General features: G+C 41.5%; 1 protein-coding gene and 1 long non-coding RNA gene across 2 annotated transcripts; one reads left to right on the top strand and one right to left on the bottom strand.

Moving 5' to 3' along the window:
- Positions 1-44,587: 44,587 nt before the first annotated feature.
- Positions 44,588-49,949, bottom strand: LOC129150771 (uncharacterized). Its single transcript, XR_008557525.1, has 3 exons — positions 49,709-49,949; positions 46,273-46,343; positions 44,588-44,754 (listed from the first exon to the last, which is right to left on the bottom strand). It is a non-coding gene; the product is annotated as an uncharacterized LOC129150771 (long non-coding RNA).
- A 19,056-nt stretch (positions 49,950-69,005) lies between these two features.
- Positions 69,006-141,939, top strand: ITGB6 (integrin subunit beta 6). Its single transcript, XM_008138645.3, has 16 exons — positions 69,006-69,045; positions 69,153-69,228; positions 69,947-70,026; positions 72,797-73,001; positions 73,608-73,854; positions 85,860-86,025; positions 87,339-87,500; positions 91,030-91,125; positions 106,626-106,715; positions 115,733-115,867; positions 116,086-116,503; positions 121,996-122,218; positions 125,175-125,272; positions 129,964-130,083; positions 135,564-135,730; positions 141,793-141,939. The coding sequence occupies exons 2-16, from the start codon at positions 69,168-69,170 to the stop codon at positions 141,889-141,891; spliced, it is 2,367 nt and encodes a 788-aa protein (XP_008136867.2). The 5' UTR covers positions 69,006-69,045; positions 69,153-69,167; the 3' UTR covers positions 141,892-141,939.
- Positions 141,940-142,459: the final 520 nt, after the last annotated feature.

The raw sequence follows: 142,459 nt of genomic DNA, 5'->3' as shown, positions 1-142,459 counted from the left end.
AGACGGGTAGGAAAACAAATATAAGAAAGATTGAGCAGAGGAGAAAAAGAAGATAAAATGAACTCTGTTGACTGACATCACCCTCCTAACACTGGCCCCTGAGCATCTGCTGAACATGCTGGTCTCCAAGCTCTTGGCACCAACTTTGATGTGTGTTCAATTAAGGGAACAGAGATGTTTCTAAGATGTCAGCAGTGAATTGCTATCTCTGAGGCAACAAATGCAACATCCTGCAGAAACCGTGCACAGCCTTCTGATATTCCCAGGTATTTCTCCAGGGCCTCCTCCCAAGTGGATCTAGTCCAGCCTTGCAGAGGATGGGGATGCTTCTTTACCAGCTAAACCATGTCTTGATCCACCAGTTGATTCTGAAGCCTCTGAGATAAAGGCCTTTGAGTTTTTGAGAAGGAAACGAGCTATAACCTTTTATGATCCTGGGAAAATAGTGGATTCACTAATCTAAATGATCTTATCTGTCTTTCATCTGGTTAGCCCTCTCTGCAGCATTGGTCAGTGCTGCCAAATACACTTGTCTCCACTCCCCTACCTCCCATCCCACCTCCTTCTGCTGCAGTCTGGTGTCTGCTGACAGCTCTGCACTGCATGGTTCAACCCATCGGGGACAGGGACCTCCTGTTCCCAAGTCAAGGAACCCTCGATCCTTATCTGAATGACTTCTCTGCAGCATTTGTTGCTGTTGACAGCCCTCCTCATCTTGAAATTTCATTCCCCTGCTTAAAATTCTTTCACAAGCCCTCCAAGACTAAATGCCTGTCTCCCCCATGGCCTCATTTCCACTGTTTTGGGGGCCTCGCCTCCAGCCACACCCCATCTGGAACTTTAAAATCTCAGAAGAATTCTGTACTCTGCACCTTTGCCCCTTCTTGTATTATTCCTAGAATGTCCTCCTCTCCCTTGATAACTCCTATTTATTCTTGAAGATTCAACTCAGTACCTAATCTTTCTGAGAATTATTAGGCAATAAATAACTACTTTCTTTTTAGCCATTTAAAATTGTCAAATAAGCTTAGAAAAGTGCATGAAACATAGATGTGCAGCTCAAAATATTGTTGCAAAATGGGCATGCTGTGCTTTCTACCCAAGCTGAGAAATAGAACACAGCTCCCTTGCGAGACCCCGCTCCCCCCCCCCCCCCCCGCACACCCACACACACACACACAGTCTCTTCACAATCATAAACCCCTTCTTAGGATCATCAGGTAACACTACACAGACATTATAGTGTTCACTTCCTTGCTTTTCCCTATGATTTTACCACCTAACTATGCATTCCTAAAATCTAGAGTTTACTTTTTGCCTGTATTTATTTTCTTTCTCTTTTTTGAAAAACACAGCAATTTATTATTGACTAGTGGCCCGGTGCACGAAATTCGTGCATGGGGGGCGAAGGGGAGTGTCCCTCAGCTGGCCTGCACCCTCTCCAATCTAGGACCCCTAGGGGGATGTCCAACTGCCAGTTTAGGCCTGACCCCACGGGGATAAACTGGCAGTCAGACATCCTTCTCACAATCAGGGACTGCTGGCTCCTAACCGCTCACATGCCTGCCTGCCTGATTGCCCCTAACCACTCTGCCTGCCAGCCTGATCAACCCCAACTGCCCCCCTTCCAGCCTGCTCACCCCCAACTACCCCCCCACTGGCCTGATTGCCCCCAACTGCCCCCCCTGCCAGCCTGCTCACCCCCAACTGCCCCCCCTGCCAGTCTGCTCTCCCCTGAATGCCACCCCCTTCTGGCCTGCTCGCCCCCAAGTCCCCCCCCCGCCAGCCTGCTCACCCCCAACTGCCCCCTTCTGCCGGCTTGCTCACCCCCAACTGCCCCCCCCCACTGGCCTGATTGCTCCCAACTGCACCCCCCTGCCAGCCTGCTCACCCCCAACTGCGCCCCTGCTGGCCTGCTTGCCCCCAACTGCCCCCCCACCGGCCTGATTGCCCCCAACTGGCCCCCCTGCCAGCCAGCTCGCCCCCAACTGCCCCCCTCTGCTGGCCTGCTTGCCCCCAACTGTCCCCCTCTGCCGGCCTGCTCACCCCCGACTGCCTTCCCTGCTCTCCTGTTCGCCCCTAACCACCTCTGCCTCAGCCCCGCCACCATGGCTTTGTCCGGAAGGCCGTCTGGAAGGTCTCCTGATCTAATTAGATATTACCCTTTTATTAGCATAGATTCTGTGAGTTGGATAGATTCATCCAGGTGGTTCTTTTGCTTCATGTGAGGTTAACTATGGCCATTTACTAGGATTCACTCAACTGTCTGGTCCATGTGGCCTCTCCATGTGCCCAGTTACTCATTGCAGGGTGATCTCTTCCATGGTAGCCTAAAGCTTTTTTATGGCAATTGGTTCTTTCTTTCTTTCTTTCTTTCTTTCTTTCTTTCTTTCTTTCTTTCTTTCTTTCTTTCTTTTTTTATCTTCATTGTTGAAAGTATTACATATGTCCCCTTTCTTTCCCCATTGACCCCTTTTGGCCTGTCCTTGCCCCGTGCCTCAGGCCTTCACCACACTATTATCTGTGTCCATGGGTTATGCATATATGCATACAAGTTCTTTGGTTGATCTCTTTCCACCCATCCACTTGCCCCCACCTTCCCTCTGAGATTCCACAGTCTGTTCTATGCTTCTATGTGCCTGAATCTATTTTGTTCATAGGTTTATTTTGTTCATTAGATTCCACATATGAGTGATATGTGATACTTGTCTTTCTCTGACTGGCTTATTTCATTTAGTATAATATTCTTCAGGTCCCTCCATGCTGTCTCAAAGGGTAAAAGATCCTTCTTTTTTACTGCTGTATAGTACTCCATGGTGTAAATGTACCACAGCATTTTTATTCACTCATCTACTGATGGGCACCATGGCTGTTTCCAGATCTTAGCTATTATAAATTGCACTGCTATGAACATAAGAATACATACATTCTTTCTGATTGGTGTTTCTGGACTCTTAGGATATATTCCTAGAGTTGGGATCACTGGGTAAAATGGCAGTTCCATATTTAATTTTTTTTTTAGGAAACTCCATACTGTTTTCCATAGTGGCTGTACCAGTCTGTATTCCCACCAGCAGTGTACTATGATTCCCTTTTCTCCACATCCTCACCAGAAGTTGTCATTTGTTGATATGTTGATGGTAGCCATTCTGAAAGGTGTGAGGTAATACCTCGTTCTCCTTTTAATTTGCATATCTCTAATGATTAGTGACTGAGCATTTTTTCATATGTTTCTTGGCCATCTGTATGACCACTTTGGAGAAGTGTCTGTTTAGGTCCTTTGCCCATTTTTTAATTATATTGATTGTCTGCCTTATGTTGTCTGAGTTCCTTATATATCTTGGATATTAACCCTTTATCAGATGTATCATTGCCAATATGTTCTCCCATACAGGGGGCTCCCTTTCATTTTATTGATGCTTTGTGTGTGTGTGTGTGTGTGTGTTGTGTTTTGTTTGTTTGTTTGTTTTTGCTGTGCAGAAGCTTTTTATTTTGATGTAGTCCCATTGTTTATTTTCTCCTTAGTTTCCCTTGCCCTTGGAGATATATTGGCAAACATATTGCTATGAGAGATGTCTGATGGTTTCTTCTAGGATTTTTTATGGTTTCACAACTTACATTTAAGTCTATGGTTTCTGCTAGGATGTTTATGGTTTCCCATCTTACATTTAAGTCTTTTATCCATTTTGAGTTTATTTTTGTGTGTGGTGTAAATTGGTGGTCTAGTTCCATTTTTTTTTTTTTTTTTTTTGCCTGTATCTGTCTACTTTTCCCAATTCCATTTATTGAAGAGACTGTCTTGACTCCATTGTATGCTCTTGCTCCCTTTGTCAAATATTAATTGAACATAATAGCTTGGGCCGATTTCTGGGGTCTCTGTTCTGTTCCATTGATTGATATGCGTGTTCTTGTGCCAGTGCCAGGGTGCTTTGATTACAGTGGCTTTGTAGTATAACTTGATATCTGGTATTGTGATCCTTCCAAGTTTGTTCTTCTTTCTCAACATTGCTGCAGTTATTTGGTTCCATATAAATTTTTGGAGTATTTGTTCTAGATCTGTGAAATATGACATTGGTATTTTAATAGGGATTGAATTGCCCTAGCTGGTTTTGCTCAGTGGATAGAGTGTCAGCCTGCAGATCAAAGGGTCCCAGGTTCGATTCCAGTCAAGGGCATGTACCTCGGTTGCAGGCTCCTCCCTGGCCCGGGCCCTGGTCAGGGCTCGTGCAGGAGGCAACCAATCAATGTGTTTCTCTCATATCGATGTTTCTCTCTGTCTTTCCCTCTCTCTTCTACTCTCTCTAAAAACGCAATGGAAAAATATCCTCGGGTGAGGATTAAAAAAAAATAGGATTGAATTGTATCTATTGATTGCTTTGGGTAGTATGGACATTTTAATGATGTTAACGCTACAATCGGTTAACACAGAATAGTCTTCCACTTTTTTATATCTTCCTCTATCTCTTTTTTCAATGTCTTATAATTTTCGGAGTACAAGACTTTTACCTCCTTGGTTAAGTTTATTCCTAAGTATCTTAATTTTTTTTTTTTTTACTGCAATGGTAAATGGGATTGTTTGTTTAGTTTATCTTTCTGAGGATTCATTATTGGTGTATAAAAATGCCATTGAGCCCTAGCCGGTTTAGCTCAGTGGATAGAGTATGGGCCTGCAGACCAAAGGGTCCCAGGTTTTATTCCGATCAAGGGCATGTACCTTGCTTGCAGTCTCCTCCCCAGCCCAATGGGAAAATATACTCAGGTGAGGATTAACAAATAAATAAAATAAAATAAAATAAAATAAATAAATAAAATAAAATAAAATAAAACAAATGCCATAGATTTCTGGGTGTTAATTTTAAGGAGAAGGTACTGATGCTTATCCTCAAATCTCATGTTTGCCAATAAACGGGGTGACCAGAGGTGCCAGTATAAATGGCTTCCATGTAGAGTTGTATGGCTTCCCACTGTGAACACTGAAAAAGTGCTCCCCTCTTTTCTCCTGAAAAGAAGGAACTGAGCTTGTCTAATCAAGAATGCAGTTCATCATTGAGTGTCTGGTGTCTCGGATGTTGGTTTAATGGCTTCCATGGACAACCACAGCAGCTGTGGAGCTGACCAGGCTGCTCCTGGGCCAGCCCTCCTTACCAGCCACCCCAGACACCCCTGGCTTCCATCCCTCAGACTCAGCAATTCTCCTCCACTCCTCGCCTGGCAGTGGTTACCATGGATCTCGCACAATATTGACCCTCCCAACCCAAAGAATAGCTACAGTAGCCTTATGTTGTCACCGCCTGTGTGGAGTGTGGAATGTTCTCCTTCTGAGTCTTTTACTCCTCATTCACCCTCAGAACCTGAGAGGGTGGGGCAGGTGAAGGTAGTACACCTGCATTATTCTGAAGCTGAGGTTGAGGGATTACCTGTGTGTCCTCCACTTCATCGTATGGAGAAGTTGGGACCATGTCTTCATTGGATCCTTCCCTTTTCCCCGCCCCATACCAGTGCCCAACAGAGTTCCTCACAAATATGGGTACCTAACCTGCCACTTATTGAAAAATCAACTTTATAGCAATTGGGGACAAAGGAAGAACCTGTTCTTAGAACTCTATAGTGCCATCTGCCAAGAAGGTCAGAATGACCATACAAATCTGCAATGACCATATGAACGGCACCCCTGAAGTTGTGCAGAGCGTAGCTTTCCCACTGTAAGCTGTAATCTGTCTGATGGATAAATAAAATCTGATGCTTATCCTCAAATTTAATGTGTGCCAATAAGTGGGTTTACCAGAAGTGCTAAGAAGGAACAAATATCTAAATGAACATTAATTACTCCCTTTAGGTAGAAGAGCCACAAAATAGTTATTTAAGTTCAGGTCAGCCAGAATCTGCCAGCAAATGTATCTTGTTTGATTTAATAAAAGAGCCAGTTGATTTTTAAAAAGTAGATTTGAAATTTGCCATAGCTTAATAATTTTTTCCTTGTGGAACTAGAAAGCTGCCCATTTGCAGAGAATTATAGACACAACATCAAAATGTATCTTTCTAGCTGTTCATGGTGAGGGGCTGGGAAGGGGGTACTGACAGTGTGTTTGTTGACTGTGAATCTGACACCATGATAAGAGTCATGCAGGGTGTGTTGGGCTGAAGAGGGCACCAAAAGCAAGGCACCAAAAGGACTGTTAGGTCCAGTGGAGGGCTCCTTTTTCTAATTTGTCTTCCCACGGAGCATGTCTTGTTCTAATTCTCACAAGGACTAGTCCTGTGCAAGGTACTCAGACTGTTTCCCCAAAGCTGAGCCTCATAGCAGCAATTCTCTGAAAGTAGCATCTAATGTGCAATCTGTAAGGACAAACACCCTGACTTACTTGATTATTATTTATTTCCTTATTTCTACGTTAAATTATTTATAACCCCATAGGTCAATGAAACCTGTGTCCTAAGCTCAGCTCAGTGACTTTGTGAGCTGGCTATTTTCTGTTGCTCCTCCAGAATGCTCTTTTTAACGCTCTGTTCAGTGTCCCGGGAGACTGAACTTTGGGGACAGCATCAAACAGGCTTCCTTGGCTCTGGTTTCCACCTGAGTTTGGCCAATGGGAGGCACCTCGGCAGGCTGGAGGATGAGCGAATAGGACTTATTACGCATGCTACAGAATGGCAGTGTCCCAGTCATGAGTTGAATATTGTGTCCCCACAATATGCTTATGCTAAAGTACTGATCCCCAGTACCTCAGCACGTGACTGTGTTTGGAAATAGAGCCTTTAAAGAGGTAATTAAGTTAAAATGAGGTCATTAGAGTGGACCCTAGTCCAATATGACTGTTGTCCTCATAAGAAAAGGAAATTTGGCTCAGCTGCTGTGGCTCAGTGGTTGAACATCAATCTATGAACCAGGAGGTCATGGTTTAATTCTGGGTCAGGGCACATGCCCAGATTGTGGGCTCTATCCCCAGTAGGGGGCCTGCAGGAGGCAACCAATCAATGATTTTCTCTCATCATTTCTATCTCTCTCTCCCTCTCCCTTTCTCTCTGAACTCAATAAAATATTTAAAAAAAAAGAAGAGGAAATTTGGACAAAGATACATGCATAAAAAGACCATGTGAAGACACAAGCCAAGGAGAGAGACTTCAGAAGAAACCAATCCTGTCAGCCCTTGGATCTGGAACTTCTAGCCTCTAAAATTGCAAGAAAATAAATTTCTGTTGTTTAAGCCACCCAGTCATGGTACTTTGTTAGGTCATCCTGAGCAAACTTAACACAGCCCCTCTACCAAAAATCACAGGTGCTGACCGTGTTCCCTCTCCTAGAGCCATGATCTCACCCTGGGCTTGGGTCACTGCTCCCCCTGCCCCCACCCTTGACCCCAGACTTCAGGAAAGGAAGGAAGGGCTTCCTGCTATTGCTTCATTATCATGGCTGGTTTCCCTTTGCTAACAACCTTTATTAAACTCTATTCAATTACCCATTTTGAGTGCACCAGGAGTTACTTCCAATAACTTGGACTGATCCACCTGTTCCCCTCCCAATTTGCCTGACTTGTTCCTCAAATGCAATCCTTCTTAGCAGAATCAAACCAAGGTGGTTCGTTGGGTGAGATAAATCCTTCTATCATCTTACTGGGTAAAAAAAAATTCTGAAATTCCCTATGGTGACTAGAAGCTATTGGAATATGCAATAGCAGTGAGGTCTGCAGAAATAGAGATACAGAGCCTGTCCAGCCAAGGTCACACTGACATTGTGCTCATGAGTGAGAAAATTACTGCTCTGAAGAGAAATTCATGGCTAAGGAGGAAACACATTGAAGATGGAAATTTAGAGTTGTTTCCACCATTGTGTAAATTTGTTTCTGAAAACAATGTTTTCTCTGTTAAAAATTCTGATATGTACACATTTTTTAAACTGGGAAGTGGGATTTTTCTAAATTATTTAAAAATCTTTCAAATGTGTAATTTCTAGGAACATCCATCATCTATCTATCTACCTGTATACTACACTCCTATCTGTCAAAATGGTGCCTCAACCAGGCTTCCTAGCCTTTGACTTTCTCTGCATTTAGCCAAAGGGAAACACTTTTCAATTTGATTCTAAGAACAATTGACTGATTATAAGGAAGATGGAAATTTCTTAGTAAACTTTCAACAGAATCTTTTCATAGCTGGTGGATGTGGCCAAAAACATGAGTCACAATGGAGTAATGAGAGACAACAATGCCCTTCTTGCATGATCTTTGTACCACAATAATCACTAAAACCAGGTATCAAAATGAGCTGTGCTTAGAATCAGACTCTAGAATCTCATCACAAAGTGGTAAAGCAAGCTTTTCAAGTGAAGCATCTTTAGTTCAGGCACATGTATATATGTAAAACCCTAAGTGACCAGTCGACCATTCAACCGGTCGCTATGATGTGCACTGACCACCAGGGGGCAGATGCTCAACGCAGGAGCTGCCCCCTGGTGGTCAGTGAGCTCTCACAGTGGGAGTGCTGCTCAGATGACCAACAGGCACCAGACGCTGGGCTCACGGGGATTGGGCCTAAACCGGCAGTCCGGCATTTCCTGAGGGGTCTCGGATTGTGAGAGGGCGCAGGCCAGGCTGAGGGACCCGCCGAGCCTCTAGTATAAATATAAAATGAGCATACAACATTAATAGCATAGTACAAGCAAAAAGGGTTTTTGTACCATTGAGAAAATAAATGACTTGGTATTTTCATCTTTAAAGTGTTATCTTTGTACTTCAATAGCACATGTATATTTTTAAATAAATAACAAGTATGGAAAGCATCTGCTTAAAATCTTTTACTGATTCTGGTGAGACATACAAAAAGCCAGGAGGCCACTAAGCATTAAAGCATAAGGGTTGCAAAAAAAATATCACTGTATCCAGACTCTTAGAACTTCAGAGTCACACAATTCCTTCTCCTTCAAAGTGGCTTTAAAGGAAACAAAAGGAGAGGCATGAAGGAATGCTGTGACCGAGGCATGGCCCGCGCCTCACAGCCTGCTCACATGAGCCAGGAGAGTAGGCAGGCTCATTTGGTTGAACTGCCACATCGTAGGAAGTTTTGGAAATATTTGGATTGCAGTGGGAGGCCCAAAGGACCACCCAGTAGTAAAAACCCAAATGAAAACCTCCCAAAAACAACAGGGGACAAAATGAGGGTCAACTCTCCCCAGCTGCACCCCCTGGCCAGGGCTGGGCAAGGGGGTCAGCCAACTTGTCTAACGCTGCCTGCATCTCACATGCATTCCTGAGAGTCACAGAGGTTATGAGCCTTGGAAACCATGTTATCACAGTGTGTAATGATTGGAGGTGACAGAAAACACGCTAGTCATGTCAGAGAGAATAGCCATTTAGACTATAGACGAGGGGGAAATGCCCTGGAGCGCAACCCAGCAGGCCTTCTGTCTAATGCCGCCAGCCAAACCAGAAGCCTGCTCCAGGCAGAGCTCTGAATGGATAGTTACTGCTTGGCCTTTCAGGCAAAAGGCTGTAAAAATACATTGGTGGAGTGCAGACGGCAGGGTGGATTTTGAAAGCAACGCTGCTTCTTCCAATCAGTTTTCTGTTATTGTTATTTTGTGTGTGTGTGTGTGTGTGTGTGTGTGTGTGTGTGTGTGTGTGTGTGTTTCCAGGATGCCTCACTGATTAAAATTAAAATCTGGTCACAAAACAGGGGACCCGGGGAGACATTCACTCCTCTACGTCTCCACAATGCATCCTGCTGCTCCCAGCTTTTCTCCTTTGTCAAGAAAACAAAATTCAACTGAGTAAAGCTGAAGATCTAATTGGCGGTATTCAGTGACTTGTGAATCGGGCAGCATTCCATCTAGCAACTAGAAGGGCGCTCCGAAGGGTTATACAAAAGGGAAGGTTTTTATAGGAAGAAGGGTGTGTGTGGTAGGGGAGAGATTAGCAAAAGAAAAAATAATTATTTTTACACCCGGACATCTCTTTTTGGTGGGGGTGGGGGTGGGGGGTCATACATGTTGCCTCTCCTTCCCATTGGTGGGAGTGGTAACCTGGGGGATGGAGAGGGCCCACGTGACACGTTGCCTCATGATGTTAACCAGAAAGTCACCGACTGGTTGATTAAGATTACATTTCTGGTGATGAAGGTTGAAACTGCGATTAGGTCAGGAATTGAGTCTACTAGTAGATTTGGTATGGGCTTCAGCACAGGTGGTGCCATTTTGGGCCTGTGGTTTTCCCTTTCACACCTTAAAGGCAGGGTGAATCGAAACCGCCTTCTCAGCACCAAAGCTCTTTCATCTCCCTGCAGAAGCCTCTAGAGCAGTGGTTCTCAACCTTCCTAATGCCGCGACCCTTTAATACAGTTCCTCATGTTGTGGGGACCCCCAACCATAAAATTATTTTCGTTACTACTTCATAACTGTAATTTTGCTACTGTTATGAATCGTAATGTAAATATCTGTGGTTGAGAACCACTGCTCTAGAGGAAATCTCCCGAAAGGCTGAAGAAGCCAGCCTCCCTTGTGGTTACCTAAAAGGAGTCATTGGCTGATGTTAACAAGACACCCTTTCTGCTACCCACATTCACAGTCGTTTTCTTTATGAAATAAATACCAGTGATGTGTTGTTGCTTTATTCTTACTGTCCATTAAACGGTGGTCTGATTAGAAATTAACAGGATTTTGTAATTTAGGTAAGGTAAAACCATCCTAAATTTTGCTAAACCACATCATTCAGCCTCCTGCTCAGATAATAGGGGACCTTTAAACCCCCAAGAACCTCCAGCTGAATGGAAGCATGACTTCCCTGCCTCAAGCCACACTCAGTAGAGTCAATGCTGGCAAATGCTGCCATTTCACAGGACTGTGACCTCCAAACCGGGTTTTTCTTCTCTTCACTCCTACAAAGAATAAGATCACATGCTCCCAAAGCATGTTCCCAAGATGACCTTCCAAATGGATACCTGGGGCATCCAACCTCCCTCCAACTGGGAGGAATTGTAACTGAAGAAACAGGTCAAAATAGTCATGTGTTGTTGTTTTTTTAAATGTATTTTCATTGATTTCAGAGAAGGCAGAGGGAGAGAGAGATAGAAGCATCAATGATGAAAGAGAATCATTGATTAGCTGCTTCCTGCAGGCCCCCCACTGGGGATCGAGCCTGCAACCTGGACATGTGCCCTGACCGGGAATCGAATCATGACCTCCTGGTTCATAGGTTGCCACTTAACCACTGAGCCACGCCAGCTGGCCAGGCAAATGTTTAATGAGATACTGTATTGTTTTACAGAGGCAACAGACCAAGACTGAAAGTTATGAAGCTGGGGCGTGAGCAGAGGAGATAATCTTGGTCTCCAGCTGAACCCAGAAACAAAGTCTCGCCTCCTCCCCCTCACCACCCCCGAGGAACCAAACCAAAGGACCAGGACATACTGGAACTTCAATACTGGAAACCTTTCAGAAGCCAAGGGCCCATTGTTCAGGAAGATCCATCCATAAATGGCCAAGTTCCAATTAAGACTTGTCCCACCAGCACTTACTCATACCTGTTTCCTCTAGCCCTTTAAAAACCCTTGGCTTTACTCCACAAACGCTGATGTTTTGAGTTTTGGCCTTTCAAAGCATCAGGTGCACAGGCTGTGGTCTGGTAACAGCACAGCACTTGTCATTTACTCCACACACCACACTCCAGCAAAACCCGACTTCTCCCTGTAAAACTAAAGCACACCCTTTAATCCGTTCAGCTTTTTGAAACATGAAGGTGAAGCCTTGATTTATTGAGGTTTGCCTACCCTACTCTCCAATGCCAACACATTATTGGACCTGTGGCAGCCTTGTACTGAATGTTTTGTGTCGGGGCCATTTCCATCTTGGCTGGAGAGCTAAGAGTGGAATTTTAACTATGACTTTCCTTGTGTTTAACAGGCTAAAGCCAAAAGGCCACTTCACATTCTACATCAGATTTGCATGAACAACTTCCACTGGAATGACTCATGTACTAGTATATCTGCGTTTAGTTAAAATACCCCAATACTCAGGCACTATTAAGTAACACTCATTTTTTAAAAAATATTTTAAATGTGCATGTGGGAGGGTGAAACAGCATGTGAAAATGCATCCAAAATTCACTCCATTTGAGGAGATGTTTCATTTTTAAGGGCACAAAGCCATTTGGACAGTCCTGTTCATCAGTTCCATCTTTGTACATACCAACCGCCGAGCTGCTCCAAGCTTACCTTGGAGGCCTCATTAGCTGAGTCCCACCTGGTTACTTAGGGGGCAGCTGTGGTAGAGCGGAGTCCACAGCAGGCCTGGACCCAAGAAGCAGGATCACATTCCAGCTCTGCTAATAGTTGTATTGACTTGGGCAAGTCACTTAATTTTCCCCCATAACAACTCATCTGTAAACTGTCGATTTGGCAAGAGTATTGTGTGATTCAATAGATAACAGGTGTTAATTTTGTATTTTTACCTGTTATTCAAGCCAAAAATGTAAACAAACAAACAAAAGCCCAACAATGATGGTGAAAGTAAGGAGAAACCTATACTCAAACAATGTTAGTTTGAGTATCAATTGTATAACTCCTTTGGAAAGCAATTGCAATGCATATTAATAACAATGAGTATTTAAAATTGTCTTCTTTGATTTAATAATTCCACATATGAGAATTTGTCATAGGAAATAAAAAAATAGTAAGGGAAAATATCTTTGAATAGCTATTTCCTTCGTTGCATTTTTTTTTTTATCATGGAAAAACAAGTGAAACCACCTAAATTTTAAGCAAATAAGGGAATGTTTAAGCACATTATTACATGCTGAGATGATGCTTAGATTACATTCTGATAATATTAAAAAATAAAAATGGGTTCAAAATACACCACACATCTATATGATCACATCTTTGTACACCCTCCCAAAAACAAACCAACCAAAAATAAAATAAAAAACCATAAGCATTAAAAAGAATTGGAAAAAAATAGAACAAAATTTTCAACAATAATGGGTAGAAGAAAACTGGAAGATACTTTGAATAAAAGCACTATGTGAACTTTTGCCCCTCTTTGCATTCCTAATACGCTATATGTAGATGACAGCATATAGTAAAAGAATATTTTTAAGGGTTAGACCTTAGTCCCTAATTAACTAGAACATTCTTTTCAACTAACTTTCCAACTAATCAAACTTTTACCTTAATTAGACCTACAAAATAGTTTTTGAGATACTTTTTCCAGTGGTTTATTCTTATTGTTCCATCCAACTATCTGTGAGATCATAAACATTCAGGAACTAGCGCATTTGGCATTTGGTCAAATAGCAAAAGCTTGGATTTAGCCATTGAGTGTCACAAGGCCCAACATCAAAGGAATTTTCCAATGTTGCTCCCTGAATGCAGCCTGGCCCATGTCATTTGATCCTCAAGAATGCTGAAGGGTGAGCAGCAGTGGGGGAGGGGGGTGAATGCCCATGGCAGGGGAGTCAATGTATACATTTCCATCAGCAGGAGGATAGGTGCGAGCCAAACCAGCGAGGGTGGCACGCCTTGAGTGTAGACAGCAGTTTTGAGGGAAAACTTGCGAGTATATCATAAGGAATTGTACATAAGGAAGGGGACACAATGAATAGAAACTCATTAATGTACAGAAATAGAACAAAGCATCCAAAATAGGCAAGTACGTGGATATTTGCTTCTCTTACCCACTAGAAGTAACTTGTATTGGCCTCCTTTTGTGATAATAGAAAATATCATTCTGTGTTTCTAGCATGTCCTACAGCGCTTGCTACAGCTCACTTAGGGGCAGAGCACCACTCCCAGCACACAATGGAGTCGTCCACCGGGGAAATAGAAGGTAGTCTGGGTTATGGTAACCCATAGAGGAAATGGACTTTGCAGGAAAGGATTAATATCTCTATGGCAGAAATTAAGTCAGTTTTTGAATTTCAAATAGAAACGTTTCCTCACATCTGAATTCACTTAAAGAGCAAAAGACCAACCATGTACCACAATGGCAGGGAATTAAAAGCCCCTTGATGGCTTATGTAATTACAGGTTAGAAATGAAAGGTGGTTTTAAAATCTTCTAATACTTCACCACACACAAAACACACATTCCTTTTTTTTTTTTTTTTAAGGTATTTTATTTATTTATTTATTTATTTATTTATTTATTTATTTGAGACAGAGGAAGGGAGAGGGAGAGAGAGAGAGAAAGAGAGAAACATCAGTGTGAGAGAGAAACATTGATCAGCTGCCTCCTGCACACCCCCTCTTGGTGACTGAGCCCAAAACATGAGCATGTACCCTGACCAGGAATCAAACCTGCAACCTTTCCATGCACAGGACAACGCCCAGTCAACTGAGCCATACCAGCCAGAGCACATCCACATTCTTTATAGATAAGGAGACAGTTCAGAGAAGTTAGGAATTTTTCTGATATCACACAGCCAGTAAATGCTAGCTAGAGTCAGGATCCAGTCCCAGGCCTCCTGGCTTTTTGCTCTTGCTTCTATACTACTCAAATATCACAGGCCTTTTAAGCTACTAAAGCTCCACCAGTACTGTTCATCAGACGTTCAAGAAGCAGTGTGGCATGATGTTGGACAGGTCAACTAATCTCTCTGAACCTCGCCCTCATGCATAAAGCAAGATAATAAACCCCGTAACGTGGTGGGAAGAATTAAATGAGATGATGCCCTTCCATGCTGAGCAGCGGTCCTGGCGCACCACGGAAAATTCCAGGGATAGCATCTCCCGTTACTATCATGCCACTTCCTTGATGGCAGGCCAAAATTCCTGAACTTTCAGCCTCAGCCTGGAAAGAAGAGTCTGATCCAAACACTTCATCCTTCTTCACAAAAGCTGTGTGGATGTCTCTGTCCTCAACTGTGCCCAATCAAGTCCAATCTGGACCATTTAGTGCTCGGCACTATTTTTAACACTAATCTCATCAGTTTTTATTTTCATCTTCTAGTTACCCAAACAAACCATTTTTACAGGCTGATGACTTTAAACCAAAGCTGCCAATAAAATAGACTTATCTTGAAAACACCAGGATCTTTCTGAAGGAATGTAAATATAAACACACATGTTACAGGAAAATTTGATTAGGAGTTTGGTCATTGACTTGGATGCCAGCTCAACTCTAAACTGGCCCTGTACGGTTTTGGGGTATTAAAATCTATACGTGCTTAATATCCCAGCTACTCTGCCATCCATTAGGTTTGAATGTCCTTTATGGAATGAACTTGATCCTCCCCCCTTACTTTTGGTCTCTCTCCAGAGAAGCTAATGCGCTGGCATAGTTCTGCCATTTGTCAGCCAGAAGTCTGGTTACACATTTGCTCGTCAATCTAAACCTAACCTATTCTCATATGAGCACTTGGGGTTTCATGTAAATCAACCAGACGTTCTGTCATTCACCGGCAATATCTCTCTATAGTATTCCACACCGATGTGCCTTCATGAAATATTTCACTGTGTTTGTGGAAGAACTATTCAAATGAATGTGCTTTTTCAGGAATGGTGACACCAGAATGTTATAAATCTGTTCATTACCACAACAAGGATAAATGGTATTTCTGCCAAAGACTTTTGATAGCCGGTACAGTAATGAATCTCAGCACTCTCTGAAATTAAAGGTCTGCCCTGAGAGGTAAGTGGTATAATGCATGACTAACAAAACGCAAACCCAAATTTCGGAGCTAAGCTTTCCTTGTCAGTGTAATTGATCGTTTCCGACAGACACTGCCTTAGGAAGTTCCTAACATCATTTCTACTCTCTCGGTATTACCGTGCAGGTGAGGCTGACCCCGCTGTGTGTAAAAGGGCCGGACCTTACTAACTTAGCATGTTTTATTGTGGTTTTTCTTACATTTGAATCCACACACGCTTTAACAGTCGTACTTTAAATGTCTGCTATGGTTTAAGGATACTATTTCATAGAATTATTACTAGTAGTTCATCTACTAGTAAAATATTTTTTTTATTGTCTGAAGTTTTACATATGTCTTCTTTTTCCCCAATTGAACCCCCCCCCCCCCCGCAACAGTGAAATATTTTTAACATTCAGTTGGATCGTCTCTGAGGAAGCTTTTTAAGATATTTGTTTCTGATTATAGTGATGAGTTGTTAATTTTTTTCGTAGGTAGGTGATTTGACTGTAGCCTTCACGAGCTCTTTGGGCATTTTCAAGAGGAATAAAGCAACTAAGGAATTGGGAATTTAAACAAGAAAAACAAATATCAGTTCTCATGAACATGTGCATGACATTGGGCCAGTTAACTTCAGAGCTTCTGGACTGTAAAACGTGTTTTAATGTAGAGCTCGCTAATTCATGAGGACTATGGAGAAAGTGTAGGGGGGAAGGCTTCCAATGTAACATTTTTTCAAATACTCCATTTTATTCCTGCAAGTGTCTGAAAACGCTTGGTATCATTACTGTTCACTGTGAGCCCTGGAAGTATGAACATAAGTGCTGTAAAAACAAACAAACAAAAAAACAATATCTGTAAAAGGTTACTGATCCAAATATTGTGTCCTCTAAAATTAAAGACCCACAGAGAAAGATGTATTGCATTGACTGTCAAAATGCCTAAAATGGACAGAATATAGCTGCCTAAAATGGTCAGCGAGTAGTGGTTTCAGATTCTGAACAGGCTCAGCATATCACAGTTAAAGTTGGTTTCAGACATCAAGTCATTTGGTCATAATATAACGATTAGTGCCTACTTAAGTAAAATGCTGTGTCTTACTGAAAGGCAGAAATGCTTTTTTCCCTTCATTGCTGTTCTTTTTCCTCTATCTGACTTACTCCCTCTAGTGTTTACTGAGTGAAGCACAGGAACCAAAGCTCAATTTACAAACAAAAACCATTATGACAATCTCTCGATATTTTCCCCAGTTACCGTGTACTAAAGCAAACTTAATACCAAATGTTTTGACATGAGTTCTAAGTGACTACAATAAACTTTTATGTGAGTCTCAAAGTTAGATTTTCGTATTCCAACTTCAGATCCCAAGAGGGGTCATTGGCTTCTACCCTGTTAGGGTTGGGTTCCTCCTCTGCCCTTGAACCCTTGCATTCTACTTGCTTTGATTGCAATATGCAGCAGGGGCAAAGATTCTCTAATGACTAAAGCCTGCAAGCAGACAATTCTTTGACATAGTCTCAAATGTATACTTTGATTCTTCTAAGTTTCACAACAGGTTCATGATATTTTACTCAAGAGAAAAGCAATTAATTTTTTTAATAGGTTTATAAAAACTCCTGGCTTATTTTCCACCACAGAAGTCCTTCACCAAACCAGGAAGAGTAGCTTCTTGGGAAATGTATTGCTTGTGGGAACTTCTTTATAGACAAGAAAATATACTTCTAGAGTTGTCAGCTGCCATTGCTGCTACCTTGGAAACCAGCCACAGCTGAATGTAAGAGCTAACTATAGGCCAAGGTCATCTGGGGACCCATGCAGCCAGCTCACAGGAATGGCACCCACACCTTGCCAGAGCACATGGGCCTGCCAGCCCAGCCAGCCCAGCCCAGAGAGCTATTTTCAGCTGGAGTTCCCACAAGAAGGCTCTGGGACTGTCCTTCATGCCGCTTGCATTCATGAAACCATTCCGAACTATAATTTTCTCTGTACTCTGATTTATTCTCTCCTTTACCACATCCTACCTTTTTGAGAGCCCTATAGGAGGTTCGTAGATGTCAAATTATAATATTAAAACTGACCTTTTACTTAACAACACAAAGCTCACCCATATACACAGCTCTACTACATCGAATTACTTCAATTAATACCCTAGCAGGAAAGCTCAGGCTTAGTTAGCTTCCTTCCTCATTACTGTCATCCACCAACCTCCGGTCTTTGCAATGTTGGTGAATTGGAGGCAGGGAGACTGGCTTGGAAGTTATGGCAGCAGTCTAGGCAAGAGTGGATGAAGTGTAATGACAGTGGACGTAGAAGAGGAGAGGCTCAACAGCAGGTCCTTAGGCATCTGAATGGACTCTTCTGAGGCTCCACAAGCAGCTTGCACACACACACACACACACACACACACACACACACACACACACCACACATTTTGGACTCTCCCATTAGGCTGTGAGACTCTTTATGTAGGAAATTTATATTATTGATTTTGTGTTCGCCATATAAGCCATACTTAAATTAAAGCAGTAAATAAATTTCAACCTAGTAATTAATAAAAATAGAAATCTCATCAACAAAGCAGCCAGTTGCATCCAAGAAAGTGTACTTTAATCCAAGTCCTGTTTTGACCTATGCCCTTCGCCAAACAGAACCTGACTTACCAGATTGCAAGCTGGGTTGTTGTCTAAGAATCCATATCTATATTTCAGGAAAAGTGATGCTTCTGCCAAGAGATGAACTAGAAAAGTCTTGAGGACCAGGGAATTCAGGTAGAGAAAAAGAGTCAGGAGCAAGTACATGTGGGGCTGGGGCTTGCTGCCCAATAAGCAGAGTCCAACTCTGGAATACTTAGAACAAAAGGGGCTGTTAAAATTGAGACAGACACCATGCATGGCTCATATACACTGTATATTGTATGCCTTTAGGCTATCTCTTCTCTCAATTATATCCCTATACTCTCTGCTCATCCTTGCAAATTCCCAGCTTGGATCTAGGCTTCACTTAGTAAACTTGACTTCACACTCATTTATCAGCACAGTCCCCACATTGGCCTTTCCAAGTTAGATATTTCCCCTATGAAGTTTCCCCTTAAAACAAATACTTCTTTAAGAGGCTGCCGAGGTTTAACTAATCTATGCTTGCCCTTGGTGACTTTTGGGAGCCAAAGTTCATGACGCACACTCTTCTCTGGCATCTCCTTATCAAACCAAGTATCAACCCTGCTTAAGGTCTGCACAAAGCTCGGACACAGGTGGATCACTCACCAGCTGTGAAAAATTGACTCCCAGAAAACTATTTTGACCATAAAACTCTTCTCAAGTCTGGCTAGCCTCCATATCTAAACTTCTCTTACTCTTCATCTATACAAACTCTCCTTTTTCTTTTCATTATCTTATTTGAAAAAGAAGTTGCTGAGTGTTTATGTGCTACACCTTGGATGGAGGCAGTGAACAAGACAAATGAAGTCCTTCCTCCCAAAACTGGCAGTCTAGCTGTTTTTCAGTTGTCCCTTGAATCTTACCAATATATAGGAATCTGTCTGTACGTGTCAAATATGCTTCTACCTGCTATTCCTCTGGGTCTTTCTGAATTCATATACTTCATGTAAATCTTCTTACCTATGTCTGGTGGTGTCCCTTTTATAGCAGGCTGGGTTATGAACCAGCTAAAGGATCATACCTAAAGGAGCTGCATTGAGCCAATGCTAATCTTAAGGAGACTTCTGTAGTATCTCCAAGGACTCTGTCATCCTATAATTTGTATCATTTAGGGGCTTTGATAAACATAGAGAGGGCATGCTTACTCCTTGTGTGAACAACATGAAGCTGGACGGGTAAGAAAGGTCTCCAACCATAGAATGAAAATATACTAGTTATCTCTTGCTACATAACAAATCACATCAAAACTGAGTGGCTTAAAACAACAAACACTTATTATCTCATCATTTCTATGGTTCATAAATTTAGAAGCAGCTTAGCTGGGTGTTTCTGGCTCAGGGACTCATGTAGTTGCAGTTAGGATGTGGGTCAAGGCTGCAGTCATTCGATGGCTTGACTGGGGCTGGTGGATCTACTTCCAACCAGGCTCACTCACAACGCTGTGTGCAGAAGAGCTCAGTTCCTCACCGTGTGAGCCTATCAAGACATGGCAGCAACCTTTCCACAGAGAGAGCAATCCAAGATAGAGAAGAAAGTTTCAGTACTTCTTATGACCTAGTCTCTACTTTTTCTTATTTATTAGAAATAAGTCACTAGGTCCAGTCTATAGTCAAAAGAGGATAATTAGACTTCATCCCTTAAAGAGAGGAGTTTAAACATTTTTGTGAACATATTTTAATATAACCACTGAAGCTGCTCAAAAATTGGAGCTGTGTCCTCAATCCAGGATGTGAAAGATCTAATTTTGCAGCAGTCTGAATAAAAATTCTTAGGAGTTTCAGTCAACAGAGTTCAATGTGGGCCTGTTCCCAAAGTCAACATGATGGTACGCTACATGAAGAACCAGGTGTCATCTGGGATGAGGAAGTGAGTCATGTCTGTTTTTCTGTGTCAGGGTCAGACCACAGTAGAGAGCTTTATTCAGTTTGGAACACCACATGGAGGGACACAGTGGGGCCTATGTAGAGGACAGCAAATAGGGTGGTCAAGAAATTTGAGATGATGTCCCATAAAAGATTATTGAAGGAAAAAGAGACTTTTAGGTCAGAGAAGACTTAGGGATGCTGTGGCCAATATCTTCAACAATGTGAAGAATATTCACTTACAGAGATAGACTTGTTCTGCTTTTCTTGTGCTGCATCCAGAACCAATGGGTTGAAGTCACAGGGGAAACACTTGGGATCAATGTAAAGAAGACAGTTCTAAGAGTCAGAGCTGACCTCATCTGAAAGCAGCTGACTTCAAAGGCCACTCTTATTATCAGAGGCCTCTGTCAGAGGGCTGGCTTAGGGTGTAGGAGGAGGGAACTGGTATGGTAGCTTTGTACAGAGTTTCTGTGATCTCATTTCACCCACTTTTCCCATATAGCTGCGTAGTCACCAGTGGAGGAAATTGATAGCAGTGGGCAAAATCTGGTCTTTAGTTCTATTGGCCAGAATGGCATCATCATTTACTAGTTCACATTTCTGTGGTTAGAGATTTGGGCTGGGCTCAGCTGGCCGGTTCTTCTCCAGGTCTCATTTGGGCCAGGTGGTTGGTCTAGGATGAGCCTCAATCACATGTTTGGTGATTAATAGGTTGTCTGCTGGGGTTTTGGGCTTTTTTTCATGGTATTCTCATGGGTCCAGTGCAGCAGGAGTTGGTATACCTCAATGTGCCAGTGCTTTTCAAGTCTCTACTTGTATCATGTTTGCTAATATCGCAATGGTCAAAACAAGTTACCTAGTCAAACCCAGAGTCAAGGAGTAAAGAAATAGACTTCTCGATGGAGAGAGTGGCAAAGACCAATACACAAGGAAGGAAGTTATTTATGGCCATTTTGCAAACTACCACAGAGACTTTTTCAAAGTTACCTGAATTACACCTGAATGTCACTTTGAAGATCCCTCCAGCATTGCTCTGCATAATTTTGACCAGACCACAATGAGAATATCCTCTCTGTGATGGTGAGCCCAATAATGATGCGAAGCAATCACTGGCCAGCTGCCATGTGCAAATTGCTCAGACTATCTCTGTGTGCAGACAAAGGGGCAAACTCTCAGCCTTCACTGAGGAGCCTCCCATCCACTTGGGGGAAACAGAAGGACAAGACAAACCTAAAGATAACTAAGGGTCAGAAATGGCAACAAACTCCATGGCATGTTTGGGGAAGAATAGTATTTTAGGAGAATTCAAAGATATATTCTGGGCCCCCATTTTCACTCAGCAATAAGGCAACATGGCAATTAGTAAGCAGCTGCTCCCTGTGATAACCCACAAGCTCTCTTACTGGACAGTCCCCACCACTTCCTTGTGGCACTTGCACTGTCTCTTAGCACTGAACCCCCCTGTCAGTTGCTATTTGAATCCGCACTTACCCTATTGTTGTCTTTTTGAAGAGTTTAAGAAGATACCCTTGTCTTTATTAAAAATGTGAAAACTGAAGATAGACCAGCAGGGCTATGATTTTGTAGAGGAGAGAATATTCCTGTGTATTAAATATACAGCAGGTCATCGAATAACACCATTTCCTTCTGTTATAATGTTGATGAAATGCTGTAGCTACTTAACTCTTGATTATATCAATTAGCCTATATTAAAATTGGCTTCATTGTATATCGTTTTGCCAAATTCCACGAACCTATTGATGACATTAAGTGAGGACTTCCCGTACAAGGAAAATGCATCAGTGTAAAAAAAAAAAAAATGGACCCCAAAATGCTGTTATGAAATGGCTTCATTTATTCACTCAGTTCATTCATGTTGCTCACCTGGTCTGTGTAGCCATTTGAGTTTTCCACTCCTGATGTACAAATATGTCATTTTTCAAACTAAGGCTCCACTTCTCTCTGCACCCTTTGCTTTGTGAAAAATGGGGTGGGGAGAGTTGTCAACAAATATTTGATTGATTAATGGATAGCCTGGGTCAAGTGTCTGGAAGAGAATAAATATGAGGGAAAGGGACCTCCTTCCTCATTTAGTTAATATTTTGCCAAACCCAAATGGTTGATTCACATCTAATCATTGTATTTTAAGCAGGGACAGCTGGAGCTCACTGCTTGCATCCTGCCCAGTCTTTATTCCTTCAATAAAGGCAGGAAACAGAAGGGCTCCACACACAGCAGTCACAAAACCTCATCAAAGACAAACCGCTGACATGGGAACCTAACCAGAAAAGGCTTGCAGGCCCAGCGTTGGCTTTTGGGAGCCACATGCAGGCACCCACCAAGTAGCATAGTAAGCAGCCTTCTTCCTTTTTCCTTTGGGGGAGGGGGCGGGGGGACAAGGCTACCTCAGTTTTCTAACGAATGACCTATTTCAGTGAAATAAGAACGGGAGGGCAATCATGCAGTCAGTCAGTCAGTTATATGCCAAGTCATAGCGATGTTAGTATTTCATGCCAGTAATTCTGTCTAACAGAAAGTCATCTGGCTTTTTTCCATTCCTTTTAGCAAGATTGCAGCTGTAAATCAGCCGAGTGTTCTGGCGGCTGCTTCAGGTTGCTGGTCGGGAGCTTCTAGGGGGAAGAATCTTCAGAATAATTTAGAATATGAGTCTGAGAGGGAAGGTCAATTTGCTCTTTAGAATCCGAGCACTATGCCAGACTGGGCTTTGAAGGGATGTTCTAAATGTCGGCCTTAGAATTTGAATTAAAGTATCTAAAAACGCAATAATTCATACTTGGACCCCCATGAGACCTAGTTCCGGTTTTCGGCTCTGACCTCTGACCATCCTCTAAACTGGGGAGACCACTTTAATAATAGTCCACTTTGGATTGGTAAAATCCCTTTTTACTCGTAAGATCAGTTTTATTTGTAGCTCCGAGAGGAAAATAGGGAGGGTGTTGTTCTGACCGGAAGGACATTATGGACAAAAGCTGGATTTTCAGGGAAAGTTCAGGTCCTGGTCCTATTTTTTTTTTTTTTAACAACTTCTCCTTATTATACCCACCCTTCAGCCCCACACAACGATTTTTTAATTCTGCTTCTATAAGTTTGACTTTTTTAAAATTTAAGATTCCACATATAAGTGATACCATGCCGTATTTATTTTTCTCTGTCTGGCTTATTTCACTTAGCATAATGCCCTCAAGTCCCATCCATGTTGTTGCCAATAACAGGATGTCCTTTTCTCATGGCTAAATAATATTCCTTTGGAGATTTGTTATTGGTAATTTTGGTTATTGTGAATAATGCTGCAAATTAACATGGGGGTGCATATATCTCTTTGATATCCTCTTTTTATTTCCTTTGGCTAAATACCCAGAAGTGGGATTGCTGGATCATATAGTAGTCCTATTTTTAAATATTTTTGGTCCCACCTCTTAATGACAGTGTGAGCTTAGGCAAGTACCTTGATCTCCTTGGGCCTTTCCTTCTTCATCTCTAAAATTAAGAGACAAGGTTATTCAGAGGAATAAATGAGAAAGAATTTTGTAAAGTAATAAGAAGGTTGAGTTAGAAACCGTGGTGCAGGGAGATAAATGGCCAAAGTGACTCAACCAGCAACTGTACAATCAGACTAGAACCTGTGTTTCATGACTCAGCACTTAGCCCAGCACCAACTGGCTTGTGAACTAAAAGCATACCCATTTTCCTCTGAGGTCAGCACCTCTGAGCTAGGACTGCATTGATATGAGATACAAATTAAGGAGACTATGAAAGGTTGGATCTATCCCCTTCCCAGGGCTCTGATCTATCTACACTGCAACCCCTGCCGAATTTACTTAAACCTCAGCAAGTCACAGACACAAGCAGGACTCAGTTGGCCTTCTTTGGTGGAAAGAATCTAGTGCAGGAATCTCTTATGGCCCCATTGCTGGGAAGCATGAGTGAGAAAGACACTTGACTTTGGAAACAATCCATAGAGATGGCAGCAATCCATAGCTGTGGACTTCGCTACAGTCCTTGCCTAAAGCTTTCTGCTCTGTCCCTGGCCCTGCAACTTCAGCAGATGTGCCTCTTCCTTCGGTGCCTATGAATTCTTCCCCTCAAGAGGGTCACTGTTGAATTACAGCAAGGATACCTCGCTCCCCAACCATGATTTCTGCTGCACAGTATCTCTGAAGACTTCCCACATTCTGTGGACTTAAAGAGGAAGAACAGAGACCCCTGGGGATAAAACCCCACACTCCTCTTCCCTTAAAAGCATCATTTTTGGACAGCCCCACACTAGCTTCTTCTATCAGAAGTCATTGGGAAAGAAAGAAACACCTTAAGTAATATTAACTCTGATCACACTGCTTTAATTATTAACATTTGGCAGCCAAAGGCAACAATGGTACTTCATCCAGATACTTGGAACAGCTCATACCCCAACCTTCATAAGATGTTTGAGCAATCATTGTGGATGGGCACACTCACTCTTCACACATACCAGCAAACACTCCAGAGTGTAATGACCGATTCATTCATTCTGCAAATATTTATTGAACTGGCACTGTTGTAGGTGCAGGGAATATACCAGCAAACAGACAAGAATCCCTGTTCCTATGGAGGTTAGATTCTAGTGGGAGGTAGAAGAGGCAAATATTTAAAAATAAACATAATAAATAAGGAAGGTATGAGAAAATATAGTAGGGTAAGAGGAATGGGGTAGGGGCAGTGTCTCATTTTAAATGGTATAGTCAATGTCAGCCTCATTAAGAAAGTGACATTTTAGCAAGGTCCTGAATGAAAAGAAGAAAGGATCCAAATGGATATCTGAAAAGTGGTGCTATAGACAGAACAGCCAGTGCAAAGGTCCTGAGGTAGGAACATACCTAGAGTGCTGGTGAAATATCCAGGAAGCCAATGCATCTGGAATGCAGTGGTGAGGAGAAAAGTAGAGGAAATGAGGTCATAGAAGAAACAGTGTCCTGATGGGTAGGGACCTGTAGGCTAATGTATAAACTGCTTTCCTTTAGAGAGATGGAGCCATTGGAGCAGACGAGTGACATGATCTGACTTGGGTTTGTATAGACTTGCACTCTGGCTTCTGTGCGGTGGTTTCACTGTATGCTCAGATAAGGCCACAGGGATAGGCCATATACCTACAGCCACTTATTTCCTCCAAGACATTCAGGGTTGGTGGACTTCCAGGCTAACACATCAGTGTCCCCCATTGAACTGAATTCTTCTGTGGCCTCCATTATGCCTCCCTCCCACCTCTCCAAAGTCACATCACCTTCCATGCCAGCACCACATGGAGATGGACAGAGAAAGGGAAGAATCTCCCCTTTCCCTCTGTTTGCAGACCTCCCCATAACTCTGACTCCACCTAGCAAGATCCATTAGAGCTAATTAACAACCCTCCTTTCAGAAGGTGTCTTTTCACAATGATTAATTCTGGGGCAGAGACAGAAAGCTCATTCCATTACGGTTCTTTTTTAAAAATTATTATTATTCAGGCTTCTACTGCTGGCATGAACGGCGGGTGAATTTCTGAAGTCATGTTACTTAGCTGTCACAACTAGTAACAGAAAAATTCAATTTATAAAGAATTAGGAGAGGCAGGAGAGGCCTGCTCTTCGGTTTAGAACAAAGGAGATCAATCCTGACACAGTGGCAGCATGACATTCGTGGACTTTGAAGATTCCAGGCCTCCTCTTCATTAATTAGAGAGAATCAAGAGTTCTGGTGGTTAATTATTTGCAGAAATTGTGCTCTGCAAAAGCAGCTGCCAGCTCACTCCAGCCCCCTCCAGCTGCAGCTCTGCATGATAATTAAACTTTGTGTCAGTCCTAAGCTCGATCTGGGTTGGCAAACAAACACTCAAATGGCCACTGCCACCCACCACCCCTTGGGTTTAGGCGGGATCATGAGACTTCCTTGCACAGGGACCCCATGGATTACCCTGGATAGGCAGGGCTTTAAAAATCCACATCAAGAAACATAAGATCAAAGTCACCTCCAATCTACCCTTACACAGTATAAGTTAAGTTTGAGGGGTTGAGAGTATTTTACGAAGGTACAGTCAGTATTCTTGTGTTGTTGCTACTGTTATTGTTATCACAGGGTTAAGTAATCAGTTCTCTTAAAAACTATATATTTTTTTAATTTTAAAATATTTTTATTATTTCAGAGAGGAAGGGAGAGAGAGAGAGAGAGAGAAACATCAATGATGAGAGAGAATCACTGATTGGCTGCCCCCTGCACGCCCCACACCCCAGGCATGTGCCTCAACCAGGAATTGAACCGGGATCTCCTGATTCATAGGTCGACACCCAACCACTGAGCTACACCAGCTGGGCTTTAAATTTTTTAATGACAAAAGTAATACACGTCCTTTGTATCAATTTTAAGCCATGGAGAAAAGTAAGAAATGAGGGCTCCTCTGTGCCTCCTTCCAGTCCCCCTCCTGAGAGAACCATGATGAGGTCTGAGCCTTTCCCTGCAGACCGCAGCTGCCTTCAGACTGTAGTCATCAAACACTTCTCTGACCAGCCGGAGCCTGATGTCTCAGCAAGACAGCTTAGCGTCCCTGCTGCTGTTTCGGTGCCCACGAGGTCCTCTACTCCCCGTTTCTCTGCTTGCACAAGCCTTGGTGGCAGATTCAACATAGGGCGTCTTGCCATTACCCTGGACTTAATGGCAGGGCTGGCGTGAGGACACAGGATGACACTGATACCTAATTGTATAATCTTCATGTTTGCATGCAGGAGACCAGAGGTAACTCCGAAAACCCTGTCCTGTTGTTAGCAGTGTGTCTGCAACTAATCACGTTAAACCCCGTCCTTTAACTTAGCAACAGATAATGTTGGAAAGGAGACAAACATGTACAATATGAAAGCCGTCAGGGCTGTTGAAGTAAACAGATGCCTGTGGTCAGTTCACGTCTACCAGGGACCGGGGAACAGGACACTTGTCTTCCAGAAATATCAATGTTGCCCAAGTGAGCTCAGGGCCTCATTTTCCACGGGTAAGGCAGCAGGCAGAGTCCCATCTCTGACCGGCCCTCCCAGGCATCTATTTCTTGCGGGATTTATCCAGATGACTTCAGATCTAAAGCTGAGGGTACCTGATTGACATTCAGGAAAAGCTGTGGGTAGCAGGATGAGAATGGCTGCCCGGCCCAGCTTTCCCCAAATACCCACATTACCTTCGGTGTTTAGACATTTGCTGGCATTAAGACCCTTTGGCCATTTCACAGACCATGTATTTAAGGCACTTGAAACTCTCTCTACAGTGCAGCTAAGGTTGTAATATTAGCCTGGCTGACATCAGATCTCTCTCCGGTTACCAAGGTCATTCTGACCACTTAGAGGTTACCCAACTCTAAACAGTAGTAAGCAAGTTTTGTCCACATCTTGACAATAGCGTGTGTTTTTTACACCCATTTGTAATTTATCTGTCTACCAGACTATCTCCCCACTGAAGAGTTACCATCTCCTTGAGGCAGTGAAAATGTTTAGTCTCTTGGTGCTGCCAGCACCTGGCTGGGACTGGGAAAAGGTCTTAGGCTAACTCTGCTTTACTGGGCTTTTGTTATGTAGTATTGGTTTGTTTGGTGGCAGGGGGGCATGTGTGTGTGTGTGTGTGTGTGTGTGTGTGTGTGTGTGTGTGTGGTGTGTTTGTTTCTATTAACATAATCTGATAGTATGTGATGGTTAGTTTTGTCATGTGCAGTACCCAGTTATTTAATCAAAAAGTAGGTGTTGCTGTGAAGATATTTTCAAGATGTGATTGTTTATCATCCAATCAGTTGAAGGCCTTAAGATAAAAGCTGAGGTTTTCTGGAGAAGAAGAAATTCTGACTTAAGACTGCAGCATCAACTCCTGCCTGTTTCCAGGCTGCCAGCCAACCGTATGGATTTGCCAGCCCCACAATTGTATGAGCCAATCCCTTTTTTAAAAAAAATCTTTATATATATAGTCTTCTATTTGTTTTGCTTCTCTGGTGAACCCACACTGATATACTTAAATCCATGTAAAACACACCATTCATTCATTCATTTGGTTAACTCAACATATATATTTATATAGTTAAAGATTTTTTTAATTGAATTTTAGAGAAAGAAGAAGGGGGAGAGAGAGAAACACTGATGTGAGAGAAGAACATCCATCTGCTTTGCCCTGCATGACCCCACCGGGGATCAAACCTGCAACCCAGGCATGTGCCCTGACCTGGAATCGAACCAGCAACTCCTCAGTACAATGGATGCTGCCCAGCAAACTGAGCCACACCAGCCAGGGCTCAACAAATATTTTTTGAGTGTCTACCAGGTGCCAGGCTTTGTGCTAGTGCTAGAAATAATGATAGGAGGAGGCAGTTCCTGTTCTCAAAGAGTGGTTTAATTTAAGGCAAGTCCAGAGCAGTGAATCTGCAGGAACTAGACTCAGACAGTGAGTCACCTGCAGCTGCCTTGGTTGGAGAATGAACAGCCAGGACTGGTACAGAGCCAAGAGGGAATAAAACGCATTTGCTCAGGTGTCCAGGACATCCAGGCTTCTTGGTGCCAAAAAAAAAAAAAAAAAAAAAGACACAAAGCTTCAGGGAGAGAGAGACAAGGTGGCATGGTTCCCGCCCCTCCCCCCCCCAACCCCCTTTACAAGCAACCCTGAGGGTGAAAAACACTTTCCTCCTGGCAGGCACCAGTTCCCAAGAATTCCCCTTCCAAAGGTGATGGGAAGACCTCATTATGACCTCACTCCCTTTTCAAGAGCCCTGGAGATTTATCAGCCCGGAAGCTTTGGGGAAGGGCTGCCTTGAGCTCTGTCATTGCACCTTGAATAGTTTCGCCTAGAAGACTGGCTGATGGGAAGAGCAGAAAGAGCCTTGGCTCCTTGCAGCCTCTGAAAGTGGCAACTTTTCAATTAAATTGTAAAGGAATATCAATAGAAAAATATGTTTGTAAGTCTTTGTTGAAAATATGTAAGTAAACAACGCCATTGTCTGTGCCTACAACCCATTCCCAAGATGCGCCTTTTCCCTCAGCCTTTCCCCAGGCTCTGGATGGAATGGCTGCAAAGGAGTAGCCATATGGAAGCCAACAAGTGTTTGGGAGAGTGCTCAAAAATGGGTCCCAGCACCATTTTTGAGCAGCGTCACCTATGGAAAGACACCATGAATCACTCACTAATTGGGTGGTTGGAGATATTGATCATAATTCCTGATTCATAAGGTTACTGAGAACTTTTTATTTCCCCTTAATCCTCACCCGAGGATATTTTTCTATTGATCTTTAGAGAGAGAGGAAGGGAGGAGGAGAGACAGAGAGAAACATCGATGTGAGAGAGACACATCGATTGATTGCCTCCTGCAAGCACCCCGACCAGGTACCCTTCAGTCCACTGGCCGACGCTCTATCCAGTGAGCCCAATGGCTAGGGCAGGTAGCCATCCTACACACCTGGCCCAGACACCTTCCTAATACAAAGAGTTCTGAGTGTCCCACAGGTTCTTTAAATTATGTACACAAAGAGCTTAGTGCACAGTGGGCGCAAAATGAGTACTGGTCTTCTGCTCTTAGAAAATTTTCATGTAAACCTGAGTTATAGAGAGGCCCATGTGATATATATCACTAGAAAGGGTGGCTAGGAGCAGACTCCTGGAACAGGTACCTGGGCTTGAATCACTTACCACTTAATAGCTGTGTGAGTGAATTTAGAAGGTCTCTTAACTTCTCTGTGTCTTGTTTCCCCACCTAATGGGACTGATGGTAATAGTGCTTTTCTCATAGGAGTTTTTGTGAGGATTAAGTGAATTATAAAGCAGGTACGTAAGGAACATATACATATGTTAGCAGTTATTATATTATATCATTATGCCTCTGATCATTATTTTATTTATGCATATGCATGAGTTGCAATGTCATCCTTAGTTCATTCCTTACGTTACTATACAAATATTCTTTCACACCTATGTCATCTAGAATAACACTGTACAATTATACTATGTGAAATTATAATTTTTGAGGGTGCTTTGTGGAAAAAAATAGTGAGTACCTATTATGCACCAGACACTATACTAAATGCTTGGGTATAGAATAGTGACAAAACAAAGCTCCAGTTTTCATAGAGTTTATAATCCTCGTATAGTAATCCTATCCAATAAAAGAGTAATATGCAAATTAACCATCACTCTGCTACACCCACAAACCACGCCCACCAGCCAATTAGGAACGAGTATGCAAATTAACCCAACCAAGATGGCTGCGGCCATGGAGCGAGCAGGAGGCTTGGGTTTCCCTGGCAATGGAGGAAGCCAAGCTTTCCACACACCATGGCAGGCCCAGGCCTCCACTCAAGGCTACAAAGTTTTAATCATAGAAGATAAATAAATCCCAACAAAAATGGCGGCAGCCACAGAGCTGGAGAAAGCAGGAGGCTCGAGTTACCCCCGGCGATGGAGGAAGCCAAGCATCTGCAGCCCTGGCCTGCCTTGGCCTCCGCTAAAAGGCTACAAAGTTTCAATTATAGAAGATAAATAAATCCCAACAAAAATTGCTGTGGCCATGGAGCAAGCAGGAGGCTTGGCTCTGCTCAAGGCTACAAAGTTTCAATTATAGAAGATAAATAAATCCCAGATACCAGGGCCTCCGCTTGGGTTGCCAGGAGGCATGGCCGGCCTGCAAACTACCACAGGCCCCTTGCCCTGGTAAGGGAACCCCCATCCTCAAGGGAACCCCCACCCTGATCCGGGACACCCTTTAGGGCAAACCAGTTGGCCTCCACCCATGCACCAGGCCTCTATCCTATCTAATAAAAGAGTAATATTCAAATTGACCATCACTCCAACACACAAGATGGCTGTCCCCCATGTGGACACAAGATGGCCATCACAAGATGGCCAGCAAGGGAGGGCAGTTGGGAGGGATCAGGCCTGCAGGGGAGGGCAGTCAGACATCCCTCGAGGGGTCCCAGATTGGAGAGGGTGCAGGCTGGGCTGAGGGACACACACCCCTGTGCACGAATTTTGTGCACTGGGCCTTCAGTAGTAAATAAATAAATATATAATACAATGTCAGGTAACAATAGTGCTATAAAGCAAAATGAATTCGGGTTGGAAAACAGAGAGTAAATTGGGTACTATTTTAGATGGGGTGGCCAGGAGTGGCTAAAAGGAGATGATACTTGAGCAGGACTGAGTGAATTCCTGAATGAAGTGAAGGGGTCAGCCAGGCAAATATGCAGAAAAATTATATTCCTAGCAGAAGGAACAGTCAGCACAAAAGGCTGAGCTGGTAGTGTACTTGGAGGGCCCTGGAGCAAGTCCCAGGAGTGGGCTGTGTGAGGGGGACAGAGGAGGGAAAGAAGTCAGAGAGGCCCTGTGGGGCCAGACTGTGCCAGGCCTAAGGGCCACTGTAAAAACTTTGCATTTTATTCGAGACTAGAGGCCCGGTGCACGAAATTCGTGCACAGAGGGGGGTTGTCCCTCAGCCCAGCCTGTACACTGTCCAATATGGAACCCCTGGAGGGATGTCTGACTGCAATCCAGGGACGTCTGACTGCCCTGGATTGTGAGAGGGATGTCCGACGGGCCTAAATGGGCAGTTGGACATTCCTCTCACAATCCAGTACTGTTGGCTCCCAACTGCTTGCCTGCCTGCCTTCCTGATTGTCCCTAACCGCTTCTGCCTGCCAGCCTGATCACCCCCTAACCACTCTGCTGCCAGCCTATTTGCCCCAACTTCCCTCCTCTGCTGGCCTGGTCACCCCTAACTGCCCTCTCCTGCAGGGTTGATCACCTCCAACTGCCCTCCCTTGCAGGCTTGGTCCCTCTCAACTGCCCTCCCTTGCAGGCAGGGTGCCTCCCAACTGCCCTCCCTTGCAGGCCGGGTGCCTCCCAACTGCCCTCTCCTGCTGGTGATCTTGTGGTGGCCATCTTGTGTCCACATGGGGGCAGGATCTTTGACCACATGGGGGCAGCTATATTGTGTGTTGCAGTGATGATCAATCTGCATATTACTCTTTAATTAGATAGGGTAGAGGCCTGGTACAGGGGTGGGGGCCAGCTGGTTTGCCCTGAAGTGCGTCCCGGATCAGGCAGGGGTTCCCTTGGGGTGTGGGGCAGCCTGAGCGAGGGGCCTATGGTGGTTTGCAGGCCGGCCACGTCCCCTGGCAACCCAAGCAGAGGCCCTGGTATCTGGAATTTATTTACCTTCTATAATTGAAACTTTGTAGCCTGGAGCGGAGCCAAGCCTGGGGCTCCCTCAGAGGCCAGCAGCCATTTGTTTTGGGGTTATAATTGAAACTTTGTTGCCTTAAGCGGGTGGGCCTGGCCAGGGTGTGCGGAAAGCTTTGCTTCCCCTGTTGCCAGCGGCAACCCTGGCCTGCTCTCTCAAGCTCCATTCTGCCGCCATTTGTTTGAATTTGTTTACCTTCTATAATTGAAACTTTGTAGCTTGAGTGGAGGCTTAGGCCTGCAACGGCTATTGGAAAGCTTGGCTTCCTCTGTTACCTGGGAAACCTTGCTCTCTGTGGCTGTAGCCATCTTGGTTTGGGTTAATTTGCATGCTCGCTCTGATTGGATGGTGGGTGTGGCTTGTGGGCGTGGCTTGTGGGTGTGTCGGAGGTATGGTCAATTTGCATATTTGTCTATTATTAGATAAGATGTAATGGGAGCTTAGGCTTTATTTCAGAGGCAAAGGGGTGTTGAAGGTTTTGGAGCAAGAATGTGACAAAGCTGTGTTTTAGGTCAGTAGTGTTGCAATTTTGGGAGCACAAACGAAGTCTTACATAGAAGTATCATACTTAATTCTGATAAACAAGGGATGCTCTGGCTGAAGTGGGGATGGGAGTTCAGAGCCCCAACCATTGCCTCCTTCTCTTGCCTTCCCCAGGAACCTGTGGGACCCCCAGAACTCCTGGTACTAGGAAGGTGTCTGGGCCAGGTGTGTAGGATGGCTACAAGCTACAGACATTGGAGGCGGGACAAGAGCTCAATCAAGGCTTTCCCTCAACCCAGAGGGGAAATAATGGGGTCTTAGGCTGTGGTAAGGGGGGAGTGCAAATGGAGCAGAATTGATTAAACAAATCTAGTCTGTTCTGCTTATCCTTCTGAGCTAGTGTATGCCTATGTTGTGCACAACCACTAAGAAATAAGAACGTGCCATGGAATGTGCCAAAGAGATGACCATGTTTGGGATTTGGGGGAGGGGGTGGTCTTTTCTGATGTGTAGTTTGTATAGAGATGAAGAAAGCTGAAGAGTAATTTCTACCTGATGGGAGAATATTATCAGGAGGTTGGAATAGATTTTCTTCCCTCTCTCCACAAAAGGCCAACATTAAACGTTACCTCTTGGGCTTCATAACCACCATCTTCTCCTCACTCTGCAAGCCTCTTTAGTCTCCTCCGTTTTCCTTGACTGCATTGGAAGTGCTCCTGCCTCAGGCCCTTTGCACCTGTTGTTCCTTCTGCCACATGGCTGATTCTTCACTGCCTTCAAGTCTTCGCTCAAATGCTACCACTCAAATGCTACCAAAACGAGGGATTCTATAGCTACTCTACTTGCTCCCCTCCCTGCTGTTCTCTTTTCTTCTTAGCACTGTTTGCTGCCTAATGTACTATATATTGTTCTTCTAAAATATTGCTTATTACCTCTCTTCTCCCCTACAGTACATAAGCTCTATGAGAGTAGGGACTTCTGCCTGCTTCATATCTCCAAGACTTGCAATAGTGCTTGGCATAATTGGGGTCCGTAGAGATTTATGGAATGCAGAAATGATTTTCCCTGGTATAAGCAACTGTCACAGGGTCTAGTACAAGTTAAATAATTTATTACAGAGGATTTGTTACATTTATTTTTTAAAGGAGCAAAGCACATGTATAGTGGCCCATGTGATGGTGTGAAAAATAAGTACTTTATTCCTTGTTAAAAACACAAAAATAGAGGCTAAACAAGGGGTATGTTAGTCCACATGAGAATGTGAGACTTCGTTTGACAAATATTTCTATAGAAACTGCCAGTAGCCCATACTGTGCTAGGCACCAGGGTGTGGTGTTGAGTGAATTTGGTAAAACACTGAATTCCAGGTGCCCTCTGCACTTTCTTGAAGCAATTCGAAGATGCTTACCCTATATCTGCAACTCACTCCCACAGTGTCAGTGTACTTACAGAGTCCCCAACTGACAAACAGGTGGCATTCTTAAGACTCATTTTTAATTCAACTGATGGAACTTGGAATACACTGTGTTACAGAACCTTTATGGTAAATTAGGTGGGAGTTTCTTAGGTGGGGCAACAAAAGTACATTTAAGAGTAATGCAGTTGACATACCATAAATTCAAGATGAAAAACTGTAGAAGAGAATACTGTTGGATTACTAATAGCAAACAACAAAATATAGTCTGAGTTAGAAAATGTATTGTTAGGTATGTTGGGTGACCATACTTGAGAAAAAGCAATTAGCCTGGCCAGTGTTCTCAGTGGTTTGAGCATTTACCTGTGAGCTCTGTTCCTTGTCAGGGTACCTGCCTGGGTTGTGGGCTTGATCCCTAGATTCTCTTTCATCATTGATGTTTCTATTTCTCACCCCCTCTCCTTTCCCTTCTGAAATCAATTTTTTAAAAAAAGCATTTAAACATGTTAAAAGAATCTTTGGATTTCTCAGAAGAAATTGAAAACCTTAATTTTAGTTTAATGACCTCACATTTGGTGGCCCATCATAGGCCAGTGGCCTTAAAGCAGCAAGGCACATGTACTGTGGGCCATGTCCTCCAGTCCTTCCTTCACTTGACTTTTCTATTTCCTCTTCCTCTGTCTTCTCTCTTTAACAGTTAATGCCTCTCTCACTTCTTTCTTGAGTACTATGGTCTTTGTAAATTTTTCTCCCATCTTTCCACTATTATTGTTGTTGTTATTATTATTATTGTTGTTGTTGTTGTTGTTGCTTAAAACAGAAAAAGGGACATGGACAGAGAGCCGTCACAGCCACCTGTTTGGCAAGTTCTTATTTGGAAGGATGTGGTCTCTTGCCTGGATTTCTATAGACAGAGGGAAAACTTTTCCATGCCATTCAGGGATATCAGGAATTGTGCTAAATTCAATATTCTAGTAGTTTTTTGTTTTTTCTTGTGTGCTGTTTTTTAAAATAATTAATGTTGTAAATAATCTTTATGACTCAGCATACAGGATCAATATAAATATGAAGGTTTATATCTATATTTGTTTTGTTCACAGAATAGCTAAAGCAATGTGATAATGTATTGAGTTTAATGGGGTTCAACTCTTGCCAGGAAGGAAAGCTAAACATGGCTTCAGTCCTCATTGCTTCAGATCTAACAGACAGAAACCTAAATGGGACCAGGAGACACCTGGCCCTGTCAGTATCTAGGTGAGTCACAGAGTCAGTCCCCCAGGACTCCATTTCCTCAGCTTTAACATATGGATAGTAAATCTGTTCCTCCAATCTCATTAGACTATAGACAGAAATAAATAGCACAGTAGAAATGAAATTGCTCTCAAGACCTAAAAGCCCTGGAAGCTATGTATTATAAATTATCGTAAAGTTAACCCCAGTCATCTCTGCATTCTTATTATAACCTGGATGATTCAGTCCTCTTATCTCACCCAGGTTTTAAGAAAGAAGGGTTGAAATTACTCAGAATCTCATATTTGTTTTGGAACTATTAGCAATAAGCAGGAAGTTTAGTCTTAAGTACTATAAAATGTATTTGCACAATGAGAGCCAGAAAGAGCAAAGGCTGTGTGGAATGAGTGCTAGATTTTATACCTGCATTTGTTTCTACTAAGTTGGGCCATTTGCCCTTTAGAACTGAGGGTTCACACATTTAGAGTATGTTCCAGATGGGAATCTTTCCATGTCAACTGCTGAATGAGGAAACTTCCTCCCCCTGGGGCCTGACTCAGGTGTCTAGAATGTATACTTGCTCATAAATAACAGGAGTATTCAGCATTGTGATTATTTTTCTCCACCTGGGTTGTTTGGGGATTTCAATTCACTCTGGGGTAGAATAAATGCTATGATGAGTGAGAGAGATTCACAAAGGATACCTACCATTTGTCCCATTCCCCTTGCCAGTCAGAGGCTAGTACGGGCACAGCATCTTTTGTTCTATGACTTACTTATATGCCTGGTAGAGTGTATTAGTTTAAGATATTTTCTCAGAGGCAAACTGTCTGCTGTTTTAAGGGATCAGTGGACAGAGAATCAGGAACCTCACACTCTTGCCCTGAACAAGTGACAATGTGACTGTGGGTGAACCACTTAGACTCTCTGGACCTCAGTATCTCATCTATAAAGGGAGAGACTCTTCCAACTCTACAAATGTCAAAAGACAAAGCCAATGTTATAAGCATTATCTGTCCAGTTTACCACATCAGGTGGGCCTTATATATCCTACCTAATAATAGAGTAATATGCAAATTGACCATACCTTCGCTATGCCCAAGCCATGCCCACCAACCCAAGCCATGCCCACCAGCCAATCAGGGCGAGTATGCAAATAAACCCAAACAAGATGGCTACAGCCAAAGAGAGCAAGGCTTCCCAGGCAACAGAAGAAGCCAAGCTTTCCACCTGCCCTTGCCAGGCCTAAGCCTCCACTCAAGCTACAAAGTTGCAATTATAGAAGGTAAACAAATTCAAACAGAATGGCAGCAGCCACGGAGCTGGAGAGACCAGGCCAGGGTTGCCTGTGGCAATGGAGAAAGCAAAGCTTTCCGCACACCCTGGCCAGGCCCAGGCCTCCACTTAAGGCTACAAAGTTTCAATTATAGAAGGTGAATTAACCCAAACAGAAATGGCTGCCGGCCTTGGAGCATGCAGGAGGCTTGGCTCCGCTCCAGGTTACAAAGTTTCAGTTGTAGAAGGTAAATAAATTCCAGATACCAGGGCCTCTGCTTAGGTTGCCAGGGGGTATGGTTGGCCTGCAAACCACCACAGGCCCCTTGCTCAGGCCGCCCCACACCCCAAGGGAACCCCCACCCTGATCCAGGACACCCTTCAGGGCAAACCAGCTGGCCCCCACTCCTGCACCAGGCCTCTAACCTATCTAATAAAAGAGTAATATGCAGATTGACCATCACTCCAACACACAATATGGCTTCCCCCATGTGGTCAAAGATCCTGCCCCCATGTGGACACAAGATGGCCACCACAAGATGACCATCAGGGGAGGGCAGTTGGGAGGCACCTGGCCTGCAAGGGAGGGCAGTTGGAGGCAATCAACCCTTCAGGGGAGGGCAGTTAGGGGTGACCGGGCTGGCAAAGGAGGGAAGTTGGGGGCAAACAGGCTGGCACGGGAGCAGTTAGGCATCAATCAGGCTGGCAGCAGAGTGGTTAGGGGGTGATCAGGCTAGCAGGCAGAAGCAGTTAGGGGCAATCAGGAAGGCAGGCAGGTGAGCAGTTGGGAGCCAGCAGTCCTGGATTGTGAGAGGGATCTGATCGGGCCTAAACGGGCAGTTGAATCGGTCCCAGATTGGAGAGGGTACAGGCTGGGCTAAGGGACCCCCCCCCTCCATGCACGAATTTCGTGCACCGGGCCTCTAGTAGGTAAATAAAGAGGTAAAAAACTGAGGCCAAATGGACCAAATAGAGCCCTAAGGCAGATTTGTTTTATAAAGAATAGTTTATTGATTCTTAGAGAGAGAGGAAAAGAGAGGGAGAAAGAGAGAGAAACATTGATGCATAACATCTTTTGGCTATCTCCTGCATGCCCCCTATCAGGGATGGAGCCTGAAACCTGAGCCACACTGGCCAAGGCCCTAAAACAGGTTTTATAGGCCCTTTATAATGCTTGTTAAAAGTTTTTATTTCATTGCAAATCTTCAAAAACTAGGAGACATCACATAAGAATCTAGATTTATGGCTGCTCTTGAAAAATCAAAAGATCTGGCCACACTGGGCCCAAATCCAATATGGCAACAATTAGCTAGAGCTGGATGGTGGCTGATTCCTTTGGATCAGGAATATGCTCTTTGATTTGGCACAGTTCCCGCCATTCTCTGTTGCCACCCACCAACACCTGGTCTACCTTATGGTACCCTCCTGACCCCTGTTAAGTATTTAAAATTGTGATCCTTGCCCTGACCGGTTTGGCTCAGTGGATAGAGCATTGGCCTGTGGACTGAAGGGTCCCAGGTTCAATTCCAGGTCAAGGGCATGTATCTTGGTTGCAGGCACACCCTAGTAGGAGGTGTTCAGGAGGCAGCTGATCAACGTTTCTCTCTCATCGATGTTTCTAACTCTCTATTCCTTTCCTTCCTCTCTGTAAAAAATCAATAAAATATATTTTAAAAATAAATAAAATAAAATTGTGATCCTTGCCCTAGTATCTCTTCCTACCCCAGAGCATGAACCTCCACTTCCAGTACCTTTTCTAAAAGTAGATGTTTTGCTGAGAGAGATCATTAAAGCCCTGGCATGACATAACTGAGCAGATCACAGCTTATCAGACAGGAGGATCTGAGAGTCCTGGAGAGGAGGTAGGATGGCGGAGAGGAAGGGCAAAGGGTCAGACAGAGCTTCTCTGTGCCATAGAAATATATTGTAAGCCACAAATACAAGGCATATATTCAACTGAAAAATTTTTAGTAGCCACATTAGAAAGAAGTAATGAGAACTAGATGAAATATTTAATTGAACATACTCAAAATATTTTCTTTTTCAAAATATATTTCTATTTATTTCAGAGAGGAAGGCAGAGGGAGAGAGAGAGATAGAAACATCAATGATGAGAGAGAATCATTGACTGCCTTCTGCATGCTCCCCCACTGGAGATCGAGCCCACAACCTGGTAATGTGTCCTTGACCAGAATCGAACACGGGACCCTTCAGTCTGCAGGCTGATGCTCCATCCACTAAGCCAAACCAGCTAGGGCAACCCAAAATGTTTTCATTGCATCATGTAATTAATTTAAATTATCAATGAGCTATTTTACATATTTTCCACTAAGTTTCTGAAATCCAGCATGTATTTTATACTTGCAGCACTTCTCTGTTCAGACTTACCACATTTCAAGTGTTCAATAGCCACATGTAGTGGCTGCCATAGGGGACAGCACAGATGTAGAGAATCGCCTTTCCAGTGTTACCTAGAGCTCTTGCCAGATACCTAATGAGATTCAGAAAGGAACCACATTCATTGAGGCCTCACTAGGCGCTATATGAAAAACAATTACAATTTGTTTTCTTTTAGTGTTTGTGTCTCACTAACGAAGACAGCTAGAGCAGAGGTCAAATGCCCTTGAAATGGTCCTTCAACCGGCACCTCAACTATGTCTCCTATTATTGCATGTCCCCAGATTTAGTATATTTTAGCTTTATCTCTAAAGTTTTCTCATCTCTAAAACTGGTAATGATTGTATTTAACTTAAAAGGTTAGTGCAAAATTCATAAAAATGCTTCACAAAATTAACTAACTACAATCTTAAGAAAAAAATAGCTGTCTTTTATTGAATATTAGCCTCTGTGCTAGGTCTTTTGCATGTGTTGCCTTAATCTGTATAATACTTCTATCTAATGGTACTATTCTGAAGATTTTAAAAGGAAGGAACCAAAGCTCATAGAAGTTAAATATCTGTGCAAAGTCACACAGGTAGCAAGTGGCAGAGCGAACCACAGCTTTGAAACTATGTTGGACTATATTCATTGCATTATTCTAGTTGGAGAGTGAGAGCAAGGGAATGAGAGAATGAATCTTGTCTTTCACTTTCTGAGACACTTGAGTGTTTTAAAGATGAAGAAATTGGAGCTTTATAATTATGTCCAGGATCCCACACATGGCAAATTAATGACCCTGGTAATTTTAGAAGTGGACAATCTCTAGAGATGTTTTTCTGGTTTTAAGCCAATTGAACCCTCTGAGCCGAAATGAATTTCCTGATTATTGAGATTATATTTTTAATTCCAAAAATGAAGAGCTAATCCCTTTGAGGTCAGGTCTCATCAATGCAGGAAATGAATGTAGAGGACTGGTAGGGAAATCTGTTACCATTGGGTGGTTTCTGCCCCTGCTTTGCTCAGCTGACTTCAATACGTATCAGTCCATCCTAATTCTTTTTACTTCCTGGGAAGCAACTTCCTTTAATGAGATGATTTATTATCAACTTGCCTAGCTCCAGCCTGACTTTTGCCAATATAAATAAGAAAGATGATTTGTTACCAAGTTCCTTCACAATTGCACATGGATTCAGTGTGAGCTGAGGCATTATTGCCTCTGAAAGGATATACTAGTAGTTTCTGTCATAGCAAGTGACACGATTTGTGTCAGGCCACATTTTTATCAAAGTGTCCCCACCAAACCTTCTCACCAGGTGGGCCCCTCTCTGGGCATGCACACCCTAATCCTTCCCAAGGATTTTTTTTGCATGTGCTGTTCCCACTGCCTGGAGTGCCTTGTCCCTCCATCTCTCCCATCCAAAGCATGCTTGCCCTACAAGGATTATCAACTGAGGTCAGGAATCGGATTACTTCAGCTGCACTATTTCTACATCTTTGGCTTCCAAGCACATATTGTCTGTGCCTCTCATTTTAGCCCACCTCACACTTGGCCTTGTTTTGTCCTGAAACTAGTTCGTGTGTTTGTTTTTACCCAATGAGATAAAGGTTCCTTGGAGACAGGGCCCTGGTATCTACAGTGTTCTACACTTCAGCGGTACTTAAGATATTTCATTTACTAATGTCTTGAATGTACTTATTCTGTCTAATGGGGCTGGGTTTAAAATAGGTATGTAATATCTGTTGAACTAAATAAACATTAGATTTGAAAATTGTATAGAGTGGTTCTCCAGAGGCAACAAAGCTCTGCCATTATTTCAAGGTTCTTAATTGTCTCATTCTCCGTTCCTCTGTCACATCTCTATAGACCTCAAATGTGAGTGACTAACTCCTGCTGTATTCCCATTTTCACATCTGTTTAAGAGCACTTTGATAATGCTACTCCCCACTTACAATATGTATTATTAATATCCTCAAGCAAAAGATTGAATTATCTTGCAAAGTATATAATCAGAGTAACATGGAAAGCAATAAAATTAGTATGGATATAATAAAACTTTGCTCCAGGTGAAATTGAAAAACTAATTGAAAACGATGACTCAACCGTCTGCATTTTTCCTGGTTTAACAAAGCAGCACAAAACGTACTATAGCCATGGATAAACTCTTCATGCCCTTCAGGTAATGAGTAACTGTGTGTGACTAAGACAGAATTAGAAGAATGGCTCAGACCTTCGGGAAAACGTTCCCATAACCAGATAGTGCTGGATACTCCCAGTCTGGAAAAGATGATCATGTCATAGACTTGAGCGACATCAGTGCTTTTATTTGTCAATAAGAACCTGTAAGGAGTAGTTATTGTCTTTAATTAAAGAATAAGTACAGTGATAAAATCCAGGGATCTGTAAATTCCCTGAGCTCCCAAAGGCCCTATGTCATACATTTGCCCTTGTTGCGAGGTTTTTCATATTTCCACCAAGGTGTGTTTGTGCAGTCAGCAAACACCAGGGCATAGTGGGTTTGGCAATGCAGAATGTTCCTTTGGGGTCTGGGTTTTCAGGTCCTTGGAGAACAGACTGGGCAGGCAGTCTTCATGAGAACAGGCACTTGGGTTTACCTTTAAGTAAAACAAATTAAATTCCAACGTGAAGACTGTTATCAGAAATCGCCAAGACCAGCCCAGCTCCTGAACTCTGCCTCCCACTGCCAGGGGTATTTCATTGGGTAAACATGCTGGCCACTTTCATGCACTCTACCTGCCCTGGCTTATTTTAAGGTTATTTGACTTTCTAAGCCGTGCAATTGGCTATGGTTTGCTTTCAAAGCTTTTATTTGTGTGTTTTTTAATCTGAAACCAGTCGATTCCTCTAGCAGGTTTTCCCTACGTTTCTCCAGTACCTGCACATGCCAGGGGAGGGGGCGCTTGCTGCCCCTTTCCCTGCTTGTAGAACAAACCACCCTCCAGACATTTTGACAACCACCCTAGTTGACAACCACCCAGCTTCCCACATCCTGAGCTGGTGAGGGGCTTCTGGTTTCTTCCGTCGCCAGTCTGTAAATCCTTCCGGCACCCATCACTTCCTCATTCTCCACATGCAATCAATCAGCAAGTCCCCTCAGCTCTGCTTCCGAAGACCCCCAATCTGTCTCTGCGTCTCTGCTCTCCCGATGTGACACAGTCACCTGATCACCATCCTCTCCCGTCCGTCCTACCGCATCAGGCTTCTGCCTGATCTCCCTGCTGCCTCTCTTGCTCCACTAGAGTCCGTTCCTCCCACAGCAGCCTAAGCTATCTTTTTAGAACATAAATCAGATTATGTGGCTCCCCTGCTTCAAGCTCTAATTGCTTCCCAGTATGCTTAAAGCAAAGCACTAATGCCTCTCCTGCCTTGCACAGCCCTCCATCATCAGGGCCTTCTCTTGCCCACAGACTGAGCTCTCTGGTACCACCTCTCCTTCCCTAGGAGATCTACCTTCTTTCCATCATCCCAGCTCATGGACCTCGCCCCAACCCCTCGCCCTTGTTGTCCCTCTGCCAGGAATTCTCTTTCCTCTGATCTTCACGGGCTGATCCCTTCTTCATTCTAAATCTGTGATCACCTCTTCAGGGAGCCCTTCCTTGGTGTCCCAGTACAAAGGAGACTGACTCCTAGCCACCCTCTCCCACATCACCCTAACTCAGCTCTCTGCAGAGCACTTGTCACGGTCTGAGATTTTCTTATTTTTACTCTCTATCTCCAGAGTCTAGAACAGAGCCCAGCAAAGAGTAGGTGCTTAATAAATATGCTTGAATGGATGCCTAGATAAATGCTAATAAATGTCATGGCCAATAGCCATTCAGTAATGGTTTAACCTTTTATTATACTGACATGACCACTTTCAACTTAAGTATACTTGCTCCACATTATCTCATATGATCTTTGTGGGGAACTGTGGGGAAATCAAGAAGGAATTGAAGGACCTGGCTGCCAAGAAGCTATAAGATGCTTTCTGTTTGATGCCAGAAAAAAGAATATGCATGGACTAGTGTGACTCAGTGGTTGGAGCATTGTTCCATGCACCAAAGGACCACAGGTTTGATTCCAGTCAGGGCACATACCCAGGTTGCAGATTTGATCCCACCAGTCAGGGAGCATACAGGAGGCAAGTGATTGATGTTTCTCTCTCACATTGATGTTTCTCTCCCTATCCCTTCCTCTCTCTCTAGAATCAATGAACAAACAAACAAACACATCCTCAGGTCATGATAAAAACAAGAAAGGAATATGCATGTTAGAAGTTTCATGCTTTTCTTATAGCAAGGCCAGCTGAGCCCAAGCAGAGGTCAGACACCTGAGACCCACCCACAGATTCTGAGCATTTATTAACATGGTGGCGGATCTGCATAATCGTGTCTTTCAGCTGAAGGAGCTAGGAAGAGTTTCATGTGGGGACATAGGGAAAAGGGGAAGGAAAGATGTTGTTCAAGACCATGAACATAGGCCTAGCAAGGCTTGATCCTCTAGGGGAGCGAAACCAGAGCCAGAAGCTGAGGAACTGTTTGCACAAGAGAATGTTGGATCCTCAGACACAGCTTTGGAACTCAGAATATGAAAAACGGCACAAGGTGGGATGAGGGTATTGTCCTTCACGTACAAAGAAAGTGGTATGGAGGAGGAATGGCAGGAAACACAGAGCTCGGTGACACTTTGCAGGTGGGGCAGGGGCCAAGGGACAACTTTGCAGCACTAGAAGGCAGGTCCCAAATGACACAGAGGTGTGCTCACACAGGGCATCGGCAGACTGGCAGCTTCCAATGACCAACAAGCCAGCACTCTCTGAGAGCTGCAAACGGTTTCTGAGCATACTTGAGACATCCTGTGGACTCACCCCAAATAAGGAGAGAGGCTTTGAGAAAGGGGAGGCACGGAGGGCCAGAGTTATGCAGGTGGAGCAATCATCTAGCAAACAATTTGAGTGAAAACGTGATCTAATTGGCCCCCACAGGCTGGGGAGGCCTGGAGACATTTGGTTGCATCTCTGCCAAGGAGGCTCAGTAAACAGGTTCAGACCTACTCAGTTGGGAGGCAATTAAGTACCGATGCCAAGGGGGAGCCAAAGGCAACACTGGGCAGAACAATGGCCCTGCTGTGGCACCCAGGCCTCGTGGGCTTCTGGGTGGTGTTCCACCAGCCAGCTGCACTGCTTCAGCACTTCAATAGGTTTAATTAATTAATAGGAGCTAATTGTAATCACTTCTGCCCCAGGGCCACGTTCTGCGTAAGTTTACAAAATATGGGAAAGAGTTTCCTGCTTTGCAATGGCACCGTAACCCCAACAGAAAGGAGCCCCAGATTATAAAAAGGTCTATGGCAAAGGGGTCCCATTCAGATTGGGTCTGTGAAGTTATCTATTAAGAAGTGAAATATAAATATCTATCATTATCTTCCATATCACTAACAAAGAAATTTATCTTTGTTTATCAGGGGCAGAGGCCATATCTTATGCATTGTTATATCCTCAGAAGCTTCACCGGGATTTTGCACATAGTAGGGACTTAGTGCAAAATCTGTTGCACGAAGGGATCACACTCCAAAGAGATAACTGTCCTTTCTGACTTGGGAGCTTCTCTTTAGCGGTGAGACTCTGGAGTGTGGTGTGAAGAAGGCACATGCGTAAGGACAGGAGAGAATCAGGTCTTTTCCCATGAATGCTCCCAGGAAAAATAAAACAATTCCACTTAAACAGAGCTGCATGCAGGGCAAAACAAGAAGTTAATGAAACAATCTTACCTTTTGTGGCTGTCTAGCCACCCCCACTCGAGAAAAAATCTACACATTTGGTTTTGTCCTGTTGTTTGGAAAGCCCTGTACATGTGGACACAGACTGGGGGTATGTGCACTCAGGTGTGTTGTGTGCTGTGTGAACAACAGGACAGAGATCATCCCAGTGCACAGCCACAGCCATCGCAGGTGAGCACTGTGGATGCCACTGCCAACCAATTAGAATAAAAGCTCTTCAGTGGGCAGGATGGAAACTTAAACCTGGCCTAGCCTGGCCGATGTGGCCCAGTGATTGAGCGTCACCTCTATGAGCCAGGATGCCACAGTTCAATTCCCGATCAGGGCACCTCCCTGAGTTGCAGGCTTGATCCCCATTAGGGGGTGTGCATGAAGCAGCCAATCAGTGATTCTCTCTCATCATTGATGCTTTTATTTCTCTCTCTCCCTCTCCCTTCCTCTCTGAAATCAATAAAAATATATTAAAAACAAAAGGCTGGCCTAAAAGCAAAGGACTATTACCATCCTTGAGTAGCCAGGAATCTCTGACTGGTCATAGCACTGTGGGGTTACGGGAAGCTGGTGTTATGACTAGAGCAGTGGTCGGCAAAGTCATTAGTCAACAGAGCCAAATATCAACAGTACAACGATTGAAATTTCTTTTGAGAGCCAAATTTTTTAAACTTAAACTTTTTCTAACGTCACTTCTTCAAAATAGACTTGCCCAGGACGTGGTATTTTGTGGAAGAGCCACACTCAAGGGGCCAAAGAGCTCCATGTGGCTCGTGAACCACAGTTTGCCGACCACGGGACTAGAGGATGAGGATGTCCTCAGGATAGACAGGTGTCTGCTGCCCCAGAGTAAGGAGCTCCCAGCTCCACCTCATTTACCCCTCCTGCAACGGGCCTCCCTGGGCCGCTCAGCAGACCAGCTGGTCGCATTGGCCCCACCTGGGATCCAGGCAGCATCACCACCAGCTCTGGGAAGTCGCCTGAGTTGACTTCACAAATGGTCTCCCAGGTGTTTTCAGGGGCGCTCAGGAGGCTGAGGTTGTGGCATTTGGGGCTATTTGGCATACTGCAATCATTACTATTGCATCTTACACTGCAGTGACTAAGAAAGCAATGTAACCTTTAAGAAATGTGCCAGTCCTTTTGGAGAATTCAGGCTGCCCCCAGGCCCTGACTTCAGATTCATATGACACATGGCAGCCATACATCCTGGCTTCCTAGACTACACTCCCTCTCAGATGTCCTGCTCCTTGTCCCATGAGAACTTCAGGGCTCGGTGCCTGCTTTGGGCTGGGAATGAATCACTGCCTCCATGATAGCAAAACCGTGATTCTTTCCATCAACTGTTGCTTCTGAAATGATGGTGACTCACCTGTCCCCGCCACCTTCAGAGCCAGAGGTGAGTCATCCGAGGCAAGAAATTGCTATCCGGACCCTGTGGGCCTGGGTTTAGGAATGAAAGGACCGAGTCAGACGCGACAGGGAAAAACCAGAAGTGCTTAACGACTCTCCCTGAGCTGAGCCGTGTTAAGCTTTACATAAATGTAATCCAGTTTTTTCTCCCACCACTTTTCATTTTTATTTATTACTACCCATCGAGCCAGAAGCAGAATGGTCAAAACACTCCCAGTGAAGCTGAAGCTCGGGGCATTGACAGTCAGCCTGGAAGCAGCAGGAATAGGATTTACAGGTTTGTGTTACCAGGCAGGCAGTCTCCCAAGCCCCAGCCTTTGGGCTGGTTTTTAATTAAATAAATGTGCAGGCTTTAATGGGCCAAGATCTCTGGACCCCTGAGGGGCCTCCCAATACATTGAGAGAAGACCCTGCACCCAAAGGCATTTGCATCCCCTAGAGACCGCCGACAGGTGGGCGTTCCGGGAGTGGGAAGGATGACTGCAGAGAAATAAATCCCTGGCAGGTCAGCAAGGACTTGGCCGCGTGGGGGATGCTGTCACATCTACTAGAAGGAAAAGGTTCTCGCAGCACCATGAGCTATTTCAGCAATGGCAAGGCAGTATCCTGCGGTGATAAAGAGCATGGCTCCTTCTTCTTGGGTTCAGATCCCCGCTCTGGTCCACACTGGCTGACCTTAGAGAGGCTTCTTGAATTCTCCCAGAGAAGCTTCCCTGCTTCAGGACCGGGATAAGAACAGTGCCTCCATCAGAGGCTGCATAAGCAAACCTCCCATGGCTGCTGGTTTAGGAACCTTATCTGCATCCATCAGCCCATAGTACTCCCCGGCTCCAAACCTCAGTGACTGTCTGTTTCACCTGAGAACACCCAGGTCCCTCTAGGACCCCCAAGGTCCTGGTGCCCCGCTAGCTCTCCCGCGCCACCACTCTCCCCGGACCCATGGCTCTGGCCCCACTGAACGCCGTGCAGTTCCTGGCACACAGAGCAGCCTGCCATGCTCCGGCCTCCGGGCCTTTGACCTTGTCTCCTCCTGTTGAAATGCCCCCTCTCCTATGTCAGGCTTCTCCTTTACAGTCAGTTGAAAGACAATGTCACCTCCTCAGGGGGGACCACCCTGATTACACTGGATGAAATAGCCAGTGACACGTCCCCCAACACCCCCTGAATATTTGGTGAATGAAAAGCAGCCGTCAGTGGGCGGCCCCCGGAAGGTCTCCCAGCTGTTGCCTGGTGGTTGTCTCCAAAGTCTGTGAGGTTTGTAGCTATGCCCACAAAGACAGTGAGCATCAGTCAGCCAGGGTGCCCCCCAGTCTGTTACAAAGCTTCGGGGAACCTCTCTGCCGCCACCCATCTTTGGGTGGGCCGGGTTCCCGCCCTAAGGGGGCAGGCTGCTGCCCTGGAGGCCTGCAGTTCACAGGGGCCCGAAACGTCCCGGGTGCCGTACAGACAGGAAAAGAGCTCCTTTCCCAGGGTCTTGTCACTGACCGCATCTCGCCTCCCCAAGATGTATGGATCCGTTTTTATCTGCTGTAGCCATCTGCTCTGTGACCAGGGTTCAGAGTCCTCCAAGCAAGATGAAGAGTGGGGAGCATACCCATCACACCACCCTCTCCACATCTTCCCTCCTTGAGCAGCGCCCCGCCACCCCAATTCCCTCTCCAAAAGGAAAGAAAACAGCTCTTGTGCATCTAGTGTATACAGATGCCAATAGAAGCCAACAGATCTCAAGAGCAGGGGTGCCCGTGTGAGGAAGCGGTGGCCCCAGTGGACCATTAGTGCCCACGTGGTGCCGATATGCAAGTTGGAAGGGAAGATAGCCCTTCCTTAAGACACTTTACCTCCAGCTCTCAGAAAATCGCCGTAATAAATAGATGAATCTACAATGCCAAGTTGTGTTTACCCAAGTGTCCTGCTGTGCAAGTTATCAGAATTAAGGTAGCACCTTCATCCCAGTGCCCGGCACACCATAGGCAAACTTTGGCTTGTTCGGTCAATACTGTTCATCAACATCAGGAGCCCAATAAACAGTCTGGCCCTTCCCACAATTCCTAGTCATTTGCAGGTAATCTATCTTCCCAGCCTCTCTCTCTTAATCATGACATCCGAGCAAGGCCATTGAGAGTGACATGAGGGTCCTGCCTGGCTGCCACACCACTCCCAATCACCTTCCACATGTCAGGTCATCTCACCCAGAGCCAGCTGGGGTAAAAGAGGGGCACGAGGCAGAGGGCGCGCTGGGGTCAGCCTGGTGCTGGGCCAGCTGGGGTCGGCCTGGTGCTGCGACTGGCATTTTCCTTCTCCTCCAGGCTCTGCTGAGGAGCCCGCAAGGAGGGTTTAGGTCACGCTGCCCAGAAGCCAGAGTGGGGGCAGCTGGCCCAAGGCTCACTCCTCTCCCACTCCACTAGGCTCTCCCATAGCACAGCCACTTGAGACCTGCAGGGCTGGAAGCTGGCGGCTGAGAGGACGGACTGTTTGCATTGTTCTGTTTGTTTTGTTGAAAGAAGGGCGGTCCAGCTCTGGTGCTAAGCAGAACCACATTACTCTGGGATGATTTATTAATGGAGGAACAAGATTTAAAGCCTCTACTTCCCTCCCAAACAAATATGCCAAACACTGAGGCCTCCAGGCAGATCCCACTGCCTGCTCACTCCCACCAGCCACCCTTGCTCCTGCCCCAGGCCGCTAGCTGTCCCCACCTTGATGCTCCATTTCTCTCTGCCTGGAGCTGCCTGGAGAAGCTGAGGGGAGAGAACTTCCAGCCGAGGCTTTAAGGTGGTTCCTGGGATATGGAGTCCTGAACTCGTGACAGCAGATGTGGCACCAGCAGCACTGGCTGAGCGCTCTCTCTGCTCCCAGGCCTGGCTGCACCGGTGATGTCTCCACCTCCCACCCCCTGGGCCTGCCCCCTGTACCCCAGTCACAAAGGAGAGAAGACCGTGAAAGTGAGCAACAAGCGAAGAGTCAAAATGAAGCAGAGACGGGACCAGTTATGACTAGGGCTTTGAGGGGAAAAGGGGTGAGAATCCTGACTTGAATCCAATTATTAGTAGCATGGCATTGGGCTACTTACTTAGTCTGTCTTTTTTTAAAGGGAACCCTCTTGCTTTTTTTTTTTTTTTAATATATTTTATTGATTTTTTACAGAGAGGAAGGGAGAGGGATAGAGAGTTAGAAACATCGATGAGAGGGAAACACCGATCAGCTGCCTCCTGCACACCCCCTTAGTGGGGATGTGCCCGCAACCAAGGTACATGCCCTTGACCGGAATCGAAACTGGGACCCTTCAGTCCGCAGGCTGACGCTCTATCCACTGAGCCAAACCGGTTTTGGCCTTAGTCTGTCTTAATATGAAGCAAGAGTTACCTGATTTATGAAAAGGAAAGAATAATATTTACCTCACTGTGCCAGTCAGGGTCCAGCAGGAGACAGAAAGGAAACCAGCTATTTCAACAGAAGGAATTAAATATAAAGGATTGTTGACAGAGTACGAAGCTGTCAACTGGGCAACTGAAAGTGTAAAAAGATACACTTTCTAAGGTCTAAGGTATCACTGAGATAGCAACTGGGGAAGGTAGCTACCACTCTTGGGGCTGGGAGAAAAAAGGGAAGGATCTGAAAGTATTCAAAACGGAAATGTAAGAAGGCTTCACACAGCGCTGGGACTCAGACCTCTGAAGAGGCCACTGCAGGGCTGGCACTCAGTCCCTGAATGGGCATGATGAGGCTGGTTCTGTGAGTATTGAAAAACAGCAAACTGGATTTGACTATGCTACTGGAATGAGCTCCAAGGCCTGGGCGAGGAGGCGTTGCTGGGAAGAAACGGAAACAGGAAGCAGACAAGAAGCAGCAGGTCCCTTCTCCCTCCTCAGCCCTCCATTGCCCCTGTTGGCAGAGCCAAACATGAACCATCTGGCAAAGCAGAAATGTGGTGTGCATTGTCCCAATTTCAGCATCACAAAGCAGGGTATAGAGGGCTGGATCTGGGGCTCAGAGACATTAACTTCACAAATGACACAATTAGGAGTAAATTAAAAAATGTATGCACAATGCTTAGCACAGGGCCAGCACACAGTAGAGTCTAAATAACTATTGTATTATTATTTTATTATTATTATTATTATTTTATCATCATCATTATCATCATTATGATAGATAAGTGGGCTTGGCAATTAGGTGGAGGATAAAGGATAAGGCAGGCTCTGTAAAGGGTTGATTGTGAAACTGGAGATTAATTTCTGGATTCCTTTTTGGAAGTTGCATTGATTTCAAGTATAATGTAAAGGAGGAAAATGCTACCAAATAGTAGCAAGTTGGTCAATTAGTCACATGAATTTGATCTCCATTCCTCTTCATTCCCATGGCCCCTGCACCAGATCAGGTTCCCTTCACCTCTTGCCTAGATTCGTTCTCCCACCTCCAGCCCATCTAAAATCACTGCTACGTGTGCAATTGAGTGCAATCGTCATTCCTACTGACTGCTGTCATCTCATTAGACTCTCATCACCTGCAAATTAAAAGCCAAATTCCTGTGACTAACATTTAGCACACTCAATTATCTGGTTTGGGAGCTGCAGAAATCCTACTTTCCATTGGATCTGGCACTGCTCTCTAGTTTGATCTTACTTTGACTAGGGTCAAACTAGAAAAGTGAGTGGGGGAAGGGAGGTCAGGTTAGAACTAACACTTAAGGAATCTCACTTTGGATGCACTAATGGCAGCTCTAATTCAGAATATCAACAACAGTATTAATGATTCCTTCACCTCCCACCTATCCTAAATCATCTTTTTTAAAGAATTGTCTCAAATCTCTTCAAAAACTGTTCTTGAATAATTTTCCTCCACTCTCTACACTCCATAAAATTTAAAATTACAGTTCTATGCTCTTGTTTTTATTTTCTGCTTCTAAAATTATTGTGTACTGCTGTGGGAAAAGACCTTGGGGATTTTTTATTCCACACTCACCACCTCCTTTGAATTTAGATCTGAGGAAATTAAGACCGAGGGGGAAAATGAGGATAAAAGTCACTAATTTATGAAGAGGCTAAGTTGGGAAGGGAATTAAGTCTTCTAGCTTCCCCTATATCAGATTGTCTCTTTTAATTTATATCTATTTCTCAAGGCAGATGATAACCTGCTTTAGGGTGGGGACATATATTATTTCTAATTCTAAGAACAACCTTGAAAGGTAGCAATTATTCTTATTTTACCAATGAGTATACCAAGGGTTATATAAGTCAAATTAAGAATCCAAGGCCAAATAATCAATAAATGGCAAAGCCATGGTTCATTGAATGCTTACTGTGTACTTGAAATTGTGCTAGTTATCACTTCAAAGAAATACAATTTACTTAAATAAATGCCACCTCCAGCTGGCATGGCTCAGTGGTTGAGCTTTGACCTATGAACCAGGAGATACCAGTTTGATTCCTGATCAGGGCACAGGCCTGGGTTGTGGGCTCGATCCCCAGTTGGGGGCATGCAGGAGGTAGCTGATTAAGAATTCTCTCCCATCATTGATGTTTCTATCTACCTCTTCCTCCCCTTTCTCTCTGTAATAAAATAAAATATATATATTTTTTTTAAATAAAAGGAAGCATGGGACCTGTTGCATAAAACACCTATATGAGCAGGGAACATTTACCCAAAGTAAAAAAAAAAAAATCTACAAAATAAATTAAAAAATAAAAATAAAAGCCACAACTTCAATATAGATCATAATGAATCCTTAATATGTATTGTTTTCAGGGCTATGGAAATTCATGTAGAACAGGGTGGGGTGACAGGGAGTACAGAGGGTAGGGCTATTGCCTTCCCCCAGGCTTATGCTGTAAGGAGGGGAGTGCTCCACTCAAGAAAGATGTCATCTGTGGTATGAGAGAGGGACTCAGCATTGGGATCCTGGTGGCTGTTCCTTCACCTCTCTCCCCAGAGCCACAAATCCTAGTCTCTCCTTACATGACTCTAGTCTGTTCTAGACTCCCACCACCAGAGCCCAGGGTGAGTGTGTGTGAAGGAGGTTTTGGGCATTGGCCTTGTAAGAGGGTACCTGTGTCTCTAGCAGGCTCCTATCTCTCCCTGATAGACAGAATCCTTGCTGATTTTCACAGGCAGATATTGTGTGGGGGCCTCTTTTTGGCTCTGGTGCTCTGCACTGGGGAGCCCAGTATGGGATTGTGACCCCACACTCCTCATGGGAAATGTTAGCAGCTGAGAAATCCCTCCAGAATCTTAGTGACTGCCCGTGGGAGCAGGGCCACCCTTCCTACCATTCTCCAATCTCACTGTGATTTCTCATGGTGAGAGCTACAGGCACTGCTAACATGATAGCAGTTTGTTGCCTACATTTATAATGGAAGGAAATATTTTATTTCAGTCTGGGATTAATATAAATGAAGATGCACTATTTCCCCCTTCCAAGATGACAGACCCTCCTTTCTCCTGTTAATAGATAGACTTCAGGTTAAGAACATATATATTACAGGATGGTTTCTAAGTTGAACATAAGCTATCAATGCTCATCAGAGATTATACTAGACTAGTAGCCCTCTGCACGAATCCCTGCGCGAGTAGCTCGCTGCTGCGTGCCTCAGCTGGCCGCCCGCCCACCGCCACTGTAGCTCTCCTCCGCACATGGCTCACTGCCCCGCCCTCCTGTAGCTCTCCGCTGGTCATTACATGGCATAACAACCATTTCCATATTACCTCTTTATTATATAGGACTAGTAGCCCGTTTGCACGAAGATTCGTGCAATAGACCTTCATTCACCTGGCTGCCTGCACCAGTTTTCTGCCGACACCGGGGACGCAGGCCTTGGCTGTGGCCACAGCCTTCTGCCTTCTTTCAGGGTCGGGGCTTGGCCCCGGGCGGTGGCGTTGGGCTCGGCTGAACCCAACATCCCTGCTAAGGATCGCAGGAGCCGACCCGCAGTGGTTTCCTGCTATCCGTGCAGGCTCCCCGCTGGTGCCCAAGGCTGGGAAAGCCTCGGGCGGCTTTCCTGACCTTGGGCTCGGCCGCACCCCAACGTCCCTGCAACGGTTTCCTGGTGGGCGTGGTTGGTGGGCGTGGTGTGGTTGGTGGGCGTGGCTTGGGCGTAGTGAAGGTGCGGTCAATTTGCATATTTGTCTATTATAAGGTAAGATAACTACTCAGGCCATGTGGAGGTGACTCATTGTCACTCTGGGGAGCTGTCCATTAAGCTTGCTCACCACTGTAATGAACACCTAGCATCCTGCCTCACCACGAGTGATGTTCAGTGAATATCTGTTGATCAACTTGTATGATGAAAGGATTGGAGAGACAGTGGAGTGGGTCTGGACTCAACTAACTAAAGGCTCTTCCTACTGCTCTTACATTCTGAGGCTAAATGGCTTTCTGATAAATGCAGAAGGAATTCAATGAAGCCAGCTCAGAGTCCTGTGACCGCAAGGAAGAGACCACAGGAGACAGTACAGGCAGGGGATGGGGCAGCCATGCAATGCAACGGGTGTGGCATGGGGTGGGGTTCAAAGCTGAGTCCTGAGTTGTAACTCTGTTCCTGAGATAAAGATCCAGATCAGAAAATGGAAATGCTGCATCTGATGACTACAGAGGGTAACCAAGGGGCAGAGAAACAGCTGAGGCTGCCCACCTGTTTTTTTCTGCTCCATGTCCATCAGCATGGACAACGAACAGGAAATTCATTCATCAGGACCCTGGCTCATAACTCTCTTGATGAGGAGATCATGTGTAAGCTTAGAGTCTTTTTGTATTTCTGACAAGTGTCATTAGCTGAAAGTGTTCACTGAGGATGTCCCCTCATCTCTACCACCTAAAAAGGGAATAAGAGAGAATGAATTCACAGAGCCTTGTGAAGTTCCTGGCAGGACTAAGTGTTAGCAAGTAAGACTGTAAAACAATTGTTATGTGAATAACAGTTGTATAAACTAGACACACATAAATACCTTTATTTCAATAGAAACATTTACTCAAGTTAATCCTTTTGTGGGGGGGGGTGTTCATGTACAAAAAAAGTATTAACAAAAAATGGCTCTCATTTATTAAACATGTTTACCATGCATCCGGTACCTAAGTAATATTATCTCATATAACCCTCACAATAACCCAGGGTGCATTACTAGCCCCTATAGTGGGTTGAATATGTCCCACCAAAAGATACATTCATGTGGAACAAGTGGATATGATCTTATTTGGAAAAGGGTCTTTGCAAATATAATTAAGTTAAGGATCTTGAGATTAGATCATCCTGCTGGATTATATGGGTGGGCCTTAAACCCAGTAAGTATCCTCATGAAAGAGAAGACACAGACAGAAAAGAAACACAGCGGAGAAGGCCATATGAAGACAGCACTGGAGTGATGTATCTACAAGTCAATGTCCTTGAAGTATATCGGAATGTCAAGAATGGGCAGCCAGCAGAAGCTAGGAGACAGATATGGAAGGAATTTCCCTCAGAACCTTCAGAAGGAACCAACCCTGCCAGTATCTTCATTTTGAACTTCTGGTCTCCTGAACTGTGAAAAAATAAATGTCTGTTGTTTTAAGCCTCCCAGTTCCATCCAGGATCTACTCAAAGCTCTGAGACTCAGGGAGCTGTACTAATCTAAAACTATTCTAAAATATTAAATTAAATGGGGTAAATATCAGTACGTCACCTCACAGTGTGATAAAAATTTAGACCAGTGCTTAGCACATTGTAAGGGCCATTGTTCTCTATTATTTGAGGGGTATTTATAAGAACCAAGAAATTCGTATTTGCAATGTTCTATGAAATAGGCCAAATGATTTTTATCAAAAGTAAGATGATGCTCTATTTGTAAAGTAAGGTTGTGAGAAATGTTATTGTAACTGTGGTTTTTGTCTCACTCCAATGCTAGGTAAAGCCAAATACAGTCCCTAAACATTTTTTTTATATATATCTTGATGTTTTTTGGCTTATAGTGTTTCAAACTGATTTCTGACATCCATTCTACTACCTGCATACAGTTCAAAAGAATAAGCTAGCTTCCTTATCTGAGAAACATGGGGGAAAATTTTGAAAATATAGCTTTAAAACATATCCTCTTTTTTTTTCTAATCTGCTACTAGGTTTAACTTTTTTAAAAAAACTGTATCATATTTTACTCTTTCCTTGGAAAGTAAGGTAAAATGAGTTAGTGACTCTTTCTTTGCTATGTTGACATCCCACAAGATAGACAAATGACCTGTTTTTCATATAGTTGTTTAGATTCCCACCTCAATGAAATAATAACACTTTTATTGTTAGAGAATGACATAAAACTGATCATTGTAAGAAATGAGGTTTTTCAAGAGAAGAGAATCAAGCAGACTGTTCTTGCCTTGCCTCCATCTGTGCTTCCAATAGGCTTGAGAACGCAGGAAAGAAAACCAGTTTGGAACAGAATGTTGCACACTTTCTCACCTGAAGAGATGCTTTCTACCCAGAGAAGAGAATCTGATGTCATAAGGCGCCTACTGTTCTAGCCCTTCCGGAAGCAAGAGGGGTTGATTGATAGACGGACGGGCTGTTGTACCAGTAAGGAACCCGCAAAGGGCAGACTCCGGCTGCTATGGAGTCCTCTGCCCAGGGGAGAGGGTGTCATAGCAATGTAGAGCAGCCCTTGGAATCCACTTCGCAAGGGAAACCGGCCTAGCTCATTCAGTACTAAAACTGTAATATCTGGGCTTTTTTCATAACCAAGGTCAAGGTATGGAGTTTAGAGATTTATAGTGAGTCATCAATACCCCCAAGTGTTCTCTCTGAATTATCATCTAAACAGAGCTGCCCTGTGGACTTCCCTTAGAAAAGATATTTTCTCCAGGGAAGTCCATCTTGAGAGGTTTTTAAATTGGATAATGAACTTTAAGTACATCATGAAACAAATGAATTCACATTGGATTTTCTTAAGAAATCTGGTTACAACTTTTAAATTTAATTCTTGGTCTTTGACAGCAGGCTAGGTAAACATTCATAAAGCTTTCAGTATATCTGTTCTCTTTTGTAGCACTTTTTAACTATGTTAGGGACAAATGGATCCAGAGATGCTAATGAGTACATGAAGAAAAAAGGTTTTCCCTAAGCAAATACTTGCTTAATTGTTACACAGAGGTACACACTTCTCTTCACTGAGGGGCTTCTTACGTGTTTAATAGGTTAATGTGCATTGTGAATTTCTGATGGGCGAGATTAATGGTCTATATTAACTAGAGCATAGGAACATTTCATTTTCAGGGCAAGGATTAACAGCTCTCTTCAGAACACAGTTTGGGAAATAGTATTGATACATTATTATCTAAAGTCCACACTTTATTCAGTGCTCTTCCTCCAGTGACATACATTAAAATAAATGGTTCTATTGGTGGACATAATATTTAAATCCTGTCTTCCTAATTCTGATTGCCTAAAGTTTAGGCCCTAAAGCATTTCAAAATGAATTTACACGGGGCAACAAATGTCCAATAATCCACCAAGGTCTGGACTGAGCCCAGAGCTGACAACTCCATTCTCCATGCTATTGGGCATTACTCTATTGATGCCGAAGGAATCATAGTTTCATCAATGTATAAGGGAATATTTGCCACAAAAAAAATTCCCAAAATATTTGCAACTAAGCAATTTTTTCTAACAAAAATTTTCATTATATTTTGGTTGGGATCTTAAAAATCTTTGAACGCCTTTCTATGAAGAAAATTATTATTCACTACTTTAGTAAATGTTAAAACTATTGTTGAACCGTTCCCTGCACTGTGCACCAGTTGAAGAAACCCTGGTACACTCTCCTCAGCCACTGGCGCAAGGATGGGATCATCTGCAAGCACAGCTCCACCCTAAGTAGTTCTGAGACGACAGGTTGCAGGACAGGCAGCTGGTCTTCATACTCCCTCAAACAAGCCTCTCACACCTCACAGCTCCTGGGAGCCGCTGTTTGCCTGATGGAAATTATGCCAACAATATGTAGATTCATTACTTCTGTTGTATAAAAATCCAACATGCCATCTTTAATTAGATGACATCTGAATTTGCTTTTAAAGGCTTTTCTTCTTTCTCTCGTTCAGTTCTTGAGACATCAGGAGGTGAACGACATTTTTTTAAATAAATCTTTATTGTTCAGATTATTACAGTTGTTCCTCTTCCCCCCCCCCCCATAGCTCCCCTCCACCAAGTTCCCACCCCACCCTCTGCCCTTACCCTCCTCCCCGCACCCTGCCACTGTCCTCATCCATAGGTGTAAGATTTTTGTCCAGTCTCTTCCCGCACCCCCCAAACCCCTTTCCCCCTGAGAATTGTCAGTCCACTTCCTTTCTATGCCCCTGATTCCATTATATTCACCAGTTTATTCTGTTCATCAGATTTTTAATTCACTTGATTTTTAGATTCACTTGTTGATAGATATGTATTTGTTGTTCATAGTTTTTATCTTTACCTTTTTCTTCTTCTTCCTCTTCTTAAAGAATACCTTTCAGCATTTCATATAATTACATTTATGATTTTTAATTTATGATTTGCTGATTTTTAATTCACTTGATTTTTAGATTCACTTGTTGATAGATATGTATTTGTTGTTCATAGTTTTTATCTTTACCTTTTTCTTCTTCTTCCTCTTTTTAAAGAATACCTTTCAGCATTTCATATAATACTGGTTTGGCGGTGATGAACTCCTTTAGCTTTTTCTTATCTGTGAAGCTCTTTACCTGACCTTCAATTCTGAATGATAGCTTTGCTGGGTAGAGTAATCTTGGTTGTAGGTTCTTGCTATTCATCACTTTGAGGTGAACGACATTTTTAATGGCTTGTTAGAATAATTTATTGTTTAGCCTTTATAATGATTAGGGTATTTGCATCATGCTCAATCCTTTCCCCGTTTGATTTTGTGTAAACTGACTGATAGGATTCAGTGAGTGGGCATCAGCAGCAATCAGAAAAGTCCATAAAATGGCCGTTTGAAAGTAATAAATCCTCCACATATCTCCTCAAAGGTATTCCTCAGACATAATTATTGGCCACCATTTCCCCCAGTTTTTTAAAGAATAACACCTTTACCCTGGCCAGGAAGCTCAGTTGGTTAGAGCATCATCCTGATATGCCAAGGTGGTATGTTCCATCCCCAGTCAGGGCACATACAAGAATCAACCAATGACTGGGTAAATAAGTAGAATGACAAATTCAACGTCTCTCTCTCCTCTCAAAATCAATGAATAACATTTTTTCAAAAACAAATTTTAAAGTATAACAACCTTCGTACTATTATATTCTTAAAGTAAAAAAAAAAAAATCTAAAATTCTTCCACTTTGCAAGGATTTATTTTTAAATATACCCACCTCTTCTACTTTCTTACCAAGTGACCTGATGAGGGACAAATTTTTTAAAAAAATCTGTTAGGAAGACCCTTTTGCTACTGAAATTGACCCAGTCTACCAGTGCAACTACAGAGAAACATTGGACCATGAGGCTTTTCCATGTTTTCTTTTGCTCTCCAAATGCCAAGTCATGGAGAATCCCTAAACAGAGATACCAGCTAGCTGGACTGAAGGAATGTCAAGGACACAAGCATGTATATAGTCTCACCACACAGCACTTGCCTGCATAGTTCCCACCTTTCCTGTTCTGCCACAGAACACCTTTTACAGTTATGACTCCTTTTACAGGACTCCACAGGTCATTAGAGTTGACTAGATCTCACTGTCATACGTATGATGAATAGATACTAGTTGATGTGTTTCTGACACGTCTGGAAAAACCTGTGAGTGATGGTGGGGTTATCAAGTAGGGGCCTCCATGACTCTGGACTCCTGAGCCCTCGATTGCTCTTTCCCTACAAACAATCCACTGGAAACGCTGTCTATATTAGCATTCAACCACTCTTCGCTGTCTTCCTTGTCCAAGCCTTTATCATCTCTGGCCTCGACTGCTGAAATAGCCTCTGATAGATCTACCAGTTTCCATTCTTGCTGCTTAGAGTGATTCTTTCAAAATATATGCTATGGCCATAAAGCTTTTCTTCTCAGAACACAAGTCCAGAGTCCTGAACCTGGCCCAAAAGGCTCCCCTGACAAGCTCCCTACTGCCCTCTTGCCTCTCTGGACTGTCCTCTGTTATCTCCTGTGCTTACCCACTCCCTCCACCGGCCTCATCAGTCACCCTGCTTGTCCTCAAGCACTCTCACCGGGGGTCTTACTTGTCCCCAAACACTCTCCAGAGAGCCATGTGACTTCCTCCCTCACTTCCTTAGGGTGCTGCCTAATGCCACTTTATCAGAAGTCTCTCTGGTCATCCCATCTCGGTCACTCACTGACTTCTTATCATTCTTTATTTTTTAGCATTTATCACTTTCTGACATCTTTATTTGTTTGGGTGTTTATTATCTGTCTCTGCCACAGATTTTTTTTTTAATTGATATATTTTTTAGAGAGAGTGGAAGGGGGGGAGAGAGAGAGATCAAGAGAAAGAGATCGAGAGAGAGAGAGAGAGAGAGAGAGAGAGAGAGAGAGAATTGAACCCTCAACCTTAAAGTATTGGGACAATGCTCTAACGAATTTAGCTACCTGGCCAGGGCAGACTTCGTTGGTTTTAATCCATTTCTGTTCCCAGAATAGTGCCTGGGATATTGCTGAATGAGTGAGTGAGTGAGTGAGTGAGTGAGTGAATGAATCAGAGCCCATTTTTACTAGTAATACCTGTAAGAATCCCTTTCACATCCCGCGTGGTTCAGGGTTCCAGTTCAGAATTCCAGTTCTGGAGAAGGGCCGCACACAACTGAAAGGAGACTTGAAGAAATTCAATTTGGTGATATGGGGGGCCAGGCGGTAGTCCAACTCTAGTGGGAGAACTACCCACTGCTCTGGCCCTGCCATCCCTTTTATTGAGGCTTTGGGGAAAACACCTTAGGCAGGAAATAACAGAAATATACACAAGATAAACAGAGGTGAAGGCTGCTTCAACTAACAATGTCTCAACTAAAGGGTGAGTGGTTAGAGCAATTAAGGTTGTTGACCAGCCTTCCTGGCTTCCTGTCAACATCTCTCTTTTAGTGAAACTGATTTGTTTCCGGCAAATACCATTGCCCATTGTAGTCCCAGAAGTAAGAGATGGTGCTCATCAGAAAAACAAACATTTGCTTTAAAAGGAGGAATCCTAAGCCCTGGTTAGGCTGTTTGAATGATCTTTTAAAAAGAAAAGAGAAAATAATGCTTACCATGCTGTGAATGAGCAAATCCCTTTGCAATCAGTATTTCCATTTGTTCCTATGGCCCTCCTGCCGTGGCATACCATTTGCTTTTTAGATAGAGAAATAGGGATGAAAAGAGAGTGTAGTTCTCAGAATCAAATCTGAGTAAGCTCTCACTCACTGGTACTTTACAGAGAAAGCTCATCTTTGGGTTTATTCCACACGCTAAAGGACAGAAGGAGCTCAGTTCTTGTAGACTTCAAGGTACTCTCCGGAACCTGGGGTCAGTGAGTTTCTCAAGCAGGACAAATATACAGGATTTGCATCAGACTTTCCTTCTTAAACTGGCAGTGTGACTGACTACTGAGCTCCAAAGTGGGTGGAGGACCAGGACTTAATCTTGAGTCACCTCTGAACCACAGGAAATGCCTGTGACTGCCCTCTCCTGGACTCAACCCCAGGCCTGGCTCCCAGGCAGGGCCTCATGCTTTGTTTCAAGTTTGTTTTTAAGAGATATGTACCGACTTAAATCAGAACAAGAATAGAAAAGATTGTATGATCCAGGACCACATTTCTGTCTTATTTTTGTGGTGAATGACCCACAGGATGAAGAACAAACAAACCAAGAAGGAGACAGCTAGATACAGAGCTGGAGCTGGAACAAGGGGTCTGGAGACTGGGAGACACATGCATTTAAGGGTTCCTTGGAGAATGTCACTTCTTGTTGACAGCTGCTTTATGATTCTACAAACATCTTTTATCTACTAGGAGGCAGTTTGTGTGGTAATGCAGAGTTCAGGTTGGAGGGAGGGATCTGTTTCCAGGGCTCTGCTGCCTGAGCTGCAGTGTGACCTTGGGCAGGTAAGGTAGCCTCTTGTGCCTCAGTTTATTCATCTAATAAATGGAGGTAAGATAGTCCCTACATTATAGGCATATCATGAGATGAAAGAGGGCAACGCTAATAAATATTTAACAGTGCCTGGCACATGAGAGGTGCTCAATAAAACTAGCTATAATAAACTAGAATCCTGAGTAAAATCAGAGGAGAGATTTACCATGAAACAGATGAAACCCTCATTTCAGTCCCCTAGCTTGCACAGGTGCCTGGGAGTGCCTGGGAGCCCATGTGGGGATGGAAAGCCAGAGTACCATCAGAAAGGATTTCTAGGTAACCATTTCTAGTGAATTGCTTAAGGTGATATCAAGTAGAGAGGACCTGGAATCTCTAAGACTTCAGTAATTTGTTGTCATAGAATTTTTCATTCTCGTTTTAAATAAATATACACTTCCATATGTAATTTATTTCCAATTTGCATTCCTTTTTTAAACAAAAGGATTTTTTAATTAAAAATTTTTTAAATTACAGTTTACATTCAATATTATTTTGTATTAGCTTTAGGTGCACAGCATAGTAGTTAGCAATCATATACTTTACAAAGTATTCCCCCTGATATTTCCAGTATCCAACTGGGAACTTACATAGTTATTACACTATTATTGACTATTTTTCCTTTGTTGTACTTTGCATTCCCATGACTATTTTGAAACTACCAATCTGTACTTCTCAATACTTTTACCTTTTTCATCCATTCCACCAACACTCCTCCCCTCTGCCAATCTTCAGTCTGTTCTCTGTATCTTTAAATCTGTTTCTGTTTTGTTTGTTTATATTGTCCTTTAGTTTCCACATATAAGTGAAATCATATGATATTTGTCTTTCTCTGACTGACTTATTTCACTTAGCATAATGCCCTCTAGGTCTATCCATGTTGTCATAAATGGTAAGATTTTGTTCTTTATTTATGGCTGTTTATTATTCTTTTTTTTTTTTTATTGTTTTTCTTAAAGAAGAACCTTTAACATTTCTTGTAATACTGATTTTTTGGTGATCAACTCCTTTAGCTTTTTCTTGTCTAGGAAGCTCTTTATATGTCCTTCAATTCTAAATGATAGCTTTGCTGGGTAGAGTAATCTTGGTTGTAGGTCCTTGCTTTTCATCACTTTGAATATTTCTTGCCAATCGTTTCTGGCCTGCAAAGTTTCTGTTGAGAAATCAGCTGACAGTCTTATGGGAGCTCCCTTGTAGGTAACTAATTGTTTTTCTCTTGCTGCTTTTAATATTCTCTCTTTGTCTTTTGCTCTTGGCATTTTAATTATGATGTGTCTTGGTGTGGGCCTCTTTGGGTTCATCTTGTAGGGACTCCCTGTGCTTCCTGGACTTGTATGTTTATTTTCTGCATTCCTTTTCTTAAAGATGGCCTCCTAAACCATATAATATTCAGGCTTCACAAAATCTGGATATATCTCAGAATGGTATAATTAAATCTTTACCATAATCCTGAAAATTATATATTATCACTGTTTCACAATCTGAAAACTAAAGTGCTGAGAGATAAATACTATTCCCAAAGACATACAGTAGGACCTGGCAGGGCTACAATTTGAACTCAGGTCTTTCCACATACAAAACTGGGTGAATATACTTAATGCCAATGAACTATAACTGAAAAATGGTTATAATAATAAATGTTATGTTATATATATTTTACCACAGTAAAAAAAAAAAAAAAAAAAAGTAAACTCCAGAATGTTAGGCTTAGGCCACAAAAATTTCTCTAGTATTTAGCACATTGTGAGCATCATACACCAAGGTGATAGAAAACTATTGCACACCCTTCTTTATTTCTTTATTTATTTTTTTTTTTTTTTATTTTTTTATTATTATTTTTTTTAATATCTTTATTGATTAAGGTGTCACATATTTGTCCTCATGCCCCCATTACCATCCCACCCCTCTCCCCACGCATGCCCCAACCCCCTGTTGAACTTAACCGTTGGATAGGCTCATATGCTTGCATACAGGTCCTTTGGTTGAACTCTCCCCCTCCCCCCACCCTCCCCTATCCTCCCTCTGAGGCCCGATAGTCCGATCGATGCCTCCTTGCTTCTGGTTCTGTTCTTGTTCCTCAGTCTATGTTGTTCATCATTTCCCCTAGATGAGCGAGATCATATGTCACTAGATATATACTTATAAGAACTGAATGTGAGACGAGCAATAATAGTTATGCTGACAGGCAAATGAATCAGTCTGTAGCGAGCTTCCCCCTGGACCAACAGTTCTTTTGAGACCCAATTTCAATGTCCAGCAGTTCCTTATGTGTACATGTCAGCACTGACCCCTCAGCTCTGGATGGTGGACAAATGGTGGTAACGGAGGTCCGACTCCCTCTGGTTTGGTCTCGGCCGGACCCAGGGGCACGGCGTCACCCGGATTAAGGGGCACGTGGCCACACCCATACCCAAGGGGCGCGTGGCCTCACCCGGGCCTGAGACCCAGCCTCACCCGGATGGAACCAGGGGCACACGGCCTCACCCGGACCCAGGATCCGGCTTCACCCGTACCCAGGGACGTTTGGCCTCTCCCAGACCCAGGGGCACGTGGCCTCACCCGGGCCTAGGTGCACAAGGCCTCACCCGGATCCAGGGACACATGGTCTCTCCCGGACCCAGGGACGCTTGGCCTCTCCCAGACCCAGGGGAACGTGGCCTCACCCAGGCCTATTGCACACCCTTCTTTAAAAGAATTCTTCTGAAGGTCTTGGAATATGAAATAAGGTATCACTTCCAGATTCTGTGCTTCCCAAGTTACACCCATAAGCCGTAGCATCTGCAAACAATCCACTGTGTGGCACTTCACATATAAAGTTACATCAGGGCCAGATGCATCCATTTCCACTGTCTTTTAGCTACTCTGTTGGAGAGGTTTTCATGGAAAGACAACAGGAGGTAGACTTGTCACCAGTACTCGAAATAAAGCAGGCTAACACAGCAATGCCATCCCAAGACCTGACAGTCATTACTAAGGTCACCAGGGTTTGAACTGGCTCTCAGCCAGGTTGGCTCAGTATTTACTCTCCAAGGGTTGTTTTGAGATGCCCTGGAGTTGGCCCAGCTGGACCTAAAATTGTCATTCTCTGATGTGGATGAGTGACTGAGTCCTAGAAAGACCAAATCAAAACACAGGGAATCAGATGGGCTCACATGGCTTGCTGAAGTCAGGATTCCACTGAAGACAGCCCATTTCTAAATCTCAGAAGCCAAGGCCAGTAGAAGGGCAGAGTGCGGGCAGACCCTTTGAAAAGGGTCAGACCCTCAATTAGATGGTAGCATGCTGCCTTATGGGCCTGAGCAGCCTATCTGAAAATATAGATGGTGTGACTTGTGATCTCTTGATTTTAAGGAACATAGAGACCCCTTCAACCACCCACAAATGATGATAATTTGTTGTAAGAATACACCTTGCTCTAAAAGAGACAGGATGCTGGGGAAACCCAGGAAGAGGCAGGCCTTGGGGAGATCCGATCTGGAAGGGCATTTATGGTCCATGGCAGCTCTTGGCCTGGGCCACATTCTGTCCCCTCAACAGACTGAGTGTGTGGGTCTGACTCGAGCATTCCTCAGTCCATGGGGCTCAGGGGCCCTTCCTTCTCCACTGCTTTGACACTCTCCACCCACCACCTCATCAACTCATCATAGTTTTCCTCTGCCTGGGGTTCTGTCTCCTTGTAGCTGCAAATTCTTCCCAACACTGCCTCACTCCTGAAGGATTATGTTCCCTCTAAACTCATGTCCTCTCTCAGCCAGCTTCAGCCCTTATGACCAAACCCCTGACTTCCATCTGTATTTTCCAGCTCAAGTTCCATCCATATACAGAAACAGAGGTGATTAATCTGGTTGGCTTGGCTAAGGGGACACAGTTTTTCTTCAGGTGCTGGGGTGCTGGCTGCTCCTGGAACAATAGGGGCAGGGACAGGTACTTTCCAGGAGAGGGCACCAGGCATCACATCTTCAGGAAGCAAGAATGTTTACCCTGTGCCTTTTAGCTGGTACAAATTATCCAGTGTGGTGCCAAGGGGAAAACACAGTGGGTGGATGTTTAATTGTAGCATTGCTGTACTCTGTATTTTCTCTTAAATTCAGCTGCTTTTCTCCACCCTGCGTTTTAAGCTTTCATCACCACCCAAGTGGGAAGCACCTTTTCCCTCTCCTAATTGCATTACGTACCTTCAAAAACCAGTTATTCATTTAATTATTTATAAACTTAATATTAATGGAGTACGTATTTTATAACAGGCAAAATCATAGATAATGAAGACTTAAAATTCAACCATGTACTTGATAAATAGTAATTGAATACTTACAAAGTACCAAGCATTATGCTGCTTGCTGGGAATACAAAGATAACTAAGACAGTCCCTGCCTGATACCTAGTAAAAATTCAATAAATGCTTATTGAATACATAAATGCCTTAAAAGACCTCACAACCTTGTGGGGGAGAGAGGCAGGTATGCAGACACGTACAAGGAAAGTGAAGAGGGCTAGCTTGGGGAAAGCCTCCTGGGAGATCATGACGTTCTGTGTGGGGGAAGTCCTAGTAACGTCTACACTGAGACCTCGATGGTGAGTTGAGTTAGTCAAGTGAGAGGAATAAGAAGGCAAGAGCCTCCAGGCAGCACAAATGGTGGGTGCAAAGGCTTGGGCATGGGGGAGGGGCTGCAACTGGACTGGAGAGCAAATAAAGCAGTGCCCTTATTATTTAGGGCCTGGATGGAATTCTGGGCATGGAATAGTACAAGGTCCCCAGTTTAGCAACAGGGTCACATGGAGTGTCTGGAGTTCCCTGGGGACCTTGTTGTTGCTGCCTGCACCCAGTTCGAGATGGTCTGACAGTGGGATATATCACATCCTATATAATAGAGATGTAATATGCAAATGGTCGTTACGCCATGAAGCATTATGACCAACCACGTAACAACCGGATCATGGATCAGCAGGAGGGTGGGGCAGCGAGCTACAAGTGGGCAGTGGAGAGCTACAGGAGGGGGCAGGGCAGCAAGCTATGGGGGAGGGGCTGGGGGAGCAGAGGGAGCAGAGGGAGCTACGGGAGGGCGGGGCAGTGGGCAGAGAGCTACTGGAGGGTGGCAGCGAGCTACTGGCGAGCTACTGATGCATGGATTCCTGCACAGGGCTACTAGTTTAAAATAAAATTCAAGGTCAAGATTATATACAATCTGACCTCTGCCTCTCAATCTAACCTCTTTTGATTACTCTCTGTCTCTCATCTTGCCCTCCACTGTCCTTAAAAATACTCAGCACGAGGCTGTCTCAGGGCCTTTGCACTTTGTTGCCCAAGTCATTTAAGGATCTGTTAGGTAGCAATTGAGCAGAGAAATCCTCCCTGACTATTCTAAATGAAATAACTCACCCTTTCTATCCCTCTTTCCTTTTACCCAGCTTTATAATTTTTATAGCCCTAATCAATGCCTTATTTTAAGAATCTCTCTCTACTACTGCTCCCCAGCCTGGAATATACTAGTATGTTTTATGTCTCAAGAGCTTGCCTTTGTTTACTTGGCTTCTTCTAGAACAATCCTTGACACAAAGTAGATGTTCAAAAAATATTTGTTGAATGAATCAATGAATGAAACCTAATACTAGATACAAAAATGGAGGCAATATCAGGGACACAGATAACTTGTGTAGCAATCTTTCTTCTTCAAGCTAAATCAACTTAATTCATAGAACTGTATTTTTCTCCCAAAAGGCATACTTCCAACTCTTTCATAATCCTGTTTTCTCTCTACAGGATTCTTGCCATGTTCTTCCAGGTTCTTGCGTATGATAGAGTTCAAAATGAACAAATCCTTCTGAGAAGAACCTGTAATTAGTTTTCCTCTTTTCATAGGTTTCATATGCTTGCTTAGAAATACACTTTAAAAAAATTAAATTTATTGGGGTGACATTGGTTTATAGGATCATATAGGTTTCAGGTGTTGATTTCTATGTTATAAGATCTATTGCGCTGTGTGCCCACCACCCAAAGTCAAATCATCTTCCTTCACCACATGTTAGGTCCCTTTCACCGCCCCCACCCTCTTCCCAAAAAATAAGCCACAAAGAAGCCTAAATTCAGTTTGGAGAGAAACAAAGTGAATATTTTATTATTACCTGTTTGTAGTCTCTACACATCCAAAACATCCTCTTTTTAAAATATATATATATATATATATATATATATATATATATATATATATATACTAGTAGCCCATTTGCAGGAAGAATCCTGCAAGTGGCCGCTACCGCCACCATTGCGGCCACAGTGCCTGCACCCGAGCACCGCTGCCGCCCGCCCTGCCCCACCCCGCCCCGCCCCGCCCCAGCTTTCCCTCTGGCAGCCACCTTGCTTTCCGCTTTTCTTCCCTCTTCCTTCTAAGTTGTCTTCAGTCTTCACTCCTCCCTCTCTCAGCGTATGCAAATTAACCGCCATCTTTGTTGGGTAATTTGCATACTCGCCCTGATTGGCTGGCGGGTGTGGCTTTGGCTGGTGGGCGTGGTTTGGGAGTGGCGAAGGTGTGGTCAATTTGCATATTACTATTTTATTAGGTAGGAGATATATATATATATATATATATATATATATATATATATATTTGTTGATTTCAGAGAAGGAAGGAGAAGGAGAGAGAGATAGAAACATCAATGATGAGAGAGTATCATTGGTTGGCTGCCTCCTGCACACCCCACACTGGGGACTGAACCCACAGCCCGGGCATATGCTTCCAACCTGGACTCCAATGGTGACCTCCTGGATCAAAGGACAACACTCAACCACTGAGCCACGCCGGCTAGGTGCAAAACATCCTCTTGAATACATTAGGAAAATATATGTAATCACCCTCATGAATTTAGCCATGGCTTGTATAGGCTTTAAATTTGTCACTATTTTGTTCAACAAATAAATACCTCCTTATGCTCCACTTGGTGAGCTAGAAGCTGGGACAGTACACAACAAAGAGCACTCGGTTCCTATCAGGAATGCCTCAGAATCTTGGGCATCAATGTTTCAGTTTCCACTATCATTGTTTTGAGACTAATTCTGGTCTAATTTGATTTTATTATATTTATTTACAATATTGCTTTTAAAATAAGATTTCCATACTTATAGAAAAAAGTATCTTTCATCCAATGTGAAAAACAAGGGAGCACTATGTTTTGCTTTCCTTAGCCTGCCTTCTAAATTGACTGTGAAATGATTTATATTTTTCAGAGTTTATTTCAATTATCTGCAAAGGATTTAAAATGGAATACAAAAATATCAGGTATTTTTCTTTAGCTCAATTTTTTAAACCCTCCTTACCTATAACTTATAGATTTGTGTTTTATTTATCATCTTTACTGTTTTTCTTTTAAATTATTTTGGAAACAACTTTAAAACATTTCAATTGCTCTTTTGACATTTCACTGATCAATATTTCACTGAAGGTATTGACTTTCTCTAGGATGCAGAGAGACTAATAGAAATTACACAAAAATTTCTACTGAATGAATTTCTCCACCTTCTTGGTGATTGTACACCTGCTTTCCTTATAAGGAGAACAAGGAAGTAAATCATGTTGAAGTTGCTTTTAAGCACAGCTTTTCTTCTTTACCTGTCCAGGTAGCCTCTCTTTTCATTTGTCTTAATGAAAACGTTTTTATTTACATCTCAAGTTTCTTTTCAAAGCAGTGTAAGTAGTATTCAAAATTTTACACTTGGAGGAAAAAAGACTTTAACGATGTTCAGCTTTGGTCTTGTAATGTCGAAGGTAATTCATTTTTTAATCTGTTTGCACAGCGAGAACTGAAACGAATGGGGATTGAACTGCTTTGCCTGTTCTTTCTATTTCTAGGAAGGAACGATCACGTACAAGGTAAGACCTGAGCTCTCCGATATATTGCTTTCATGGTATGCTTGACTAACCTGTCATTTGGTTCAGAAACTCGATCTGAAGTCATTTTTTATTTAACCGGTTTGATTGCTTTCTTGCCATTGAGCGAACACTTTAACAAATTACAGGCAGACGCAGGACTGTTCCACAGCATATGCTCTAGGCTTAAAGTAAATAAATACAAAGGTTGCATGGGAACTTTAATGAGGAGAATTAAACAGCATTACTACACAATAGGACTTCTTAATACATTTGTGACAACCATTTTGTTAACTTTACTAGCAATTTTTTTTTATACAAGAGTAATGACCTTGAGAGAACAGGGATTTATTTAAAAACTAAAACTATAGTACATTTAAGAGAGAAGCATTTTAAATGGGTACAAATATATTTTTTAAATTAAAGTGGATGATAATGAATGAGGACAGTAAATGATGATTTTATATTTGTGAACATTGGAATATTTCATATTTTAAGAATAAAGAGAATCATCATTTGGGGATAATAAGACATACATATTTTCAACGTGGTTGATGTCAAATATAAACTTCATAAATTGGTAACATTTTGAGGACTGATCTTTGAAGACAAAAATAAACTTTGCTATTGCTTCCTTCAAGTACTTTAAGAGCCATAAGTCTGGGGAGTGGAGTGACTGAGAGAGTGCTTAATCCCTGTGTCTTGCTGGGTTTAAACACAGGTGGCTGTGCCATGGGAGGTGCAGAGACCTGCGGAGACTGTTTGCTCATTGGACCTCAGTGTGCCTGGTGCTCTCAGGAGGTAAAGCAAATGATCTCAACCTGTTGTAAAAGCCTCAGTTACACTTACATTAATGCCACCAGTGGTTGTTCTGATAGTGTCCTGCTCTCTGTGGGGTTAGAGGAGTGAGAGAAACCTAGGAGGGAAAATGTAAGCATTAGTAGATGGATCAAAGTAGTCATTGCTGTGATTACTTTCAAAAGCAATTTGCAGAGGGAGTAAATGTCAAATTATTCTGAAAAATATTTAACTTGGGGTCTGTTATTTCACCTGTTTCCTCCCCTTATATTAAAGCCATTTCTAACTGTTCACCAGTCAAATGCCATCAGAGGTCATGGAGATGGCATTTTCTAATGTTAAAAATATATTGACTTCAGTACCATCGTTGTAGTCCACCTGTGAACCGGGATTCATTCTGAATCATTGCGAGATTCTAAGAGAAGCGTTCTAGATTTGGGTTAAACTTTACTATTCAGACATTACCCAGTTCTTTTAAACATTACATTTCCATGAGCTTGGTGACTGTACCACAATGACCAAGCCCAAAATAGCATTCCTTATCTGATCAAATGGAAAAGTATATGGAATTAGTACAAGGACTAGGGAATGTATTATAAGCCAGCCTGAGTCACTGCCTCCTGTGACACTAGAGAGCAACCTGTAATGATTCTTGATAAGAACAACAGCAAAAAAAGCTGCTTAGCCTTTTCTGGATTTAGAACACTTTGCTACTGAATCTCATACAGAGAATCTAAACACAAATCAAAACATACCAACGCCAAGTTCAGCAAGGACTGGTAGCATGCTCCAGGGGAACCAACCTGGACATCTAACTCAGACCAGGCTAGAACTGTTCAACACGCCTCCCAGGCTGAATGTACACCCATGGAGGAGGGCTTCAGGGATCCCAGAGCGAAAATCCAGCTCACGCCTCCTACCTCTTGACTGATGAGGCACAAACAAAAGTGCAGTGCGAGGGAATTATGCTTTTTCTTTTCTTCTTTGTATTGAGTTCATTGGGGTGACATTTGTTATTAGAATTATATAGGTTTTAGGGGTACAATTCTATAATATATCATGTGTCTCTTGTATTGTGTGTTCATCACCCCAAGTCGTCTTCCATCACCATATCCTCTTTTGACTCCTCCCATCCCCCTTTCCCTCTGGTAATCACCATACTGTTGTCTGTATCTATGAGATGGGTGTGTGTGTGTGCGTGTGTGTGTGTGTGTGTTTTGCTTAATCCCTTTACCTTTTTCACCCAGCCTCCAGAATTAGGCCTTTCTGAGCTCATGTATGAAGAGTAGATTTGAGAATATACAAAGAAGGTAAAACCCACATTTTTGTTTACATTGACTCCCTGAAAAAGACAATATTAGTTTCCTACCAGAGATGTAAAACAACAAATCAGTCTAACAAAATGTTCACTCTGGAATTTTTATTTCAATGCATCTTTAAGCACTCATTTAAGAGAGCTTCCTAAGTTACCACTGATAGCTTTACCTGGGAATGATACTTGGTAGTTAGTTATTGACAAATTTTAAAGCCAGATTATTCTAAAAGATTACTCTAATGGTAGCAGTTATATCAGCTGAGGCAGTTGGAACAAAAGGTAAATTAGGCTTCTCTTTAAAGCAGAGAGAAGAATAGCTTCTATGATTAACACCCGCTGTAGTCTTTTGGCAAAGATGGTAATTATAGGTGGTAGCAGTGACATGTTGAGAAGAGTTCCGAGGCCTTGTCCAGCCACTGTTTACCTTGGATACATCACAGAAAGTTAGTTTGCTATACCTAGCCTGGTGCCTCAGATATGCACAGGCTTGACTGATACAGAACGAATTATAGTCTCAAAAATCAATTTCAGAAGGAAAGTTTCCTAGCTGGTGAAAACAGCAAAAGTGGCTTAGAATTCTAAGGAATGAGAACAACAACATGAGCATTGATTTGCCTTTTTCCAAGCATGCGAGTCAATGGGCCTCAAGTTTGACTGCTTAGAGCCTCACAAGTTCTTTCCAGGTAAGACAAGTATTTATCCTTTCACTCCTTCTGCCTTTGTCTTGGGAATCCCAGGCCACATGTCTTCCTGGAAACACTCATCTCACTGCCTCCTGCTACTCGGCTAAATCAGAGCTACTGGAAAACTCCTGAGTCCTATACAGAAAAGCACTATATTCTCTTCCATTTCATTTCCCCGCTTCCAAATCTTGGAAAAAGTTCTAAAAGATCTTAAATTGAATACTTTAAGACACTGGGTTTAAAGTCCCCAAGAGGTTAACTTTAATGAAATGATACTGTAACGTAAGGGTGATGCATCCATGTATTAAACCAGGACAGAGAGCTAGATAAAGCGATGTAGGAATCCACAGAAAAAGGTCACTGGATTTGGTGTTAGACATGCTGAGAACGTGGACAATCCTAGGATTCCACAAACCTACAGGCCATCTGTGAATTTATCACAGATGATATCTACTGTGTTATCTGAATCATCTGTCTCATGATTCTGGACATAGCACAAGAAATTTGAAAAATAAGCATTTTATAAAACAAAACAAAAAATTCTTGGGTAAATTCACTTGAATATAATAAAAAGAAGAAGGCAATTTTACTCTTAATTTTAGTGGCAGAATTCCCTGGTTATTCTGCTATAACTTAATTTTAGACATACTATCAATAGAAGGGATACGATATTCTGAGTATGGCAAGATGCCTAACTAGTAAAGCAAGCAAAATAAAATTGTGTTTTATAAAAATACAGATTTGTCTTTTTCTTTTTATTGTTTTTCCTTTTTAGAATTTTACCCAGCTACCTGGAGTTGGTGAAAGATGTGATACCCAAGCAAATCTTCTAGCTAAAGGATGTCAAGTAAACTTCATCGAAAACCCTGTCTCCCAAGTAGAAATACTTACAAATAAGCCTCTCAGTGTAGGCAGACAGAAAAATAGTTCTGACATTGTTCAGATTGCACCTCAAAGCTTGATTCTTAAATTGAGACCAGGTATGTTATGATTGACATGAGCATTGGATCATGTAAATAAATCTAAGATCACATGGTAATATCACTGTTCTGCTCATATTCCTTGTACCACATATTACAATACCATTGTTTATTATTTCCTTTTCCCATTCTTAAGGAAATAGAGAACTGCTTTTCTTTATTCATATTGGTCACTTGTACTCCAAATGTGTCACTAAAAAAAAAGCCTTATCTAATAGTAACCATTTGAACTGCTCAAATGTTGTTAAGGTTTTCCTCACATTTCTTCAAGAGTTGTAATGTAGCTTTAAACTCCTTTTCATTTTGCTCTCCTTTTCTAAAACCACATACAAAAAAATAAGCTTATCTCCCATCTAAATGGATGCTAGTCCTCCCACGGAGATATAAAATATCCTAACTTACCTCCTTCAGTAGCTCTAAACACACTGCTGAAAGACTACCATCAGCTCATTCATTTATAAACTTTGCCACCTAGCTAAAGAAATCTTTAGTATCTTCAGTAACTTCTTATTGAAATGAAATAGCCAGGTAGCCCAGTGATTGGCTAGTCACAAACATGTCTCAATGCATATTTATGGGTTCACTTTTCTTGCGGGGTATTTGCAGGTGGTGAACAGACTCTGCAAGTGCAAGTCCGCCAGACCGAGGATTACCCAGTGGACTTGTATTACCTCATGGACCTCTCGGCCTCCATGGATGATGACCTCAACACAATCAAAGAGCTGGGTTCCCTGCTTTCCAAGGAGATGTCTAAATTAACTAGCAACTTTAGACTGGGCTTTGGCTCCTTTGTGGAAAAACCCGTCTCCCCTTTTATGAAAACAACGCCAGAAGAAATCTCCAACCCTTGCAGGTAAGTAAATGATTCTCTGGAATCTTTGAACACTGATTTTCTGTAGAGATAGCCCTGCTCTGAGCTGCATTTGGCAGGAGCTTGCTAACTCCCTGGCATTTCCCTCCTGTCTGGTTAGATCTCAGCAGCTCTCTCAGTTGCCTGGGTTTTTCAGAACCAAGAGAAAGTCATCTTAATACATGGTTCTAGCCTTGGGTCCTTGCAGCATCTGTCTCTCTGTGTAGGTCCAGATATGGCAAATTTGGCTCTGTGTTCTGCAGACAAGGGGACCAAGTCTTTCGCTGTGGGTTCCACTCACCTGTGCCCATCCCCAGCCCATTTGAGACCGTCTATTCTAAATGATCACCACTTTCTGTGGCCATTTGACAGTGACCCACATGTTCTCAGAGTCTCCACTATAATGACTTCTGCCAAAATAGCATGTTTTGCAGCTTCCTCTGACATACTTTGGGAAATGTGGATTTCTCTTACTGCTTGGAGAAGGCCTTTGTAGCCTTCACTGCTACCTAATTCAGTACAAAATTGGGTGGTGACTCCATTATAATATGCTGTAACCAGCTATTAAAATAATGTATTATGCAGGTGGTGATGGTTGAAGGCGAACTGCTTTGTGATGGTTTACCTATAGCGTCAATGACATGTTCCAAATAAAAGTATTTCATAGACTTCTAATGAAAAACAACTATCGTTTGGTTAGTGCCAGGCCATATGCTGAAGGTTTTACATAAATGACACCCTTCAGTCTTCATAATAACAGCAAGTCAAAGCAGATTATCTTATCCCTATTTGGAGGAAGTAACAGAGGCTCTGAGAGTTTAGGAATTTCCCCAAGGCCACATGACTAATCATGGATTTGTACTAAGATCTGGGTTGCTCCGAAACCAAGCCCTTTACTACCATAAATCTGGCATATATGAAATAACTTTCCAAGCCTCCATTGTCTTTTAATACTTGTATGCACCCAGGCATCCATCTCTGTAAAAGACAAACAAGTTTAATAATATTACTTTAAGGCATTTCAGTGTGGTTTCCAACTAGAATCTGACATAACCCAAAATAATTTGACCATGAAAGGAACTCATTACTGATTGTAACTCTTGGGAGTTGTGTTTGCATTCAAGTATCAGAGACGGTGTCTGTCCCCACTTCCTTTTTTACATATAATTGACATATACTACAATGCACACATCAAAAATGATCAGTTTGATGAGTTTTGACAATTGAATATACCAATAAAATCACTACCTGAAACATGATATAGAACATTTTCATCAACTAAGAAACTTCCCTGAGGCCTCATTACAATCCGTTCTAGTTCACCAGAGGCAACCACTTCTTGGTTCCTGTAATTTAAATAGGTTTTTCCTATTTTTGGATTTTATATAAATAAAGTAATGTAGTATATGCCTTCTGTGTTTGCCTTCTTTTGCTCAAAATAATGTTTTTGAGATTCATCCATGATTTTGTGTTTCTCAGTAGTTTGGTCCTTTTTGTTTTAAGTAATAGTCCATTATATGGATTTATTATACTTTGTTTATTCATTCTTCCATTAATGGACATTATTTTGGATTGTTACCCATTATTTTGGCTAGCATGAAAGATGCTGTTACAATCACTTGCATATATTTTTTTGTGTAGATAGATGGACTTCTTATTTTTCTTGGATAGATAACCAGAATTGGAATTGCTAAATGGTATAAGTATAGTTTTAAATTTTTAAGAAACTATCAAATTATTTTCCAAAGTGGACATGTTGTTTTGCATTTTCATCAGCAATGTTATCAAAATCCTTGCTAATACCTGGTGTAGTCAGTCTCCTTAATTTTAGCCATTCAAATAAGTGTGTATCTCATTGTAGCTTAAATTGCATTTCCTTAATGACATATAATGTTGAGCATCTTTTCATGTCTACATTTGCCATTTTTATATCTTATTTTGTGAGGTATTATTTCAAATATTTTGCCCACTTTTAAAAATTAGATTGTCTTCTTAACATTCTACTGTATATGTTCTTTATACATTCTGGATAAAAGTTCTTTATCTGTTTTGAAAATATTTTCACTCAGTCTATGGACTGTATTTTTATTTTTCTAGCAATACTTGTGGTCACATAAAAGTTTTTAGTTTGGATAAAGTACAATTTATCAGTCTTTTATGAAATGATTAGTTTTTTTGTTTTCATATGATAAATACCTTTATTTTTATATGACCAGTGAAGTTCAAAAGCTCATGAAAGCATGAAAATCATGAAGTTTGTGCAAAGAGAGCTGGTTTTACTTTAACTTCCTTGGATGCTTAAGTTAATCCTCTCAGGAATGATATGAGAGAATGTAATGACACCAGTTATTTTCTTGAGATGTACAATTAGTTACCTGCCTGGTTAGTTCCTTTTTTGTCCTAAGAAATTTTTGTGAACCCCAATGTCACAAAGATGCTTGCTATGTTTTCTTCTAGAAGCTTTCCCATGGAAGCTCTTGCAGTTATGACTATGACCTCAAAATATCTGTTTTTATTTGAATGAAGAAAAAGGCCTATGTTTCCATGCAAATACCTAGAACTATTTGTTAAGCAAGATTTTCCTTTCCCCATTGAATGATCTTGATGCATTTGAAAAAGAGCAATAGACTGAATATGTGTGAGTCTAATTCTGGGAACTCTATTCTGTTCCACTGATCCTTTGAATATAGTTATGTAACCCTAATGCCTTATAAATCTTTATTACTGTAGCTTTATAAAAAGTCTGGAAATCTGGAGTGCAAGTCCAACTTTGTTGTTCTTTTGTTTGGGCTATTCTACATCTTTTGCATTTCCATAGTAATTTTAGAATCAGCTTGTCAATTCCTTAAAAAAAAAATATGCTGAGATTTTTGTTAGAATTGCATTGAAACCACAGGTCGATTTGGGCAGAATGGACATCTTAAAAATATTGAATATTCCAATCATTGCACATGACATGTATTTCCATAAATTTAGATCTTGTCTCATTTCTCTCAGCAATGTTTTGTCATTTTCAGGATAAAATCCTATGCATCATTTGTTTAATTTATTGCTATGGACTTTTGAATGCTATTGTTAAAGTTATTTTTTAAATTTTATTTTCTAATTGTTTGTTGATAACATACAAATGCAATTGATTTTGCATACTCACTTTGTATCCTGCAACCTTGATACATTTTCTTATTAGTTCTAGTCTGATTCTTTGAAGATTCCTTAGGATTTTCTATGTAAATAACCAGGTCATCTATGAATAACAACTTCTTTCTCTACAATATTTGTTCCTCTTCTTTCTTTTGCTTGCCTTTCATGCTGGCTAGGGTCTCTCATACAATTTTAAATAGAAATGGTTAGAAACTGCCCTTCATCTTGCTTGTGATCTTAAGAGGGAAGTTTCAACATTTCACCTTTAAGTATTTTGTTAGCTAGTGGTTGTTGATGTTTTTAATTTCCTTTATCAGACCAGGGAAGTTTCCTTCTATTCCTTGTTTGCTAATATTTTTTAAAATTACAAATGAATATTGATTTTATTTCCTACATTTAAAGGGTTTTGCCAGAAAATTTAAGAACTCCTTACACTTGTGTATCCTTGGCCAGGACTTAGTTATGTAGCCTCAGCTAGCTGCAAAGGAAGCACATTGCTACCCCAAATAAAATCAGAATTTTGTTAGTAGAGAAGAAAAAAAGAGAATGGATACTGAGTGACATCTATCAATTCTTGCAACATTGAACAGATTTCTATAGAGATATAATGATTTGTATCCTCAAAAATGCTATATAATAAATAAGTTATGATTATCATTATCAATTGTTTGATTCACTTGTAAAGGGAAATAAACTTGGTGCTATCAGCCTCCTTACTCTTTAATATAAAAGCATTTCTAATGCTTTTGGCCTTTTTTTAAAAAAATCACAGTATGTTGCACCAGCCTAAAATTTCTATATATTATGTCTTTCTCCTTCAACAAGCTTCAGTGGAGAGTCTAGTAGAACAATTCTATCTAGCATTAGGAAGTGCTACCTCTGCCCCAGGGGTTCGTTTAAACTCATTTTTTCTGTCACAGGTCAGATCAGATGTAGTAACATAAAGTACAAAAATGACCATAGGGCCCCAACCGGTGTGGCTCAGTGGTTGAGCATTGACCCATGAACCAGTAGGTCAAGGTTCAATTTCCCATCAGGGCACATGCCCAGGTTGCTGGCTCAATCCCCAGAAGGGGATGTAGAGGAGGCAACCAATCAATTTCTCTCTTTCATCATTAATGTTTCTATCTCTCCCTCTCCCTTCCTCTCTCTGAAATTAATTAAAAATATTTTAATGACAAAAGGAACAATAGGTATGGAATGTTATCAGAAAAAAAAATTAAAATTAACAAACTTGAATGGCTCAGCTAAGCTGACTGCCCAGCATCTTGAATTAACAAGATCCTGTCCTTAATCAGGCTTCTAGAGAAGGAAAGCAGTTTGGCATTTTACAGCTTTGATTGCATTTCATTCATGCATTCATTTATTCATTCATCCATTCAACAAAAACTTACTGAGCTCCAACTATGTGCCAAGTATTGTGCTAGGCATGGGATCCCTGGGAAAAAATATCTGGGCCCCCTCCTCCAGGAGCTGAAACCCTTCGGGGAGCAGGCACAAGATATAGTGTGGTTAAGAGCATGGGCTTTGGAGTCAGCCTGGAATAAGTCCAGATTCATCTATTCACTCCCAATGTCCCCGAAAGTGAATCATTTCACCTCTCAAAGCTTCGGTTTGGCCCTAACTGGTTTGGCTCAGTGGATAGAGCGTCGGCCTGCGGACTGAAGGGTCTCAGGTTCGATTCCGGTCAAGGGCATGTAACTTGGTTGTGGGCACATCCCCAGTGGGAGGTGTGCAGGAGGCAGGTGATCGATGTTTCTAACTCTCTATCCTTCTCCCTTCCTCTCTGTAAAAAATCAATATATTAATATATATATAAAAGCTTCAGTTTGGAATAACAGCTGATCACACAGAGTGGTTTTAAGGATTGGTGGAGGTAATGAAGGGAAGCATTTTTTTATTTTTATTTTTTAATGTAATAAATCTTCATTGTTCAGATTATTACAATTGTTTCTCCTCCCCCCCCCCCCATAGCTCCCCTCCACCCGGTTACCACCCCACCCTCTGCCCTTACCTCCCCCACACTGTCTCATCCATAGGTGTACAATTTTTGTCCAGTCTCTTCCCGCACCCCCCACACCCCTTTCCCCCTGAGAATTATCAATCCACTCCCATTCTATTCCCCTGATTCTATTACAATCACCAGTTTATTCTGTTCATCAGATTTTTTATTCATTTGATTTTTAGATTCACTTGTTGATAGATATGTATTTTTTGTTCATAATTTTTATCTTCTTCTTCCTCTTCTTAAAGAATACCTTTCAGCATTTCATATAATACTGGTTTGGTGGTGATGAACTCCTTTAGCTTTTTCTTATCTGTGAAGCTCTTGATCTGACCTTCAATTCTGAATAACTTTCCTGGGTAGAGTAATCTTGGTTGTAGGTTCTTGTTATTCATCACTTTGACTATTTCTTGCCACTCCCGTCTGGCCTACATAGTTTCTGTTGAGAAATCAGCTGACAATCGTATGGGTGCTCCCTTGTAGGTAATTAACTGTTTTTCTCTTGCTGCTTTTAATATTCTCTCTTTGTCTTTTGCCCTTGGCATTTTAATTATGATGTGTCTTGGTGTGGTCCTCTTTGGATTCCTTTTGTTTGGGGTTCTGTGTGCTTCCTGGACTTGTAAGTCTATTTCTTTCACCAGGTGGGGGCAGTTTTCAGTCATTATTTCTTCAAATAGGTTTTTAGTATCTTGCTCTCTCTCTTCTTCTGGCACCCCCATAATTCAGATGTTGGTACGCTTGAAGTTGTCCCAGAGGCTTCTTACACTTTCTTCAAATTTTTGGATTCTTTTTGCTTTTTGCTTTCTCGGTTGAATGTTCTTTGCTTCTTTGTATTTCAAATCTTTGACTTGATTCTTGCGTTCCTCTAGTCTGCTGTTGCGTCTCTGTATAATATTTTTTATTTCAGTCAGTGTATGTTTAATTTCTAATTGGTCTTTCTTCAGATCCTCGAGGGTCTCGTTAAATTTATAGGCCTATTCTAGGAAATTCTTGAAAAACCTTATAACCGTGGTTTTGAACTCTATATCCAGTCGTTTGTTTTCCTCCATTTCTTTTGTTTGTGATCTGTTTCTTTGTCTCCGCATTTTCGCTGCTTCCCTGAGTTGGTAGGGTGGCTTTGTGTGCTAGATGTCCTATATGGCCCAGTGGGTCAGCTTCCTAATTACCTGAGGTGGACACTCTTGGTGCACCCCTTTGTGGACTGTGTGTACAGCCTTGTTGTAGTTAAGTCTTGATTGTTGTTGGTGTCACTGGGAGGAATTGACCTCCAGACCAATTGGCTGTGAGGACCCGCTGTGTCTATAATGGAAGAACTGCTATGCTGGAGACACACTTATGGGGCAGGACTTGTTTCAGTGGGGCTTTGGTGCTCACTGAGTCTGCCTCTTGAATGTGTCACATATGGATGTGAGTAGTTGAAATCTGGTGTCATCTCACACTAAGCACTAGATATACTAGCTTCTAGATCTCCAATGGGGTGCAGGTCAGCTACTGTCTGAGGCCACCCAGCAGGAACTACAGTGAGAACTATAGTTTTCTCCTCTTTGCTTGGGGTTTGGAGGTTTTGGAGCTGTCTGACCAGAGCTGCAGTTTATTAGGTTAAGCTGCGATAGGGCAGGCCATTTATATGCAAAAACCACTGCGCAGAGCTTGGGTGGGTTTGAAGATTGTATGGGGCAGGGTCTCAGGGAGTCACTAGGCTAGGGCGTGGCAAACAGCGTTGGCTGCCAGTCAGCCATCTCTGCGTGTCTGCATTTCCAAGTCCCCATGTCCTGTACCCCAGCGCAGTAAACAATGATTGCTAGGTGCACCTCTGCAAGAAAGTCACTCTCACTTTCCGACCCGATGGCAGACAGTCCAGCTTCTCCCCATAGGAGGTTGGGTCCCCAGCGTCTCCCCAGAAACGGGAGTTCAGAGTAATCGGGAGCTTGTTTCCCTTTGGGTTGAAAAAAGCACCCAGTCACCCGCTGCCAGCCTGATTCGCGTGCCTCCGTACCTCAGCTTTTCAGCGCTTGTGCACATCTCAATGCTCTTTTCTCTTTCTTCCTAGTTGTAGAACTTCCATTCAGCCAGCTTTCCCGTGGTTCTGGGTGATAGACATTTTGTCTTTTAGTTGTAGTTTTGAAATTGTTGTGCGAGGCAGCAATTTAGGTGTTTACCTATGCCGCCATCTTGGTTTCTCCAAGGGAAGCATTTAGTACTGGGCTGATCTTGAAACTCTAAATAAATGGCAGCTACTATCAATAATAGAGTATTATATATGAGAGCTCTTAAAAGGTCAATATTTTTCTATTTTCTAAACTATTTCTTTATTCTTGTTGGCAAAATTACCATTACTTAAACTTATATATAAAGTTCTTTTTTTGCTGCAACATTATATTTTTTCCTTTTCCATTACATCCTTAATTCTCCCAGTTTCTTTGTCCAGATACCTCCCCCCATACATATACACACCAAGAACTCAAACACTAAACACAAAAGTCAATCCTTTGATCAATCCAAACCTTGTAATTATGGAATAAAAATGTTATTTAGTAGAAAGGCAAACGACGTAAGAGGAAAGAGCATGGAGTTTTTCAGACCTGGGTTTAAATTATAACCTTGGACAAAATCTTACTCTCTTTGAACTCACTCCCTTCACCTTTAAATGGAAATAATAATATTCACCTTTTAGGGCAATCATGAGAATTGAATGAGCTCAGAACATAACAAACATTCAAAAGTGTTAATTTTCTTCCTCTCATCAACACTTAGTATCTTTAATAATTTTAATCTAGTGGTTCTCAAACTTAGATCTCAGGACTCCCTTACACTCTTAAAAATTAAGACCTCCCACCAGGAGCTTTAGACTGTGTAGGTTATATCTATCAATATTCAGCATGTTAGAAAACAAATATTAAATAAATAACTAGTTATTGATTTATTTGATAATTACAATAAGAAATGCACTGTATATTACTATAACACATATTTACAAAAAAAAACAAACCCACACTATTTTTCTAAAACAAAAAGATTAGCCCTGCTTTTACATTTTTAATAATCTCTTAACATCTGATTTAGTAAATGGCAATTGGATTCTTATACCTGCTTCCGCATTTGATCTGTTGAAATACTTTGTTTTGCTTAAATTCCATGAGGAAAGTGAAACATCACATATATAGTCAGAAAAGAGAGACACATTTAACAGCTTTTTCTCATGTCTGTGGGTAATCTTCTTTGATACTACATTCAAACTAAAAGTTAGTCTCAATATGGAATCTGAAACAATGTCAATGAACTTTTCATATTCTATCACGTTAAAAGCCATTGGTCTATCTTGCACTTTGAATGGCTTTTACTAATGTGTGTGATTTTGTAATAAAATGCTTTGATCTTTTGAAAACCATTGCTTCACTGAGTTAGGCAGATCTTCCAAATTTCATGATACAATGTCAAAAACATCCCATTTGTTAATATTATCAGATATTTCTTAATGCATTGGGTAGCTATTAATCTCATAGGTGGCAGATGAAAGTTTTCCAAAATTCCAATTTTCAAACTACTTCAAATTTTATCTGTGGCAACAAATACCAATGGTTGTTTTCCTTGAAATGACAACCTCACTTCCCTCATATTTAAGAACATGTCTGCCATATATCTAAGTTGGATTAATAGTGTGTCAAGCATCTTTCAAGTGAAGATGGTATTCTATATATATAAAAAAGGGGGCCAGTTTAGCTCAAGCAATCACAGAAGTGCTTTTCTACTTTAAACATTTACTTTGGTGAGCAGCAGAAATGCTGTATGCATATTTCTGTCTTGGTCTCACAGAAAAAGAAAATTTTAAACGTGTTTTCAAGGGTATAGACTTAATAAAATTAATAACTTTTACTGCCCCATCAAGGACAATCAAGTAAAAACTTGCGTTTTAAAATTTATTACAGTAAATGCTTGCTGGTGAAAATGTAAGAACAATTACACAGCTTTGTGCCTTTATCTGTGCTGAGGCACTAGCAGTTCTGCTCACTGTTGCTTTTGCATCATCACTGCAAATGTCAGCACAATGAAAAAGGCACATAACATTTTTTGTTATTGTGAAAGAGTTTGACCTTAAGACTCTGAAAGATCTTAGGGATGTCAGAGGATCTGTGCACCACATTTGTAAAACTTTTTTAAATCTAATCTGTAATGCTTTTTGGAGTTTGCAAAGATTATATGGAAGGATCACACATTATTTAATAACTGAAAAGTTTGTGAAATAAATTTTCAGTAATAGAGAGATGGTCAAATAAACTATGATACATATCATAACCATTAAAATTTATGTTTTCATTTTTTTGTTTACACTTTTACATAATACCCAAATTTTCTTCAATGAACATGCATTATTATTTTAATCAGGAGAAACTATATGATTCTAGAGATATCATTATCCAAATCTTCTGTGTGAAGTAATTTATGTAAGAAATGACACTAAGGTTTAGGAAGCACTTATTCGGAAGAGCTCATTGTGCTGTGTATTTCACACATTTTATTTCATTCAAGCCTCTCCATTATCCTATTAGGACCATAGATGCTTTCTGTGGTCAACGCTTCAGAATTTCAATGACAGCCCATGCAAAATATTAAAAATAAGAGTTTAAGATTGCCTTCTGAGAGCTAAAGTTAAATATAATGAATCAGAAAGAAAATATGAAAAGTTCCCTGGAAGTGACAGACTGGCTTCTGGGCCCACCAGGCCAGGTATCCTGTCATAGCTAAAAGAATGAACAGAATTGGTAGGTTAGGGGAGGGCGAAGAAACAGGGATCACAGGTTCAAGTATGGGCCACATTCAATCTAAGGGCCTTAGCCAAGGCACTTACAACTTCTAGTCTCATTGGCTTTCCTACGTTCCTAAACTTTTATTAGCTGACCACAGATCGGGGTAACCAGGAGCATCCATTCTGGAGATGGCTGTATTGGGACATCTCAAACTGTATCAGTCAGTGCTGGGGTCCTCCAATTGCCCTTATTCTGAACCCTGAGGACACATCAGATTATGACCTGCTTTCTGTGGAAGTCTACTGATAGTAAGAAAATGACTACCCTTGCAGACAGCAGCATTCTGGTCTCAATAGAACTCCATTACTCTGTATGAATGAATCCATAGTCATTCTAATTTGTACATACAATTGATTTTCATTATTCAAATGAGTCTTGTTGTGTAGTCTCCTTGAACACTGAATTAGCAAATGTTAAACCATTGCTCCTAGAGGAGACACAAGGTTAGGTTCCTGTGAGCCTCTGGTCATGTTTTCACCAACTGATCAATATATAATTTTGTTTTCTGTGTGTAACACTCTATTTAATATATATTACTGATTCATTAACATTGAATTCACAGCCAACAACTGCTATAACTCATGCTAGAGCAAAGCATATCTAATATACTTATGTTCTCCATAAGGCATATCACAGCCTTGTGCACTTAGGAACACGAGACAGCTCTTCAGAACCACACTTGAGGGCCCATCTAAATAGCAAAATCACCAATGAAAAGCACAAGAATGCAAAAGACATGGCACCAAATAGACCCTGGGAAGGACACCTGTTTATAGCATGAAAGCTAAAGCAAGAAGACAAAGCCTTATGTGACCTCAGTTGGGAACATATGTATCTGGTGATTCAATTATTTGGCCACTCTGTGCATTCACATGAATGACTGAGAAAGTACTGAGAGTATTGATTTGGGAGTTACAAAGAAATTTTAGCAAGTAGGTGAGTTTGCAGATATGGAATTATGGTTGATGAGGATTGGCTGTATACCTCAGACAGATGAACTTGGTGAACAGGAGCCTGACTCTGCAAGATGTACTGGCTCTATCTGTGTTGACAAGACAGGCTTCTGAACCTGCAAAGCTGTCAACCAGCTCTCCCCAGACAGCACACCACAACCTCACTGGGAGCTATACCTTTTGTCTCTACTACAACAGTGTTTCTCAAGCTTTAGAATAACAGATTTCTGAGCCTACCCCTAACATTTCTAACTCAGTAGGTCAGGAGTAGTACTACAGATTTTGCACTTATGACAAGTGATGATCATGCTACTGGTCCAGGGGCCTCACTTTAAGAACCTTTGCTCTGTACTATTATCTCCATTCTATAAATGAAAAACTAAAACTCAGATTGCTGAGTAACTTGCTCCAAGCCTTCTGCACAGTTACTAACTGGCTTTCTGAATAAGATGTGGCTGAATTTATGATCAGCTTTTTCTGTTCCACTGTAATATTTGGGGGCAGATATCCTAACATGATATTTTCCCCATATCTAAACTGTATTAAGTGGTGGTTTTATTTCTGTCCACAATAGTCTGTTCAGGCATAGTAGAGTTGGGATCTAGAACCAAGAGCCCTGCTCTGGTTTTTGGGCCGTTGGCAGCAGGGCTGGGAGTGCAGGAGGGAGTAGAGGAGGAAGAAGAAAGGTTTCACTCTCAGCCTTACTACAGGGTGACTCATACCTGTCATCGCGTATGAGTCACCCCGTAATAAGGCTGAGTGTGATGGTGGATTTGGGTTGAGAGGCAATAGGAGGTAATGATTACACACACACAAACACACACACACAGGAGTGAAGAGTTTGAACACCTCATTACCTGTTATCTGAGCTTGAGTCAGTATAAGATACAGTGATCTCTAAGTATTAGCTAATATGATTAATTTGGAAGGGGTGGGTGGGAAATGATAACAACAACCTTAGCAGTGAGACTCATAGCCAAGTTAGAGTCAGGCTCTTCAGGAAAATTCATTATCATGTAAGAAAATGTTGCCAGACTATTAGATCTATTACTTGTGTGTTATATCATATTTCATCAAGAATCTTTTCACATTTTGCTTTTGTAGTAGTATTCCATACTTCTGCTTACCTACATTTGGATTCAAGCATGTTTTGCCATTGACAAATGATGCTGAAAAATTCAATGAAATTGTGAAGGATCAGAAAATTTCTGCTAATATTGACACACCTGAGGGTGGATTTGATGCAATTATGCAAGCTGCTGTGTGTAAGGTATGAGGAGGGAAAGTGTATTTTACTCTGATAATACAAATTTCATCTCTTATTAACACATCTTTGAAACGCTTGGCTAACGTAATCTTTACTTTAATTGCCATATTTCTACATTTGATATTTTTATTAAAACAGAATCTCTGTAAAATCTTTCATTCAATCATGTTACAATGGGACAGTTTTATGCCTAATATTTGGGTATCCTAATAAAATTGTAGGTGTCTTGGGGAAATTTTACTACAAGTCATGTGTGATTAATTTTCAAAGATTTAAATCAGATTAATTAATTTTTTAGTTAATCATGGTAAAAAATAAAAGGCAGAAGTCATTTAAAGAGTAAAGATGACCTGAATCAGTATAAATCTCTACATATGAATAGATATCTACTGTTTTGAACTAACAAAATAAGCATCCAAAGCCACACGATCTCTACAACAGTGCAGGAACATCGCTTGTCCTTGACAGTCAGCAACATATCCACAGGAATCATTTCTCTGTCTTCAGGCGTTAGCTCTTCGTGGAAAATATCAGGAAATGGACAGGCTGAAGCTCCTAGAAGGTGGGAGGACCAGGGAATTAGAAAAGGAAGGATAAGGAGGAGGCGGAGGTGAAGGCGGAGGCAGAGGCAGAGGCGGCGGAGGAGGAGGAGGAGGAGCAGGAGCAGGAGCAGGAGCAGGAGCAGGAGGGATGGTGCAGCCAGGATGAGCTTTTGCCCCACTAGTTCCAAGACTACTGTTAACTGAAGGGGAGAGCTCTGCTAAGAAACAGCCAATAGACCACTTTAATTGGCAGTACCTTGAGGCAATACTTTGATAAGCAATTCTTATCCTTCTATTATGTTTATAATTTTTGGATGATACAGTAGAAAGAGAAATATGTGCTTAAATGTTGGCTGACAGTTGAATAAAACAGGCTTACTCAGGTTCCATTTTGTGCTGCATTCTGCCTAGTTTTGCTTCATCTTGGATTTAGGATAAGCTGTGACCTCCCTCCCCTCATTTTTCTGATACATTGAAAATGGACAGTAAAAATAACCATGTAAAAGTTGGGATCACTGAATATTGATTGTAGTGGAACTATTTTTTTTTTTCTGAAGCATAGATCATCTGAAAATGCTATCCAGAAAGAAACAAACATCACAGAAATTTTGTGTTTTAATACATTAATATTATCAACTCACAATAGATGAAAATGGCTGAAATAGACCAGCAATACAATTTTTATATTCTGAATGTGTCCAATCATTATTGATTCACTCTCCATAAATGCCTGCCTCTATCCAATGCAATCCAAATGTTTCTCTCTCACTGCAGGAAAAAATCGGCTGGCGGAATGACTCCCTCCATCTCCTGGTCTTTGTGAGTGACGCCGATTCTCATTTTGGAATGGACAGCAAATTGGCAGGCATCGTCATTCCTAATGATGGGCTCTGTCACCTGGACAGCAAGAATGAATACTCCATGTCAACCGTCTTGGTGTGTAATCTGTACTCTACACTGTTTTCAGGGCTAAAAGAAGGCAAATGAAGCAATAATGGCTGTAGGACATAGGATAACCCACACTTGGTGCACACAGTACATTTCCTGATTTGAGATGAATAGATTTCCCTGTCTCAATCCTCACCACCCTCAGGGGTTCCCCCAGGAGTACAGGTGGGTGGTGGGGTTATGTAATAAGTTTGGATCTGTTATAGCCCAGATGACCCCAGAACCTCCTGATTTTTCAAAGAGCCGGAGGCCAGCAAAAAGAAGCAAAATCACTTCATTCTGTTCCCAACCATAGCCCCAGAAAGGTGGGTTCAGACCAAAACAGTCGTCACCCAGGAGTTACTGTGAATGACGGACCCAGTGCATGCTCCCTAAATAAGGCCATACTTTCCCAGACCAGGGGTTCTATGGGAACAATTAGTCAAGTACTGCTTGCTTGGTGCATATTCACATTTGGCGTATTTTTTGTCATTTAAAAAATGCTGGTGACATGCAAGGGGAAAAAATGCTTGACTTTTGTAAAACAAAGTAAAATTTTCAGAGTTCCTTCGATGTACATTATCTCATTCAATTCTCACCAGAATCCTATGTATCTGACTGCTTTCCTTGAACAGACCACGAAGCTGCCATGTGTGCGTGTATGCTATTCCCTCTGTCTGGAATGCTCTCCCATCCTAGGCTGCTGAGAAACTTAATTATTCTTTAAACCCAGATTGATCATGGCTGCTCCCACGGGGCCCTTTTTGACCTCTGCTGGGCCAGGTAGTGATCGCCTCTCCCTCGCTCCCATACCTAGATGTCTTCTTGCCCATCACTGTGTGGAAATGTGTTTCCTCATGTCTGTCTCTGTTTATTTAATGTGTGCTCCTCAGGGCCAGGAGGGCCTGGAATGCTGTGGGCGCCGACTAATTTAAGAAATAGAATTGAATTATGAAGCAACAAGCTGAGAAAGTTATATTATCCCCATTTAATATCTGGAAAAATATGCCTCAGAGAATTTAAGTGACTTCTTAAAATGACAATGCTGTAGAAGTGTATGGAGTAGAGAGAAAGAGAAAGAGAAAAAAGTTAAATATAAAGATGAAGAGAAAGAGAAAGAGAAAGAGAAAGAGAAAGAGAAAGAGAAAGAGAAAGAATGAGAATGAGAATGAGAAAGGGAAAGAGAATGAGAAAGAGAAAGGGAAAGAAAGAGAAAGAGAAAGGGAAAGAAAGAGAAAGAGAAGGAGAAAGAGAAAGAGAAAGACAAAGAGAAAGAGAAAGGGAAAGAATGAGAAAGAAAAAGAGGAAGAATTCTAATTTCAGATTGAAAAGCACTATTCTGCCAAAAAAAATTCAGTGAGATAATGCATATAAATGCTTACTACAGTGTTGCCAATTAATTTTTAAAAATCTAATTGTTCACAAATATCTGCTACCATTTCTTGCCTAAATTTCTAAACTTCAACATGAATATATTCTCCTAACTTTTGATCAATAGTATTCCCCACGCTTATATATTCTTTAATCATATAAACTGCCTTTCCATATTACAAGGTCAATGAGGTAGCCACATTTTGTCTTTTAGCCAACAAGGAGCAAGAAATTGTGAGAAGTGAGTCTGCTCCCCCCACCACCATTTTTGCAATTATTGAAATGTCCCTAATAGAATCTTAGAAAAGGTAGGACCATAGAAGCAAACATTGCCTGTTGCTTAATATGACCTTATCATCTAATAAATGTTCAATTAATTATTTCTGAGTTTCTACGAATGCACAGAAGCCATGAACTATTTCTGTGTCTGCCTGTAACATAGCTCCCTGCACCCTTTGAGCACTTCCTATGCACACAGCACTGGGCCATAAAGTAATAAGACATGGTCCCTGGCTTTGAGGAACTTACAAGATAATCATGTGGGAACTAAACCAATTGATGTGGGTCAAATAGAAAATCATGTTCGCCCACCTAGGAAGGGCTACATGGTATGATTCTGATTACACATACACAGCAGTTGAAAGGTTTGAGAACATGTGGAGATAAGGAGGGGTCAGCATTGGAGAAATTCATGCTTGAGGGTGAAGGATGCTTTGTGTTTGGGCAGTTGAACAGCTGAGGAGACTAAAAATGTCAGACTCAGGAAGATTTACATTATCTGGATTTTATCAATATCTACTAATAAAAATCCAAATGGTGTGGAAAGCCTGTATTACACAGCCAGATTTGCCGTGGGGTCATTTACCTGAAGTGCTGAGAACATGTGAACACACCACACCAGCATACAGTGTCTCTCCACTTTGGCTGATTTCAGAACCATCGACAAATTCTTAATTTAATTGTTTGCAGGCTACTCTTTCACTTGCATTTCCTCTTTCTTCATGATCCACATTTGGATTCATATAAGAGGCAACTGTGCTGTGTGTTCTTCAGCCTTGGAAAATAGTGGCCATCTTCAGATCTGATAATAAATGGCTTCTTTATTTTTTAAAGTATCCTATCACTTGGGAATGATGTGCCGATGGAATAGAAGTGCAATGTGTTTTCAACTGTCCTGTGAAAACATTGCAGGGCCCTGGCTGGTTTGTCTCAGTGGATAGAGCGTCAGCCTACGGACTGAAGGGTCCCAGGTTTGATTCCCGCCAAAGGCACATGTCCAGGTTGCGGGCTCAATCCCCAGTAAGGGGCATGCAGGAGGCAGCCAATCAATGATTCTCTCTCATCATTGATGTTTCTATCTCTCTCTTCCTCTCCCTTCCTCTCTGAAATCCTCAGAGCGAAGGTAGGGGAGGGTGGGGATAAGGGGAGGGATCAACCAAATGACTTGTATGCATGTATATAAGCCTAACCAATGGACATAGACAACAGGGGGGTGAGGGCATGAGTGGGAGGGATGGGGGAGGGGTTATGGGGGGATAAGGATACCTATGTAATACCTTAATCAATAAAGAAATTAAAAAAAAAACACATTACAGAGTCCCATAAAACTAATTAGTGGCATCAAAAAGGCAATTAAGACCAAACCCAGGAACTGGTATAGGAATGTCTCAAATCTGACAGACATGGGAATTGTAGTGTGCCATTCCTCAGCCTCAGCCCACTTCATGCAATTGCAGGACCAATTTCAGAGCTACAAGAGCTGCCCAGTCCCATCCTTCATAGTCTAACTACCTCTCTCTCCTCTAACATTCCCTCTAACTGGAGACTGAGTGGCTCTTAGAAGAGGAAATGTGAAAATATGGCCCACTCCTCATTATTAAATACATTTCAAATGATCTCCTTAGAAGTAACAGACCATAAATACACCATACGTCATTGACAGGCACTGATTTAGGAATTCATTGGATTTACAAGATTTAGGAAATGATTATTAAACAAATTAACTAAATAATGCTAATTGTGTATTTGTTTACTTAGAGTGACAGATACAATAATGCCTATGAGCATTGAAATGTCAAACTCATTAAGATATCTGAAAGAAACATTCTTTTCTTTATTTTGCATGTTTTTCTTAAGATGATACTTAAAATCTATATATTAATTTTAGGAATATCCAACAATTGGACAACTCATTGACAAACTGGTGCAAAATAACGTGTTACTGATCTTTGCCGTAACCCAAGAACAAGTACATTTATATGAGGTAAGCAAACAATGCAGGAAATTCTTTCAGGGGCACTATTCAACATGAAACTTTAACATTAACCCTGTGAATTTAACACAGGGGATGCCATTAGAAAATCATTAACACGTGCCAGCTAAACGGGATACTTGGCAAAGTGGACTCAGTTACTGTTTGCTATGTAAATTACAAATACAGCAGTGCAGAGAGGAGTGGGGGACAGAGCTGTGGTGAAACAAGGAAGGAAGAGTTGTGGGAATGAAAAGGTAAGTGAAAGAGGGATCACCTACCTAATAAAAAATTAGTCTATCTTTCCTTGGACTATTTCACCTGATCAGGAAGGAATCAACAGAAAGAAGAGAAAATTATGAGAATGGGAGGAGAATTGACTTTAAATTCTCTGACATTTGCAAATCAGACACATAAAAATATATGTAAGTAGAGACACAATTCAAGCTATTGAGGAGTGAGAAGTTGAAAAAAAACGTTGTTAAATTGGGCCAGAACGTTATTTCCTCCTTAAAGCAGCTGATCTGCAGTTCAAGTTTAGGGATGGAAGCACCACGTACAGAAGGAGAATGATCTCCATTAGATGAAATAATGTTTGGAAACCAATGCATAAACTATAAAATGCTTGTGCAAAGTCAAAAGATTTCTGTGGTTTCTTTTCAGCCTATGGAAAACAGTGTGCCAACATGTTATGAAATGGGATACTAGCAAATGATCTATTCCTAATGAGCAATGCCACAGAGAAGTAAGGAGTCTGCAGCCTGGGCGCTGGAAAATGTAGAGGAAATAGGTGTACATTAAATTGCTTCTGACTTCTCTGAGGAAGCTTCAAACACACCTAAATTCAGAGTCTGATCTCCCATTCCGTTTGAAAGGACCTCTTAACAAGCTTGGTGACTTAACAGGGCTCAGGAAACTCTGAGATTATTTCACAGAGGCTTTGATTAAATGCCACTCAGTGCTAAGGACCGCGCAGCCCATGAACTTGCATCAGGTTCTGTGGAAGGAATTCAGGAGGAGATTCTATCTTGCATTTTGAATGAGAGGAGGGTATTGTACTCCAGGTGAGATTGCCTTCTGCTGAAAACCAAGGAAGTCCCTTGCAATCAAGCTGCATGCCCAAGGCCTTTGTTCTACTCCGAGACCACGTGGATTCACCTGATCTGGGCATTTTCTTAGGGCTCTTGAGTATCTGATACTTGTTGCCAATGGTTTTAAGTAGTAGAGCTGCAATACACAAATACAATAGTGAGTCTATTCTGCCTTTGATCCTTAAGGCTAGCATGAGAGGACCCTGGGGGTCTCAACACCTCCTCCACAGCAGGGCTCCTGTTTAGAAGTGAGCGGAGGGGTTGCAAAAAAAGAACTTTTCTTAAAAGGAGAGTCAGGGAAACACGACTGATGATCATGAACATAAACACCCATAACTCATGTTGGTAATAGTTTTTAAGACTCACAATTCATTTATATAGCTCCTCAAAACTGCGATTAAAAAGACAGAGGAAGGTGAAAAATAATTATATGGCAAAACAGAACCTGTCGGGTTTAAGCTAGTTGCATCCTCCATTCTCCCGTTGCAAAGAAAATGATCATTTCCATGGAAAACACCAGATTAGAGCTTGCCTCTAATGTAACAGCAGGGCATTTATTTTGACTGCCTACTAATCTCATTATGAGACGAATTTATGTTCTGTCAGGATCTGTGGTCTTTACCATCCAGGATCCACTAAATTCAAAGGGACATTTTCAGGGAGCCATGCAGGGGACCAGGTCAGCAGCCCACTCTGTGACTCCAGTCCTTCCGTGGTTTTATTTTTATTTCATTGGACTCGCCATTCCATTTGCATCAGTGGGGCAGGCAGCAGCCTGGTCTGAAGATAATGACAGCATCATTGCACTTCCCTGAAGGCTTCACACAGCATGAAAATGCTGATGTCTTGTTTTATTGATAATGAAAACTGAAAATAGACCAATAATGGCCTGTGTTGCTTTTCTATTTAAATCTCTTAGATTTAAATGTGTACAGGAAACCCTGTGCAACCTGATGTTTGGATAGCTGTAATAGAAGTAACATAACTACCAAAGAATAACTGAAAAATAAAAACAGCGCTAGGATTAATAAAGCCGCTAAGTGGTTGAATCTAATGGAAATCCCAGAGGGCAAATGGCTTGCGCCAGTGCTGTGTTAAGCATAATTACGTGCATACATCCCTGGCAGGGGATGGGCCAGGTTCAATGACACCCTGTCTTGCAGCAAATAAGATTTATGTTGCCCATTCACAGGATGCCGGGGAAAACGACTATTTTTTCAGTAATTTTGGTAAGATGCTTTGGACTGCCCAGGTGTGTAGTGTTGCTGCACTTTGTGGTAACAGCGATGAGCAAACAATGGAAAGGACGGAGTAAGCAGTTTCACCTCAGTTCACTATGACTGCAATGTGCACCCCAGACTCCGGCAAACAGATGATTTTAAACAAACTGATTATTATGAATAGTTTCCTGTTTGTCCAATTACAGGGTTCAAAAGATAATGATAGATAATAGACTGAGCAGTAGGTAGTATATTATATTCTAGTGCTAAATACCATTTTGATGCAGGATTTAATTATCCAAGCTTTAAAAAAAAAACGTTTTAACCTCCTCTGTTGTTTTCAAACGTTTACTGTTAATTTACATTAAGATAGTATCAGGCTACTAAACCCCAACTATCTAATTTTCCTAGTCTTTCCTTTCTAGTGAGATACTGAGTTAAAAAGCAATTAAATCAGTGTTCTGTACTACATTGTAAAATCATATTATTAATCACCTGGCATTATTTGCAAGATTTTAAAATAGCCTATATCTTTCAATATGTCTACATCTGCCTGGAAAATATGAGTTTTGTGAAGTTAATAACAATAATTATTATATGACCTGGTATTTATGATGCAATGTTGAAACATAGCACTTGGGAAGTAAACAAGATATATTGGCAATAGACACATCCAGTTTAGTCAGTAACACCTATGACCACGAATTGACATCCCTATGGTTATCAGGACAGAGTGATGTGTCTAAAGCATGGGGACAGGGGACCCAAGCAGGTTTTTATACCATCACAGGACCCTTCTCTCTGGAGGGAAAAAAGCCCCCGATTATTAGCTCTTTAAGGAGAAAGCTGAGTCTTGCTCATCTATCTGTTTAGGCCAATTCTCTGTATACAGTAGATTCTCAGTATTTGTTGAGCGAATTCTTTAAAAATTGCAATGCAAGCACCTTATCTTTTCTCAAATGGAGTCAAAGTTTCTAAATAAGGACTTGGAGTTTTGGGTGACAAATACCTGTCACGGTTGAGGGAGCCCACGTACAAGAGCAGGCAGAGGTGCCTGACCCTTGTTACTGCCATCCCTGCAGCCCGGGCTACCCCATCGCCCTCCCCTTCCACTTTGACCCAGAGGCACCAGAGAGGAAAGAAGTGCTTTGCCATCAGTCTTAGTACCAAACTGTTGGAAAAGCTCCAGAGCCTCCTTACTAGGCCATGAAAGGAAACCCCTGAGCAATTGCCCTCTTGGCGGTCGTCATATCTGAAAAAAAAGCATGAAGAGTAGCCACAATATGCTCTGAGCCTGATGTTCTCTTGTAGCTTGTGAAATGTATCGACCATATATGAGTCTCAATTTTTCAGGAATCAATAACCCAGTTTTTATTTCACCCCTTCTTTCTTCTTTTTGTTTATCTTTTGAGCTTTTCACTGTAGCAAGAGAGTTGAAAAGAGAAAGAGAAATTAGGAAGGAAGATAAAACAAAAATTGGATCCCTTTGCCATTTGTTAGCTGTTATGTTATTGTTTTGTTTTAGAATATTCACTGTTGGGAAAGATCAAAACAATTTTGACGGGATGAAAATCCCTTTATCTCTGGCCTCAGTTTTTATAAAACACACACACACACACACACACAACCTCCAGCTTTAATAGTCAGTGGCTCAGCCTGGAGGGTGGGAATCACGAAGGATTCCAATGATCTTTGCTCAGATAAAATATAGTTAGCTATAAGATAGCTAATTTTAGAGCATGATGTAGAAAGTTGTTCTTTATCCTATCAATCCCATCCTATAATTGGGGATTCCAAATTTATATGCTTTTAGAAAAAATAAAATCATCTAAGAATATAGAGAAAATTTGTGGATTGTGAGAAATATCCATGAAGTTAATTTTTTTAAAATTCAGGTGTAATGAAAAGGATTCTGATTTCCCTCTCTAATTGAGATTCTGGGAACAAAGACTGAGGAGAGCCAGCTGCCTACACTTTCCTCATTAAGAAAACCTCTCTTGGAGAGGGAGGATTCAGAAATAAAACGCATCCTCAGATTATCAAGGCAAAGTTGTTAGAAATGTTTTCTAGTCTAATTAATACATCGCAATCATGAAAGTCATCAGTTGCTATCTCTTAGAGTCCACATAGTACTTTTCGTCTAAAGAACTCAAAGGCTTGCAATCCAGATGATAAACAAAACAAAAAAGATACCGATTTAAAGTAGGGTCTTCATGAGATGCCTATTAAGCCAACCCAAGTATAACTATTACATGAGATTACATCAATACAAGCCCTAAATATTTCAAGATTTACACAACACCCAGAATGTCTAGCATATGATTGAAACTAAGACGTTATTGATTGCATTCATTCATTTATTCATCCATTCATTAAACATTTCATGAGCTCCTCCAAAGAATCAGAGTGTCTGACTATAAAGAAGAATAAGACACAGTGCCTGCCTTAATAAGTCTCATAGAGCATGAGCAAATGTGTAGATCAATCATCTGTTTAAAGAATAGGATAAGGGCATTTCAGAAGTTGCGTTCTGGAAAGAGACCCCAAGGCAAAGAGTTTGCTGAGGAGCCAGAGCTTTCATATCTGTCAATATTTTTACTCTTTTCTATTTGTTAGAAGGGGCTGCAAGTTAACTGGCAATCATAAGCTACCTTTGATGCTATCAGTACCATAGTGTTGGACTAAGCCCTTCACTCAATAGCAGAGGGCCAGATATGAAATGCAACTATGATTATAAGAATAATAGGGAAGGTTTGCTGAGGGCTCATTAGGTAGCAGCCTGGGGTTAAGTATTTCAACTCATTTTATCATCTAATTTCCATTTTATGATAAAAGAACCCAAAATAACAAAGCAAGTTGCATAGGAGAACCAGGATTTGAACCTAGGCAGTTTGAGTCCACAGCTTCAACCACTGAGTTAAAGTGCAATTGAACGTGGATTGATGTCGTGAAAGAAGTTGCTAATTTATAGCCACTAGACTACCAGCCTTCTATAGTAACTGACTTTGAAAGTCACTGAGCAGTGAAAGCCCAGAGCCTAAGGGTAGAGGAGAGCTGCCTGACAGATGAACTGATAGGTGAGATTCTTATAAATGGCAGAATCCTTCAAGACCAGTAAACACTAGGGTCCTTTGATGTTGCTGTTAATTTAGCAAGTTTTAAATGTGTGGACTTGAAAAAAGAGACATTTGGATTCTGCCTTATGGGTTATTTAAGCTCTGAGTGGTATGAGCAGGCTCGGGAACATGATTTCATTGGTCAACCATCTACAACAGCTATTGTATATGGTAATCACTATCTATTGTTTCAACCTAAGGGGGGTTGGAGGGAAGGAAGGCCTGACAAAGGATATAGGTTTGTTATGGTACAGTTTAAGCACACAGAAAAATAGAATAATGTAATGAACATCCATATGCCTACTATACAGATTTCTTAAATCTCAACATTTTGCCTCCATATTTGCTTCAGATTTTTTAAAGAAATAAAACATTTCAGATGCAGTTGCCTGCTGTATAACTGCCCAGTTCTGTCTGACCCCATCCCCTCTTTCCTCCCATAGAATTAAGTTCAGTGTCCTGAACTCAAGTGTTTAGTATTTTGTACTATTAAAACTATATGTACATCCATAAATAATTGCATAGTTTTGGCTTACGAGTTTAATTTCTGCAAATGTTTTTTGACTCAATGTTATGTTTCAGGATTTTCTTTAATTATGGTAAAATATACATAACAAAATTTACCATTTTAATCATGTTTAAGTATACAGTCCTGTGGCATTAATTGCATTCACTTTGTTGTACTCACTGTTATGTTTTTGAGGCTTAGCCATGGAGACCCGCATAGCTTTCTGTTACTCTATTCGATGGCCATGCATATTCCATTAAGTGTATTTACTGCAGTGTGTTCATTCTGTAACTGAGGGCATCGGATCTCTTCCACTTGTGCAGCAATACAAATGTTGCAGCATGCACATCCTTGCATACATTTTCTCCACTGAGGAGCCATTGCTAGAAGTGAAGTCCCAGGTCATAGGGGAGTGGCATCCTCAGCTCGCCTGGGTGTGTCCAAGGAGCTCTCCAAAGGTTATATCAGTTACTCTCCTACAGACAATGAGGGAGTGTGAAACCCCCCCCCCCCGCAAAAAAAAAAAAAAAAACCCACCACACACTTTAAATTACTTCTTCAGATGGTAAAATTAACATACTATTTGAAAGGGGGGGAAAAGTGGGGATAGAGAAAAGCACAAAGAAGAAAATAAAGATCACTCAAAACTCACCATGCAGACATAACTAACCATTCTTGACGTTTTAGAATAAGTCCTCTCTTTTTTTCTTTGAATGCATTTACATATTTTAACATAATTGGCATCATACTGTACCTATTAAGTATGCTCACATTTTTTAATGAGTTTATATATTTACAGTTTTATAAAGGCATAAAAATTGCACTTAGTTATATGTCAAACACTCACTTTTATTGACAAGAATAACATCAAGTGAAATCAAGGTGATTGTACCAAATTCGGAATCTGTGTTGCTATCCTCACAGGGCGCCTGCTTTAAAATAAAAGCAAGCTTGCCCTCCTCCCACCAGCAGCTCCAGAACATCACAGTTACTACATTTTTACTTACCAGGTGACGTTTTTACATATTCCCATGATGCTTGGTTACTTTTTTACATGTGATAACTTTAATAGGACCAACAAATTATTTCTAGTATATGTTTTCGTATGCCTGAAAGTTCCCCGTTGGTGAGGACTCAACATCTGTGAACAAACTCAGTTTCTCCAAAGACTCCTCTCCATACTGCAAAGTGCTCAAAGCTGTGTGATTACCTTCCTTATGCCACCCCAGAGCCACAGGATGCAGGCACTCCTGTTTAACGCAGTTGCCCGTAGACCCCCTGAAGCCTTGCCTGTGGTTGCAGTTGGCCTCTCTGGCTGGTCCAAATGACACCTCTGCTTAAAGGAAGCTCACTCCGGCTGGGGTTGCCATGCAGGAGTCTAACTGCAAGCTAGCATTCTCCACGTGGCAGAGCCCAATGAACCAGGGACAAGTTAAAGTGATAAGAAGAGTTTGGAAGTATTATATATTTTCCATAAGAAGAGTTTGGGAGTATTATATATTTCAATTTTGTGCCTAATTGTTATTGTTGAGACGGGAACTCGGTTCTTGTCTTCTTGAGAGAAATATTTTAATCAAGAGACGAAGTGTAACAAAGTAAGAATTTAAGCAGCAAAAATATACTTAAGACAGTGAAACAAGGAAAGGCCTAGAAGTAACAGGAGAGCCTAGGCTGGGCAGCTTTTTCTCACTGAGAAGTCAGAGAAAAGGGGGCCTTGGAGACAGGTTTAGGGGGTTAGTTAGCTGCTCATTTAGCTGCTCATTGCTCCCCTGGTTGCTCGTCTTGTGGGGTCCCTTAGAAGGAAGAAGGGGGGAAGGAATGGTATAGGCCTGTTCCCCCAGGGTGGGGGAGGGGAGAGAGTGAGAACTGAGTCCTTCATCCTGAGCTTATCTCTCCCTTGCAGGTGGAAATCTTAGGGGAGGTCACAGGGGAGGGTCTTAAAAGAATATTCATCAGCTTTCCAGGTGTGCTCTTTCAGGGTCCTGGCCCCCACTGATGAGCTGTTACCAGGGCAGGGGGTCATCTGTTAATGTACCTGGTCCTGAGGCAGTTACGGTATTACTTGTCTGGTTCTGCTGTTTTTCTGGTCCTGGAGCTGAAATACAACTGAGACCTAGAGGTTATATTTAGGAAGGAACAGGTCAGGGGGTCTGAACCACATGACTAGTGATATGAAAGATTAGGGGGTCCAAACTGTGATATGCTAGGTGAGGAAAGGTTACCCTGGGTGTGAGGTTCTTGTTTGCCCAGTTTTGCCCCTTGCTAGGCCTCTGGGGCTTTCTGCCCTGGTGAATTGCTATACCTGGCCCATCATCCTTGCTCTGGTCATGACAGTCTAATTGCTACAATATGATTATCTGAAAGAACCCAAAATCTGCTACAAAGGGGCTAGTATTAATTAATTAATAATTCAATATTTTGTTGCCCCTATATACTGAATGTTCAAAAAGTAAATAGATAATTTTGGAAACAGAAAATATGGTTGAGTTTGAACAGTTTGGGCACACTTCATTCATCAATTCAAGATTGGCATACCTTTTTTCTATAGGATTGCCATAAAAAAGCAGGTTGCCCAGTTACATTTGAATTTCAAATAAGCCACAAACAATTTTTTTTTGAATAAGTATATCCCATGCAATATTTGAGGCACATTCACACTAAAAATTTTGGAAAAATTAACGGAAAACTGGGAAAGAATAGTGTGTCGGGATGGAGAATAATGAAAGGAGAGAGTCTGGGATCTTCAATAGGATCTTCAGGGAAGACTTCTTACAGGAAGTATTTGTTACCACTTCAAGGTTTGTGTGCCTGACACTTCACAGGCCAATATTCAACACGTCAGAGTTTGGAGTAAGAAAAATTTTGATTGAGAAGGCCCAACTCAAAAAGATGGGGGTGCCTTACAATTTTCACAAATCCATCTTAAGAGGGCCCAGAATTCAGGCTTCTTTTATGTCAAGGGAAGGGAGGAGGCCAGGGACAAAAGGTGTGTAACATGTAGGCACCAGCAGATCTAAGGAAGAGTGCAAACTCTCTAAATCTCTTTGTTCCCAGTCAGTTGACCCCCCACTGATTTGAGTCAGGTCTGGAGACATCTGTAAATCTTTGATAAATAGTCATTATTTTGTATATTTTCCCCTAATTCTTTGGGAAAGGCACCTTTTGGCAAGAGGCCGTTCTTGTGAAAACTTAAGCCTCAAGCAGAATTCCTCTAGTTAATTAGTATATCTACAGCAGGAGCTATTAGCCTAACAGCCCTGGAAGAAATGCAGGTTAGAATTAAGATAGAGTCAGAGAAAGCAAACTTTTCACTGTTATAATTATGAAGCAGCAACCTGAAGTGAAGAGTTTTCAAGAGGAGGAGGCTTGTACAAAGGCCCTGGAGCAGTAAAGGACTCAATGTTCAGGCTAGTCAGTTGATGTGAGCTATAGTAGGAGAGGAAGTGGGAGAGAGGTTAAAACCAGGCCCTCTGTCTTAAAGGCCAAGGGTAGTGAGCATGGTGCCCTTCTGTGGGCAACAGGCATCCAAAAACACTACTTTTGTCGTTGAATGGAGAATTGAGGTCTTAGGTATCAAAATGTTGAACTATATTAAAACTGAGGATCCCTTCTGAATTAAGGGTATACAAGTTTCAGAACATGACACCTTTATTTTCCAAATTGCCACAGCAACATTTTTACTTTTGGTGCTCTTTAGAATCGCTTAGGGAGCTTTCTAAAAAACTCAAGGCCCAGGCATCCCCCTGATTCAATTAAATCAGCATCTCTGGGTCTGAGACCCCAGCCAGGCACCAGTGTTTTTCAAAATCTCCCCTGGTCTATCCAGTCACCTGTGGAGCTTGGTAAAATGCAGACTGATTCAGAAGGTCTAGACCAAGGCCCGGGATTCTGCATTTCTCACAAGCCCCCACAAGCTGCTGCTGCTGCTGTCCACCCAGCACACTTCAAGCAGCGTGGGGCCACTCCCTCTTTAGCAGTCCTTGTGCATACACCTGCTTTCTCTCTCCTGCTCCTCTTCATTGTGCTCCCAGCAGTCATCCTTCAAAGTTTTATTACCTGCCATTGGGTCTGCAAAGCAAAGGAGCATGCTAATGACCCCAGTGTGGTTTCCCATTTTAAAAAGCGCTTTCTAAAGCTTTGGGATTTGCATTCCACAACAAGGTCTGCAGTTCCTCTCCAAAGGCAGGTTAATCTTATTAAGAGATGATCTGCGGGATCCTCAGTCACAAGGACTCCGTGTAGCCAGCCTCTTTGTTCTCTGAAGTCTCCATTCTCCATCGCCTCTCTGCACTTGTTTGTCTCACAACAGTCACGCACGGCGGGTCCATTTGTCTTGCCTTATCACTCCAGTACTACTGCCGATCACTCGTTCCGCTGTGTGCTACAGCTCCTCGGCTGACAAGATAATTACACTCCGGGCAGACTGGGAGAAAGACAGGTAGCGCTCCAAAGTTCCGAAGCCGACTACTAGTCATTGCTGGTGCAGACTTCAACATCAAGCACCTGATCTAATTAGCACCCTCCCATCCTGCCTGCCTGCCTGTGGAATGCTGACAATTGAAAGCCTGAAGGCAAAGCAAATATCAGGCAACCCAGAGACAGACATTCACGCTCCCTCGTGCCAGAAACAATTACACATTCTTTCAGGAATCCTGGGTGTCCTAGTAACACAGTCCAACCTGGGGGTTAACTTTTGCATAATACTGGGAGCCCTGCATTTACCGGTAATGAACGTGAGAACCAGCCGAATGAAACCTCACAGGGATGAAAGACCTCACGGGAAGAAAGCCTTCCGACTGCCTTCAGAAGAAGGGCTTATTCCAGCACGCGCAGCCTCTGGAACAAGCACACTGCTTGACAAAAGCAAGGCGTCACCAGCAAAGAGCTATTTTCCTTTGACCAGATAAATAGCACAATACAGTCCCCGAGGGAAAAAAAAAAATTGACCTCTATGGTTTCACTACTTCCTACATTTCTTTCAAGAGGTAGCCTTTCAGCTTGAAAGTGATGACAGCCTCAACCCTTTTTCCTCCTTTCTTTTTGCTTTGGGTGCACAAGTGTTCTATAATCTCTAAGGCCCTGCAGATAACTACAAAGCATCGTTACTGTGTCTTTCTAAGGAGACTCACCCTCGATGGCTGTTGGCATTTGCGCCAGTTCCTGGCAGGGCCTGGCGGAGCAGGGTGAGCTCTGGCTTTGCAGTGGAGACCCGTTCGGACCACTTATTAGCTCCGTGACTGGGCAAGGTTCTCACTTCTCAGCTCAAGCTACGGGTTTAAAGGTTAAAAAAGTCAAAAGAACCGAGCAGAATGTCAGGGGTTGAATTGTGTTCAACCCCTGAAGCTATGTGAAAGTCCTAATGCCTAGTAAGTTCCTCAGACTGTGACCTTCTGTGGAAATAGAGCCTTTTGGATGTAACTAGTTAAGATGAGGTCATACTTGAGCATGGTGGACCCTTAGTCCAGCACGACTGGAGAGTACTTAGAAGAAGAGAAGAGACACGGAGACAGAGACACAGGAGGGAGAACGCCATGCGGCTGTGGAGGCCGAGGAGCGTGATGCACATCAAGCCAAGGATTGCCGGCGACCACCAGAAGTGAGGACGAGAAGGGGCAGACTCTCCCCTTCAGGCTTCAGAGGGAACAGGGCCCTGCCGACCCCTTACTCTCCGTCTTCTGGCCACAGAACTGTGAGACAGTAATTTCTGTGGTTTCAAGCCACCCAGTTTGTGGTGCTTAGTTACAGCGGCCCTCGGAAACGAATACATCAGTTAACGTAGGCTTCCTCATGAACCTCTCTCAGGCTCACGGAGGACATCTCCAGACCACAACAGCCGTTGCCCGTGTTGGGTATGTCCCATCAGCGTCCTGGTTAAGAGACCTGGCTCTAGGGCAGGGCAGGTGCGTCCAGCTCTGCTACTTCCTGGCTGGATGACCACGGGCAAGTTCACTAAAGTCCTTGGGCCTCAAAATAGGGGAGCTGCTCTGAAGGATGAAGGAGATGACACTGCTAATTGCGAGTGTTAGCTCCAGGGATTCTTTCCCAGACGGTGGTAAGAGGACCGTTATGGGCACCTGTAGCCCTGTCTGCGGCGTGGGCTCATTGCACCGGAACAGCGAGCTATGTAGAACCGGGGAGGTAAAGAGCAATGCGGTCCTTTCCCCGGCATTCCCGCTACTTCCCCAGGCTGTGCGTGAGTCCCCATGACAACATACCCTCTAGGAGCTTGGGTTTCGGGAGATGTGCCCAAAGGCAGGAGGTGCTTGGGGATGCCAGGAGGCTTGTGAGGACCTCTGCATCCTGTTGTAAGGCCCCCTAAGTTACTAACTGCAGCTCATGTGGGACCAGTTCCCAAACACAGCCAGGCCTGAAACCTGAAGATGAGAGTTAACCCACCAGGAAGTGCCAGCAACGCGGGAAGGAAGGTCACGGTCAGGAGCTATGCCTCTTATGGGCCAGAGCACCAACATAGCACCAAAAGTAGCCAGGGTTTGCCAAGGTCCTCAGTCTGAGTCTTTTTAAAGAGAAGGCCAAGCAACAGCCTGACCGCAGCTAGCAGGGGCAGCAGGTATGTCAGCATGGCTCTCTGCCCTCAGCCAAGCAGGCGCACACACCTGACAGCTGGTTCTGGCACTGAACTTGAGCCTCTGAGAGTCTGCAGGTGTGAATTCAGTCGCTTTCTTCTGTATCCTTTCATGCCTGTCCGCTAAATGAACCCCTGTCTATTTCTCACCCTGTATCTTTGACAGGAGACTTTTGGACTCCAAAAATATACAAATAAATAGGGCTTGATGAAAAAAAGTTAAGAAAACTAAAGCAATCATCAGAAGACAACCTTGCAAACATGGATGAGAAAAGCAACCTCAGGAACTCCTGGGTGGCATGGTGGGAAGGAGGGGAGAAAGTCCATAATTAGGATAATCCATGGGCAGATAACAGGGAATTCAAGCCCAAGCATAGGAGTTTGCATTTCTCATCAGCTCATGTAACATCGTGTTTTCAGAGCTCACCATTTTTAATATCCAACAGTCATCTTTTATAGTTATAGTGCTATAATTTATCACATCCAGGCATGCAAAAGCATCCTTTTTCTACCATTAAACATGTTTAATCAGGACAATTTATAATAGCACATTAGGGATTTAATGAAAGAAAGGCATTTGACACATGATATTTATAGTAATCATAACACTACAAGATTTAAAGTATAATTTTTTACAGCGTTAGATCAGGACGCCAAATTGTCCATGCTTCTAGTTAGTTATTTGCAAGGCTTTTGGGGGGGGGGGGGGAATCAGCGTCCAGGCGTTAATTAATAGTTTCCCTCTCCACAATGGTCAGTGCTGTCACTGGGTCCCGCTGCTGGTGGCCAACGGCTTTCTGCCCTGGCTCCAGTGGCAATCAGCAAACACGATTCATGCTAAACCACTTGTCCTAATAGCCAAATGCCACATGCCATACCACACGTAGGAACATAATTGTGCTTTAGGAAGTACATGGATTTGGCTTTGTTAACCAAGAATTAGCCCCAAAACTGGAGGCCACTTGAATTAGTGCTTATGGAGAATACCCTTTAGACCTCAGCCTCGGGGATAGCTGGACATTTTTTCAAGGGAAGCAATTTTATGCAACGCTAAGAGCCTTGACATTCTTTTTCAAAAGGATCTAAACCTTTCCTTGTCAAGCTCTAAAGATTCCATCTGCCTTCTCTTCTGGGACTAGTCAAATTTATACACATTCCAGCTCCACTTGAGTGAAACTCAAGTTCCTACTTGGGTATTCTCCGTTAACCACAGGCCTCACGCTTCACGGCCCTTTTGACGTGTTTATTTGAAAAGGCAAGTTGATAAACCGGTGCCTTCCCTGTATTTGACAAGTTCTACCTGACTCAGGGAAACAGAGGGGGGCCCACCTTCACCGGGGGGCAGGGATGTGGCCACAGAGAGATGGGAAGAGCGTTACCTGGATTACTGCCCACGGCCCTTCAATAATAAAGCACAGGGTCCAGGCAGAGAGGGACAACAGACACTTTCAAAGGTACAGATTTACATCAAATGCAAACTGAAACACAACCATGAACACTGAAATAAGAGGAACAAAACACACAAATTAAAAACAAAGTCCCCCCCCCCCCTGCCTTTTAATACAAGAGGCGTAGAAAGCTTGGACTTAACCCAGGTGCCCACCTCTGGCAAGTGGGTGGGACCTCATAGACCATGTCACCCTGGCTTCATTTGTTCCTCTCCTTGTCCTCCTTGTCCTCATTTAGTTATTTACCATCACAATGATGAATGATAATGATTAGTTGTAAGTTTGCTTTGGGTATTTCCTAAGCTACTTAAATCTTCTGTGGAATAAGAATAGGATATTATGTTTGAACTACAGGAGATGCCCTAAATCCTTCACTCAAAGCTTCCTTCTCTTTTCTATGTACAATTTTAATAAATTCAGCCATCTGATTTCACAGCACACAGCAACTTAGAAGACCGCAGCTGACAAAAAGAGTGATTGTCTCTTCTTGATGTCTCACAGCATAGTAAGCCGACCTAATAGATGTTGTCGATGCCACAGCAAATGAGTAAATTGGGAGGCAAGTGATATCTTACAGCTTAACAAGAAGAAGGAAACTATTTAAAAACAAATGAAAGAAGCAAAAGCATAGCAGTTGGGGCCCACCTGGTATGGGTGTGATCTATCATGGACTTTAGAAGCCTTTGATGATTACAGAGCTATAGGTATTATTGATAAGCAGGACTCTCTTCAAGAAAAAGAACATCAAAGTATGCTTTAGAGCCTTTATTTAAGAAAACAGAGGCGTGTGCAGTACACTTTAGACAACTTTTGGTTTGAAAATAGTTTTAAACATAAAATTTAAGAGAGGGGTAGTTATCAGCTGTCTGGAAAATTCCCTTCTTTGCAATGCCTCATTCCCTGGCCATGTTCAATACCTGGAGTGTTGAAGAAATGGGTGAGTCCTACTCAGGTGGGAACCACATCTCAGGAGAAGCAATGTAGGTGGGGATGCAGTGGTGTAGAGGGAGGCTCCGATGCACTCAATACCACTGGGAAGGGAGGAGGTGACAACCAGCAGCCAATAATTCACGCCTTTTCTCCACCAAGCGATTGGCAAACACCCCTGGACTGAATGACTAATAAAGTGACCTGATGGCGGTCAAGGGCCCGTGTATACCAAATCTTGGTTTCTGCGCCGTTACAAAAAAAGAGAAGGTAGTTCCTGACAGTACATTCAGAATTTTTTGGACAAAGACGCCCCCTGAGTGGAGGATGTTATTATTACCTAAGACTTGACTCCTGTCGTGATCTAGATCACAGCCCTATCGAAGGCAGTCACTGACCCTAGATTTCCCAGCGGGGACACGGGCCGGGCCCTTTCCCCCTTGCGCGAAGGCTGCAGCGGGAGGCAGGGCTCCAGTCTCAGGAGCAACGTCTGTTTATTTTCAGGAGCCTGTTGCCCCAGCCGGTTAACTAAAAGTGATCTCAGCCAGCAGGCGGAGCCCCACACTTGACATTTCTCAATTAAAGTGAGCAAAGATTGACTTCTTCTTTTTGTTTACAGAATTATGCAAAACTCATTCCTGGAGCTACAGTAGGGCTACTTCAGAAAGACTCTGGGAACATTCTCCAGCTGATCATCTCCGCCTATGAAGTATGGTACTTTACAGTTGGCTTCTCTTTTTTTTTTTTTTGGGGGGGGGGGGGGGGGGCGGTACTTGTCTGGTATTCAAAAACTGAGATGTGTTTTAGGCAGTTAACTACACTTCTATTTGTTGGTAGAGAGAATGCTTACCCAGAGAAAAATCTCCTTGCATGAATGCAGCCAAAATACACATTTTGTTCATTCTACTTGCAGATATTCTTCCTGAGAGGTGAGGCTGAAAGTAGAAAAAAATCATACACCTAATTACAAAGTTGAGGTTGTTTTTATAATAATAAGCAACAACAAATTTTTAATTCTACTGAAAAGGACCCATGAGTCATACAATTAAGCTCCCCTCTTCTCTGTGTGGGAAAAGAGAGAGAGAGAGAGAGAGAGAGGAGAGAGAGAGAGAGAGAAACAACTTGAAATTGCCAGCTCCACAGGCTTAGTGAGATTACATCATAACTCAAAAAACACACAAAGCACACCAGGAACAATGCCACTTTGTGGATTCTCCGCTTTGGGGAACCAGAGGAATTTTCTGTTGGTTTTATAGTTTTTCATATATATACTTTTTTGCCTTGACTTTGTTAATTAGTACCTGAGAACAGAATTCCTTCCTTAAAGTAGGATATATACCTACAGAGTTGCTATGTTCTCTTCCCTTGTTCCCATTTCATAACTCAATTCATCAGTAGTAGATGGCCAATTGTCAACTCTTTTTTATTTTGGTTACTAAATATTATCCCCCTTTCTTGCCTTTACTTACAAAGAAAACACACACACACACAAACACAGAGAGACACACACATGCACACACACAAACACAATGATAAAGCTCTAAATTAGGACAGGAATGAAACAGAAAAATTTTAGAAAGCACTAAAGCTCTAATATTTGCTCTAGACAGCAATTACATAATACCTAATGAATAAAATTCTAATTTTCAATGTTTTAAAATTACATCTAAATTCCACATGCATTCTATGCCAATACTTAGTTATTCCCCAACTAAATGACATTTTGGAATCATCTGGGAAACCTTTTAAAAAAAACAGGTGTGTCCAGATGTCTCTCACAGACGTCTTAGAAGAATTTTAAGGGAAGAAATTTATATTTTGAAAAAAAAACCCCAATTATTTTGAGATTGCCCCGTCAATTTTGAAACTCACCTTAAGTGGGAAAAGCAAAGTATTCCTTCTCAAATATATTTTCTCAGAGAATTAAATACAGATATGTCCATTAAAATTATAGGATGGGTTTTTCCCCCCACGCTTATATTCTCAGAAACGTCAGTTTTCTTAGCTCCCATCAAAAATTTATTACCACATTAGCTCATGCTTGAAATTCTTCCAAACAGGAAAGCTTGTCAACAAAATACTAAAAAACCTGTCTTGCCTTTATGCAGTAATTAAGAGTTTTAATGTGTCCAATCAAATAAAATCACATAGCAATCCTTCACCGAATTAGAACACACATTTTTCTTTAACCCAGCATTCTCAAAAGTGCTATCTACTAGCATCTTCAAAGGAATTAAGCAAAACAGTGTCAAAAATATATCCCCCTCCTGTCTGACCAGTCTGGTCCATGTGTCTGCTCACTCTGTCAGAGGTTATGCCTCACTGTGGTCCCAAATCACTCACATCACTACAGGGGCGTTGAAATCACATTTAAAGTGAATCTCCTGTCCTTATTTTACTGTCTCAAAACTACAAAGTGTCTCTTCTTCTTACCCAAACAGTCTTGCTCTGGAGTTACATTGAAACTTCATGATTCCCTGGATGAAGTATGCAGCAGACCTTGGCACTAGTTCAAATTATTTTTCTGTTCTGGTATTTTTAAATGTATTCTAAAAGGACTTTAAAATGTGGGAATCCTTAGACTGGATTTCTTTCCAGTCTATAAAGAAAAGAGCAGGAATGAGGATATGTTGAGAGAAAACAGGAAATGCTTCTGCCTAACTTCTTAGTGGGGCAGCGGCAGACAGATCGTGTGTATAACTAGTGATTACAAACTTCAGCTCAATACTTTACGGTGCCATGTTGACATAAAAAAACCAAACACCTTAAATACCAGATGTGTGTTCATTTGACTATCATCCGCTAATTTCTTTCCTTCCCTAACCACATAGTAAAAGCTGCTGAAATACTAATGCTGTCAAGGCAAGTTCCTCTCCTGGCATTTAAACTCCAGCAGGGAAGTGACTTGCTTTGTTTTCTTTTGCCTGGTTCATAGTAGACACTCAACAATGGAATGGAGAATATGATAGAATATATAAATAAACACGGATGTCCTTTCTTTTGGAAATTCACATTAAAATATTCCTGGTGAAATTTGCGACGTGATATTTCAATCATATAATGGTGAGAATCCTTCATTTGGGGCAGATTATGTCACCCACTACTCCTCGTTGCTGTCATCTACAGACTTTAAGGTCACATCCCTCATTTCTCATTTAGTGCTTGACTTACTGGGCCACTCCCTCTCTTTGGCACTACTCCTGTCTATTTTTTTTTAATTTTATTTATTGATTTGAGAGAGAGAGAAAGAGAGAGAGAAACATCAGCATGTTGTTTCACCCATTTATGTAGTCATTGGCTAACCCCTGTATGTGCCCCAACTGGGGATCGAACCCACAACCCTGGTGCATTGGGACGATGCTCCAACCACCTGAGCTACCCAGCCAAGGCACCCCTGTCTTAATTCTTGATGATGATGATGATGATGATGATGTGTGTGTGTGTGTGTGTGTGTGTGTGTGTGTGTGTGTGTGTGTAAATCTTTCCCATATCTGGCCTCTGTTTCTTAAACTCTGTTCCAATAATTATCTTGTCCCCTTACCACTTAATTACTTTCTCATGCCTTTACTTTTTGTCCTACCTTAAATCTTATCATTGCCAATTAAATCTCAACTGCATGCAACCCATCCCTGACTACCACTTCTTATCTTTTCAACTCACACCTGCTAGTTCCCTTAATATTTCTTTCAACCCATCAGAATCTTTAATTAATTGACCCCTTACCCTCTCTTTACAGTTCCTCATCTCCTTGATGTTCTCTCTGGCCAGGAACCCCAGCTTAAATTCAATCATTATGTTCACTCTTTAGACACACCTTCAACCCCTGTGCTCATTATTGCTTCTTTGAGGTTGCTTGGCCAAACATGGTCCTGATTAAATACAACTCACCACTCTCGGCTGTCACTGACGGCTGAATAGGAATGCAAAAAACATAACAATCATCCTAACCAGTCTCATTTTAAACTTGGGTTTATGGGTGGACCTCAAGCAGGTCCCAGCAACCAGGCTGTATTTCTGTAGTATATATCCAAGTAGAGATGTCTAAGAAGTCAGTTGATATGTTAGTTGACAATTCAGGAGACTGAACTCTCCCAAACATACTTCACTGATAGTTTTCTCCTTCTAAATTGATGGTAATTCCATCCTTCCACTTGCTAGAACCAAAAAGTTTGAAATGATCCCTGATCCCCTCTTTCTCTGACACACCAATTTCATCCACCAGGAAATCTTGTTAGCTCTATCCTCAAAATGATTTAGAACTTGATTCAGTCACTGCCTCCTCTACCCTTATCCTGGTCAGAGCCACCATCTTCTTCTTTCACCAGAATTATTACAAAATCTCCTAATTGCTACCTCCCATTTTCACCTTTTGTTTCCTACATTCTGTTTTCAACAAAACAGCTAGAATATTCTTTTCAAATTATAAAGTCAGATCATATCACTCTTCTGTACATAACCCTGTTTTCTCATTTTACGTAGAAAGAAAAACTAAATTCTTTCTGACAGCCTCCCAGGACCCTATCAGATCTGTTTCTGTCCACCCCATTACCTCTCTGACTTCACCTCCTGTTACTCTCCTCCAACACTCTCCAAACCCAGTTCTCCTTGTTGTTCTGTTCCCAGTGCAAATCAGACATACTCATGTCTTAGGGTCTTTGCATGGACTGTACCCTCTTCCTGGAACACTCTTTTGACAGTATCTGAATGGCTAATTTCTCCTCACTTCCTCGAAATTCTTAGCAAATCCTGACCACTTTTTAAAAATTGCAGCCTACAACCCTACACACACTCTCTTAATCTTCATTATCCCATTCTAACTTTTTTGCATAGCATTTATCACCTTCTAGAGTGCTATATAATTTTCTTATTTATTATGGCTTTTTTTTTTCTTTTCTGTCTTCCCATACTGGGATAGAAACTATTTCAGTGGGTTTTGTTTTCCAAGCACCTAAATCAGTGTTTGGTACATAGTGGACACTCCATAAATATTTTCTGAATGAATAAACATAAACTATAACTAGTTGAAATGAAACAGATTTAAAGAGTATATTTTAATGCTAATTTGGTAGAATTTAAAATCTGAAGACATGATGGAAATAATCTCTAGGATGAGAAATAACACTTTAATATTTGTGTATATTCTGAAAAGTTAGCCTATGTCTACTGAAGGAGTGACAATATGAGGAAAATAAAAAGTCAGGAAAGACAAGTGACTTAGAATTTATAGTCAGCAACTTAGAATTTGGAGGAAGACAAGGTAATATTACTATGCAGGTGGCAAAATTGTACTTGAGGAAAATTTGAAGCTGAATACGCTTTTGAAATCTGAACAATGAAGTGGGTATAAGAATTCAAATCCTTTTAGATGAACACAAATATAACTTAATTCATAGTATTTTATAATTTATTTATATTGTTTTATTTTTAATAATTGGGATTTGTCTCTCAAATGCAGACTTTTTTAAAATTAAAAATGTTTTTTCAACTACAGTTGACATTCAATATTATATGAATTCCAGGTGTATAGCATAGTGGTTAGACATTTATATAACTTATGAGTTATTCCCCTGATAAGTCTACTACCCACCTGACACCATACATAGTTATTGAAATATTATTGATTATATTCCCAATGTTGCACTTTATATTACCATGACTATTTTGTAACTGCTAGTTCGTACTGCTTGATCCCTTCAACTTTTTCACCAAACCCCACACCCTCCTTCCATCTGGGGACCATCAGTGAGTTCTCTGTATCTATGAGTCTCCTTCTGTTTTGTTTGTTCATTTATTTTGTCTTTTTTAGATTCCACATGTAAGTGAAATCATATGGTATTTGTCTTTCTCTGTCTGACTTATTTCACTGAGCATAATATTCTCTAGGTCCATCCATGTAGTTGCAAATGGTAAGATTTCATTCTTTCAAGTAATAGCTCATTGTATATATGCACCACTTTATCCATTCATGTATTGACAGACCCTTAGTGCTTCCATATCTTGGCTATTATAAATATTGCTGCAATGAATTAGTGTTTCCAATTTCTTCAGATAAATACTCAGAAGTGGACTTTCTGGGTTATAGGTAGTTCTGTTTTTAATTATTTGAGGAACCTCTATACTGATTTCCATAGTGGCTGCACCAATTTGCAATCCCATCAACAATGCACAAGGGTTCCCTTTTTTTCACATCCTTTTTCCACAACACTTGTTTGTTGACTTATTGGTGATAACCATTCTGACAAGTGGTAGGTGATATCACATAGGTGTTTTAATTTGCATTTCTATGTTGAGGATCATTTTATATGTCTATTGACCCTCTGTGTGTCCTCTTTAGAGAAGTATCTACTCAGGTACTCTGCTCATTTTCTAATTGAATTGTTTGGAGGTGGGTTTTTTTTGAAGGGGTGGGGGTATTAAATTGTATAAGTTCTTTATATACTTTGGATATTAACTCTTTATCAGTTGTATCATTGGCAAATATCTTCTTTCATTTGGAAAGCTGTCTTCTCTCATTTGGAAGGCTCTCTCTTGTTTTGTTGCAGTGCAAACACTTTTTAGTTTGTTGTAGTCCTATTTCTTTATTTTTTCTTTTGTTTCCCTTGCCCAAGGAATTATATCCAAAAAATATTACTAAGAGCAATGTCAACAAACTTTTATTTTGTAAGAGAAAGAGGAACAGATAAAGTCTGAATAGTAACACCAACTTTCCCCAAACCAAAAGGTCTCCCTCTGCCTTTTTTGACATTTTTCCTCCTGAAAACCTTGCCTTTATCTCCCCATCTGGTATAACCTATATGCTTCATATCTAATCTTCCTCTCTTAAATCTATGTCATCACAATACCAACCAGCCCAGTTCCTAACCCTCATGCCTCAGGCCAGGATGAATGCAACAACGTTCCAGCTTTCTAGACTCAAGGGTTCCAATCCCCTCCACTGGTCTGTTATGCACAAGCCTTCAGGGCAACTCCCTTGCAGCTATCTTTTCGGTAGATTGTGCCCTTGCTTAACAGCTGCCAGTAATTCTTACTATGGGTCTAAAGTCATCTCTCCAAACTGCAAGGCTCTTTGTTGTCTGGTATCTCGCAGAACAGTTGGAGTGTTGGCTTGGCCTGAGCCCCCTTGTCTTCATTCTGTCCCATTCCTGGCTTTGAACTTTTTCTTTTCTTTGTTTTTCTTATTTTTTATTCTCACCTGAGGATATATTTTTCAATTGATTTTTTAAGAGAGAGAGAGAGAGAGAGAAGAGAGAGAGAGAAGCATTGATGTGAGAGAGAAACATCAATCGGTTGCCTCCCATCCTCACCCCAAACCTGCAATCTCTTGGTGTACGAGACAAGATTCCAACCAACTGAGCCACCCAGCTAGGACTGAGCTTTCTCTTTTCTGATCCCCTAGGCTGAGACATCATTGTCAAGGATTAGTCTTCTAATACTTCAACCTTCACTGATCACCCTCCTCTGAACTGCCCCAAACTCTCATCTGTATTATACAATTTTTTAAGTTAATGCACAATGACTGACATTGTATGTTACCTGCTTCACTTGGTTCCATCTTGTTGTTTTCAGTAAGATGATAATCATCTTGAGGGCAGAAATCTATAGTTAGACTCATTCCCCCACCCTGACTCTACACTAAATGTAAAATAGGACTAGATAAATTCCAATATTGCTTTCAAGGCACAGTTTCTCCCACATATTAATATCTCTAAAATTGGGATGTGTTTTATAATTAACTAGAATTCGTGCACAGGTGGGGTCCCTCTGGATGGCCTGCAGGGATAGGGCCGAAAATCGCAGTTCAACACCACCTGCAGCTCCTACCTGCTGCTCCCACTCATCTCGGCCCCACTGTGCCTGCTGTGGGCTCGCACCCAATCATTCCTGATAGGAAGAGGCTCATGCTGCTGCAGCAGTGCTCACCAGCCATGAGCCCTGCGTCTGGCACCCTCCCAAGGGGAGTGGCCTGTGGAATCAGGCTGAAATCGGCTCTCCAACATCCCCCGAGGGGTCCCGGATTGCGAGAGGGCACAGGCCAGGCTGAGGGACCCCACCGATGCACGATTGGGCCGGGGAGAGACAGCAGGAGGGCTCCAGGACATGTCTGACCCATCTCGCTCAGTCCCTATCAGCCAGACCCCAGCAGCAAGCTAACCTACCAGTCGGAGCATCTTCCCCCTGGTGGTCAGTGCATGTCATAGCGACTGGTCAACCAGGTGACTGTCTGCCCCCTGGTGGTCAGTGCACATCATAGCGAGCAGTTGAGCAGTCTTAGCATATCATTAGCATATTACACTCTGGTTGTTTGGTTGTTCTGCTGTTCAGTCTATTTGCATATTACCATTTTATTATATAGGAATATTATGCTTTGATTGGTTGTTCAGTTGTTTTTCCATTTGGTCTATTTGCATATTACCCTTTTTTTATATAGGACTAGAGGCTTGGTGCACAAAATTCATGCACTGGGGGGTGTGTGGGGGGTGTCCCTCAGCCCAGCCCTGCACCCTCTCCAATCTGGGACCCATCAGGGGATATCTGACTGCCAGTTTAGGCCCAATCCCTAAACTGGCAGTCGGACATCCCTCTCATAATCCAGAACCACTGGCTCCTAACCACTCACCTGCCTGCCTACTTGATCACCCCTAACTGGCCTCTGCCTGCTGGCCTGATTGCCTCCTAACCACTCCCCTGCTGACCTAATTGCTGCCTAACTGCTCCCCTGCCAGCTTGATCACCCCCAACTGCCCTCCCTTGCCAGCCTGATCGCCCCCTAACTGCTTGCTCCCCTGCCTGCCTACTTGATCACCCCTAACTGCTTGCTCCCCTGCCAGACTCATCTCCCCTAACCGCTTTTGCCTCGGCCCCCGCCACCGTGGCTTTGTCCGGAAGGAAGTTGGATGTCTGGAAGATGTCCAGTCGACCCGGTCTAATTAGCATATTACCCTTTTATTAGTATAGTTGTGTCTTACAAATGCTGTCAGCTGGGCAGAAGTCACACTGTGCTTTTCATTTCCTGCACATGTGTGCACTTGGCCATAACTGTATATATTGTTATTCAATTTGTGAAGTGCATTCTTTGTACTATAAATATTGAGAATAATTGCCATTTAAAAACATCTTCAAAATTATACACTATGATTTGATATTAAAATGAAAAGTTATTATATATGCAGAAATGTACCAAAACAGAGCTTCAGGGTATAGAATTGATATTAAGGAAGCAAATATTCATTGTTGGAGGAATGATTGCAATTCTGTATTCTTTGCAAAGCAACAACCCGCTTCCTTATGGGACATGAAAAATGATGATACTTACAAGAAAAGGAAGCTATTGTTACATTTTGTTGCTGAGTACAAGTGAAAGAATTGCCTCTTATATGTCAAACAATGCAACTCAGGGCTGGAGAATTTGCCAGATCCCTCAGAATGGATAAAATAATTTTCAAAGCAATGATAGACTGATGGCATTGATTCATATGTTGTGCAGAATGATTCTGAGGTATTTTATCATAGTTCGTTATAAAATAATGTGTTTCATAGTAGCATCTTGGATTTGATAAAATATGATTGTGTGTGTATCTTGCTCACTTGCTTAATGATACTGTGAATTTCTTTTATACACAGTATAATTTTATTCATTTGTAGTTTAGTAAATATGATTCTCAGATTCTCTTTTTGGCTGTGTTTTCTGGTTGTGACTTCATCTAACTCTTTATGTCTTAATGAAAGGAACTCCGGTCTGAGGTGGAACTGGAAGTATTAGGAGACACAGAAGGACTCAACCTGTCATTCACGGCTATCTGTAACAACAGGTCCTTCTTCCCACAGCAGAAGAAATGCTCCCACATGAAGGTGGGAGACACGGTAGGTACATGGCCAGTGGAGGGTCTGAAAAAAATATTCAGACAAGTCAGAAGTTACCTTAATGCACTGGAGGTGCACTTCCCCTTTCAAGAATTTTCAAAGCAGTTGTCAAAGATTTCCCAATACGTGCTTTCTGGCAAAGGTGACCCCCATATGGCTTTGTTTCCCCCCATACATTTTGGTGGATAGAAGAAGATAATTAGTATTTTCTTTTCCAGGCTTCATTCAACGTGTCTGTGAGTATACCAAACTGCGACAGAAAAAGCAGGCACATTATCATAAAGCCTGTGGGGCTGGGAGACACCCTAGAAATACTTGTCACTCCAGAATGCAACTGTGACTGCCAGAAAGAAGTGGAAGTGAACAGCTCCAAATGCCACAACGGGAACGGCTCCTTCCAGTGTGGGGTGTGTGCCTGCAACCCTGGCCACATGGGTCCTCACTGCGAGTGCGGGGAGGACGAGATGAGCACAGATTCCTGCAAGGAGGCCCCGGATCACCCCTCGTGCAGTGGAAGAGGCGATTGCTACTGTGGGCAGTGCATCTGCCACTTGTCTCCCTATGGAAACATTTATGGGCCTTACTGCCAGTGTGACAATTTCTCCTGCGTGAGACACAAAGGGCTGCTGTGTGGAGGTAGGCTATGTCTAAATCCACCTTACTCTGCGGCTGAGCAAGTATTAAGGAGGGGCTCTTCATCCTTTGAACCGTCCACAGTTGCCTGGGCATAGTAGGTGCTCAATAAATACTTGCTAACCAACTGAATGGGTTAATCTTCAGACCCAAGGTAATGATTTTTTCTTTTCTGGCTCTTACATTCATTTGGAGTGAGATCTCTGCCAACTCAATTTGCATGTCTATTATTATTTCCCTAAGAGTAAGTAGGTAAAAGATGAAAATGCCTTCTCTTTGGTTATTACACAGATTCCACAAAACTGCATGTGATTTGAACTCCATTATCATCCAGTCTTTTCTGGATCAGACTGCTGGGTATCTGATCCAACACTTAAATATTACTTTGAGAAAAATTAAAAGCAAGACTGCTTAAGGAGCATAATACCAAGGACAAAGGACACACAAAAACTAAATGGACTTTCAGGGCCTTCGTTCATTTGCACAATATTTATTGAACATCTATTATGTGGTAGATACAAAATTAAGAATGGGATATAATAAAGATGAATAAGCACATCTGTAAAGAAGGTTATGATAGGGTAAAAATGAAAATTACAGAATTTTTTGAAATTGAGAAAATTTTAAAATAGCAGAAATTTTTGTTTCTTATCCTTTGTAGATGTAAAATCACTTTATTTTAAGAATATATTATACCATATATAACATGACTACTACATAATCATTCTGATGTATGTACAGATATTTAAGTATAATCTATTAAGCCGAGAATGACAAATGTGTTTATATACTTTAAACTGATATAAATTTGTGTTACAATCGAAATGTAACTGCTGAATTGAAGCTCTCGTGGCTCCCTTTTTCACATTGTCTGAGCAGGCAGCTTTTCGAAACAGAAAGCCATTCCCTTCAGAGAAAACTAAGCAAGTTATGTTTTCAAAACCACAGGGTCAGGAACATATAAAAGAGACTGATTTTCAGGGAAAAAAGCCCTGAGAAAAGAAGCCTCAAAGAAGCCTAAGTTCTTTGAAAACCATTTGATACCCTTAGAAGGGTACCTATGTTTCCTTTCTTTGCTGCTGCTGCTGCTGTTAGCAAAAGATGCCTCTGAGGCTGCCTTCTTTCTTCCCCCCAGAAAGTGAAAAATTCAGGGTCTGTCTAGAGTGGGACATATTTCTCTTTCTTTTCATTGAAAGGTGCATTTCCTTATTTAATGGGTGTGTTTCCAAACCCACACCAGTTGGTTTCTTTGCACAAGATGCACACAGGACACAGTCTAAAGCCAAAGACCATCACCACATCTTAGAAGGAGTATTCTCAGCAGAACCCCAGATTGCATTCCTACTAGACATCTTTTGATAAAATATGTGCTCAAAACATTTGAAATTACCTTTCAAAAATCATTAAGTGTAAGCTAATGCAATGTAATAGCAACGTTAACCCCACCTATATTTCACCTTAAATCTTAGATCGAAGAGATCTAGGACAGTAATAATTGCTGCACTGTGTTCAGCAACCACAGTTCTTCCAGTGTCTTGATGGGTTTTCATTTTGTTTCGTACCATGCATGCAAACAAAAAGAAACTAAAAAAATGTTTGACTTGATCTGTGCATTATAGTTCATAAGATCTGACAACAACACCTCCCTCTGTATCAGATACAGTGATTGCTAAAGAAATTCTATTTAGAAAATACAATTATTTCTTCAGTTGGACTCGCAGAACTTTACCAATGCCAATTGCTTTCATACTTTGGGGGTAATTTATGATACTCAACCATTACTGTTTCTCAAAAGCTATTTTGTTTTTTAGTCACATGATAAAGGATGTTTGTTACTCTGTTATTAGCAATTTCCCTTATAAAAAGGGATACTAAAATTAAGTACAATTATTCAAATTCAACAAATAGTTATGGAGTACCTACTATGTGCCTGGCCTTGTGAATGGACACTCTGTTGTTTGTAACAGAGCCCAGAATATACTATAGCGACACTTGTGTAGACCTCCCTTATTTTACAACTGATATACTCTGCAATGGCTGCTTCTCTGAAGGCTACTGTCATAACGTTCTTTTTCAAGCCCCTTTTGTCATCCATCCGTAAGCACTCACAGATACAGGACTCGATTGATTTTTTTTTTCTTGCCCAAATTCCATTAGTCTTTTGTATTTTGGTTCTAGGAGATTGGAAACTCTAATGATATTATAGTAAAAAAAAATCTTCCTGCCATTATGCACTTCTAGTTATCAGCCAACAGCATTCCAGAAAGATCCATTCCTCCGAAAAGAGCCTGATAAATTTTTCTTGATTTTTGGTTATCATCTTTCTTCTACATGAAGCCATTATAAAGTTTTTTTGTTGTGGTCATGGTGTGAACAGGTATTTAAGATAATTAGTTGTCATGAATAGCAATTAGCAACTTTTGTGACTAGGTAATGGTTCTGGAAGGCTCCCAGAAAGGAGGGTTTCTTAACTCTGAACAGAGCTCTTGAAAGGTTTTCTAAATCTCTGCCAGCCGATTCTTACATGTGATGATACACTTGGGCATTCCCAAAGCCTTTGGAGATGCACATTTCACTTGACAGTATTTATAAATCATATTAATGTTTCAGGATAAACTTCACTATAGGAATCTTTCCCTATCATAAAGTAAATTTCTTCTTTTGCTGAGGAAGAAACAAAAAGCAATTGCAGTTTAGAGGATAACTTACATATAAAAGTTAAACTAATGGTTTGGCCTAAATCACCTAACTATTCTTAGCTTTGAATTAATTAGTTCAATTATGAATTAAATAGGTTATGAAATGCAGTTGGAGTATGTCTTAATGTCATGGAACCAGCTAAATTTAAACTCTTAATCTTTCACTAGAGAAGTATATGTTTTTAGTATGTATATATATCTATAAATATGCTAATATATTATATATATTTCAACTCTTATCTTTTATTAGAGACATGTATGTCTTTTTTGTGTGTATATATGTTTATGCATATATCAGAATCCAACTTCCAAATTTTTGTGGCTGTCTCCTTTGTTCTATGATTTCCTACTTCATATCTCTTAAGCTTAATGCCAGGTCAGCATGGGAGGCACCAAAAAACACACAAGCCCATTATAATAAATACTTTATTTGTCACTTCATAGTATTTCATACAGTATTATGTGGCCAGATCCAAAAGGAGCTTTTCAGGACTGGATGAGCTGCTTGCCTGTAGCAAGTCTCCAGCCTCCTTCTTCAAGCTGTCTCTGCCCTGGGCTTCTGCAACATCCTCTCATTCCCCTCTTACCTCTGAAAGCATCCTTTTCTCTGATTGCATTTTAAATTCTGATGCTCTCCAGGGGGTGTCTCACTCCATCTGCATCCCCTAGATGATCTACCTGATTCACAACAACTTCAACTGCCATCTAGCTTTAATGGATCCCAAACCGCACGCTTCAGGTCCATATTCATACATACAGTGGACCCTTAAACAACACATGCTTGAACTGTGTGGGTCCATAAATACTGTAAATGTATTTTCTCTTCTTTATGATTTTCTTAATAACATTTTATTTTCTCTTTATTGTATGAATACACTATACCATACATATAACATACACAACAATTGTTGATCGACTGTTATGCTATCTGTGGGGTTTCTTTCTAGTCAACAGTAGGCTATTAGTTTTTAAGTTTTTTGGGGGTCAAAAGTTATAAGCAGATTTTGACTGTGTGTGGGGGGGGAGGGGGGCTTAGCACCTCCGTTTTGTTCAAGGGTCAACTGTATTCAGCTGCCTACTAGGATGTCACACAGGTCGCTCATACTCCACAGAACAAAAAATGAACACATTTTCTCCCCACTCAAAACTTCTCCTCCTCTGCTTCCGAGCAAACTGTTCATTCAATAATGAAGCAATACTCTACGCCAGGCACTGGGGATAAGACAGAGCATGAGCTAGTTTCCATTCCAGATCAGTGGAAAGCCCTACCATCCAGCTAGCAGTCTGGTCACCTGGGGAGGATTCTACCCCTCTATCTCTTCCCCTCCTCTTCCACCCAGCACCGATCGCACCCACACCCTAAACAATTCCCTGGTTGCATACCCTTTCCTCTTTATTCCCAAAGATGCAGGGTCTGATAGTTTCTGAACTGGTTTCCCCGTCTCTAGTTTGACCCTCTCTACTGATGCCAGGACATTTCTAGAGACGTATCTATCTGTTCAGGTCTCTCACCTACTTAAAATTCTGTAACTTTTGGGACAAAAGTTCTTACTTTAGTCCATAAAGCTTTCCATGATGTGATTTCTGACTTTTTGCAGACCTTTCCCCCCTCCCCTCCTGCCACACCTTTGGCTCTGTCTATATGAAACACCGTGGGTATTAAGCAGGTCACACGATTACACACTTCTGGTGTTAACCTGTTTTCTCTGCTTAAAATACATGTCATTGTTTTCTATCTTCCTTATACCTTTATCTTTCAAAGTCAGCTCAAACATCACTTCCTCTAAAAATTTCCCAGATCTCTAGTCTAATTTGGAAACTCTTCCCCATGAGTATAACAATGATCATATTGTATTGTATTTATTATTAGTAGTATTTATTTGCCTGCCTCCTAACACTAGACTATAAGCTCAGTGGCCTTGCCTTATTTAATTTTGTATCATCGTGCCTTATACAATATTTCACACACGACATATGCTCAATTAAAGTTTGTTAAATAAATGAACTTGTTGAGCACTCACTATATGTCCATAGGACATCTAATGAGTGAATGCAGAGCCAGGAGACTGACACCTTGTCTCACTGAGCACAACCGTTGGAAGTAGATCTTATTCTTTCTATTTTACAGATGAGGTTTTCATGATCATCGAGATTGAGTGTTGTAAAGATGGGCTATTATCCAGGTCTGTCTTGTATCTTTATGCTATGGCACCCAAATTTAAAGCAAAATATTGTAAAAGCATTTATCTCCTTTCACCTGGCTATGAATTCTCTTTGATATAACATCAGGTAAGCAAGCTGGTCTTCAGTTAAGAGACCAGATCAATAAATAAATACAGTTAGCAAAATATACTACACATTCATAAAATATATCTACACTCACTCCCTTCCCTTCCCCCCTCTCCCCCACACACACACTCACTTTTTTCTCATTTTTTCCCTTCATCATTTTGATGGTGTTTAAAGGTAAACAGAAAAGATGGTGCCCCAAATCTGAAAGTGGTTTTGACCCTAAGAAACAGTGGTTTTGACCCTTTAAACACCATCATAATGATGGGGGGGGGGGGGAATGAGAAAAAAGTGAGTGTGTGTGGGGGGGGGGGAGGGAAGGGAGTGAGTGTAGATATATTTTATGAATGTGTAGTATATTTTGCTAACTGTATTTATTTATTGATCTGGTCTCTTAACTGAAGACCAGCTTGCTTACCTGATGTTATATCAAAGAGAATTCACAGCCAGGTGAAAGGAGATAATTGCTTTTACAATATTTTGCTTTAAATTTGTCTTGTTTTACAGATAACGGCGACTGTGACTGTGGCGAGTGCGTGTGCAGGAGTGGCTGGACCGGCGAGTACTGTAACTGCACGACCAGTACGGACTCGTGCATCTCTGAAGAGGGGGTGCTCTGCAGCGGGCTAGGCGACTGCGTCTGCGGCAAGTGTGTGTGCACGCACCCCGGAGCCTCAGGACCGACCTGTGAACGCTGTCCTACCTGTGGCGATCCCTGCGACTCTAAACGGTAATGTCTCTCCTTTCTTCAGTCCCCTTTGTCCATACATTTCCTGGTGATCCAAGTCACAGTGACATTTTATAAACTCAGACCTCGGGTTGATTTGCTTGATTTGGTCTCCAAGGGTCCGCGGAACCACGCAAGCCTGCAAGGCCCCTGGGATCGTCAGCCTGGAACGCCAGTCCTTCACTTGCCTCTTTCCCAGTCCTGATCACCCAGGACCACAAGGTCGCATTTCTGCTGGAAACCAGCAGGGGAAGCTGAGCTGGTGTCTCACACTGATAATATCAGATCACCTCTCAGTTACAAAGCCAGCCACACAGAAGGAATGCCCTGGGGGTAGTCTGATGACACCCACATTCAGTATTTTTTTCAGGGGAAACAGATAAACTTCTTTCTTATCTGGAAGTTCATAGCCTGACCTCACTGATTCATTCCTATCTCTAGACCCATGAAAACAAAGTGGCAGGAACACAATCTTGGCTTTCAGTTTTCTTCCTTCTTTACCACTCATGCTCATTGGCTCCTTCCTTTGGTTATCATTCTGCATGACTATTGGGTATTGTGTTATCTTTTACACCATATGAACAACAACAACAAAAAACAAAACACATTTTCTTATTTTCTAATAAAGAAACTATTTCTTTGGTTGACAGCTAGCTTTTTTCTTTTTCTTTTTTTTTTTTTTTTTAGGGAGAGAGGGAGTGAGAGAGAAATATAGATTTAACCCTTTGCACTCGCTTACTTTTTTCTCGATTCCTTTATTCTAATGCTAACCATGTCGAGTCACACTCGACATCCGAGTGCAAAAGGTTAAGAGTGAAACATTGATGGCTGCCTCCTGCACACCCATTACCAGGGATCAAGCCTGAAACTTGGGCATGTGCCCTGACTGGGAATTAACCGGCAACCTTACAGTACACAAGACCATGCCCAACCAACTGAGGGCTGACAGCTAACTTCTTAATGGAAGTGGGACAATATTTGTAGGTTAAGTGAAACAAGTCTCCAAATTGGCTGTGTTATGACATTGCAGTGCATGATGTATTTTGCAGCAAACATGCTTAAACAGCTTATATTTTCATTAACTTTGGTGCCCCAAATTATGGCATTTGCATTTCTAATGTAAATGAAGTAAAAAAATCAACATTCACTCAGTGGTATTCACCATTCAGGTGTTAAAACTTCTCTGTCACATATGCCAAGAGAAGGATGGGGACATAGACTTATTTGAATAGAATTTAAGGTAAAATGTTCTTTTAAGATGTTTCTTCTATTATTTTTCTATTTTGTCGTCTCTGTAAACATGATTCAATCTTAAATCTGATTTATAAGATAAGAAGTTAATAGTCAAGTAGATTAAATTTGAGGAATCAGAGTGATCTTTGTGGTATTTACATTAGTTTTAAGATAAGTCCATTCTTCCATTTATTCACTCATGCATTTATTTATTAAGTAGGTATTAAGTACCTTCTCTATGCCAGAAATAATGCCAGAATCAAATGGGTAGTATTCAAATGGGCACACAGCGATGACAGAACCTGTTATAGTTTCTACCACTATAGGTGCTAAGAATCTAGTGGGAAAGACAGATATTTTTAAAAGTGATGATGATGAGTGTACTACAAATATCAGGGGAAATACTTTGTAAAAGTATATGATTGTCTAACCACTATTCTGTATATCTGAAACTAACAGAAAATATTATTGCTGATAAACTGTAATTGAAAAATAAAATTTAAAAAGAACAAAAATAGTTATGATGATATCTGGGCTGACAGTTACAACAGGAGATATATAGGGTGCTATATGGCAGGAACTGTATGTATGACAGGAGATAGGGCCCCCAGACTAGCTTGGGCAGCCGTCAGTGAGATGCCCAAAGGGGTAGAGGTTCTAAGGGCTTCCACAATCTCCAGCAGCCCCCTGCAAAGCCACTCCAAATAAATATATAACATAGATAAATGCAATATGCTTGCAATGCAAGGAAACTCTCAGACAAGACTTCTATCCCCACTCCCACATAGATTGCTGCTCTTAAGCCCTTCCTTCAGAGGAACTTGGAAACTTCTACTGCAAGGGAACTAACTGGGAAGGGTCATGGAAGACTTGTCTGAGGAAGGAGGTTCCAGCTGAGATGTGACAAGGCATGGGTGGGGGTGGGGAATGTTTCCAGCACTTACTAGTAGAAGAGTGTACATGTCCATGGCCAGAGGAAGAGAGAGGCACCATGATGTGCCCACAGTAAGACAACATTTGCTGTTTGGGGTTACTCCAAACACAATCTGTTTGTAGTGATTTTCAGCACAAGATAAATTCAGAGTCAAAGTTTTACTTTGCTATAGAGACATCTTTACAATGGCTTAATTCCTGGGCTATGCTTTGGGAAATATACTTTTCTATAAGTAGCAATCTTTTATTAAAAAGCTTGTATTAATGCGGACCCAGTCTACAATTCTTACCTTTTGAAAATACCCCTATCAAAGCTTAGATGCATTCAAAAGAGTTACAGAAAAGTGAATCTTTAAAATAGTCATTCATGACATAGATGAATTCTTGTTAAGATATGGACCATTTCTATTAAGAAATTCAGACTTTGTCTACACTGTAATTATATTTTAGCAGCCTAAACCCTTCCCAGGAAAAATATAAAATGAAAACATAGCGAAATCAAATACCAAAATAATTGGGGGGATTTTTTTGTTGACTTTTATTTTTCTAACTTAAACAATCATTAGAGATAATGAGGGTAGTAGCTATTATCAGGGCTGGCTCAGGGAACATTGATTACTGAGTGGAATTCAGAATAAAGCAGTTTCCTCTTGGACATCACCCAACTACCTTTGAAAGTAACAAAAGGCACCGCGCTCTCTGAGACACGCCTTTAGCATGTACCACAGTAACAGCATTAAGCACTATCCCAGCTGCCAACATGAACTGATAAACTGTTGAATAATGTTCCCAGGAGCTGCATTGAATGCCACCTGTCTGCAGATGACCAGGCCCGAGAAGAGTGTGTTGACAAATGCAAACTAGCTGGTGTGACCATCAATGAAGAAGAAGGTTCTGCTTGTCTTAAATTGCTTTCCTTTTCTTTGCCTAGTTCTTGAGAGGCACCAACTCTGTGGTGGGCTTTCCAATAGCCGGACTTCATTTGTACCAGGGCATTCATTGCCTCATATTAGTTATTAAGGGGAAATGTATTCCATAAGGCTAAACACCTGGTGGTTGGGGATACAAGACATTTAAAGACATGGCTATGCTATTTGACGTCAGCTCTGTGGGCAAGTTCACCTCTCCTTAACAGATACAACTATAGAGAATTCCAGAATGCTATATTGTTTGAATTAGAAGGAAGAAAATTGAAGCAATACCTAAATGTTAACCCCCAAGCCTGAAATTGTCCCCTATTACCCAGTTGCTGTATTTCAAAATAGGACAAAGCAAGGTATATTATGGGCCTCCTGATGGAGCCCTCAGACACCAGGCAGTTTCTGATTAGTGGACCAATTTTCTTCCTCTCCCCTCTGTATGCTTTTACTCCCAACGTTCCAAACATGGGCTCTACATGGGCATCCTCAATTCCCCGTTGTCTCACTCTCAAAATAGGAGAAGGGCCTGTTACCTTTAACTGCTTAGCAAGCCCTGCTCTTGTTTTCACCTGTCATTTTTAGACGTAATTACTTAAAATTATATTTTTTCCTTCATGGCAAATTGGCATCTCACATATTCACATGGGTTGTATTTTAGCTGGGAAAATAATTTGTGGACATTAAGACGAAGAAGATGACTGACTCCTCCCAAAGGGACAGTCTGGGGGGGTTGGTGTTTCCCCCACCACACACTCTGGTTATGCTGCTCAGCTAGAACGGCTGCTCTGTACGCTGTACAGATGCCACCAAGATGTATCTCAGGCGAAGTGACGTAATCAAGACAATAATTCATGACACACTTGAATATATGGGATCAGAATACCAAAATCAATCCATTTCCAAGGAGGAATAAGTTAGTGGCATTTAGTTTTTTTTTTTAAATTACCTACATTGTTTCAAACTTGAGATCTCTGACTGTGCACCATTGAATAACCCTAGATGGAGGGGCCTGATTGGTGCTCATAAAACCCCTCGTCTGTGTTTTTTCTGGTAAATAAAGAAAAATATGCCAAATAGCCGTAAATTGGACAAAATGGTGTGTACCTTACACCGATACCGAAGGTAAGATGCCGTGAGAGCACTGAGGAAAGTGGCATTTGTGGACTTCCCAGTTTAGTAACTAGTACAAATCTCAGCATATCCTTCTGGCTTCATTTCACACCAACCATCTGGGATATTTACCAGATATTTCCAAGAAATGACTAAAAATTGCAGAAAATGCCCTGCAAATGACTAGAACCCTATGCAGTAGCAGCCGGAGAAATCTAATGTGCTGAGGGGAAAAGGAGAGTGAACCTTGGAAACATAGAAATCGTGAACAGGGGAGTTACCACATTTAAATACACAGTTTTCTAAGTACATTATCATAAGTGCTTAGATTTGAGGGGAAGACTAAATCTCAAGTGGCATTTAAAATATTTGCATTATTATTTTTTGTGTTCTTGTCTACATTATCTTCAAAAAAGGGGAATGCAACTATTTCTAACTCAGAAAATAAAAACAATAATTGCATTTCTAATACCATTTAAAAGCACTAATCTTTAAAAAAATATGTATTGATTAGCCTATGAATTCAAAAGTCATTTTTCTAATGAGCCTGTTATAAGTCCTATTTCAAGTTACTCACCCAGTTATGTTATTGATCATATCACCTTGAAATTATCACAACATATTGTCCTTCCATGGGGTCTTTATCAACCCTTCCTTCCCCAACTAGGACATGGAGGGTAACATAAGTATAACTTTATAATCCAAATAAATCGTTCCCCACTTTTACTGTGGTGATTTGTGTGAGCATTTCCAAGGACATGCAGTTTAATTTTATTCGATCCGTTTTTCAGAAAGAGACATTGTTCATTTACCCCAACATTCATGTACTCGGAGCTTTGTTGCTCAAACCGTGTTCCATGGGACACTAATTCCAAACGTGTTAAATGGGAAACTACGCACCCATGGTCATATGAATTTTGGAAATGGGAAGCTACACCTTTTGTTTCCTTAAAGAACTCCTGAGAGTTCCTATGCACATGATGTTAAATGTACGCTGCAAATGTTCAGGAGAGGCAAAGAAAGGTTGCTGTACTTAAACACACCGTATTCTAGTACTCACACTTATCAACCACAGAAGCCTTTTTTTCTGCTTGGGAAACTGTTCTCTCTGAGAACTGCTGGCTTGGCCCTGGAGCAGAGGTCTTAAACACACAGTTATCCTGATTCAGTGGTGCCTGCAATTTATGTCTTCCGCATTTTTCCTAGACCTCCCTAGACCCCAGCCTCCTCACCCCATTCTCACATTTCTTCCTTTTCTAAGTATGATTTCCTGGACTGCCTGAGATCTTATTTTCCTTGTATTATTCTAGCACAGCACTGCTGACACTCATAAAGGTGGGGGGAAAGAAAGGTCCATTTCTTATGAACAACAAAAGAAAACCTTAGCAGCTAATTATGCAAATCTCCAGCCCAAGCTGGACCCTTACATTGCACATTCAATAATACCATTTTAATACCCAAACACTGTGACGCGGGCCAAGTCTAAAGTCATAACCATCATGAAAAGGAGTGGTGAAGTAATTAAAGCAAGAAGGGAGTCATGACTCAAAGGTCATATTAGCAGTTCCATTAAAACTTAAATAATCCTGGCCAAGTAAATTAAGCCTCCCAATGCTTCGACATAGCTATTTAAAAGAAAATAAAAAAGCAGGATTAATATTACTGAAAGGAGTATTATAAGCTATCCACATATTTTCTACCTGAGAATAAAATGTTCCATTAAGTAAGCTCGAGAGGAACAGAGTGGGTGTGCGCTGTCGTGGTCGAGAGAAGGAGGGAAGGAGAAAAACAGTGCAACAGGAAATAGCATACTCCCCAAGGCTGGATGAATCCTAGTTCACCGAGTGGTGTGGCAGAAGGATGTGTGTTGAAGGCCAACTAGAAATAACCGAAGTATGAATTATATATAGACAGTTCTGTTGGTATCAAACATATGAAATAACACAAATTTCTTTAATTGAGTGTTGCCCGGAGGTTCCCAAATCTCTTAATTAGAATCACCTTATTAAAAATACTATTAAACAACTCACTCAAATACAAATGCCTGTGTATACCGATGACCTCCCAAATCAGAATGCCCAGGGGCGGGCCCCTGAAATCCATGTTTCCAGAACTCCCAGGTGATTTAGATAATCATAAACATTTAGGAATGACCAAATGAGAATGATTTGTAATTAGATTTCTTAATATTCCTGTGTGCATAGATGCTTCTAATGGATTCAAAAACACCTAAACCTATTATCTGAAATCTTAGTAATAATACTAAAAGTTTTACTAGTCTCTGTTTTCATAGATAATATAAGAATACCTCTCACAGACCCTAATGTGAGACTTTTATCTTAGAGATTGGATGCAAAGCAGCTTATATATTTGTGCCTTTCTATGAGTATGGCAATGCTGAACAACAACAACAAAAATCCTATTAAGTTCTCTTTGTTAGAGTCAGAGCAACACATATAGATTCTCTTTCATTAAAACCCTTTTTTATATTTAAGCACTGAGAAAAGTTATAGGTCTAGCAAGAGTATGTCCAAGATTATCTAAGATAGTCCCATTTTAATATTCTGACCCACTGAGTCTTAGTACACTAAGACTGGATTTGTCTTAAAATTTTAGGTTAATAACAAACAATAATTGTATTTACAGGTTTCTGTAAAAGTGTTTGTAACTATATCAGTAAAAAGTCTCCAACTTGTAAGATAGGAGAACTTGAAGCAAGTTGTTTTTTAATTGGGAAAATGCTACATAATTTTGGCATAGATGCAGGCCACTAGAATCTCTGATAAATAGTATTAACATCTCAGATTGACTGTTTTACTGTATTTTCAATTTCTGATATGACATTCATTTTCTGCTTCTTGAATAAGCTCAGTAAGAAAATAATTTCTATTTGGAAAAGATTTAAGGAAAAATTGATTTTTTTTTTTTTTTAATTAAGAAAGGGGCTATGCTGAAGGGTCAGTCAAACTGTTATCCTGGGTTCTTTTTATCTGAGCTTTACCTTTATCTTGCTGGTCCCTGAGCTACATAACACTTCAATCTCTGTTAATATATATTTATTGTTGTGACACGGCATGGCCAGAAATCTTGACTAGGGCATTGTGGGAAAGCTCCTCCCCTCCCCCCTTAGAAGTATCAATATCAGTTTGGACTGTGGAGTCTCTTTCTGAAGTGTAATCTAGGCTTCCTCCCAGATGCTCGCAGCCAAGAAGAACATATAGCCCCCTCATTACCATAATCAGGGCCATTCTATTCCCAAGACAGCTAGGCATACCTGCCTTGAAGTACTTTTACTCTATTGAAATCCTGCCCCCATCAGTTTGATAGGTGAATTTGATGGTCAGTCCTGATTGACCACACCTGGAACTGTTCTTCTGGAACATGAGTAGAAATTAAAACCTCAGTCGGTGGGAAACATCTTATGTCCTTTCTATTCCTATTGTGCAATGTTGAAATTTCCCATTTGCATATTAAAACTCAATACTACTTTGCTTTCAAAATAATCTCTTTTGGAAACTCATTTAACCTAATGAATGATTCCTTTATCTGCAGATTTCTCAAAGGATAGTTCTGTTTCCTGTTCTCTACAAGGAGAAAATGAATGTCTTATTACATTCCTAATAACTACAGACAGCGAAGGGAAAACCATCATTCACAGCATCAACGAGAAAGGTGAGTGGTGTGCCTTTCATTGTCAATGGTAAGTGATACTACATGGGAGAGGAAAAAACAACCAGAAAGACACTTTAGGTAGCTTGCCAGGAAAGACATTTCCAAATTTTTGATGATATTCCTCTATTTTCCCAATGACTGAAAGGTTTGATAGGTTCCAATATCTCTTAATAAGACTAGATGACAAGATGAGTGTATTTGTACCAATCATCCTCTCCCAGAAAGGCTGAATGCAATGTAAGCAGAAAGCGTACCTTTAGGAAAGACTAACGGGAAGGAGCATAACAGCCTATGAGACTGAGTTTTGAATCAGGTGAACCTTGGTTCAAATCCTGATCCGCCACTTACTAGCTGCTTCACACTTTGAAAGATACTTGCCTCTATTTCCCCATCTGTAAAATAGGAAAAATAATACTTTCTTTTAAGGAATTACTCAGGGATTAAATGGAATGATGCATATAAAACATGTACCAATTCATAACCTAGAGCCATGGGTCATTAGATGATAACGCCGAATCAAAAAGACACAAAGCAGGAAGTGAGGAAGTGATCGGAGTCCATTGCTTCTGTGGCTTTGCTTCCACACCAGCTTCTGGAGCCGCCTTGGGACTCAGGAAGCCCTCAGATAAACATCGCATCTTCAGTGAAGAGGAGACAGAAGTTTATATTAGAAGTTGATATAGAGAAGAGAGAAGAGTGGGAAAGGCACTTTTGTTGAGAAATTGTTAAACTTTAGGGAGCATCAGGCGCACCTGAATCTGCAGGTCTGAGTGTGGCCCGGGCAGCTCTGATACCGACGGCTTCAGGACCTCCTTTGAGCGACTCTGTCTTAACAGCCTTGGCCACATTCTTGGATACTCACAGGTGCCCCACCTTTTCTGTCTTCAGTTAAGAATGTGTCCCTCGCCTGGCTGGTGTGGTTCAGTGGTTGTGTCGGCCTATGAACCAAGAGATCATGGTTCGATTCTCAGTCAGGGCACATGCCTGGATTTCGGGCTCTATCCCCAGTGTGGGGCATGCTGGAGGGAGCTGATCAATGATTCTCTCTCATCATTAATGTTTCTATTTCTCTCTCCCTCTCCCTCTCCCTCCATCTCTGAAAGATTATATATATATATATATATATATATAGATAGATAGATAGATAGATAGATATAGATAGATATAGATATAGATATAGATATAGATATAGATATAGATATAGATATAGATATAGATATAGATATAGATATAGATATAGATATAGATATAGATATAGATATAGATATAGATATAGATATAGATATAGTGTGTTTTTTTTTAAGAATGTGTCCCTAAACCTTTCCAGCAGAAATGACAACTGCACTAAATCAGACCTTTCCAGACCTTGTCAGCAACTTGCTCCTCCTCCCCCATAAAGCCTGGAGCCTAAGTTCTGCCCCAGACAACAGCAGTGAAGGCAGGCTAGAAGGCACATGTGTTTTGTTGTGTGTGCTTGCTCGTCAGTGTGCTGACAAAACATTAGGTCCTAAATTTGAAACCAAGAGTATCAAACTGCCATCACTTCAGAGTGTAAAAACCAAAGCAATACCAAGGTAACCAAAAAATAAGTTTAAAACATTGAAACCAAGCAAGAGAATATGATTAGAAAAATATCACATTGCAGGGCTAAGGATCGGGAAGAGGCAAGATGCAAGGCTATGATTGTGACCATGACCTTGGAGCTCAGGTGGGCAGAGTAGACCTGGAGACATGTTCTTGAGAATCTCATGTAAATAGACTTCTTTGAAATGAATATGTAAAATGCATCATAGGCCATTAGTTAAGGAAAGTTAAGATGAATTCTATTGTATAAGGAAGAATTCTTTTACAGTAATTTTGTCTCTGTCTGTCTTATAAAGTCAATTTCTTCAACTAGACCCTCAACTCTTTGTTTGTGACTGTGGTGGTGGCTTTAGCACATTTTTCTTAAGTCAAAACCATTCCTTATAATATTAATTCCATTGGGAAAACGAGTTCCAAGCAACAAAAACAAACTTCCAAAATAGGGTCTGTTTTTAATTCAGGGGCTTTTGTATATAGTTGGTTTAATTTTTATTTTATTTTATTTATTTATTTTGTGTGTGTGTGTGTGTGTGTGTGTGTGTGTGTGTGTGTGCATGTGCGAAACATCTCTTTAGCTGATAAACGCCTCCTTGGTGTTTTTTCTTTTCTTGTCCCACAAAATATGAGTAGCACATCAACAGGCCATCTTTCCAAGAGCACTCAGATGCCCTGAGCCTTTACAGTTTTTTCTTCCCCCATGCTTTTGTAGTCAGTAGTCACCTGACAGCTCCAAGAAGGCTGCCTTCCTAGCAAATGTTGGCCTTCCTAGCTAGATAGGCCAGAGCTCTCGGGGCCCTGAGGGCAGAGCCCATCCCCAGGAGTCCGTAGTTCCCTCTCCCTTTAAGACCAGAGACACTTCGGACAGCTGGTGGGAGGCCTGGATAGAAAAGAGGCAAAATGGGAAAAGAGGCGATGGAGCTTAAGAATTCCAAACAAATTGAAAAAGAAACCAAGTGAACAGTCATCATCACGGGTGTGTGGATGTAGGGAGAGCTTTGCTCATCTTTTTTTCTTACATCTGGAAAAACTTTCAAGGATAAGAGCTACATTCATGAGGGGCCAGGCAAGAATAGTTGGGGAGTCTTCCTGGCAGGGATGTGGGTATGGCTTCCAACTTGGGGGTTCCAGGCCCTCTCGGTCTTGAGGATAGAAAAGGGGGAAGAGTGAATTTGTTGTAGTAATAATAGCAACTCTCAGCATTGAGCCCTTACTAGTACCATATGCCAGGTATTATTCTAGATGCTTTACATGTATTAATTCATTTAATACCCTCAACAGCCATATAAAGCAGCTATTGTTATTATTTCCATTTTATAGGTAATGAAATCGAGGCATAGAGAATTTAAATAATTGGTAGGTTTTGCAGCAATTATGTACCAGCGCTGGTGCTGGAACTGGAAGTCCATGTTCTTAACTATTGTGCTATACTGCCTCCCACTGGCTGAATGATCATAATAAATATTTGAATCCCCAAAATATGTTAAATCAGCACTGTCCAATAGAAATGTTAATGCAAACTACATATATAATTTTAAATTTCCTAGTAACCATATTAAAAAGTAAAAAAGGTTTAAATGAATTTTAATGCTTTATTTAATCCACTGTATCCAAAATGATGTCATTTTGATGTATAATCAATATAAAAACTTAATGAGATTGTTTCCATTTTTCTCATACCAAGTCTTCAAAATTAATGTGCATTTTGCATTTATCACACAACCTAATTTGGAAAGTCACTTTTGTAGTGTTCAGTAGCCACATGTGGCGGACCTACCAGATTGGCAGCATTAGAAACTCAGGTCCTTGGAATTGGGTGCCGTACTGACCTGGATTTTCTATTGTGTAATACTTGCTTTGGTACTTGGGCCAAGATCTTGTCTTGAGAAATGAATAATTCCCAATGATTCTAAATTCTTAAAATAATCACCTCTGCTAGGTCATGCTAATTCCTCCTCTTTTTATTCCCTAGTGGCGAGCCCTCCTAATTCACATTCTGGCTGCAGGGTCTTAGTAAGGTTCATCTTGCTTTAAGCAAGAATATGCTATGCCCCGCCCCAGACATTTTGTAGTCAAAGATGTAGCCAATACATATTCTCATTGACAGGCACCTGCTGCTCTCTTCGCAGGCGTGTGGCTAACCTGTTAGAAGCAGCCATGATTCATTTGCTATGCTAGAAACAGTCTTTAGATCCTCACACTTTAGTTGCTATTTCATTAGCTCCTTTACTTATTTCTGCATAATCTCCTTACATGGTTTTTTGGCCAAAGAACAAAGATGTGTGAGGCCAGGCATTACACGGTCAGGGGGTCATTAGTCCCGCTCAAATTCAGACCAGCTATAGATTCTTACCTTGAAAGTAGCATGAGTAGTCTGGGTGTATAACTCTCCTTATTAAATATTGAAAAGCACTAAGAGTTAAAATAAACTAAGCATGATTCATTTCCTCCTCAGATGCCATGAATTTGCCTCACTTCTTGCAGAGGGAGGCAGATATTTAATGATAATTTTTATATGGGATATTTTTCCCCATGAAAGCAAGGGGAGAGCTTATTTATAATGTTTCATTAAGACTGTATCATCTCCCAGGCATATTGCAAGGATTATTAGTCATTCTGCTGTCAATGAGGGAAGGTACTGTATAATTGCAAAATTACATTAATATCATCAATAGTCAAAATAATATTTCATAGAATGTTCCAGTTAAAAGGACTATACAAAACATCTAATTTTCCAAACTTTCCAAAGGCGGTCCTCATATAAAAGTACCCCAAGTGAGGATAACAATCACTTGGGGTACTTTTATTAATAAAAAATCTTTGGCTGCATCTGAGACTGACTAAATGAGAATCTCGGGGGAGAGGTCTAGAAAGCTGTGGGTTTAATCAGCATGAGCTCCTGGGCTTAACCTTATTTCAGGGAAGGAAGGGAACAGTGAAGTCCCACACCTTTGTTTTACAGATGAGGGTTCTGGGGCTCAGAGAGATCAAAGGACTTGATGGGTTTAGATGGCTACTATACTTCAATTCAGATAGGAATTGAACCCACCTCTCCTGACCCCAGTCCAAGAACTTTGCAGGACATCAGGCATTAGAGTTAAAATAAAACTGAAAGCCGTGATTCTCTTCTGTCTATTAAAAAAACATTTTAAATAAGAAATCAGCAGCAGACCTTAACTGGTTTGGCTCAGTGGATAGAGCGTCGGCCTGCAGATTGAAAGGTCCCAGGTTCTATTCCAGTCAAGGGCATGTATCTTGGTTGCGGGCACATCCCCCGTAGGAGGTGTGCAGAAGGTGGCTGATCCAATGTTTCTTCCCCATCGATGTTTCTGACTATCCCTCTCCCTTCCTCTCTGTAAAAAATCAATAAAAAATATATATTTTAAAAAAAGAAAAGAAAAGAAACCAGCAGCAGTAAGTAGGAAACTTTTCAGGAGGCAGATTTCATATAATTTTGAGTATAATCTCTTAGTTTCAAAAAATAAATAAAAGTAATTATGTGTATGTGTACACATACACACTCATCCCATTTCTACTTTATCATATACCCAGAAGAGACTACTATGTTTAGTGATTAAACTGTATCTTATTTATGCTCCTTTAAATATTCCATGTGCATTAATTTTCACTCTTTTGGATTCTAACTCTGAGTCAGCCTTTCTAGTGTATATCCATTTGCTTTGAATAGCCAAACTGCTACTTTATCTTCTGTTCTACTTTGAAGGAATAGGGCTATCCTTCAACAAGTAACTCATTTAAAAATATTTTTCCAGCAAAACAAAAGGTGTTACTATTTTCCCCTCTACTAGAAAAAAGTACGGTTGGAAAACTTAATGACAAATGTTTATCAAAATGTTAATTGTACCATCTTCTTAATATAATTTTCTTTGTTCCCACAGACTGTCCAAAACCACCAAACATTCCCATGATCATGTTGGGGGTTTCACTGGCTATTCTTCTCATTGGGATTGTCTTACTGTGCATTTGGAAGCTACTTGTGTCATTTCATGATCGCAAAGAAGTTGCCAAATTTGAAGCAGAAAGGTCAAAGGCCAAGTGGCAAACGGTATGTGAACATGTAGGGGCTACTCCTAGTCTAGGGGAGAAAGTGTCTTGTAGAAGAAATGGGAAGTCAGCTTTCTTCTGCTCTAAAAGAGAGTTAGAACATCATGCTCTTTCTTTGCTCCTCTCACCATGTCCTCAACAGCTTTGACTTCTGTTCTGCCTTGGAGACAAAGGAACCTCTGTCCAGTAATTGGGTCCCAGGCGGTCCTCATAGCATGCATTTGTCTCTCAATACAGTGGGGAATTTCCCCACTCTGAAGAGTCTCCTTATTTATTAGTAGCTACTTCAGGACACCAAGGACATATATTTTATTTCTCACCACCAGGAGGACCCATCAGGCCCCATTTGATAAAGCATAGGTGCTGTGTGTACGCATTTCCATAAACGTTTATGTTATAACTAATGGAATAAGATTCATGAGTACTAGACAGTTCATGCCAATTACCATGGAAATACACATTACTCAAAATATGTTACAAAGCAAAGTTGAGAAGAGTTTTTAAATACCATCCAGTTTTTCTGAATATCATAAATTTCAAACAGCTACCTGAAAAAAACAATCCCAAAAGTATCAACCTTTAAATATACATACTCAATAGATATAATTTATGCGTCTCCTCTTTACAGTAAGCAAACACAAAGCAGGACTCCAATTTTGTGTGTTTCTTTTCCACGGGAGAGATAGTTACCTTTCTAGAGGCCCATAGAAACAATTTCATGGTTTTAATTTCATCTTTCTTTCCCTAATGGTGCGTCCAGCTATCTAATAGCAATTATCTTACATTGCTGATTCTAAAACAGTAATATCACAGGAGAAAATACAAGCCCACACAATGCTCCTGAGGGTTCATCTGCCCAGATAAATTGGTGTTACAGACACTTTTTTCTCTAAGTTTTTAGTGATATCTTCAATTCCTAGAGCAAATGGAATCTTCTGTTTTGGATAAATTTATCGTGATAAGGGATGTTTATATATTATGTAGTTATTTTAAAATAATCATATTATATGGTGCAGGACAAAGGACCAATAGAACATTTTATATACTTGATCTTCCCTTTAAAAATGCCTTTATACACAACAACCAAATGAAATGTATGGATCTTATTTTGATTCTGATTTGAATAGTCCAAAAAAATACTTTTTTTTTTTTACAACTGGAAAAAGGTTAATGTAGACTGGGTATTAAAATGATAGCAACATATTGTGATTAATTTAATTAGGTTTGATAATGGCATGATGACTTTGCTAAAAAAAAAAATCCAGATTTTGGGTTGAACGAAAATGAAGCCTGGTTTGTCCTGAAATCATTCAGCCAAAAGAGAGAGAGAGAAAGTGAGTGAGAGTTGAAGTAGGTGTGGCAAAATCTTGATAATTGTTGAAGCTGGGCAATAGGTCTACAGAGGTTCATTAGATAGCTTTTATCTTCTTTTGTATATGTATGGATTTTTCATAATTAAAAAAAAAAAAAACCCTTCCGGAAAGTAAATTGTGGGTTTGCATTGAGTATATAGTTTATCCATCCATAACAAAGTCAATGTAACCTACAGGTTAGTTTGGTGACTTAGAACTTGAGGCCAAAGTGTTGGGGCAGTTAACATAACCTGGTCCCCTGGCCATCGCTGTTTTAACTCTTACAAACTATCAAGCAAATGCCTGGCAATGGTTAGAAGGGCAACCAGGCAAAAGAATGTCGTTAAGTTGGCATAAAAAACAACAACAACACAACAGCAGCAGTTAGTTGAATAGCCACCAGCCCCGTGAAATCATCTTCATATTCCCAATTTGAATGTAAGGAAACTGAGGCTCTGAGCGGTTAAGAGATTTCTCCAAGTGCTGATCCCAACTGCAGCCTCTTCTTCCAAGCACAGCCTTGACACTCCGGGGAATAATAAGCAGGTGTTCCACGAATAAGCACTTGGGCAATTATGTGATGTCTATCTACCAAGCAGCACATTTTAATGTTCTCATACAAAAGCATGATTACTGACAAGCGATTAATATCTTTAAAATAACATTTTAATTAATAGTTAATTTCCCCAAAACATGAATTGTTTTCTCTTAGGATGTAGAACATGACTGAAATTCAAATGCTAAAATTTTGCCATTTCTACATCTAATATGGAACAAAAATACGCATTATACAGATTAAAGCATGAATGAAAAATGTTATTCCCTTGTTAAACTGAGTTTCTTTGAATAACAAATGTTTGATGTTCTTGACTAGATAATGACTGGATAATAATTATTCACTTGGATGCAAAAGAGGTTTAACTCAAGTAATTCAACTCAAATTTCACTAATATATCCTATTGGGGAAAAATGTTGCTCAGTGCATCCATTTTATGATCTTCAATTTTATTCTGTTTTTATTAAAAAATCTATTTCTTCTTGAAGAATTGAATTTGACTGGTCTTCAAAACCCAGGGGACCTCCACATACTGCAGAGGTAGTTGGGTCTCCTGACTCCAAAGGTGACAGAGCTGAGGATGAAAAAGAGTTTCATTCTTGCCTCCTGGAACATGTCATCAGAGCCATAAAGAAAGGTTACCTTTTACTGCTTTTAAAAATAATGCCCACATCCACATTCTTTATGAAAACAGAAAGGGGAGATATTTAAATTCATCTTTGATTAGACATTTTTTTCCTAGGATGACAAGTCATTAACTAGCGGCAGAGAATGTTCAGTCTGACATTTCTAGCAGTCATGGATTGATTTTGTGCTGTACTAAACAAATCAGGTCTGCGTTTGGCAGTTAGGCAGTCATTAAGAGAGCTGTGGGTCATGACAGAGAGCTTTCTTATTCCCACTTTTGCAAGCTCTAAAAATGTGCCATTGCATTAGCAGAATCCACAGCCTAAATTAGTACCCCCAGATGCCTGGGGGGATTAGCCTAGTCACCCCAGATGGTTGGGGGAAACACAACCTTGTCAAGGGAAGGAGTGAAGACTCACCTGAAATGGAACCAGACACAAGCCTGTGTCTCAACTGAAAATCTTTTGGGGGAAGTTGCCACTTGCCTGGCACTAGAAGAGGCAAGGTCAGACATTGTCACACTTCCTGCTGTCAACAAAACCCGGTTTGAGCTCATTCTGCTGAGCTTCGAGCATCAGCTGAGGGCAGGAAACACTCCCCCCTCCCCAATATATACTTGCTCTTTCTTTTAAGCTTCCACCTTACCCTCCTACTACAGTGGGGTCTGCTTTATCCACCATCACCTATTAGCGTGCCCAGGCCCTACAACTAGCTTTGCAAGAGACTTCCAACATAGTGTAAGCCTGAATAAATGAAGTTGCTTAAACAATATAGGATGAAAACCACACAATCAAAATTACACATTCAACTAAGTGTCTACAAAATAACATTGTGTAATCAATCAGTCAACCGCAACTCGTCATCTCCTTTGTAGTGCATATAAATGACATTTAGAGTGAGATGGAGTGAATTTCAATTTGTCTGACATGATATGGGATGGGGCCCCCAAGAGAGTTCCTCGCCCTTCGCTGATCCAAGCTGGCCCTTCTCACAGCCAGTTACTCTGAATTTCAGAGTACCTTGCCTTCTCCTTAAGCCACCCTCTTCCTCCAGGCCGATGCCCCTACTCATTATCCTCACCCTGACCTTCTTATTTTTTCTATCTTTCCTCTTCAATTCATTTCTTATTCTTCTGTAACCAACTTAAACTGAATAGCATATAGTCTCTTAAACTTAATAGAATTCCATGTTTTTGTTTGCAAATAATACTCTACCTGCATCTAAGAACACATTAGTATGCTCTTCACCCTCCAAATTTCAAGTTCTTATGGAAGCGGAACCAAGTAAGAACTGGAGGGCCCTCAGATTTATGCAGGCTGACCTCAGGAGCAGACACCACATGCTGACATAGCCTTCACTCATCATCCACCACCAAGGAGCCTCTTTTCTGTTTGCCCTCATGACTGAGCTAGCATCTCACTCCAAAGGCCTGAGCAAAAGTGACATGTTACTCAGTCTGGGGTCAGGCCACTGGCTCTGGGCAACAGAGAAACAGGTGCACGTGTTATTCCTCCTCAAAATGAAGATACTGTGGTGAATCCAAGGGCAACAGGTGGGAGAGACCAGTGAGTATTTTTCATTTTATTGAGATCTTCTAAGAGCTGAGAGAAATGTACTTAGAAAGCCAATATAATCATGATTTTTCAGACCTATGCCTGGAAATTGCTACCATTTATACAGTTCATGAAATAAGGAGACCAAAGTATAAGATTTAGCAATTTGGAGGCTCTGAGATGATATGTGGACTCCATGCATACTCAGAAATAGGCTTGGGAATGTTAAGAGTACCAAATCCCTGGGGGGAAATATCTTTATTACACTCTCCAGGACATACAAGGAAAGCAAGTTCCAAATAGAAAGAAGAGCTCTAAGTTAGAGCTAATAAGAAGAGGCAGCATTTACTGGGGACTGTGTGCCAGGCACTGTGCTAAAGTCCATTACCTCGCAGATAAGGTAGGCATTTCGGCAATCTCTCTTATAGATAAGGACACCAAGGCTTGGAGTTGCTTAAGTAAGGTCACACAGTGCTGCTGGATTTGAACCCAGGCTGTCTGACACCTGAGCCTCTGTGGTCAATCCTGGAAAGAAGGAGAAAAGAGACTGTGCCTTACCCAGACATCTTGTGCCAGCCAGGAGCAGTTAAACCAAAGGAGAGAAATAGAAGGAACAAGCTTGGCATTTCTTTAAACACCTAGAGAGCTTTGGTCCTTCTGGTCCTGGTGACAGCCCCTGTAAACATACCGACAGCCCAAACAGCACAGCTGGATGATCCAGGCATGAGTACCCCACCTCTCACTGCCCCAAGGGCATACGCATCTTGCCCAATCTGCCTTGGGACCTGTGCTCCTTCACGAGTGCAGTGTCGCAAACACCAAACACCCGACTTGTGACCCTGATTCAAACACTCATTAACAAAAGCTGCCTGGTTCTTTCTCCATCCAGAGCAGGCAGTCACTGTCCTGGGAATCTTTCCCTGCTTCTCCCAAGCAGCTAGCCACTCCTCTTTCTGAATTTTGACCTCATTTTAGCAAATTATTTGTGCCTTTGTTTGATGCCTCTCACCAGAAACACATTTCCTTTTTTTTTTTTTTAATGTATCTATTTTTATTGATTTCAGAGAGGAAGGGAGAGGGAGAGGGAGAGAGAGATAGAAACATCAATGATGAGAGAGAATCATTGATCGGCTGCCTCCTGCATGCCCCACACTGGGGATCAAGCCCACAACCAGGGCATATGGCCTGACTGGGAATCAAACCGTGACCTCCTGGTTCACAGGTTGACGCTCAACCATTGAGCCACACCAGCCTACCCAGAAACACGTTTCTTCTTCTTTTTTTTTTTTTAATTTAAATATATTTTTATTGATTTCAGAGAGGAAGGGAGAGAGAGAGAGGGAGAGAGAGAGAGAGAGAGAGAGAGAGAGAGAGAGAAAATTCAGTGATGACAGAGAATCACTGATTGGCTGCCTCCTGCACGCCCCACACTGGGGGCCAAGCCTGCAACCTGGGATTGTGTCCTGGCCGGGAATCGAACCGGTGACCTCCTGGTTCCTGGGTCAACGCTCAACCGCTGAGCCACACCTGGCTGGGCCAATTTTCTTAAAGGCAGGTACTACTGTGTCATTCATCTTTGTATGCTCACTTTTTTCATTTTTTACTTTACATTTTACTTTGAGTCATCTATTGGTTCATTCTATTCATTCAATAAATAACCAAGTGCTTACTGTGAACTGGGCACTGTTTTCAGTACAGCTAAAGTCTTGTTTTCTATCAATAAAGTAGTGCATTTCCAAAAAGGGTAAGATTTTTAGAATACACATATGGGGCTAGTTCTGCATATTAAAAAATAAAATGAAAATGTATTAATTTTAAAATATTAAAAGTATAACATCAAAATTCAAGGCTTTCAAGGTTGAGACTGACTCTCTTTTTCCAATTGGTAATGTACAATGAAATTATTTAGATACGTTAAAGCAGTGCAATAACAAAATGTACATACTTTCATTTGAACATGCTTTTTATTTTTTAGGGAACCAATCCACTGTATAGAGGCTCCACCAGCACCTTTAAAAACGTAACCTATAAACACAGGGAAAAACAAAAGGCGGACCTTTCCACGGACGGATAGAACTACTTCATGCACGAAAAATGTCTGTTTCACTGATATGAAATGTTAATGCACTGCTTAGTTTTTCTTTCTTTGTTGCTTCAAAATGAGCTTGGTTTAAGATTATAATAGGTCATTTGGAGATCAGTCTTTCTCTGTATGAAGGTTAGAGACTATGTTGGCAGGTTCAAAATAATCAAGAAGAGAAATACCTTAGCAAAGGGGTGACTTTGGGGATCATTTGAGGAATACTCATTCTGTTGCATTAATGCCTCAAAAAATCATCAGAATGATTCATGGGAGCCTGATCTGCATTTGAAAAATGTTTGAAATTAGAATCTCATTTGAATCCAGAATATAGCTACCTGAGGTCTTTGTCTCAGCCAAGTCACAAGGCCCCTATGTTCCCCTTACATATGCACATTCGCCAACTTATTCCAAACTTTTAGTAAATGTGCCTTCCCTAAAGGAGGATTTTTTTTATTTTTTTTGTCTAAGAGATACTGATTTTACTTCAACTGAAAGAATGCAATTCTCTAAAGAAATCTCAAATGTAAGAATGAAAATTAAGTGTTAATTACTGTGAGTT

This window comes from Eptesicus fuscus, chromosome 11 (assembly GCF_027574615.1).
Source record: "Eptesicus fuscus isolate TK198812 chromosome 11, DD_ASM_mEF_20220401, whole genome shotgun sequence".
Lineage (NCBI taxonomy): Eukaryota > Metazoa > Chordata > Mammalia > Chiroptera > Vespertilionidae > Eptesicus > Eptesicus fuscus.
Note: the sequence above shows the minus strand (reverse complement) of the source record. Positions and strands in the feature narration are given on the sequence as shown.

Coding starts and splice junctions, on each gene's coding strand:
- ITGB6 (XM_008138645.3), top strand. CDS start 69,168: ATGGGGATTGAACTGCTTTGCCTGTTCTTTCTATTTCTAGGAAGGAAC. Junction 86,026..87,338: donor TGCAAGCTGCTGTGTGTAAG/GTATGAGGAGGG, acceptor CTCTCACTGCAG/GAAAAAATCGGCTGGCGGAA. Junction 115,868..116,085: donor ACATGAAGGTGGGAGACACG/GTAGGTACATGG, acceptor TTTCTTTTCCAG/GCTTCATTCAACGTGTCTGT.